The 144,179-nt window shown below is 40.3% G+C and overlaps 2 protein-coding genes across 4 annotated transcripts; both read left to right on the top strand.

The window, feature by feature from the left end:
* The first annotated feature begins 41,721 nt into the window (after positions 1-41,721).
* Positions 41,722-120,007, top strand: Poc1b (POC1 centriolar protein B). 3 transcript variants are annotated; one of them, XM_013022049.1, is made up of 12 exons: positions 41,722-41,760; positions 42,238-42,322; positions 61,108-61,279; positions 66,658-66,837; positions 75,404-75,511; positions 75,613-75,728; positions 76,546-76,679; positions 78,885-78,953; positions 79,719-79,871; positions 87,553-87,633; positions 113,964-114,182; positions 118,414-120,007. In XM_013022049.1, exons 1-12 carry the CDS (start codon positions 41,746-41,748, stop codon positions 118,516-118,518), a joined length of 1,437 nt encoding a protein of 478 aa, XP_012877503.1. In that variant the 5' UTR covers positions 41,722-41,745; the 3' UTR covers positions 118,519-120,007. The 3 variants fall into 3 exon arrangements, with proteins under 3 accessions (XP_012877503.1, XP_012877514.1, XP_012877523.1); XM_013022060.1 differs by lacking the exon at positions 87,553-87,633; XM_013022069.1 differs by lacking the exons at positions 113,964-114,182; positions 118,414-120,007 and adding an exon at positions 89,096-89,280.
* Positions 42,629-46,111, top strand: Galnt4 (polypeptide N-acetylgalactosaminyltransferase 4). Its single transcript, XM_013022035.1, has one exon. It carries the CDS (start codon positions 42,912-42,914, stop codon positions 44,658-44,660), a length of 1,749 nt encoding a protein of 582 aa, XP_012877489.1. The 5' UTR covers positions 42,629-42,911; the 3' UTR covers positions 44,661-46,111.
* Positions 120,008-144,179: the final 24,172 nt, after the last annotated feature.

Genomic DNA, 144,179 nt, shown 5'->3' with positions numbered 1-144,179 from the left:
AGCGAGCCCAGGCAGGAAAGTCTTCCCTAAGACTCTTATCTCTAATTAACCATCAGAAAACCAGAAGTGGGGCAGTGGTTCAAGTGGTAGAGTGCTTGCCTTGAAGTGAAGAGCTCAGAGATAGTGCCCAGGCTCAAGACCCATGACCAAAAACAATCACTTTCAAGGTATCTGTACTTATATTAGGAGATTCCAAAAATAATTACTAAGTCCTCATTGTTAACATCAGGATTGTTAGCCCTTCTTCTTGCTCAACTTTCCTTCTTCCAATCTTCACATTCAGTACTTTGAACCTGTGATTGTGAATTGTCTCTATTCTCTCTGCTCCTATCAAACACAATACCACATCTCTACTATCTGCTTAAAAAAATCATTGAATTATTCTTGATCTCTCCCTCTCACTCAAAGGGTTCTTTCACATAATAAGGAAAGACACACACACACACACACATCAAGAGTTCAGTGACGAGGATCAGAGCACCTGGAAAAATTAGTAAGAAGGATTAAGCAGTAGACACAAAGCATAGTATCTACAAGTACAAGGTAAGCACACAGTCGACCTCTGCACAGTATCTGTAGAAACAATGAGAAGAGTGTCTTTTCTCTCCATGATTATTCATCTTTGGAGGCCACATGTGAAACTGGTGTAACCTACATTAAACATGGGTTCATTTGACCTCATCTCTCCAGACTTCTGGACAGAACTTGCCTGGTAGGTGAATGAGCATATTAGGGAAGGCCCAACCTTGGACTCAGTGAGCTCATTTCTCCTGCATCACAGAGATAACATCTGGAGAACAACACTGCCTCCTACATATCCCACTGCCTCACTCAGGTGTTTTACTTGCAGATTTCATGTCTCTCAGGGCTGCATATTCTTGACCTTTTAAGGTTGAGTTTCTGCAATAGTCCTAAACCTTGGCTAGACTGCCAGCCCTCTTAAAGTCTTAAATTGGTTAATATCCAAATGGAGGAAGTTTTGCTGGGGGGAAATGACCTTACTGGTCTTTGTAACCAGTCTTTACAGGAAAAGAAAAAACCATGCCAAGCTACCACAGAAATTCCAAACCTGAATTCCCCACTTATATTACATACTTGAAATTTTTCAAGGGGCTGGGAAGGTGCTCAGTGGTAGAACGCTTGCCTGGCATGCATGAGGCCCTAGGTTCGATTCCTCAGCACCACATAAGCAAAAAGAAAAAAAGGCAGAAGTGGTGCTGTGGCTCAAGTGGTAGAGCGCTAGCCTTGAGCTGAAGAGCTGGGGGACAACACCCAGGCCCAGACGTCAGGCCCCACTACTGTACCCCCCCCAAAAAAATATTTCAAGTCCTCCAATCTCTTTCAAGTATACCACTGATCATATCTTCCCTCTTCACAAGTTCCAAAATCCTACAGCAAATTGTATTAATGACAATACCACTAATTTCGCCACATAACCAACTAACTCACTGTCCCATTTGGTCTTCTCATTAATGCTATAATGTCGAATCCATAATACTCTTATTTTGCAAGCAAGCTACTGAGACACCAGAAATTACTTGCCCAAAGTCAGGCCACTAGTGGCAAATAGTGAAGCTAGTACTTAAACTCACTACTGAGCCAAAACCAGTGCTTTTCACGTCTTTACCTATTAGTACCAAGGGGCCTTCTCCTGTGGTCTAGTTTTTTATCTCCACCTGAGCTATTTGGATGATGATTTTGGCAAAACTCACTTAAGTATCTTACTTCTATCCTTAGTCTAGGCTCATACCCAAGTTACTTAAGTGCTATTCTAAGCTATGTAAGAGATGCAAAAAAAAGTTGGCCTCTAATTTTCCTGAAATTAACAACATTTTTTGCTAAATGAGCTATGTGTTCATTTGACTTCACTATCGTGGCTTTAGGTTCCTTTCTGCACAAATTTGGTGAACACACAGCAAAGCTCTGAGCACAAGACATTCATGATTTGATGATACCCTAAAAGAACCAAAATAACCTGTTGGTCACACAAGGGAAGTTTATTGCTTATGCAGTAAAAGGAGAATGCCTCCTTGGCAGAATTTTAGTTCTACTTCAGAAACAGGACTTCATGGCTAGATATTTATATGGTTTAGGGAGTGTTTTAAGGGGAAGTGTTCAGCATAGAGATCTGATGTTGATATGGCCAAAGTAATGACATAGTGGTTTAGAGTTAAATGGATTTAGAAGTAAATCCTGATGAGGAAGTAGGCTTTTGATAAGCAATCTGGTTGTCTAGATACTCAGCTAAATAGTGGGTGGTTTAGATAAATGGAATTTTAGGAAGTGAATTATTTTGCACCTTTATTTTGTTGGGCAAGAACTGCTCTAAATGTAAAGTTATGTTGATAAGTCAGTTCTATTTCATGTAGTTGCAAGCAGTTTTTGTTCCATGCTTCAAGTCTCTGATTCGCAAATGGAGATGATTAGTGCACTTACCTCATAGAGCAATTTTGAGATTTAATGAGCTAATGGAGGTAATATACTTAGAAGAATGACTGGTACACAGAAGGTGTACATATGAATTCAGTATCATCTCTACAACCCAAGATATTTAAGAAATCTTACTATATTTTGATCAATGTATTATGAACTCAATTTTGTCTTTCTCAGATTTGTGTGTTGAAGTTCTAACCCCCAATTTGACTGTCTTTAAGGGCAAGGCCTATAAGGTAGTGGTTATGGTTAAATGCGTTCATAAGGGTGGAACTATAGAGCAATAAGACCAGTGTCCTTATGAGAAAAGAAAAAAAATAATACTAGAGAATCCTTTCTCTATTTGTCTACAGAGGAAAGGCCAGGTCAGGAAAAAGCAAGGTAACTTTTGCAAAGCAAGAAGAGTGCCCTCACTAGAAACCAAATTTCCCAGCATGTTGACCTTAGACTTCTGGCTACAAGAGTTGTAAAATCAGAAAAGTCTGTTGTGTAAAAGACTTAATCTGTAGTGTTTTGTTTTGTTGTTTTTGTTTTTTGGTCAGTCATAGGGCTTGAACTCTGGGCCTGGACACTGTCCCTGAGCTCTTTTGCTTAAGGCAGTGTTCTACTACTTTGAGCCACAGCTCCACTTCTGGTTTTTCTGGTAGTTAATTGGCAATAAGAGCCTCATGGACTTTCCTGCCTGGGTTAGCTTTGAACCACAATCCTCATATCTCAGCCTCCAGAATAGCTAGGATTACAAGCATGAGCCATTGGCCTGAGGCCTGTGGTGTTTTTTATGTCAGCCCTAGCTGACTAGAGCCAAATGATAGCCACCTGACAGCTCTGTTTTACTTTGATTTTTTTTTTTTTGTCAGTCATGGGGCCTGAACTCTGGGCCTGGGCACTGTCCCTCAGCTTTTCAGCTCAAGGATAGCGCCCTACTACTTGAGCCACCGTGCCACTTCCAGCTTTTTCTGCTTATGTGGTGCTGAGGAATCGAACCCAGGGCCTCATGCATGCAAGGCAAGCACTCTATCACTGAGCCCCTTCCCAGCCCCTGCTTTGATTTTTTAAAGCTATTCCAAATTAACGAAATTTATATCTCTTGCCCTGGATGTTATATGTCCTGAATTCCAGATGTGTGTTTTTTGGTGAAAGTAATACTCAATTTCCAAAAAGTAGGACTTTCATTTTAAGGCTGGCTTAGAACTTAATATTCTAATTGTACCTCCATACTAATGGGATTACAGGTATTGGCCACCATGCCAAGTCCTGAATGGAACATCTTATCTTTTCCTTCTGTGTTCTACCAATGCTCAACTGAAACCACTCCAACGCTGAACTGGAGAGAATATACTCTCTTGATTTCTTCTCTTACCACCCATCCCCTAAGCCCATCCAGGGTATTGTTCAAAGTCTCATTCCTACGGCATTAGAATAGTAATTAAATATTTTTATGCCTCAGGCATTGTAATCTGTATGAGGAATCAAATGGCCAGCAAAGCAAAGATGCTTTCCTCACAGAACCTACAGTCTACTGGAAAAGAAAGTCACTAATTAAATGTAAAGTTATAATTGTCTGTTAGACAAGTGCTTTTGGAGAAAGGGTGACATAAACACTGGTGTATCATGAGAACTGAGATTGCCTACACCCTCATACCTTAACTCAGGGTAAGAACCAAAGCCACCTACATCAATATGACTTCACTCTTTGTCCCAGTAATTCTTGCCCAGGGAGGTAAAGCTATCCCCATAAATACCTTCATTGTTTGCTTTAGGAATTTCCTCAAAATCAATTTATCTGAATGTTAGCTGCTCAAGCAGCCTATTTCTCAGGACAATAGATCAAATAATTCATGCATCAAGGAACTGTTCATTTACCAAGATTTACTTTGAAATTCTCAGCTCATTCTGTTCATCATTCCTAAATTATTATATTAATCTTTACCCAGTCCTAACCAGATTCCCCTTAAATTACTTTAACCTAGATTTTATGCTTATTTTTTATTGTCTTCAAGTAGTTGTACAAAGGGGTTTCAATTTAATATATCACTTTATGAGTGCAATGCATCTTCATCAATGTCACCTCTATCATCTCTGTCCCCCACTGAGTCTAGGTTTTAAAACCTTATAAATAAAACAGTGCAGACTTCCTTCTTCAGAGACATTTTTAAGTTTAACTTGATTTACACATTTTAGCCTTTGGAGCGTCTACATTTCAAAAGTGAGAAGTGCTATAAAATCAAAGTATCAGGGCAGAAGGCCCTATGTAAAAATGACAGTGTGTTAGTCAGGCATGGTTGTACATGTCTGAATCCCAGCACTTTGGAAGCTGAGATAGGAGGATTGTAAATTGAAGGCCAGCCAGGGCTACATAGCAAAACTCTCAAAAAGCACAAAAATGTATAATAAATAAATGGAGTTGTTTTAGTAAAAGGTGACATGGGGAAGGTTCTAGAAGAAATGATGTGGGGGGTGATGTGGGGAGTAATTAACTAAATGAAGAGCAGAAAATACCTTGAAATGAGAATAAAAATAACTTTTTGGAATGAAAAGAAGGCTGTTGTGGATGGAGCAGGGAGAATTGGTGAAAGGCAGGAGAGCCAGGTGCGGGTGGCCTGTAATCTCAGGAGGCTGAGATCTGAGGATCACGGTTCAAAGCCAGGCAGGAAAGTCTTTAAGACTCTTATCTCCTGTTAACCACCAGAAAACTGGAAGTGGTGCTGTGGTTCAAGTGGTAGAGTGCTAGCCTTGAGCTGAAGAGCCCAGGGACAGCACCCAGGCCCAGAGTTCAAGCCCCATGACTGGCCAAAGGAAAAAAAGAAAGAAAAAAGAAAGGCAGGCGATAATGAACCAAAGTCCAAACAGGGGTCAGAATGGTCATAAGGATTTCATGGTTATGTTGAGGCATTGAGCTTTTGTCCCTCAGAGTAAAGGAAATTCGTGCTGGATAATGTGATGACATGTAACACTGAACCTTATTAATATATTCAATTAACACACACTAATTCAAGTTTTTCAAAAAAGAAAATATTGATGAGAAAGGAGTCAATGATAACCAGGTGCTAGAGGTTCACACCTATAGTCCTAGCTACTTAGGAGGCAGAGATCTGAGGATTATGGTTCAAAACCAGCCTGGGCAGAAAAGGCCAAGAGATACCATCTCTAGTTACCCAAAATAAAATTTAAAAAATGGCCAGGAGACATAATTCAATTGGGAGAATACCAGCTGTGAGTGAAAAAGCCAAGCAACAGCTCGAGGCTCCTAGTTTAAGCATCAGTCCTCTTCTCTCTCTCTCTCTCTCTCCCTCTCTCTCTCTCTGTCTTTCTCTCTCTCTCTCTCACTCCACACACACACATACACACACATTATGGGGAGTTTTTTGAGTCTTAGTGTTCTACCACTTGAGCCACAGCACCATGTCTGGCTTTTTTTTCCTGCTTATATAGTGCTGAGGAATCGAACCCAGGGCCTCATGCATGCAAGGCAAGCGCTCTACCACTGAGCTACCTTCCCAGTCTGGGGAGTTGTTTGAATTTTAAGTAGTGACATCTCATCTTTTGACACAGGAAGCAAAGATATTGACTAGAATGGATGCACCATATTTCAAAATCATCAATTTTGAGCACAGCTTATTTTTGCCTCAAAATATGTCTTATTTGGAAATGATCTGAGCATTGTATTATAATTTTAATTGCAGCATCTTCTCCTTAGCATGACACAAAATAGTGGCACTGTTCAGTGACTGGTTTGATGAAATGTGGCTGGTCACTAAGCAGGCTTTTGTCCTGAAGCGTGTCCACCCCCTCTGTGTCCTGAGCGTGTGAAAGGGGCAGTTTTCACGTTGGGATGAGCTTCAGATTTGCATGAAATGTGTAGGACCCCCTGCTCTGCTTTGACTTTCAGCTACACCTATTTCTAGCTTGGTCTATGATCGATTTGCTTAGCTTCTCTAACCTCAGTTTTCTTGTCTATGAAAGAATTGTGTGAGGCAAAGATCAGAAGCCATATATGTACGAGCCAAAACAACACCACCACAGCATATTGCTCAGGCCATAGACTACCTGAATGAAGTTAGTGGTTGCTGTTGTTATTATCTTTGGCTTCTGTAAGGTGTAAATGTTTGGAGAGGGTAGAGAAAATGAGCTAAGAACAAAGGATGCCAGGCTGAGAACCCCGTCAGAGGGGTGAAACAATAGTGCTCTGGGGCCCATGACTGACCAGGTGGTGTAAGCTCCTCCAACAGGGTCGGGCAGGTTATAGCATCAGATGGTTGGTGGGTGAGAACAGAAACATGGCAATCACTCTACCGCTGCTAGCCCTTTGCCTTGGCTGTTCTCTTTTCCCATAGCCACATATTCACACCCTCCTCTCCTTCAGCCTCCTCCTCAAACGCCACTTCCTCAGGGACAGCACCCTGGCCATCCTATGTACAGTCACTCTTTCTACCTTACCCACTTGATAGTTTCATTAGTGAACGGTTTGGCCTACAGTACATTTTTCTTTGTGTAGGTTTTCATTGCCTGTGATCCTGGCAAGTAAGGTGGTGGTGACTTAGTTCATTGGCCTTGCTCAGTGCCTGGGGCAGAACAGACACATTAGTCATTGTTGAATAAATGAACAATTAAAAAAACACACAACAAAACAGGGTGGGAGGGCAAGCAGGCAATCAGCAAGAATGTAGGTGGCAGTGGAGCCAGAAGGGACCTGATGTCGATTCACTCATTCATTCTTTCATTCATCCATCCATTCAAACCAGTTCCTGAGCACCTGCCCTGTTCCACTGTCCTGTAGATACACATAAAATTCCTGCTCTTTGGGACTTGTTACTGTGTAAGAGAGAAAATAAACCAGATTAATAATTAGTTACATGTCCATTATGGAAAGTTGAGCAGGATAGAGAATCTAGAAGACAGGAAAAAGGGTAAACTGGTGATAGTCTTAAACCGAGTAGATAGAGAGACTTTGATTTTCAGCACAAGCATAAAGTAGATTATGAGTGAATCTTAAAGTTTTCAGGGTTAAGATCTTTCTGGGATGAAGACATCACTTTCACAAAGACTCTGAAATAGGTACATGCCTGGAATGTACAAGGAACAGAGCCAGACAGGAGAGAAGGCCTAGAGATGAAGAAGAGATGAGACAATGTAGCCATTGCAACACTGAGAATTTGACTTTGGGCAATGGGAAACCATGCCAGATTTAGAGAGCAAAAATAATATCAGTTCCTACCATTCATAACCCTTGTGATAGGAACTGAACCCCATTTTTTGTGACCATGTTTAAACTTTGTGATACCATCTACAGGCATTTATGATTCTAGGGCAACCAATCCATTAGCTAGGCAACGGCCCACTAAGATTTTGTAGCTTATTGGAACTAGAAAATCCCAAAAGATATGTTTGTGCTGGCAGTCAGAGCAAACGCAGAAGTGGAAGAAGCTAGTGACTAGGAGGGGGAAAAAAAAACTGAAAGGAATAGCTGGGCTGGTCCAGGCCTGAGTTGGCCCAGTTCCAAAGTCATGTATGCGTCTTCTGAACAATAACCTCAGCTCATCCTGAGGAAAGTTAACCAAGTCCAGCCAAAGCAGTTATTTTCCAGGCATGGGTACCACCTGCCTCTGCCATCCATGAGCCATCTCCTCAACCCCTAGATGGAGTCCAGGCCAGTTCTCCTTACTTACATTGGCAAGATTCCAATCAACAACTTCCCTTTTAATCTGAAATATAATATTCTGACACCTAAAAGCATTTTTAACCAAAATTCTCTCCTTTTTTTTTCTACTGGGTACCTTTCTCTTACTTTTCCTATGGTTGTTAATTTCTTTTGAAATTTGAATTCCAAACATAATTTTAGCAAGCTAAATCCACCTGCTAGCTGGGCACCAATGGCTCATGCCTGTAATCCTAGCTACTCTGGAGGCTGAGATCTGAGGATCACAGTTCAAAACCAGCCCAGGCAGGAAAGTCTGAGAGATTCTTATCTCCAATAAACCACTCAGAAAACTGGAAGTGGCACTGCAGCTCAAGTGGTAGAGCATTAGCCTTGAGCTGGAGAGCTCAGGGACAGCGCCTAGGCCCTGAGTTCAAGCCCCACAACCAAAAACAAACAAAAATTCCACCTTCTAATAGCCAATTTAAAGCCATAAGAACTAACTAAACTATGCACTACATGAAGAAAGCAATTATGCCCAAAGCTGATAAATCATTATGAGTAATAATTGAGCCTCACAGAAGAAAGGAAAGAAAGAGGAGGAAGGAAAGATGGAAGGAAGGGAGGAGAAAACAAAAGAAAGAGAAAGAAAGCAAGAGAGAAAAAGAGGAAGTGAAATAAAGAGAAAGAGGGAGGAAGGGAAAGAAGAGAAGAGAGAGGAAAAGGAAAAATAATAAGGGAGGGAGAGGAGAAGGAGAAAAGAGGAAATGAGGAATGGAACAAAAAAAGAAGGAAGGAAGGAAAGCAAAAAAAAACATGTTGGGCTGGGAAGGTGGCTCAGTGGTAGAGCACTTGCCTTGCATGCTTGAGGCCCTGGGTTCGATTCCTCAGCATCACATAAGCAAAAAGAAAAAAGCCAGAAGTGGCACTGTGGCTCAAGTGATAGAGCGCTAGCCTTGAGCTGAAGAGCTGAGGGACAGCGCCCAGGCCCAGAGTTCAGGCCCCACAACTGGACCAAAAAACACGTTTCTTTGATCTTGGTAGCAAAGTTCTGTTATGTACAGAGTTTTGTTTTAAAGAGCATAGGAAAGTAATGGTTTTTCTTTCCTGTGAGCTGGTCATTTGCTGCCCTAACAAACACTTGGAACTGAGTGCAGGAAAAACTGATTAAAACTAAAGCATGTCTCCTTGTCTCATGAACTGAATACTTCCATTAAGGTTTGAATATCCTTCTTGTTCCTTTAAAGCATGGCATCCTGCCAAGTCATTAACTTTCTGATAGCCCGTCCTCTCCCCCAGCTATCTGTTCCAGATCTGCACTTGCTGAGTCAAGTTTCATGGCTGTTTTGATGGCTGCTTTGATGGCAGCTGGGAATGAGTAAACATGTAGGATACTAAATCTAAAGGGCATTACCTCAACTGCTCTCTACCTCAGATAAATGGAGACAGGAGAGGGAGTAAAGCAATGCTTCTTTACCTCCTCTATATACCCATGCACTCTTCTATGGTTTTGAATCTTTTAAAACTTAATACACTGAAAAACTGATCATTTCTGTCAGTTCTATACATTCTTGACACACACACACATGCATATGTATACATCTATAAAATCATGTAGTTATCAGCACAACCATGATACAGAATAAAAATACATTAAAAAATAAAATAAGCCTCCCTATGGGCTTGCTTGTAATCCCAGCACTTAGGAGGCTGAAGCAAGAGGATCTTGAGTTCAAGGATAGCCTGGACTCTATAGCCAGAACAAAACTTCTTTATGCTACCCCCACATTACCACACTCACCATCCAATTCCTAATTTCTAAAGTGCAAAATCATACATCTATTGCCTATAACTTCGGTTTAATCTGTTAGAGAATTTTAACTCTAGCCTTTGGCAACTGTTTTCACCCAGCTTAAAAAATGCCTCTGATAGCCAACCAATTTGTTGTGTAATTCCATAGCTGCTTTAATTTTTTTATAGTGTTGAGGAATAGATGTATTAAGGAGATAGGGTTTAGTTTGTTTATCTATTCCCTAGTTGAAGACCATTTAGATTTGTTTCCAATTTGGAATCGTATGAATAGAAACCACTATGTAAACATTTCTGTATGGGGAATTTGGCGGGGGGTGCCATTTAGTTTTCTATGGTCAGTGCTTAAGTGGAGTTGCTATATACGGTTATTAACTTTATTTTAAAACTGCCATGTTTTCCCCCCACGGTATCTGTCATTTTGCATTCATGCCAGTGAAGTATGAAAGCTCCAGTTTTTCCTCATCCTCACAATCATTTAATAATTCCACACTTTTTAATTATCCAATATAATAGATGTTAGTGACTATTAATAATGCATATCTTTGGGCTTATTTTCCATCCACACATCCTCTTTGGTGAAGTATCTATTTAAGTTATTTGACCATTTTAAAGCTGTATTGGTGTCTTAGTGTTGAAATCTGAGGACTGTTAGTATATCCTAAACAAGAAATCTTTGTTGGAAATGTGAGTGTAAAAACTTTCTTCTAGTCAGTAGTTTTTCCTAAATGATGCCTTTTGCTTAGCAAAAAATTTTAATTTTCATGAAGTCCATTGCATAAGTTTCTTCTTTTATTAATCACGTTCTTGATGTCAAATCTCTTTCCTTACCATAGGGCCATAAAGATATTTAATTGTTAGATTAATCTGTATTCACAGGATAAATTTCACTTGCTGTAGTATGTTATTCTCATTATATATTGTTGGATTTGATTTTGTTGAGGATTTTTGCATGTGTTTTAATAAGAAGTATGGATCTATAGTTTTCTTGTACCATCTTTAGTTGTTTCTTTAGTATCAAGGTATGCTGGCCTTTAAAATGAGTTAGACAGTATTACTTCCTTCTCTACAATGTGGAAGAGAGTTTGTAGAATAAGGATTATTTCTTCCTTGTATATTTGATTAAAATTCAATAGTAAAACTAACTACTGCTCTTGGGATTATTCATTCTTGAATGTTTTAAACCAGGAATTAAATTATTTTACTGGTTGTAGGATCATTTGGGCTGTTTCATGGTGAGATTTGTTTTGCTTTTTATGTTGTTTTTGTTTAAAATTTTAACTGCTCTTTCTGCTTTTATTAGCATATGTTAGTTGCACATGGTGGATTTAATTATGATATTTCCATATATACATATACAGTATCCCTATCAGCCTCACACTCTCCCTCTCTCTCCCTCATCCACTCCTCCTTTTAAAGCAATTTCAACAGGTTCCAGTCTTAAAATCTCATACATGCATATAAAGTACCTTACCCATATTTACCCTTATTCACCCACTCCATTGGCCTACCTTATTCTCTCTAGTTCCTACCTCTAACATATCCTGTTTTACTTGCTTGTGACTTGATTTTTTTCTCTTTTTAGTGTGCATTAGTAGGACAAAGAGATTCACTATGGTAATTCACATGTATCTATAATATGGTTTAGTCAGATGAACCTCATTGATTTTTCTCTCCCTACCCCCACTGCACCCCATTGTTCAACAGCTTTCACTGAGTTTCCTTTTGTCATCTTCATCCATATGCATCATGTATCTCAATATTATTCATCTTCCATATTCTCTTTGCCTCATCTCACTCCCCTGTTTCCCTACAAACAACCCCATAGTTACATTTATGTTCTATGTATGTGTTTTTTATCCATCAGTCAACTCTACAGATATGTTCATGGTGTGTTTCTGTACCTTGTAGATATCAATTCTACAAATGACTAAAATCATGCAATATCTGGCTTTTTGAGTTTGACCTATCTCATTCAAATGGTGATGCCCAATTCATATCTACTGTCCTGCAAATTCCAACAGAACTGCAATAAACATGGGTGTGGGGGTTGGGAAGGTGGCTCAGTGGTAGAGCAATTGCCTTGCATGCTTGAGGCCCTGGGTTCGATTCCTCAGCACCACATAAGCAAAAAGAAAAAAGCCAGAAGTGGTGCTGTGGCTCAAGTGGTAGAGTGCTAGCCTTGAGCTGAAGAGCTGAGGGACAGCGCCCAGGCCCATAGTTAAGACCCCATGACCGGACACAAACAAACAAACAAACATGGGTGTGCAGTTATTTCTCTTATATATTGATTTATATCTCTTACTTCCAATGCACACCCAATAGTAGTATGGCAGTCTCATATGTAGATATATATCTGATTTTAATGGTGGTTGCATGAGTTTGCATTTACACTAAGAACATATGAGTATTCGAATCCCAACCAGCATTTGTTCTTGATTGTTTTCTTTATGACTGCAGTTCTAACTAGTGTTTGTTTTCTGAGAACTAGTCCATTTTCTTAAGTTGCCAAATGTATACATGCAGAATTGTTAGTTTTAAGTTGTATTGCTCCGTTCTAACATTTCAAAAAGTTTTTATGTCTTCTATTCTTTTGCTGAAGCATTCTATTATTTCATTACATACCAGTTGTCTTCCTTAGTTGATGGGATAGTTCCAACAAAGCCCCTTTGTCAAATAATTCCAAAATCTGTGTCATCTTGATATTGGTTGTTTCTTGTCTTTCCCAAATGAGTTGTGATTTTCTTTTTGCATGCCGAATACTTTAGGACTGTTTTCTAGACATTTTGAATATTATGTTATGGAATTTCAGGACTTGCTTATATCCATATCCTACAAAGGATATGGATGTTTGTGCTTTTTTCAGGCAATAGAACTTCGGTCTATAGTTCCAACAGTTATCTGTGGATTATGATTTCCATACTAAGATGTGAATTGTGATTTCCAGGTCAGTTCAGTTTCTGAAGTTCTGCAGGTTCACATATATGCCACCTAATGTACAGCTGACTATCTATCCGGGGCCGGTCCTGTTGTTTATCTCTTAATATCCATATTATTTAAAGGCATGCTCATGCATGTATAAAATCAAGAAGGATCCAAGGAGTTAATAAACAACTTTAAGGGTTAAAATCCTAAGGTCCTTTTTATGATGTCCTCCATACCTCGTGGTTTCCTAGAGCTCTCCTTATTGTTCTTTTGGTCCGGAAGCTGGGGTTTGGACAGGTTTGCTTTATTCGGTATTTCCTGAACTTCTTTCCCACATTTTAGATGAGAACAAAGACAGAAAAAGCCACTGGAGTTGACTCGCAGTCTAGGAGCCACAGCTTATTCAGTAGACCTGCTCCCCTCTCTCACAGTTTTGATTCCTGTGTGTTTCTGTGACTTGTCACCATGTGTCACTTTCACAGAGGCTAAAGTGAGGCTGAAGGACAGGAAAACTTTGAAATAATGTTGTTTTTTCCACCAGCCTCTCAAGTGTAGGAATTTCCTTTCCGACCCTAAGCAAGAATTGAAAAAAAAACTCTCCTGAGTTCCCTCTATGTGTGCTTTAGGGGTCACTTTGGGTTCAAACAACCCTGAGTTGATTCAGAAGAATATTAGAGGTACGGGGCAAAGATGATGAACTCAACATTTTCTTCTTCTTCTTCCTCTTCCTCCTCCTCCTCCTCCTCCTCCTCCTCTTCTTCTTCTTCTTCTTCTTCTTCTTCTTCCATCAGCCTCCTATTATTTACTTTTCCCAGCCCTCAGACATACAGCATAATTATGCCCAGTTTTAGTACCTCATTCAGTGGTATGGAAGTGAGTACACTTACTCCATTGGACCCCTTCACTATTTCCAAAAACTCCTTCAAGGGGAGGGGAAAAAAAAGATAGATGCAATTTTTCATTCTAAATTTCCTGCCTCACCAAACGTTGAGACCTATTAATGCTAGGAAGAGGAAATATGTAAGTGTGGGTGGATGAGGTGGGACTATCATGTAGTCATATGAAACGTTTTAAAGCCAAGAAAAGGAAAGAAAGTCTTTCAAGCTTTTACTTTTACAGGCTTCTATTTTACCCAGTACCATCTGTAGGAAAGGAAATAAGAAGCGAAAGGCAAAAATTTTAAATAAGTTTTGGAATCAGTAAAAGACTAAAGGAAGTTTTACTGGACAAGTTAGTGGAGACATGAGAAAGAGAGAAATGCACTATGCATACTGAGGTTTCCTTATACCATCTCTAAGCCAAGGTGAGCAAAAATGATTTTCCCTTTTTTCTCCCCACCTAGCCTGCTCAGAACCCTGCCACAAGGAGCTAGGTTTGGATTTTCCCAAACCTATTCTGAAGACAGAAATAAAAGCTTTTCTTATTGCTTATCTTTGTAATTTTATTCCTTTTATAACCTTATATGCTCTTGATATCCTTACCTTTTGGCCACATAAATACCTGGTTTAGGTGCTTATATTTCCATGTTGATGGAGTTAAGTTACAGTAAAGATTAATCTCAACACAATGTGTACTCTGTTAGGTGTTTTGTATCTGAATCTATTAATTCTAGGCAATGTAACTCAAGGATGTTTTCAAGGTCAGAGCATATTTTATATGTATATATGTATATGCGTGCATGTATATATTATATGCACATACCCTGGACTAAGAATCTCCTGATAAGACAGTTATTCTCTAAAACCTTTATAATGGACTCCTATTCCATTCCTGGTGAGGTGAGATATACTATTTCTTTCCCTTTTCAAGCACCAAGAATGAGTAAAGGATTGCTGAGTACAACTTACAAGACAGAAATTACAAACAATTCATCCCAAATGAAAAATTAAATTTTCTCCACAATCTGTTCTGTTTGTCCAGAAATGACTGTCATTGAAAACTCCCTGGAACTTCTGCTATTGCCCACGAATGATTCCTCCTCTTAGAATCCTAGCAGAATACATTTTGAGATTAGGAATTGAACTGCTATTATTAGCTGTTATAAGCACTAACACAGAGCAACCAGATGACTAATGTTCTTGTTGGTTGGGAATCATTCTTTCTTCATTTTATTTATGCTGAGCACGAATCTGGATCCATATAGTTATTTGATAAAGTAATATCTTGATAAGACCTAAGAGAACTGATTCATTCATAACCTATCATTTACTGAGTTGCCTGTTGGGAGCAGAGCTTTGTTCTAGATTTCTACACTAGGGGATAGAAAAAGAATAAGAGAATCCATTAACTCAAGGAGATATTTTGGTGGAAGAGTCAAAAGCTTAACAACTAACCAAGGAAACATAATATAATGTATGAAATAATAAGTGATATAAAGGGAATGGTAGGTGGAAGAAACTAGTCTAGTTTGAGCTGAAATGGTGCCAAGCAATCTTTTCTGCAGGGGTGATTTAGATAGAGATGTTAGTATAAAGAAGGTAGTGAGCTACTCCAAAGGGAAATGACACAGACTTAACAATGAGTTAAAGGCTCGTCACAGAAGGACAGAACTGAGATTTTTTAGCAGCAAAAAGAGAAAGAAAGAAGGAAAGAAAGAAAGGAAGGAAGAAAGAAGAAGGAAGGAAGGAAGGAAGGCAGGAAGGAAGGAAGGAAGGAAGGAAGGAAGGAAGGAAGGAAGGGAGGGAGGGAGGAAGGAAAAGAAAAACTCATCTGGATAGAGTTAGTGAAAGAAGGACGGATTTGTTGTATAGTGCAGCTAGCTTCTAGCTCAGTCACAAACAGGAACCACCTTGGCATACCTGGTGTTCCTGCATTCTAAAGGGAGGGAGCCTAAATGTATTTCAAACAGGAGGTCTCTGTAATAAGAGCTCAAGTGTTAGGAGATTTGGCCTGTCCCCAGAGCCCTGAAAAAATTCACTCAACAATTTGCAATAATTAGGAAGTACCAGGTACTATAATTACTCATGATCATGGTTTGGCATAGAGACTGGAAAAATGTCCTTGGACTTCGGTTCCCAGCAGGTAATGATTGCGGTGGTAAGTGGTGCTAAGTCAGCTAGCCCTTCACAGTTTTGAAATACCCTAGGACGACAGAAGGGGTTGTTTCTTCTTTCTGTGTTATTGATTGCTTTTCTTGGGTGGTACTTCAGTCCTTTTACTCTCTTGTTTGTTATTTTTACCAAGTCTTCTACCCTCTGGGCCTATCCATGTGAAATTCCAGTTGCATCTGCACATTTATTCTGAAATCTAAATTCATCATCCCTCCATGAGGGCTACCTACATACACATCAAAACCAAGCTGGCCCACACTGAATTACTCCCTACCAAGTCTCTTTGTCAAGTCAAGGTTAGCTTTATCCTTGTTCAGGAAAGAAAGAACCTCAAAATCATGCTTGACTTGGCTTTCCTTGAATCTTATACTCAGTCCTTCAAAAAAAAAAAAAAAACCACCCTCCTATTTGGAAGTGGCACTGTGGCTCAAGTGATAGAGCACTAGCCTTGAGCCAAAGAGCTCAAGGACAGCACCCAGGCCCAGAGTTCAAGCCCCATGACTGACAAAAAAAATGCTATTGATTCAATCTTCAAAATATACTCAAACTCTATTATTTACATATCCCCTGCAACCATCCTGAGCCAATCCACCAACCTCTTCATCCGCGAAAAAGTGGCCCCAAGATACCTTCATACTGTCATTTGGCTCATGCCACTGTTGCTGATACTCATTCCCTCTGCCCAGAGGCTCTTTCCTCCTTATTCACATGGCTGAAACCTCCTTATCTTTACTTAAGTAGCACATTCTTAGTGACACCTCCCTGAACAACCTATTGGAAATCACCACCTTCCCCACAACACTCTTTACCTCTTCTGTGTGTTTATTTTTCTTACGTAGCCTTTATCATCTTACATACCAGGTAATGTCCTTGTTGTTTGTTGCCAGTTCACTGTGTCTCCCCCTCCACCACCCCTAGAACTCCACCAGAACAAGGAGTTCTGCCTGCATTGCTCCTCAGGAGATCTCAAGTGTCTAGACTACTGTTAGATGTGGAATAGGCATTCAGAAAGTATTTGTTTGGGGAATGAATGAATTTTTATGATTTCTTCTCTTTCTCCTACAGTAGAGATTATACCTAAAGCAAGTCTTTGCATTCTAAGCCATCCATAAATGCCCCTGACAGACTGCCTGGTTAGATGGAAGAACACATTAAATGTGCAGTGTTCTCATAAAATTTTCTAATCTAGTTTCTACTTCATGAAAACAAATGTTCCTAGGAAGATCATTGTGAAGAGAATATGAGGATTTTCTTCTCAAGGAAACTCAGTACACATATATAAAATCACATCTTGTAAATTTTCCAAAATGCAATTGCCTATGTAACCAATATTCTGAGAATGTAGATTAATAGTTTCCAAGATGTCTCCTCAAACTTTTTTTCACAACTTCTAATTTTATAGATTAGGCATATTTTTATTTTAAATATGAATCTGAATTCATATGAATCCATTCACAGTTTCATTAGTGCTTGCATCAAATGAATCTTAAACAAATGCTCTGAATTTTCTACCTTCACTGATAAGGAAAACAAAAATGGCACTTGATGAACAAAGAAAAACAAATAGCAGAAGAAAGCTGGACATAGTGGTCTACACCTGTCATCTCAGCACTAGGAAAGCAGAGGCAGAAAGCTCATCAAGCTACATAGAGAGACTCCACGTAAACAAAACAATCCATAAGACAAGCAAATGAAAGAGGCATTTATCAGAAGTGTACACTTCAAGATGGACTGGCAAAAATCACTGGAATGATATTGGCTATTTAATTTTACTTTGTATACATTTAAGAAACACTGTGAGATGCCGTGTTTGTCAGAAATATATGTCACATACCCCAAGAATCCTTCACTGCATCATTGGCATGGAGTCGAGATGCTTTTCTACTTATCAGGATTTTTCCACACAAAGTCAGGCAAAAGCTTGCTAAAGAATCATTTCCCTTTAACTTAAGAGTAAGGAACTGCACATGTGTGGGTGAGCTGCTATTCTGTCTCCCCTCACCTCCCCAGGTCTATTTTCAGCATTGCTTTTCTCTGCATAAGTAGATGAGTCAGACTTCTTACTGCTTCCCGCCTTTCCCTCAAATTATGCCTCTGATGTCATGGGGAACTTCCTGTGACCATGTAATGAGAAAGTAGGGGATACTGCCTGATATATCCTTAGGGATATATTAGTAGTGAGTGGCCCTGAAAGTCAGAGAGAAATTTCTCAGTGAACTTCTGGAGGTTTGTATGGCTTGGCCATATGAAGTAAGGTATAATGAGAGGTTTCCTATAATATAACAGTTTATAGGCAGTAGCTAATAGATCGATCAACTTATCCAAGACTTAAAAGATTGGTACCAAGATCAACTGACAAGACTTTATATGTTATAGAAACCTTTAACCTATGGAACAGTTATAAGTTATAGGTTATTGGAATCCTATATGAATGTCTCCCACTAGACCTCTACTACCCAGAAGGCTAAAAAAGCCAAGATGATCTCCCCCTTCACTGTCTGTGAACCTCCTTCTCTCATGCCCTTGTCTGAAGATTTCATAGCACTTGCTGAGAAACATATTGTGTGGTTGGGGTGCTTTCCTTTGTGTGGTCAGATTAGTGGCAATACAAGGTAATAAAAACAGGGCTCTGAGCCAGGCACCAGTGGCTCATGCCAGTAATCCCAGCCACTCAGGAGGCTGAGATCTGAGGATCGAAGTTGAAAGACAGTCCAGGCAGGAAAGTCCATGAGACTCTTATTTCCAATTAATCACCAGAAAACTGAAAGGAGCACTATAGTTCAAAGTGGTAAAGCAGGGGCTGGGAAGGTGGCTCAGTGGTAGAGCACTTGCCTTGCATGCATGAGGCCCTGGGGTCGATTCCTCAGCACCACATAAGCAGAAAAAGCCGGAAGTGGCACTGTGGCTCAAGTGGTAGAGCACTAACCTTGAGAGAAAAAGCTCAGGGGACAGCCCCAGGCCCTGAGTTCAAGCCCCACAACTAACCAAAAGAAAGAAAACATTGGTCTGGAACCCCAACAGTGGGCACTTGAGTAGTTTCTCTCATTAATATATTATTACCTTCTTCCGGAAAAATTGTATTCAGTAAGCCTGAGATCTTTGTGCCAAACAAGAAGAATATTTTCACTAAGAATTTCCCCCCATGAACTTTTCAAGCTATTCATCAAGGGCAGAGAATATTAGAACAGTCTGTACTATTGAGTTGCTGCTATTTCCCCTTGGCCATGACTATTGGACATGGGGGAACTAAATCTGATGGGTTCCAGTTATGCTGTTGTTCTCACTTTGAAGCAATAACCCCCATCTCTCCTTGATAATCAAACTCAAGCACACAAAGCAGGGGCGACAGTAGGAAACAGGTTCAGTGACCTCCTTTGTCCAATAGTGATGGTCAATGGGAAACAGCAGCAACTCAACAGCGACAGATGCTCAGCATCTGGCTGCTATGAGAGTTAAACATTTGGCTCTCCACCCGCTCTAGCAAGTGTGAGAATATCTCCATTGACAAGAGGAGGGTCAGGAATCGTACGATGAATGTGGAAGAAGGCAAGCAGGGTGATGGGATTAGACCTGCTCAGACAGTTGTTTTGTTCTAATCATTGCTACTTTTCCCCTTCATTGATGACTTGCACCCTGCTAGTTACTAGCCATGCAGCTTAGGGTCCAGGAAGGATGAGGATGGAAGCCTGTGACCCCACCCATGGTGGAAGTTAATGAGACTGCTCTTTCTCTGTCAAGGGCCCACATATCCTCAACTAACCGGGGGACTAGAGTGGAAGCAGAGTGACAAACGAGTGTTCTGGGATGGTTCTCTTTTTTATTTTTTTTTTCTTTTATTTTGTTGGTTATGGGGCTTGAACTCTGGGCCTGGGCACTGTCCCTCAGCTCTTTCAGCTCAAGGATATAGCACTCTACCACTTGAGCCACAGCACCATTTCCAGCTTTTTCTGTTTATGTGGTGCTGAGGAATTGAACCCAGGGCCTCATGCATGCAAGGCAAGCACTTTACCACTGAGCCACCTTCCCAGCCCACTGGGATGGTTTTCTTAGACTTTTCTGCCCTTTCCTTTCATGCTCTGTAGCTTAGGTGCTGATCTTGACTTTGTTGCTTCATTTGTTTTCTTCACCCTCTGCAATGAGACCCTGGCAAGAGGCTAGAAGACAGAAGGGGACAAGGCCAGGGACTGTGATGCTCTCCTCCTCTGGTCTCCTCCTTGCTTTGCCACCACTCCAGTAGGAGCTCCAGTAGCCAGCCATTGCCGCCTCTCCTGCACAGGCCCGGCTGGCAGCAGCATCGGCTTCCCTGGTCCCTACAAGAGCCAGCGAGCCAACATATCCCCAGCACTTGTCCGTTCCATTAACCCTGCCCACGCTCCTGTAAATAATCCTCACGTGAAATTCTATCCAGCTAAGCCCGCTGGAGGGTGTCATCTGCTTCCTGCTAAGACTTTGATGCATGCATCAGGGGAAATAGGTGAGAATCAAAGGGGAGACAGGAGGCCAGCTAATATAAACTCAGGGAGATTTTGAAAATAAGATCAGCACATTACCAGAGGACTGGATACGATGCATTTTCAAAGGCTGAAATTGGATGAGACAGAAACAATGATCTCTTCTGAATAAAGTTTGTAGTTCTCTTTTGTATTTGTCTTTAAGGGAGTTTCTCTCTCTCTCTCTCTCTCTCTCTCTCTATTTTGAGACTGGGGATCGAACTCAGGACCTCTTGAGCTAGGTCCCTAGTGCTTTCCATTTTTAGTTTAGTTTTTCCACCCAGACAGGGCCTTGCATTTCATTTTTACCCAGGCTCATTTTTAACTACAGTATTCCTAACTTTATGAGTAGGTGGGATTACACAGGTGAGCCACCATGCCCAGCCATGTTTTTGTTTTATATTTTAGGCTATTGTCAGTGAAAAGCCTGTGAAACTGGTTTGGATGGACCAAAATCAAATGGGTTTCCAAGAGACAGGACCTGCAGTGCTAAAACAAGAAAACTTTTAAAACACGTGATCCATTCTATACAATGGAGCACAGTGGTCCTATGTAAATGGGTTTCATTTCCAGACTCTCAGTCTATTCATAGTAATAATGGTATTTGCCTCAAAGAATTGTGCTAGAGAACAAATTACTCTAGAGAAGATTGAGGTTCAAAGCCAGCTCAGACAAGAAGTTAGTGAGACTCATCTCAACTAACAAGTGTGGTGGCACCTGTCTGTGCTATCAGTATATAGGAGGTCATAGATTACATGTCTGTAATCCCAGAGATATGGGAGGTTATAGGTAGGAATATGGTCATCCAAGGTCCTGAACAAAAACATGAGACTCTATGCAAAAGATAAAGAAGGCAAAGATATAACAAAAAAAGGGCCTGCCTAGCAAGCATAAGGCCATGAGTTTAAACACAAGTACTTGGGGGTGAAGTGGGGAGATCAATGACAGCCAAAAACTTGGCATTCAAGTAAAGTTTTAATGTTATATGTGTTTACTCTTGTTACTACTACATATCCACCTAAATTCAATGAATGTATTCGTAAAAGCGACATGCTTTAGGAGGAAATCCCTTCCTTCAACCCTTTGGCTCCATCCCTTGATCAACACTCTCTTTCAGTGGAGAAAGAGAAATCCTTGAGCGCCCTCTAGAGGAAAACATTGTCCATAGCCTTCAAACCTTCCACCCACAGGATGTCATGACAATTTTGTTTGTTTCTCTTGTGCTCAGTCTTTTCTGTTTGGCTCTCTGGATTTACTTTCCACTTCAGGACGCTGATCTGTGGAGACTGAATTGGTGAATTTACTTTCTCCCTGCCACTTTGTTATTTACTAATGAAAGTCGCCAATATTAGCTGGGTGTATGTGCCTATAACCTAGGCTATTCAAGAGGACTAGAAGGCTGGCCAGGCAAAGAAGGCTGGGGACATAGCTCAAGGGACAGAACTCATGTCTAGCAAGCAGAAGGCCCTAGGTCCAATCCCAATCCCTAGTGCCAAAAAAGAAAAAAGAGGAGAGGGGAGTGGAAGAGGAGGAAGGAAGGAAGGAAGGAAGGAAGGAAGGAAGGAAGGAAGGAAGGAAGGAAGGAAGGAAGGGAGGGAGGGAGAGAGGGAGAGAGGGAGGGAGGGAAGGGAAGGGAAGGGAGGAAACGAAGCAACCATCACCTGTCTCTTGACAAAAGAGACAGAAGGCTGGATATTATGTCTCCAGACTCCAAGTCAGGCTGCTAAAGTTAGGCAGCACCCCTCTACTAAAGACCACAGCTTCTATCGAGCAGACTCACAGGTTCTAAGATTCTGGTTTCTTATATCTCCTCACATTCCCCCTTCAAACATAGGATCGGAAAGGGCTTCCCACTTTCATTTAGCCCCACTGACACCCCCATCTCAAATTCCCTTAATCCTGCCCACACCTCTGTAAACAGCCCTTTGGTTAAGCCCTCCTCAGAGACCCATACCTGAGCCTGTGTGTCATCTGTTTCCTGACAGGTTCTGCTGACTCTCGATCTGAATGCCTGGAGCCTGTCTTCTCTGTCTCACCTCCCCAGGACCTAGTGTTCAACAAAGCAATTACTTGTAGTTCCTATGATAAAACACTACTTCTCTCACAGGACTCTCCCATGAACACCTCCAGCCACACAGGGCTCTTTTTTTTTTTTGTCCGTTGTGGGCCTGAACTCTGGGCCTGGGCACTGTCCTTCGGCTCTTCAGCTCAAGGTTAGCCCTCTACCACTTGAGCCACAGCGCCACTTCCGGCTTTTCTGCTTATGTGGTGCTGAAAAAGCCAACCCAGGGCCTCATGCATGCAAAGCAAGCACTCTACCACTGAGCCACCTTCTCAGCCCAGGGTTCCTTCACAACCCAGTCCAACCAGACTCCAATCCAGTTCCAACACTTGTCCTCATTAAAACCTTCAACTCAAAGGCCGATTTTTCTGACCATCATATTGACAACTATACACGTTTTGTCCTGTTGAGTAGCACACATGCATTTGGATTGGCTTCACCGTTTCTCTTCAAGGAAAAATGAAGACTTTTGTCAATTTTAGATAGTTTAATTATGTCCCATTGGCTGAATGGATTTACGCAGGCCTAATTCTACCTATAAACAACATTTTTCTGGCCACAGGAGTTTCCTCCCAGCTGCCCTGCTCAACTGGAAACTGAGGCATTTTGTTCCGTGATTGTGGGAACTGATTTTCTCCTTGCCCCTTCAAAAGTGACCAAGGAATATATGTTCACACCTACCACTGGCAGTCACCTTGACACCAAGAAGAATTCCAGTCTGATGAAGAAGGGCAGAGTCCAGAGAATCAATGAGAAACAAAGCTATGGCGTGGATCAAAACATGACCCAAACTGTCATGCAAACTGGACTGACAGATTTTCCCTTCCTTTCCTTTCCATTCTCTTCCTTTCCTTTCCTTCCTTCTTTCTTTACTCCCTCTTTCAATCCTTCCTTCCTCTTTCTTTCTCTCTCTTTATTTTTTTTGAGGCAAGCTCTTATTATATAGCCCATGCTGGCCTTAAACTCAGTATCCTTTTGATCTGCTAAGATCGTAGGTGCATCAGCATGCTTGGCTGAGATGGGTTTTTACCAACAGAAAATATAACAAATAACAAAACCACAATGTTCATGTGATGTAATCAGAAACCAGCTTAATTAGCTGATGGTGCTTAATTGCAATGTATTCTAGTATTCCCAGCTACTTGGAGAGGTAGCAGCGAGAGGATTCTGTGTTCAAGGCCAGCCTAGGTTAAAAAAAATTCTTTATCTCAAAAAAATAAATAAAATGAAATAATAAAGTGAAAAACAAAAGAGCTAAAAAGATAGTTCATGATAGAATGCTTGCAGGGAAGAAAGGGAAACAAACTTAATGTATTTTTTTTCTGCACCCATCAAACCCACCTAAAGGACCACCGCATAAAATGTTGGTAGGTTGCTAACAGTTGGGAAGAAGTTACCATGCTTTATCTGTGCTTTTGCCAATGAAATTGCTTTCCAGTCTCTCTAATAAAACATGGCTTTCTCTCCATAATTAAGTTCTCTATTTGTATGTAATCATCGAATCTTTGAGATTACTTCAGCTTTCCCTCTCCCTTCCACTCTAGCTGCAGGAGCTACTGGTTTCCTGCTTCCAGCTTGAAAGTCCTGTGGAGGACTGGAGATATTTAATTATGTGCCATTAACCGGATTCATTTACACAGTGGTGGCTCGAGTGGTAGAATACCTACTGCGAGCAGAAGAAGCCTGTGTTGTGCATCAGGCATTGGTAGAAATGGAGAACTGGACACCTACGGTCTGGAAGCCTCAGCAGACAGGGAGAGGGCGAAAGGGTGGAGAGCTTCTCTGCCACATCCTGTCACCTATGCACAGCTCACGCCCGGCCCCTTCTCCACTGCAGAGATGGATCTCATGCAGATGTCCATCTGCACACTGGCGGAACGGGTTATACTTGATGACATCAATCCTTCTGTAAGCTAGAAGTCATGAAGATCAGAGCCTGAGTCAGGTGGACAGAAGTAGAGGCTCACAGTCAAAGTCCTCATGGTTGGGCGAGGGAGTCACTATGACCCAGCTCATGTTCTTCTATGGAAGCCCCTCCCAGAAGTAGCAGCTGAGCCTCCTTTCTGCTTCCCTTACCACAGCACGAGGCAAGGCTGTGTGCTGAGGTTGGAAGGAGTGGGGAAGTTGTTATGCTCAGCTCAACCTCTCTCTCTCTTTCTCTGTGTCTCTGTCTCTCTCTCCTTCTCTTCCTTTTTCCCTCCCTCCCTCTGGAATATCTAGCTTGTTCTCTTGGCTATAGGGTGAAGGGCTGGAATATAGAAGAGAAGGAGTGGTTAGCTCAACTTAAGAGTTCATTTGGCCTCACAGCTAAGCCAAGTCCTTTATGAAAACTGAAATTTTGACCCCAATCTGCCTGAAAGCTGTGTGACTCAAGTTGTTCTACATTTGATGAGAGAGAAGCCTTACATTTGGGCTTACCTAAACTCCGCCAAAAGCCACAGACATGATTTTCTTTTTAGTTCCTATGGTCCATGTAGTTTAAACTTCTTTCTCCAAATCAGTTAACAACTTTTAAAACAAGGAAGATTTCTGGGTATATATGTGTGCATTTGTGTGCCAGTCCTGGGGCTTGAACTCAAGGCCTGGGTCCTGTCTCTGAGCTTTTTTTCCCTCAAGAATAGAGTGCCACTTGAGCTACAGCTCCATTTCCAGCATTTTGGTGCCTAATTGGAGATAGACTTTCCTGGCTTGGCTGACTTAGAACTGCAATCCTCAGATCTTAGCCTCCTGAGGAGCTAGGATTACAGGGGTGAGCACCAGTGCCTGGCTAAAACTAGGAAGATTTTTAAACCAAAGGTCTGGATTTCCAGTTTGTCATGACTTTTTAAATATAATTATGTTGTTACTATTAAAGTGTTGTACAGAGGAGTTCCCATTCCTCAGTGAGATAATAAGTACAATTGTTTTGGGACAATGTCACCTCTTCCTTCACTTTCCCTCAGTGTAACCCTCCCATCTCTGTCCACAAGTTGTGTTCTTCACTTATTCACTGTCCACAAGTTGTGTACTTCACTTACAGTCTATATTGAATGCATTTGTTCATGAATGACAGCATTTGTTCATTCTTGCTCCCTCCATTTCTGTTTCTTTCTCCTAATATGTTATCTTTCTATCAATTTTTTTATTCATTTTGTGCTGGTTCTGGGGCTTGAACTTGGGGTCTAGGAGCTCTCTTTTAGCTTTTGCACTCAAGATTGGAGTTCTACCACTTGAGCCACAGCTCCACTTCCATCGTGACATTTGAATAATTTGTTCACACTGGGCTAGTGTTTCTCATGGTAATATTTTCAGAGAACTAATAGCAGCTTGCCCCTGATTATGACGAATGTACTTTCTCCCTGGCCTCAGTTTCAATTCAGTAGGAACTGCTGATGTGGCAGATTAAATGCATGGCACTGAATTTAAACTGAGGCCTACATTGAGACCACTCTGGAACATATAGCCAGATTCATCTTAAGGGGAAAAAATGCCATTAATTGATATGCTCAGTGATCCAACAGCAACTTCTTAGGAGAAAAATACATTATGTGATCACATCTCATGCCAATTCAATCAGTGGTCTCATTGTCATTACTGGTAATAATAGAGTAAATATGTCCAGTACATTCCATACAGTTCAATTAGGATTCCCTGTATTGTGTCTGGGAACACTATGTTTCCATGATTACTATCTCCATGAGCTTAAAAGGGAAGTTTTCTACCTTTGGTCTTCACTTTTACTTGTTAGTATGTGTTCACTGTCTATTATAACTGCCTGGTCCATTTGTGTGATGAATATATTAACAGAGCTGAAGGACCCGAATGATGTTCTCTAGAGAATGGCGTTATATGTAGGGTTGAATAAAGAAGTAACCACCTCTAGCTGAGCGTACCTTGAGTAAAGACTGCATGCCCTGGACATCCATCCAGAACATCACAAGCCAGGATACCATAAAGGCACTGGCACATTCATGTTCAGTGATGAACTATTCACAATAGCCAAGTTATGGGAACAGCCCAGATGCCCTATAATAGATGAGTGGATCCAAAATATGTGGTACCCTATAAGCAATTCTACACAGTCCTTAGAAAGAATAATACAACATCATTTGCAGGGAAATGGATGGACCTAGAACAAATCTTGTTAAGTGAAGTAAACTAAACTCAGAGAGACAAATGGCACATATATTCTCTCATCTGTGAAAGCTAGATCTAAAATACAAAGGGATATGATAAATAATACAGGACTCTAGGCATTCACAAACAGTGAGACCAAAGGAGAATACTCTTAGGAGAGTACTATAAAGGTGATCACATAAAATGATTTTTTTTAAATGAACTCCAGGAAATGAAAAAAGAAGGTTTTCTTGGTTGCTTCTGTTTTATTTTTGTCTTGTTTGTTTATCTGTCATGGGGGCAGTAAGGGAACACAGAAATGGAGGGACAAAGGATGAACAAATGCAGCAATGATACTCACTAGACACTATGTTGAAAATGAAGTATAAAACTTGTGGGTGGGGATGGGATGGGAAAACTGGGAGATTGGGAGAGAGCAAGGGAAGGGTGACATTGTTAAGGGGAAAAAAATGTACTCTTTGCCTGATTTATGTAACTAACCTAGCTGGACATCATCTTATTGGGGGGAGGGGTTGTGGGGCTTGAGCTCTGGTCCCGGGTGTTGTCCTTCAGCTCTTCAGCTCAAGGTGAGCATTCTACCACTTGAGCCATAGCGCCACTTTCAGTTTTCTGGTAGTTAATTGGAGATAAGAGTATCACAGACTTTCTTGCCTGGGCTGGCTTTGAACTGTGCTCCTCAGATCTCAGCCTCCCAAGTAGCTAGGATGACAGGCGTGAGCCACCAGTGTCCACCCTGTACATCACCTTTGAACAACAATCAAAACAAAATTTAGTGTATTTATTGAAATTAAATCCAGAAAATGAAAACAAGGTTTTTTTTCTTTTTGTCTTCTTGGTTCTTTTTGCCATCATGGGGGCAGGGGGGGAGAAGGAGGACACAAAAATAAGGGGCATAGGGTGAACAAATGAACTGTACAACTTGTAGGTGAGGATGGACGGGAATAACAGTATGAGAATGAAGGAAGTGGTGACATTTTCTAAAAACAAATGTATTCATTGACCTGACTTATGAAACAGTAACCCCTCTGTAGATCTCCTTTATAATAACAATTAAAAGTTAAAAAAAAAGATGATTGTGTACTTGCGGTCATGTGAGGATCTCCTGAACTGGGGTGCTGGAACCTCTCATCAAAGGCTTGCTTCTGACCCCGACTGGCTGCATAGGATTCAACCAATCAATGAGCCTTCACAGACCTAAGTTTCCTTCCTCTAAAAGCAGAAAATGGAAATCTTGCTCTCCAGAGATTCTCCCAATGCTATTTTTAGAAATATTTTGTTCTGAATATTCATCGTGCAGAATTTGACAGCAATATTAGTCAGCAGTAGGAGGAGAAGTCAATTAATGATTATGTAACTGGTGATAATAAATCAGCTAATACATTAACAGGTTACCTCTTCATATCTCCAGGTAGTTTTATTTTTAAAATTCTTGATCAAATCAGAAAATTGAAGCAAGAAAGCTTAAAAGACAGTGCAGAATTCAACTTTTTTCAGGAGTTAATGATGCTTTAGGGTGAAATGGCAGGTGTCTAGAATCTCTGCTCTGAAGGCTGAGGAAGGAGGATTATGTAAACCCAAGAGTTCAGAATAGCCTAGCTAAGCAACAGTGAGACCCCATCTCATACAAACAAACAGTAAAGCAGAACAAAAACAGGATGTAATGGTATATGCCTTTAATCTTTGTGTTTTTGTTTTGTTTTGTTTTGTCGGTCATGGGGCTTAAACTCTGGGCCTGGGCACTGTCCCTGCACTCTTCAGCTCAAGGCTAGCTCTCTACCAATTGAGCCACAGCGCCACAGGTTTTCTGGTGGGTAAATGGAGATAAGAGTGTCACAGACTTTTTCTGTCCAGGCTGGCTTTGAACTGAGATCCTCTGATCTCAGCCTCCTGAGTAGCTAGGATTACTGGCGTGAGTCACCAGCTCCCAGCTATGCCTTTAATCTTTAATCCCAGCTACTTGGGAGGCCAGAGAATCCTGATTTTGAGGCCAGTCTTGACAAAATTAATGAGATCTTATCTCAAAAAAAAAGGCATACTTCAAAAGGTATAGCACTTTCTAGCAAGCTTTGGGCTTAGTCTTCAGTGTAAGAGAAAAACAAACAGCAATTGATATGTGCCATGACTGAATAACAACTTCTTTTTTTTTTTTTTTTTGCCAATCGTGGTACCTGAACTCTGGGCCTGGGCACTGTCCCTCAGTTCTTCAGCTCAAGGCGAGTGCTCTACCACTTGAGCCACAGCACCACTTCCAGCCTTTTCTGCTTATGTGGTGCTAAAGAATTGAACCCAGGGCCTCATGCATGCAAGGCAAGTGCTCTACCACTGAGCCACCTTCCCAGCCCCAACTTAATAACAACTTCTTAGGAGAAAAAAATTCATATCTATATGATCACATTTTGTGCCCATTCATAAAGCAAAAGAAGCTGTTAATAAGACCTATGTCTTATTATAGAAAAATCATGCTATGTATGGTTAGTTTAGGAACTGTCAATTATTTAAAACCTTATGGACACTAGGAGATTGACCCAGGAGAATCAACCTGTATCAAGCTTTAGCAAATTCTAGGCATTGTACTAAGAGTTTTCATTTAAGTCAGGGTTTCTCAACCTCAGCACAGGGAGGGAGGCCCTGCCCTGGGCCCTTAGTATTATTGACAGCCTCTGGCTAGTCCCCTGTTGTAATAACTATACTATTCCTCTAGGAATTGCCAAATGTCTCTTACAGGGACTTGGCTAGGACAAGTGGAAATGGATCATTCACAAAAACTCAGCAAGGTAAAGTCTCTGTACTTCACTGTGTCACGTGCCATGCAGAGGGCTAGTCAGTCACACCTGGCAAGATCCTTCTTCTGGCACTCTCCTTGTTTGCCTTAGGGGTATCCATGCACTGTAGCCTGTGCCAAAATGGCTCACTAATGGGATCCAAACACAGCTCCTTCTTGCTTCTTGTGACTGTGTCCATTGGACTCAGGAAGCCAAGATGCCACAGTTCTGCACATGTCTTACCTCTCTTCTTCCAGTGATGAGTATTTTGCTGAACCTTAGGATGTCATGAAATGAAGGGACAAAGACCTCACTCTTGTGACACATTATCTGCCAGGAAGGAGCTGGCAATGATACCTCTATTACCAGCTTAGTACGCAAATTATTCTACGGAAATCTCTAGGCTATTCTTCAAGGCTTTTCTCTTGCCAGTGACTTACACATCTGGATTTGAAAACGCGTGATGAGTACCTTCACTAACACAGATGTCACCTAATCGTTGATGCTTTCATTGTACTGTTTTCATTCTGATTTTGGTTATTCATCTGAATCTTTGTGATCTCAGAAATTAATGAGCCCCCAAATCAATAATGCCCTGCAGCAGTACTGTGGGGGCCTTTCTTTTAAATGTTATTGTAGGGGCTGGGAAAGTGGCTCAGTGGTAGAGTGCTTGCCTTGCATGCATGAGGCCCTGGGTTCAATTCCTCAGCACGACATAAGCAGAAAAAGCTGGAAGTGGTGCTGTGGCTCAAGTGGTAGAGTGCTCACCTTGAGTTGAAGAGCTGAGGGACAGCACCCAGGCCCAGAGTTCAGGCCCTACGACCAGCCAATAAATAAATAAATATAAATAAATAAATGTTATTGTAAAGGTGATGTACAGGGGTTACAGTTACATATGTCCAGGATGGGGGGGGGGGCTCTTTAAAACTAAAGCCAGTTTCTGTGTCTCAATCTCTGTCTACCCCCAACAGCCCTCTACCTATATATTAGTCAGCTTTCCATTACTGTGACAAAATACCAATGACACCCACCTTAATAAGAGAAAGGGTTTATTTTTGGCTCATACTTTCAAAGGTTTCCATCTATGGTCACTTGGTCCTATTGCATTCAGGTATGTGGGAAGGCCGAACATCATGATGGGGGTTATGTGGTAGAAGAAACAGCTTATTTCAAGGCAGAAAGAAGCAAAAAAATAAAAAAGAGGAAGGAGCTGAGGTCCCAGTCACTTCCTTCATCCACTAAGACCTTCCTCCTAAAGTCACCACTACCTCCCAGTGGTGGGTGAGACCAAGCCTTCCATACAAGAGCCTTAAAGGGACATTCTATACCTGAGCAACAAGACATACAGAGCAAAGATTGTGACTCATTCTTCTGGCTCATCTGGGATCGAGCGGCTTCAACTGAGAATCAACACTTGGATGTATTAAAGCAGTCACATAACTGAGAGAGTGACACATGCAACACTTACTTTTCATGTGGGAAAGATCTGATTCTGTTAAATTAGTGAAATATACTTTTTTTTAAAAAAATTGAGCATTTAATACAAATTCCTCCAACCCTGAGGATAATTTTTCACCAATTCTCTTTGGAGGAGAACTCTACTTCTGAACAAGACATGCTACTTTCTTCAGCCAAAGAAACCTTTCTTTTAAAAAATGTTTAAACAAACCTTTGCATCTTGATCAGAATCACCCTTTTGCCCCCCACCCACCTGCCCCTTCCCCCATGGTTCACATCATTTTCCACTTCCTTTGTCACACACACATACACACACTGCATGTGATGATAGTGCTCATCCACTGTTCCCTTTTCCATGCATGCATCTTTTTTTTTTTTTTTTTGTCGGTCGTGGAACCTGAACTCTGGGTCTGGGCGCTGTCCCTCAGCTCTCCAGCTCAAGGCTAGCACTTGAGCCACAGCGTGACTTCTGGCTTTTTCTGCTTATGTGGTTGGTGCTGAGGAACCGAACCCAGGGCCTCATGCATGCAAGGCAAGCACTCTACCACTGAGCCACCTTCCCAGCCCTCCATTCATGCATCTTCCCCCACTATCCCTCCATTAAAGAAATATCTGAACTTCCTAATGTGAATTAACTATCTGTTAATTCTTCAAAGGGGTTATCGCACCATGGTTTCATTCTTGCATACAGCATACTTTTTCAGGAAAATGATGGAACTTTCTTTATGAATTATTATGTTTTGGTGGCACAAGGGTTTGAATTCAGGGACCTGAACATAGCAGGCAGGTGCTCTATTTCAGCCCTACCACCAGCCCTTAACTTAGTCATTTTTTTTACACTCATATGCCTGTGTTTACATGAAAGAATGTATTTTGAGTCTAAGGTCCACATATGAAAGAAAACATACCTTTGTCTTTGTGAGTCTGGCTTACATTGTTTGTCATGCTCTATCTATCTGTCTGTCTGTCTGTCTGTCTATCTATCTATATACTTACCTATCCATCCCAGATCCATCTATTTCCCTGTAAATTGCATTAATTTCATTCCTCTAAAGAAACCTGAAAACGCCAGCAGAGGGCATTGTCTGCTCTCTTCTCCTGCTTACCAGTCACCTATTTCCAATAGCAGCTTTCCTGACAAACTGCATCTTGATCAGCATCACCCCTTGATCAGAACCGCCGCTCCCTGCAGTGTCTCCCATATTTTACATCACTTGCCACTTCCTTTTTCACACACATCCTCACACTGAATGTGATGACAGTGCTCATCCACTGTTCCCTCTCCAGGAGGAGGTGGGGAGACAGGGACATGGGAGCTGAAACTCTTAATTGACTAATGGAGAAGTAAAACAAGAAAGCAGCTTAACGTAGACCTTCGTGACTAATATAAAACAAAGGATTAGAAGGATCCTTTTCATGTGTGAAACAGGCCAGGCGACACAGTAACACATGGGTATATCGAGCTAAATTTAGCAATTGGCTCATCTATAGATATTTTGTTTTTGAACACATCAAAACCTATCTGTAGGGGCTGGGAAGGTGGCTCAGTGGTAGAGTGCTTGCCTTGCATGCATGAGGCCCTGGGTTCGATTCCCCAGCACCACATAAGCAAAAAGAAAAAAAGCTGGAAGTGGCACTGTGGCTCAAGTGGTAGAGAGCTAGCCTTGAGCTGAAGAGCTGAGGGACAGTGCCCAGGCCCAGAGTTCAGGCCCCACAACCGGACCCCAAAAAAAAAAAAAAAGACAAAACCTATCTGTAGCTGGGCGCCAGTGGCTCATGCCTGTAATCCTAGCTACACAGGAGGCTGAGATCTGAGGATTGCAGTTCAAAGCCAGCCTGGAAAGGAAAGTCCAAGAGACTCTTTTCTCCAATAAACCACTAGAAGACTGGAAGTGGTGCTGTGGTTCAAGCGGCAGAGTGCTGGCCTTGAGCTGAAGAGCTGAGGGACAGCGCCCAAGCCCAGAATTGAAGCCCCATGACTGACAAAACAAAAACAAAAATAAACAAACAAAAACCTATCTGTGGTCTCCCTTAGATACCAAGGTGCCAATCAGTGGCCGATGTCACAGAATGGAAGGCTTTAATGGGGTGAGGACAAGACTATGAATACAATGAAAATGATGTGGGATAATTAAACTGTAGTGATTTTATAATTGGAAAGAAATCTAGAATGTTCGTGTTTAGCCTATATTCCAAAAGCCTATATTCCAAAATTATGTTAGAAAAGAACCTAGATTTTATATTTTCTTCTTATATAGGGGAAAAACAATCTTTTAACAAGTGCAGTGTCCTAGGAAAGGTAGTGAGGATTAAATGAAGTGCAGAAGATTTTGGAGAAAGCATATAGTGCAGATCTGACAGCAAGGACTACAAGGAGAAATGAACCATGGTAAAAGAATGAAGCGGGGGGGGGGGGGGGGAAGAGGATGACGCCACAGTGAATAAACTGGTGTAGGGAATTCCATGAAGAGACTTTCTAGCAAAGACCTGTCAGCCACCACCAATGCATTCTTCACTGTCATCTCTCACACAGTCCCAGAGATGCTTCACATCAGCTGACCTTGTAATGCGTAATCTTATGGTTAGGATGGAAGGAGAAGGTGGCATGTGTTCTTAGGGGGAGAAAGAAGAAACTTTCTTAGTGGATACCTTTTGCAACCATCAAAATACATTAAATTGGCCAGCAAAAATATGATTTTCATTTTCCTGATAGTAAAAGCTACATTTAAAAAATGGACTAAAAAGTAGACAAGAAGCCTTAGGGAAGGAGTTACTGGTTTCTCAGGGTAGGTAAGACAATCACCAACAGGTATGGTTCAGAACCAAGAACAGTATTTCTATTTTTAGCCCCCTCCCTTATTTTAATCCTTTCCCACTGGCATAAAACTCTCCCTCCTTCTCGCCCCCCTCCTCCCTCCCTTCCTTCCCTCCTCACTCCCTCTCTCCCTCCCTCCTGTCTCTGCATTCCTTTTACCACTGCTCCAAAAATGCCAAAATCCATCATTACCACTGGGTTTGAAGCACTTTTAAAGTGCACTTAAAGTGCAATTTGAAGAGCCATGGCAAACATGTCCAGTAGCTCCCAAATACTGACCTCATCTTATATTTGCCTAGAAAGCTTGCTTTAAAACAGAGTTCCGGTATTCACGCCTGGCTTTCTAATCCAAACCTCTGGGGTGAGGCTCAAGAATTTACACTTTTAGTAAGCTACCCTGATGATTTTAATGTATTTATTGACAATAAGTGGGACAGGCAGAGGGAAGGAGAGGGGAGGGGGAGAGAGAGAGAGAGAAAGAGAGAGAGAGAGAGAGAGAGAGAGACTTAAAGTCAGAACACATGCTAAAATAGGAGGGAGAAGAACCTAGACACAGGAAGATTTTATGTGTGTGCATATATATATATATATATATATATATATATATATATATATATCAGGGATATAGTTGACAGGGTTTGGAAATAATGTTGATTGAAATGATTTGGTCTTCAAAAGTGTTAATATGTTAATGATGCAAGCCGATCTCGTACTATTGCTTTGGATGCTTTGGATGGTTACATCATTGTGCATAAAACAAGCAGCAAACTGTTTAATCCACATGCAATAGAGACATATGAACACTAGGTGGCACCTTTGTCTCTGACTTTCCAAAGTTGAAATAATCCTTTATTGATAAGGGGCAATAGATAATTTCTGGCTGGAAGGAAAACTGGAAAAGAAATGCTAATTCAAGATAGTTTGCACGACCTGGAGTGTGACCTCCAGTGATACCTTATAGGTTTTCCACCCTGCCAGTGGTTCCATCTATATGACTAAGTTTGCCATTTGGAGAAATGCCAAATAATCATAGTAGCACGTAGAATTCCATGAACTGTATCAGAGGTGAGGGTAGAAAGTATGTCCTCAAGTTTGACCACATTTCCAAATGTCTGCCTCTAAGCTTTCACTACAAAGGAGAAGAAAGGCAGAAAAGAACACAGAAAACAAAGGCAAAGGGCAAAGGCAGAAAAGAAACATGGGGAGGGGCTGGGAGGGGCAATTTGGAATAATAAATGAGGGCTGTGGAATAAAATAAAAAGATCAAGCTGGGCATGGTAGCATATACATGCAATCCAGGAACTCAGGAGGCAGGGGTAGGAGAATCACAGATTTTGAGGCCATTTTCCAGGTAATTTTGGGGCTACCCAGCAAGATCCTCTGTCCAAAGAATTAAGTAAGAAATAATTTTAAAATATCTACAATTATGCAAAAGCTACCATGGCTCAGTGATTATGAGAATGGATTTGGAGGGCAGACTGCTGAGTGTCTAAAATTTTCAGTTCTGCTCTGTGTGTGTGTGTGTGTGTGTGTGTGTGTGTGTGTGTGTGGTGGGCAAGTAGTATCACTGTTCTTTCCCTTTCTTATTTGAAAGATGGACATGACGATATTAGCATACCTCCAATAAAAATTATGCTGAGGGTTAAATATAGAAGGTAATAAGAATAAAGTTAGCTGTTCCTGTAGCGAGCACACCACAGGTGTGACAGGCATGGATTGTTTTGCTTTGTTTTGCTGTGGAGCTGGGGATATATGACTGCTTTTTGTTTGGTTTGTTTTTACACTGATACTGGGGCTTGACTCGGGGTCTGAGCGTTGTCCCTTGGCTTTTTGCTCAAGGCTGGTGTTCTAGCACTTGAGCCATAGGCTCCACTTCCATTAGTGGTTCATGGGAGGTAAGATTCTCATGGGCTCTCACTGGCTTTAGGCTGCTCTTCTCAGATCTCTGCCTCCTGAGTAGCGAAGATTACAGGGTCCAGCTGGATATGATGGTTCGTAGGGTCATCTTTGAGTGGCGGGACCATAGGGAACCCCTCCCCCTCTAGTTATTATGTTTTCTTTATGGATGAACTATACAACTGTTCATTTCTGTCCACTGAGATCTTGTGGTTGTTTCATACACAATATTATTATGGGAAGAGACAAGAGACTTATTAACTAGCATGCACAGGTAGATGTTTTGCAATATATATAGGTATTCTTTCACAACTTGCTTTGCCTCCTGTCTCTCTCATTTAATTATCTTTAAAACATGCCTTTTTTTGAGTGGGCGCCAGTGGCTCACATCTGTAATCCTAGCTACAGGAGGCTGAGATCTAAGGATCACAGTTCAAAGCCAGCCTGGACAGGAAAGTGATGCTGTGGCTCTAGAGGTAGAGCTGAGGTTGAGCTGAAGAGCTGAGGGACAGCACCCAGGCCCAGAGTTCAAGCCCCAGGACCAACAAAAACAAACAAATTGTAAGGTTAATTTATAATATATAACTTATAATTGTAAGGTTTTTATACTTAAACTTTATACTTAAACTCTCTTTCCTTTTAAACTAATTCTCTAAGTATATTTTGTTGCCTGGAACTCAGGGTCTGGGCACTGTCTCTCAACTTTTTTGCTCAAGGTTAGCACTCTACCACTTTCAGCCACAACAGCACTTCCAGTTTTCTGGTGGTTAATTGCAGCTAAGAATCTCACAGACTTTGCTCCCAGGACTGGCTTCTAACTGGGATCCTCAGATCTCAGCCTCCTGTGTAGCGAGGATTGCAGGTGTGAGCCACTGATATCTGGCTTTCAAGTTTTGAGATTATTTTTTTCTTCCTTTCCCCTCTATTCTTTGTCCATTATTAGACATATCAAGGTCCTGAGCAATCCTGATGTCTTGACGATGCCTCAGTTTCTACCAATAATGCATTTTATTGTGGTAAGACTTACATGAAATAAAAATTACCATTTTAATCACAATTTTAAAGTGTTCAATCTTCTGGCATTTAAAACATCACTATTGTATAAACATCACTGCTCATTCTCAAAATTCATCATCTCAAAAAGAAACTGCACTAAACAATAACATCTCAATCTTCCTTATTCCTGGCCCCTGGTAATGTCCACTCTTTTTGTCTCCATGAATCCATTTAACTCCTCCTCCTCCTCCTCCTCCTTCTCTTCCTTCTCCTCCTCCTTTTGTTAGTCATGGGGCTTGAACTCAACCTGGGTGCTGTTACTGAGCTGTTGGGTTTTTTTTTTTCTCACTCTATCACTTTGAGCCACAGCTCCACTTCCATTTATCTGGTGATTAATTGAAGAGTCTCATGGAGTTTCCTGTCTGGGCTACCTTTGAACCACAATCCTCAGAGCTCAGCCTCCTGAGTAGCTAGGATTACAGGCATGAATCACCTGTACTCAGCTCCGCCTAACTTCTTTTTATTTTGTGGCGGTCCTGGGGCCTGAACTCTGGGCTTGGGCATTGTCCCTTAGCTCTTCAACTCAAGGCTAGCGCTCTACCACTTGAGCCACAGTGCAACTTCCAGACTTTTCTGCTTATGTGGTGCTGAGGAATCGAACCCAGGGCCTCATGCATGAAAGGCAAGCACTCTTCCACTGAGCCACCTTCCCAGCCCTCCACCAAACTTCTTATGAGAATAATAAAGAATGATGGAAGAGGTGATATTCATCAAGATGCATTTGTACCAATAAATACATCAAAGTGTTGAATTGAAACCTATTTGTAACTAAAGACAATAAAAATATAATTTAAAAACGTAGTAACTATATGCTGTTTTATCTGATTGATTCGCTTAACATGCTTTCAAGATCCACCTACAGGGGTAGCATAGATTAGAATTTTGTTCACATATACAAAGCAACAATTATTTTGTATGCATGTTGTATTTACCTGTTCATCTGTTGGATCCTTGGTTGTTTCCACTTGTTAGCATTTAAAAAGTAATGTTGCTATCAACAGTGGTATACATATATCTGTTTGAATCCCTACTTTCAAAGTTGAATTGTTTGGATAAGTATAACTATTTCAAGAAATTGCCAAGCTGCTTTTCACAATGCTACCATTTTACATTCCCATCAGCACCCAGCACTATTTCGAGGCATGCCAGTCTATTTTAGAAAGTACAACTTAGACTGCAAGCTGCAAAGCGTAGAGTCTTCCCACACTTCGTTTCTCCATCATTGTGTGTGTGTGTGTGCGCGCGCGTACATACACACACACACACACACACACATGCTGGGGACCAAACCCAATGCCTTGTGTATGCTAAGTATTCTGCCAATAAACTACACCCAGCCTTGCTAGGCACGCATGGTCAGAAATACCCTGGACTAAAAGAATTCATTCTGAAAGCTCAAATGGCCAGATCCTGGGGTCTGAGAATAAGGTAACCGCTATATTAATCTTTTTTTTTAATTGTGAAAATACCATACAGAGGGGTTACAATTACATGGGCAAGATAATGAGTACATTTCTTATCAAGCATTGTTGCCTCCTCCTTTGTTTCCCCTTCCCATCCCTTCCCATCTCCCCCACTCCCCCTCCCCTCTGCCCCCTCCTGGCCAAAGTTGTAAAGTTCATTTTTCGACATAACAAAAAATGGATCCACCTGGATCCCTATTTAAATGATTTGTTTTTCCCCTTCCCCTCCACAAATTATACCAACATCAAATACAGTGAAAGCAGGGGTTATAGCATGGGGGAGGGACATACAAAGCAACAAAGAAATCATCTTATAAATATGTTAGAAACAATTGCAAGAAAGAAAAACATTTGAATGCTTATCTTGGGGTTAATTTCACCTAACATCAACATATCTGACCTTTTCTGCTTGTCTCAGACATATACTAGTTATTGCAAATAAGGGAAACCATGGGACCTATGTTTCTTTGAACCTGGCTTACTTCACTTAATATAATTTTTTCCAAGTCTTTTCATTTCCTAACAAATAGGGCAATGTCATTCTTTCTGATGGAGGCATAGAGTTCCATTGTGTATATATACCACATTTTCTTGTTCCATTCATCTACTGAGGGGCATCTGGGTTGGTTCTGTATCTTAGCTATGGTAAATAATGCTGCAATAAACATAGTTGTGCTGGTAGCTTTAGTATGGTCTTGTTTTTCATCATTTGGGTAAATGCCCAAAAGTGGGATTGCTGGGTCATAGGGGAGCTCTATGTGGAGGCTTTTGAGGAACCTCCATACTGCTTTCCAAAGTGGTTGAAAAAGTTTACACTCCCACCAACAATGCAGTAAGGTTCCATCTGTCCACATCCCCTCCAGCATCTGTTGTTATTAGAGTTCTTGATTATAGCCATTCTAAGTGGGTATCTCAATGTTGTTTTGATTTGCATTTCTTTTATGGCTAGAGAGGTTGAGCACTTCTTCATGTGTCTATTGGCCATCCTTCTTTCCTCTTCAGAGAAGTCTCTCTTTAAGACTTTAGCCCACTTATTTATTGGGCTGTTGTTTGAGAATTTGTATAATCTTTTGAAGCTCACTCTTTATATATCAAGATCAGGTATCACCCTTGAAAGAGTCAGGGCTGCTAAATGACCTTCACGGACAGTGCTAAAACAAGTAGGCCAAAAGAGGACCAAATGGGAAGGTCAAAGAGAATCAAATGCACAAGTGTTCACCTTCCCCTTCCTACACCCAGCAGTGCAGTCTTCAAAGCATTTTCGGAAGGCCATAAGGGGACTGCCTCAGTTTCTCTCCTCCTAGTAATCCCACCCTGCTGGATGTAAAACCTGCAGCCCAATCTGCTCTCCTTACTTTCCTTATCTAATTGCCTGTCTAACCCTTTGTGGAGTTCAATACTCAGGCAGTTGATTTCCTGAACGTCAGTTTCATCCTTCAAAGCATAGTTCTGTTTTGCTAATAAATCAGTCTTTACTATCTTCCTAGTGTTCACCTGTCTCTTGCCACACCTAGGGAAATGTCTTAGTCTTAAGTATCTTAATTTTAACTATCAAACTGAAGTAGGCCCTGAGAGGAGAGTTGAGCTGGTACAGCTTCTTTCCAGGCTTTGCCTTTGTTTTAGGGATTTTAGAAAAATCCTTTAAGCAAGGTTAACTCGACCTTGGCTCCAACCAGCCCAGTTCCTGGAATGGAAAGAATGCCTCTAGGTCCCCCTCCCCTTAACAACCTAACCCACCTTGATTGTTCAGTTAAGGACTAGCTCCAACTGGCAACACCACGTGCTTACAGTAAACCCTGCCTTTTGAACAGGCTTATGGTATACTCCACCTACTGGCCACCTGTGTATGGTCTGGTATGATCCTATTGGTCACCTGTGCGTGACCAGGCTCCACCTCATGGATTTTGCCTTTAAAAACCAAAGAATGGGGCTGTTCAGGGTTCGCAGTATCAGCTCCCCAGCCTGTGTTGTGGCCCTGGCTGGTCAGTGTAGGAACCTTCTCAATAAAGTTGCTTCTTTGTTAACAACTTTGTTGGGGTGGGCTCTGTCACTCCAGATGACTAGGTGGGCTTGCCTGCCTGAGTAGGGGTCTTCCTACTACAAAACTCAGGAACTGAGGAACATTAGGTGCATCCCCAATGACATAACAATACTTTTTTTTTTTTAATGCCTGAGGCTTGGCCTCAGGTCCTGGGCTCTTTACCTGAGTTTCTTAGGTTCAAGGCAAGCACTCTACTACTTGAGCCACCGCACACTACTTCCACCTTTTTTTTTTTTTGAGTAGTTTATTGGAGAGTTTTCTGCCCAGGCTGGCTTTGAACCACAATCCTCACTCAGATCTCAGCCTCCTGAGTAGCTATTACTAAGAGGCGTGAGCCACCAGCGCCCAGCTTCAGTCATCTTAACACATCATATCCTATAATAGAGCAGTGTTTCTCACCACACACAGCTGAGTTTCACACAGCAATCATCTGAGGCTCCTGTTTTATCTGAAGAACCCTAGATTTGCCCCGTGCAGGTTGAAACATCTCTAAGGGTGGACCCACACCTACTAAAACATGAGATTCTGAGTAGATTGCTGAGTTCTTATGGACATAGAGAGTATTTTTTGCATCTCTAAACATATTCAATAAATATACTTGAATTTAGAGTAATGCTGTCTTGCAACATATTCAATAAATATACTTGAATTTAGAGTAATGCTGTCTTGCAATCTAAAGTCATTTTTCTACTGTTTTTATCGGATGTACAGTAGTCATTGCAATTCCATTCAGTCACTACACATCTAATTAAAATAACTTGTAATTAAGGTATGGGGCACACATTTCATTTACATAGAATAATCATATTGTGCAGTCTAACCTAACATCTTGTTGCACCAAATCTTTATTCTCTATATAATTCTCAGTTATGCCCTGCATGCTTTGAGGCAAGGTTTAAAGAAAGAGTACAGACTTGAAGAATTTATATCTGTTGTAGCCTCAACTGTTATTTAAGACCTAAGCTTATAATTAGCAAACAATAACATTGTAACTTTACCACTTCATACTGTCGCTGCAACGCAATACCGTGTATAAAGAAGCCTACTGCAGGATTGGTTACAATTACCCTGCGGTCTAGTAACTGAAACAAAAACATTTGCTGCTAAGTTTGGGCAGAGGGGGAGCTTCAGTAAGTAAAGCTTGAGCAGGTATGAACCGAAACACGGGGGAGAGGGGGAGCCGTATCTAGAAGGTGAGAGGCAGAGAAAGTTAACGAACTACGGTGGCAAGTCCTCCAGGGAATTTAGCTCCTTTCGATAAACTGTTCACCGCTTCACCAGGTGATCAGAGTCCCGCTTCCCATTCACCCGCCGTTTAAAAGCCTCTGGGAGCGCTGTCTCTTTAACACACAATAGAACTCCGATGGCGTCGAGGAAGAATCACCCTTTCTCCCCCGCCCCCTTTCCCCCCAGCTACAGACCGTCTTCCGGGCACCCACCCTCGGAGAACGCTGACGTTAAGGGGCCGGGGCAGCCCCTCACCTCCAGTGCCCCGCCCCCGGGGGGCGGGGACACAGCTCCGCGCGGCCCCAGGCTCTCGGGACTCGTCTGGCCACGCCTGGAGCGCGGGGTTTGATTGGGCCGCCGTTGTTGTAGTGACCGGGAGGCGCCGCCGCTCCGAGCGGACAGTTCCGGACGCCGCACGGTCCCCCCCCCACACCCCCGCCGACCGCGTCCCGCCCCTTCCCCGGATCCCCCCCCTCCCGCCGGAGCCCGGCGCCCGCCGCGCCCCTCATGGCCTCCGCCCCGGTAAGGACCGGCGGGGCGGGCCCCTCCCGCGCCGTCCCGGCGTGGGGCGGACGGGGGGCGACCCCGACTCCTCCCCGCCCGGGCCCCACGGCGCACCTCCCCACCACCCCCACCGCCGCCCCGGCCGGCCGGGGTCTCCGGAGTCCCCGCCCCGGCCGGCCGGGGTCTCCGGAGTCCCCACGGGCGCCTGGAATCCTCGCAGGGTGTCCGTGGAGCGCCCGCGTCAGAATCGCCCGGGGGGGCTCCGAGTGCCGAGGCCGGGGCGCCGCCTCCGGGACGCCCCCCGGGCCCTGCTCCCCGCGGAGGGAAGCCGGGGCATGGACGGAGGCGCACCTCCGTGGGCGCCCCGCGCCCGGGCGGGAACGGAGAGGGCACGGCCCGGAGCCCGGGGCGGGGAGCAGCGCCGAGCCCCGGGGTCTCCGGAGCCCGGGTCCGCACCTGCCTTCCCAACCGCACCCCCCCTCCCCTGCCTTCCAGGAGGACCCCGTCTTGGAGCGTTATTTTAAAGGTCACAAAGCTGCGGTCACCTCCGTGAGCTTCAACCCCAACGGCAAACAGCTCGGTGAGTCTCCCGCTCGGCCTCTCTTTCGTGTACGGACGCCAAAGGTGCATTTGGCTGCCATCTGTCGTCTGGGGGACGAAGGGGGTCCCCCTCGGGCATTCCCCGTCTCCATCCCCCGCGGCGCCGCCCCCCCTTGCCCGCGGGCCGGGCCTCACCGTGACCGCGGCGTCTCCCCAGACTCACCAGCAGGTGGCGCGGGCGGGAAGGGGAGGGGTTTGCGCCGGGCCGGGATGGGTGGGGTGTTGGCTGGAGAGTTTGTGAAAAGTTCTGGGCCGAGCAGGAGGAGGAAGTGGGGACTGGAGGAGTTGGGCTGTACCGGAGACCGAGGTCCTTGGGGCCGGGGTGTGTGTGTGTGTGTGTGCGTGCGCGCGCGCATGTGTGTGCGCGGGGTGGGGAAACCCCCACAAAGTGAGCCAACTCCGGTGGCTGGAAAGGAGCTGAACGCCTGGCTGGAAGGGGAGACGTGCTGGGAAGTGAAGGGCTCCCCTACCTAAGCCGTGGGACGACTGCTGCTCCTCCCCCACCCCACCCCCGCCGGCCGGCGTGGGGGCCCGGTGGCCAAGTCTGCGCCCCCCCAGAGTCCCCGGCCATGCGGATCCGGATGGCCGTGAGGTGGACATGGGCAGGCAAGAGCTGCTTGCTGCTGGCGCTTCTCACAGTAGCTTACATCCTGGTGGAGTTCTCCGTCTCCACTTTGCACGCCTGGCCGGGGGCCAGCCAAGCCGGGCCCCGGGGGGCAGGACGGCTCTCAAACCTCGACCAAACGGGAGAAGATTTGTCTCGCCCTCTTTATGCGAAGCCCCCTGCAGATTCCCGCGCACTTGGGGAGTGGGGGAGACCGAGCAAGCTCCAGCTGAGCGAGGACGAACAGAAGCAGCAGGAAGAACTCATCGAGAGATATGCCATTAACATTTACCTCAGCGACAGGATTTCCCTGCACCGCCACATCGAGGATAAAAGGATGTACGAGTGTAAGTCCCAGAAGTTCAACTACAGGAAGCTCCCCACCACCTCGGTGATCATCGCTTTCTATAACGAAGCCTGGTCCACTCTGCTCCGCACCATCCACAGTGTTTTAGAAACCTCCCCCGCGGTCCTCTTGAAGGAGATCATCTTGGTGGATGACCTGAGCGACAGAGTTTATTTGAAGGCGCAGCTCGAAACCTACATCAGTAATCTGGACCGCGTCCGCTTGATTCGCACCAATAAGCGAGAGGGTCTGGTGAGAGCCCGCCTAATTGGGGCCACTTTCGCCACTGGGGATGTCCTCACTTTCCTGGATTGTCACTGCGAGTGTAATTCTGGGTGGCTGGAGCCCCTGCTAGAAAGGATTGGTAGTGATGAGACAGCAATTGTTTGTCCCGTTATCGATACCATTGACTGGAATACTTTTGAGTTCTATATGCAGACCGGAGAGCCCATGATTGGTGGGTTTGACTGGCGTTTGACATTCCAGTGGCATTCCGTCCCCAAACACGAAAGGGACCGGCGGACCTCAAGAATCGATCCCATCAGATCGCCCACGATGGCTGGAGGGTTGTTTGCTGTCAGCAAGAAGTATTTTGAGTACCTGGGAACATACGACACGGGCATGGAGGTGTGGGGAGGTGAGAACCTAGAGCTGTCTTTTCGGGTGTGGCAGTGCGGCGGCACGCTGGAGATCCACCCGTGTTCTCACGTGGGCCACGTGTTCCCTAAGCGGGCGCCGTACGCCCGCCCCAATTTCCTACAGAATACTGCCCGGGCCGCGGAAGTATGGATGGATAAGTACAAAGAGCATTTCTACAACCGAAACCCACCGGCCCGGAAAGAAGCTTATGGGGATATTTCTGAAAGAAAAATACTACGAGAACGACTGAGATGCAGAAGTTTTGACTGGTATTTGAATAACGTGTTCCCTAACTTACATGTACCAGAAGATAGGCCAGGCTGGCACGGGGCTATTCGCAGTCTGGGCATCTCTTCCGAATGTTTAGATTACAATTCTCCCGAAAACAACCCCACAGGTGCGAACCTTTCATTGTTCGGATGTCACGGTCAAGGAGGCAATCAGTTCTTCGAATATACGTCGAACAATGAAATAAGGTTTAATTCTGTCACCGAGTTATGTGCAGTGGTCCCTGAACAAAAAAATCATGTAGGAATGCAAAACTGTCCTAAAGATGGACTCCCGGTCTCAGTCAATATTATTTGGCATTTTAAACCAGATGGGACCATATTTCATCCACACTCGGGACAGTGTCTTAGTGCTTACCGGACACCTGAGGGCCGACCTGGTGTACAAATGAGGACTTGTGATGCCCTAGATAAAAATCAGATCTGGAGTTTTGAGAAATAGAAAAGCACAACGGATTTTTTTTTCTCATGAGCTGACAATATCTCGAAAGGCAGAGAGTCCCAGTGAAGATTATGTTTTACCGGAAGTCATCCAGCAGTCATCTATGAAGGGACCAGAGAGTTGTGGTTCACTCAGGAATATTACACTGAAACTGGGTGCAGAGTGCTGCTGTTTAATGTATCCGTGCCTTACTGATGGGTTGTTGTTGTTTTATGTAAAAGCTTTGTTGATAGGGTCTCTTACTTCTCTTGAAAGAAACTGACTGTGAATTGAGATACACAAAACACTTTTTAAGTGTCAGACATCAAGTTTAAGAATGTAAAAGTCCAAGCAAAGTGAAATATGAGTTATGCTGGTGGTTGTGTTCACTGCACATCCCATTTTTTAAAACCAAAACTTAAATATATGCATTTGGAATTATTACTATTTTGATTACATAGAATCTGGTTCACTTTTAAGCTAATTTTCCTTTAACCAAATAGAAATCAAAGAAAAGCAGATGTAGAGAAAAGAGCCTGGTTTAGATATTTCTTTCCCTGGTTTGAATGTGAGTTTGGAGGGCTTTTTAACATACAGAAATCTCAGACAATTAGAAGTCTGGATGAAAGGGAAAGATACTTACATTCCACACTTCGTGAACTTGAGCTATTGGACTTATCTGTATATCAATACCTCTAATTTTGCATGCTCTCCCTCTGTGAACTTGTTATGAGTAGGGCATTTTCGAATTGCACTTCCCTAAGTTATGAATGTACTAGGAATGGATTCATTCAGAATACTGTCCATCTCTTTGTTTTTAATGCTTAATCATTTGAAGTAAACACAACTGAGGCCTCTCTGAAAGTTAAACCCGAATGTGTTTACTGAAATATGTGAAACTGAAAGTGGACCCACTTCTGCAAAGACTGGAACTCTTCCACAAGTTCCTACTGATCTGGAAATTTAAGGATTTGTCTTAAAATTGCCAGGAAAGAAGTCTGCATTGACAATTGTCAGTGCTGCCTTCTTGCCTATTTGTAGCCCCTACCAGTCTTATGCTTAGGCAGCTTTTAGTAAGTGGGTGAATGAATGACTGAATGAATGGCTTAGCTGAGGAATATGATTTTCATCCAGTCATTTTTATTGCACTTGCTCATCAGTTTCCTCATCTGTAGGTGATTTATGAATGTTCCAGCTATGAAATGTTGATTATACATTCTCTCCTCAGACTCATTCATTGTGCAATTTCTATTACAGCTTTCCTATCTTCACTTCTAACATAGGTAATATTGAGCAATGTTTGCTACAGTGTTTGTGAGCTGGAAAAGAGTGGTGTTTTTTTTAAAACTGAGTGAGCTGAGCTCACCTGAAGCATTTGTTTCTGGTAGTCATTTCACTTTGACAGTTCTTGAACCAGTTTTGTTTTTTAAAACTTCTAAGCTGTAGCTGGGCCCCAGTGGCTCATGCCTATAAGCCTAGCTACTCAGGAGGCTGAGATTTTTGAGGATCATGATTTGAAGCCAGCGGGGGCAGAAAAGTCTGTGAGACTCTTTATCTTCAATAAACTACTCAGAAAAAGTTGCAAGTGTTGTAGCTCAAGTGGAGAGTGCTAGCCTTTAGCATAAAAAGGCTCAGGGACAGCACCCAGGCTCTGCCTCAGTTCAAGCCCCAGGACCAGCACGCAACAAACAAAAAAAAAGCCTTATGTGCCCTAAAAGTAATCTTTGCTAAGAATGTTATTTCCAAACTAAATCATGTGAAAAGCAAACATACTTTTTTTTTGAAGTATCTTTACTGCTTTCCTACCAATGTTAGATCCAGAAATCACAGGCTGCACTTAGAATTAAATCTCAGTTTCTGTACACTCCGTAACAAATTAGCCCACAAGTGTTCCTAAGGAGTGTTCAGTGTTTACTTGATGACATAGAGAGTGGGAACTTTGCAAAATCTGAATTTAAGGAATTGTGTAGAATGGCCACGTCAAAAATTTAAAATCACTATGGTAATTGAGATTATTGTGTATTTGCCAGTCTTGGGGTTTCGACTCAGAGGCTGGATGGTGTCCCTGAGCTTTTGTCCACTGCTCCACTTCTGGTTTTCTGGTGGTTAATTGGAGGTAAGAATCTCACAGACTTTTCTACCCAAGTTGGCTTAGAACTGCAATCCCTAGATTTCAACCTCCTGAGCAGCTAGGATTACAGGCATAAGGCACCAGATCCAAGCTTTTGTTTCTGTTCTGCTTCTTAAAGTTGAGAATATGTTAGTAGTCTTTGTAAGTTTCCAGCAACCTTAAAGTTTATCAAAGAGTTGTCTAGCTTCTATGTGTAACATGCTTGGCTCTGGTATTCATTTAAGAAAAATTCATAATAGTGCTCTGAACTATACAGCTCTTTCTCCCTTTGCCCAGTCTTTTTTAAAAAATAAATTCCTATTTTTAACTTATTTAAAAAATGATCTTTTTCTGTGTTTTTCTTCCGGCTTTTCTTCTTTTTTTTTTGCTTATGTGGTGCTGGGGAACCGAACCCAGGGCCTCATGCATGCAAGGCAAGCACCCTACCACTGAGCCACCTTCCCAGCCCCTTCTGTGTTTTTCTTAGCCCCCAATCATATGAGAAAAAAAAAAGATGCATTCTTGAAGTACCTGTTTGAATTATTCTTTATTTTCATATCTTACTGTTCCTATCAAAAGCAAAAAGAAGCTTTTAAAACTAAAATATTGATTTTTTTTAAATTTAAGTTGATGGTGAGACCCAGCAATCTTTTTGGAAGAAATTTTAGGCTAGTGCTTTATTTATATCAATAATTCACAATAGTTAGATTGTTCATCCCTGATAATAACATACTTTAACAGAGAAACATGACTCATGTTTTTATATGTAGGTATGTTTCAATTTGATTCCAAAAATATATTGTAATGACAGGTACAAATATATTTTCATTTTTTCATTCTAATTTATTGGTACCACAGCTCTCTTTTGCTGTAGACAATTAAGAGTTGACCTTTAAAGCTAATTTACATGCTTAATAGTCATTTCACAAATTGAACAAGAACTTTCCACTTTATTCACTATTTCAACGTACAGGGTTGACTATGTAGCATTCTTAACAGTCATTTTTATTTAAAAAATGTTAACATAGTCATCAGAAGGGTCTTTATAACCCCATATAACTTATTTGTGGAATAAAAATTGTTTACTCACTTGTGTATGCATTCATGTTAGCAAATTAGAATTTTCTAGTTTGGGGACAAGAGATTCGTTTTTACATTGAATACCGTTGTTTTAGCATCTAAATTTTACTTAATAAAATACATAGTTTCAATATTGGTCTTTTTAAATTGTTTAATATTTTTGAACGAGCATAGATTAATCTCTTAAATGACAAACTTTTTTGTGTTATGAAGTTTCTTTTTTTTCTTTTTTTGATAATGGTGTTTGTAGTGTTGATTAAGACATAAAATAAAATGTGTGGCTAGTTATTTTTGCAAATGGGTTGTGATGATTTTAGTCTATGGGATTATTTCTCCTGTGTACACATTAATGACATAACAGATAAGTTAAGCTTTTAATTCTTCTTCTTTTTTTTTTTTTTTGACATTCCTGGGGCTTGAACTCAGGTTTCTCACTTGATAGACAAGTACTACTGCTTGACCCACATTTCTAGCCCCTCTTTAATGATTCTAACACCCTACAGCCTCATCTCTCTTAGTTGAGACACTGCCTCAGATTGGTTATTCTAAGAACACTGCTTTTATCTGATCTCTTAAAAACTTTTTATGATGTATATTAATTGTACAGTTGTATATTAATTGTGACAGTTTTCATACCGCTACAGAAGGTACTCTAACCATATCATCAGATGTCTTTTTGTTTTGTTTTGTTTTTTGTTTTTTTTGGGGGTCCGGTCGTGGGCCTGAACTCTGAGCCTGGGCGCTGCCCCTCAGCTCTTCAGCTCAAGGCTAGTACCACTTGAGCCACAGCACCACTTCCGGCTTTTTTTCTTTTTCTTTTTGCTTATGGGTGATGAGGAATCGAACCCAGGGTCTCAAGCATGCAAGTGAAGCGCTCTACCACTGAGCCCCTTCCCAGCCCCCATCAGATGTCTTATAGCCACCTTTAGGACATGAATAGAATATGCTGAACATATTTTCACTTTCTCTTTGTTATAATCCACTAAATTAACAGTTACTATAAACATGTGGGTTTTTTTTAAAATTCTGCTCTCTTAGTAACTCTTGTAACACTCTAAATTATTTTATATCTCTGTGTTTCAGTTTCATGAATGTAAAAAAAGTACTGGAAAATCCATAGCAAACAGTGTATTAGTGGTTTCCAGGGACTGGGGGAGGGAGGGATACAGGATAATGGCTGGTTGGTTTGGGTTTTTTTGGGGGGGGAGGGAAGCGAGGAAGAAGGTGGGCATCATGATGAAATTTCTAGAATTGGTGATAGTGGATACACACTGGGTCTTGTACTAAACCTCAAATTTTATGGCTTGTGAATTATATCTGGATTTAGAAAAATCAGGAGAGGGGAAGAGGTTGGGAAATTTCAGGTATCTTAGGGATGAGATTTTGAAATCACTTTTTAATTTGTAGAATTAGGAAAAAATTTGCTATTGATCCAAATCTTATGGTTTAGTAGTGGGAGAAGTTTGTATTTTTTCCTAAAAATTGAGGGAAAGTTCGACTAATTCTTTGTTAAAAAGTGAATTGAGTGCCTGTGTTGTGTAGTTGTTTGTGACAGAATGGAAGATCAAAGAAAGCCTATTTGCTAGTAATAATCCTATTTATTCTGATAATAATCGTGTCTCCTTCCATCTCCCTCCCCCTCTCCCTCCCCCTCCCGTGCTAAGCTTTATCCTTTGGGAAAGATGCCTACTGGAGGTTGGAAGTGTCCACTGGTCACCATCCTGGCCAGTTTATTCGCATTTATCTATACCTGTTAGATAAAAGAGAAGGGGAGGTGGTATATTTGTTTAGGACTCCTTTATTTAGTTAATGCCACTGTGTGCCAGATGCTATCCAGTGCTCTGAGTGTACACGCAGTGGTGAACAACACACATCTACTTCCTGAGATGGTATAAAGAAGTCATGGTTCAATGGTAGAGGCAAATATTAGCTAGTAAGCCCACAAATCCACGTGTAAGTACACCTGGATGGAAGAAAGGAAAACAGTGCTGCGAAGGAAAGAGACAGGGTGTCTGATGAGTGATAATAATTCTCCACAGAAGTTATATTTAACTGAAGACATAAAGGAGGAATTAGCTAGGTAAAGACTAGAGACTGGCATAGGCAGAGACCATTACAAGTTCTAGAAAGAGCTTGTACTAAATTAAGGAAGTAAAAAAAAAAAAAAAAGCCAGAAAGACTAGAGCCTGGTAAACAAAGAGTGTGATGAGATCACATCTCAAGAGCAGCCAGAGGGAGTTTGTGGAGACCTTAGAGGCTGCTGTTGGGGACAGGGGCACCAAGAGATGTATCTTAGTCCTAATTGTTGAAGCTGTGGTATGCCTTTATTTAGAAGAAAGGCATATGTAATTCTAATTAAGGATAATTGAGATGATATGGTCATAAAATATTATATAAATTATAAGATTATAAAATATCCAGTAAGTGCTTTTAAAAGAAGCCATATGAATTCAGAGGCAGATGCTGAGATGTAACCTTAAGCCAGAGCCATAAACCAGAGTGATAGCCTGAGGCAAGACAGAGAATTGACGTTGTAAACATGTTTATGAAATTTAAAGTCATGGGATGTTATTAGTCCACCTAGGAATAAGTAGAAGAATGGGAACAAATGACTGGAGTTTGAGTTGTCCAACCTTTAGATCAGGAGATAGAATGCAGTTTGTAGTATTCACAAAGAAGGAAATGGCATTGCCTCATGAAAGCTGATGTCAGAATATGGTACCAATGTTGAAGAGAGAGAAGGCACTGGGTTGTTATAATGGGTGGTGGGGGACAATGGAGAGTTGCACACTACTTCTCCATGTAGAGGAAGACCCCTGTAAACTTAGCACGAAGTTACAGTTTCCAAGTGGGGGGCTGGGTGTCCAGCAATTGTCACTGGCACAAACATGGTCTTAGGAAATGCAAAGTGAAAGGAGTTTTGCCTGAGGAATTGGAAGGCAGAAGGAAGACTTGGGTATGTATGAGAGAGGTAAGATATACAGAAGTAGTGAAATGAAGTTGGAGAGAAGGGAGGCTCGATGAATATCTTAGGTCACTGGACTGGAGCCCTGGATAAGGTGGAAGCCATGGTACCAGCTATGGATAAGGAAAGTAAGTTGTGGTAGGTTTCCACTAATGATTTGGGAAGTAGGTGTTTAAGTGTGCTGGCGGCCAGATTCAGTATTCATAATAGAACAGGTTTCTGAAAAGACCTGGAAGAAAAGATCTCTGGCCCAATTTTTCTCTCATTCTAAAATATTAATCATCTCCTTCTTGGCCTAGCTGACTCCTTGTCCTTCAGGCTTTCTCTTAAAATACTACTGACCGTGCACGATACCTAAACTAAGTATTTCACCTACTCAAAAATGGTTTCTTGCTTTATCGTTAATTCTTTATCAAATCAAAAATTATAAATTGAATAAGGCTAATAGCCATTTTGAATGTCCTTAACTAAAGAAATGGTCTCTCTGAAGTGACAGAAATGCAGTTATCCCAATCTGATGATTACTTATTGAGTATATCCCATAGATTTCTAAATGTCCATTTTAAAAGTATACCCTAAAAGTAAAATTATGTGTTTTACTTCTGTATTTGTGAAATTCAAAGTCCAGTAATTCCCAAAAAGTGTTAGGTAATAAGCTGAGAACCAGTGACTCACGCCTATAATCTTAGCCTATGATGTCTGCTATTTCACTTGATTTTAAGCTCTTTAATTTGAGATTTTCCCTCTTTTGACGTCCCACATGAGGTAAAGATCAGATACCTGTTGCATGAACTAATAATGCTGGTAAGTTGAAAGAGGGATGACTTAGAGCAGATGATGTGTGGAAGAGAATGTGATTGTTGTTTGAGAGGATTTCAGGATATGTGGTTTCCCCAAGTAGTCAAATCCAAGTTAATGTAGTTGAGAAGGAGGAAGATCTTTCAGAAAGGAGCTTGTTGCTTTTAAAGGCAGTCATGCAGTGGAGATTCCTGTAGCCCAGGAGTAGTTTTAGGGAGAGAGAAGGCACCCATAGCAGTAGCTAAACGGATATACAGAGCATGAAGGGAGTATATGTTTGTATAATGATTGATAACCTCAGAGACTTAAGGCTTAATTTTTTGGTCAAGAGTGGAGGAAACAGTGTGGAGTAAGGTAGATTCCTTCCCTTCCCCTTTTCTACCTGGTAGCCTTTTCAAAGTTATGGTTTCAGAGGCTGGGTTGGAAGATGGTGGAAAGTAGAGAATGGGAGGAAGCAATGGCCTTATGAAACACCATCCCTTTTTATGGCTGCAGAAATTCAAAATCCGTGATTTTCCCCAAAAGTCTTAGGTAGTAAGCCAAGCACCAGTGGCTCACACTTATAATCTTAGCTTTTTAGACTTCTGAGATTTGAGGATCATGATTCAAAGTAGCAGGAGCAGAAAAAACACATGGAACTCTTATCTCTAATCGATCGTCAATAAAACAGTAGTGGAGCAAAAAAGGTAAGCAGCAGCACCCAGACCCAGTTCAAGCCCTAGTACTGGCACAAAAACAAAAAGTAAGAATATTAGGTAGTAAGCAGCAGAGGTTAGGAAACACAGCCTTGAAGGCATGAATTTAAAAGTTTTCCACATGGCTTGCAGAATCCAACTCTACTTTAGCACATTTTAAAGGTATATATTTTTTAATATAGAATGGTACTTTTCTCCTTTTTTTTCTTCAGGGTTATTTTAACGTCAACTCAATTGCTATGTAACATGTAGGCTATTGGTAGAATAAATGATGGTGAAGGATGCTGACTCAATGCTGAATCACTTGCAACTGTTAGAGAAAATTATTGTATACACTGAGAAGCAGTGACAGTACAGTATTTGGCCAATTTCAATGTGTATCAGAATTGACTTCAAAAATTTATATTCTTGGGTCTCACTTCAAAGAATGTGTGATTTTTTTCCCCCTAGAAATTATCCTTTAAAACTAGCCACTAGAGAAAAATGTGTAAACTCCCCATGCTTTTGAGAATCAGTGGCTAATTGGCTAAAAGCCCTTGATATGGAATCTGACAGGAAGAATGAGAGGGAAATTCATCTGTTACCTCACCTCACTAAACCCTATTCTTTTATCCATAAAATAGGCATGATGATTTTTCACCACCTCGTGAGGCCCAGGTAAAAAATGCTTATGAAGTATATAGAAGTAGGAGGCCTATAAAGTAAAAGTAAATGTTTGTACCATTGATGTTACCAGTCTTTAAAGAAGTGGAATTTGACTACACTAGACTCCAGGTCTCCGTATCTCCTTACTAGAGCTTTCTTTTTTGACAGAACTAGTGTTTGAACTCAGGACCTCTTGCTTGCTAGGTGATTGATTACTGCTCTACTGTTTGAATTTCTAAGGCCTTTTTTGTCTTCCTTGCTGTTTTTTTTTGCAAGGGGAGAGGGGGGAAAATTCCTGGGGCTTGAATTCCGGGCCTGGGTACTGACCTTGAGCTTCTTTTGCTCTGGGCTATCTCTCTACCACTTAAACCACAGCTCCACTTCTGGGGCTTTTGTTTGGTTTTTGGTAGGTTAGTGGAGGTAGGTGTCTCACAGACTTCCTTGCCTGGGCTGGCTTTGAATCGCAATCCTCAGATCTCAGCCTCCACAGTAGCTAGGATTACAGGCATGAGCTACCAGGGCCCAGCTATATTTCATTTTGTTGACGGTTTCTTTTGCTAGGGACAAACTTTGTCACTTAATCCCATTTGTCAATTCTTGCTATTATTTCCTGAGCTATTGAAGTAAAAATTATTTTTCAAAACACTCATAGCTTCTTTAGCCCCTAGTATGCTAGCAAGCTAATTACTTTTATGAAATAGAATGAGGTATTCTAAAGTACTGCCATCACTCAATTATATTGTTACATAGTTCTTGCCTAGTAAAATCTAACCCTGACAATATTAAAATTTATCTAGTTCATATAGAAATGTGTTTTTGTGACCCTCTTAATTCCATCTAGGTTTGCAAATGCATGTTCCTAGGAATTAGATTTTATTTTTCTTTTCTTAAAAATATAGGAGGGCTGGGATGTAGCTCAGTGGCAAAGCGCTTGCCTAGCAAGTGCAGCGTCCTGGGTTCGATCCCCAGTACCAAAAAAGAAAAGACAAAAAAAAAATATAGGAAATTGCTCATTGATTTCATTAGGCTATTTCCTTGTTAGTTTTTGCCTGAAGAAGAAGGCAGTACAATGTTTCCTTTGTGTATTTCCTTGTGTGCGAGTATAAAACTGGAAATACAACAGTACAAAGTCAAGATATCTTAACATCAGAACACTTGAGTATCACTCAAGTGGACCTTATAGGACATAATGGAAATAGAAAACAGAATGACTTCTGAAATAATTGAAAATTTCAAAGGTTTTCACATGAAGGTATTTTGGATTTTCAGAATCTTTTGAGTATAGAACTAAATGAGTTGAGAGAATATAATTCAAATTTCTAAGATATAGAAAGTCTATATTCTTCTAATATATGTATGCTTTATTAGTGTGTGTGTGTGTGTGTATTACTAGGGTTTAAATTCAGAGCCTTATACTAGCCAGGCAGGTACTCTACCACTGAACCATACCTCTAACCCCTATTATAAGTACTCTTTAATTCAGATTCTCATGTGTGTGTGTGTGTGTGTGTGTGTGTGTGTGTATTCTCTCTCTCTCTCTCTCTCATATAATTGGTTGTAATACAGTGTCCCTGAACTTTTTTCATCCAGGCTAGCACTCTACCACTTTGAGCCACAGCACCACTTCCAATTTTCTGGTGGTTAATGGGAGATAAGGGTCTCACAGACTCTTGCCCAGGCTGGCTTTGAACTGCAATCCTCAAATCTCAGCCTCCTGAGTAGCTAGGATTACAGACATGAGCCACCATGCCTGGCCTCAGTAATAATTCTTTTAAAAACTTATCACAGTGATTTATTTATACATCAGAAAATTCATATACTGCAAGATCATTTGTAGGAAGTTCAATACTGTGAACAGCCGAAATAATCGATTTATTAAGCTATAGCTATATAGTAGAGTGCTATATGGCCTTGAAAAGAATAAAGCAGGATTTTTGCTTTTAGTTTTGACACTAAGTGGCATTGGAAGACAGCTATAAAACTAGACAAAATGGGGGCTGGGAAGTTGGCTCAGTAGTAGAGTGCTTGCCTTGCATGCCTGAGGCCCTGGGTTCGATTCCTCAGCACCACATAAGAAAAAAGCTGGGGGCTGGGAAGGTGGCTCAGTGGTAGAGCGCTTTCCTTGCATGCTCGAGGCCCTGGGTTCGATTCCTCAGCACCACATAAGCAAAAAGAAAAAAGTAGGAAGTGGCGCTGTGGCTCAAGTGGTAGAGCGCTAGCCTTGAGCTGAAGAGCTGAGGGACAGCGCCCAGGCCCAGAGTTCAGGCCCCACAACCGGACCCGAAAAGAAAAAAGCTGGAAGTGGCACTGGGGCTCAAGTGGTAGAGCGCTACTCTTGAGCTAAAGAGCTGAGGGATAGTCCCAGTCCCAGACTTCAGGCCCCACAACAGGACCCCCCCCCAAAAAAAAAGAAACCTAGACAAAATGTATGAGATAACTGTTTTAGGCACTGAGCTACAGGGACTACAAAACTATATGAACATACAAGGTGAGCTTACCATACCCTGGCCTTTTCTCCATGACAGAAAGGTAGAGTAGTAGCAGAGTGGCAGACATCAGAGTTTTGCACTCTGATTGATGGGACTGAAATTTGGATAACACTGGGTGCCGGTGGCTGGCGCCTATAATCCTTGCTACTCAGGAGACTGAGATCTGAGGATCACAGTTCAAAGCCAGCCCAGGCAGGGAAGTCCATGAGACTCTTATCTCCAATTAATCACCAGAAAACTTTAAGTGGCACTGTGGTTCAAGTTGTAGAGTGCTCACCTTGAGCTGAAGAGCTCAGGGACATCACCCAGGCTCAGAGTTCAAGCCCCATGACTGACCAAAATAAAAAAAGATTCTGGGGTGTTGTCTGAGCAGTGACCATAAGCTACTCTGTATGTTATATGTATATGTATAGGGGAATGTCCTCAAAGATTTTTGAGGTGAAAGTCACCAACACATCTACAGGACCAATTAATCCATTTAGGAAGTCAGAACCCTTGTGACTCCAAATACTTCTTCAAGTCCCTACCACCTCAACATTGTTATTTAGGTGCCCAAGCTGCAATATGAGTTTTGTAGGGACAAACCATATCATATAGAGTGGCATTATATTTCTAACTTCATTGCAAATGGGTGAGAAAAAAAATAAGCACATTTAAAGGATTTTTTTTTGTCGGCTATGGGGCTTGAACTCTTAAAGGTGTTTTTGCAGAGAGAAAAGGATAAATAGACAAAAAGTAAATAATAACAAAACTTAGTAAATGTATGAGGCTTTTGTCTTGTAATTTTTTCATAAGCTTGAAGTTATCAAAAATTATCAAAATTGGTAGAGTAACATACTTACACAGCTTTACATTAAAAAACAAAGATGATTTTCAGTGTATATTACATTAAGTGAACAGAGAAGGGGAGACTAGAGAGACAAAATGCACAAGAGTAAGCATACTGCATTACCATTTGAAATATGAACACTACTATCTGTAATACAAACATACATGAGAATGGACATCAGTTTATGTGAGCACATGGCAATGCAGGCTGAAGCCAAGAAAAGGCATTAGGGGACCAAAACCTGGCAGGGGGTTCACAGGATATCGTTTTGTAATGTTATTCTGTCCCAGGCACCTGTCTAATTGCAAATGTTTAGACACGTAAGATAATGTTAAAAACGCAGAAAAACTAAGGAAAGAAGCATTTACTTTGACAAAATAGTACCCTTAACAGAGCAAAAAACTCAAGTTAACTACAGGTGGTTTTGATTAAAGCATGACTGATAAAGCTTAGGTTAAGGAAAGAACATTATTTTATATTGTCCCTTCTAGAGACAAAGAAGTAAGCTAGAAGAAGATAGGCTTTGTCCTAAAGAATATTTTTTCAGCTCATGGATTATCATTTCAAGAATATCATACATACATACATATATACATAATATATATGTATACATAGCTATATATATATACATACATATATACATTCTTTATATACATAAAGAATATACATTGTTTTAGATTGTGCGTTTTACTAACCTTTTTCTTCTTTCAACATTTTATTTCAAAATAGGCCATTTGGGTCATGAATGCTGTAAGCTTTGACATTTGAAGTTATATGGTAATGTTTATATAGGGTGTGGTTCCGTGGAAACATGAAAGCAGATTCTAAGTTGACACAGTAAAACATTAACGTCAGTAATCTAATACCTGCCTTTTATTATAATGATAGTGGCTTTGTTGGAACAATTCTTTCTTAAGACATGTTAAGGAACTAAGAAGGGAATTTAGCGTTAGTTTTCGTAACTTTTGGTGTGAATAGATCCATACAGTTCTTATACTTCAATACTTTTCTGTTTTCCTGAAATTAGAGAATATAAAGTATACTGATCTATAATGCTGTAACTAGGACATCTCTGCCCTCGATGGCCCTGAATGGATAGGCCTCAGAAACTCCACCACTGCACTCTATAGTCAAAATCTCTTTCTGGGCTCCAGGCAGGTAGATCCATGTCCATCTCTATCTGCTGTTTCTACTTATGTCCAATTGGTACGTAAATTTTCATGTCTGAAACTTTTGAATTTTATTCCTCCTCATCCTACCTTCCAAACTCCCTTTTCTTCTTGTCTTTCCCACCTCATTAGACCGCATTAAGGTTTAGGTTACCTCTTCTGAAGCCTGGCACCCTTCTGACTTCTCTTCCTCTCTGTCACATCTCACCCCTTAGAAAGCCTCATAGGCGCTACCTTTGTTTATAGAGTGTCTTGATTTTCACTGTACAGACCATAGCCTTCTCCTGACATCATTATTGCAAAGCCTGTGAATTGATTACTTTATTCAGCTTTGTCTCACTGTTCCCTGTTTATTCTTCATACAACAGCCAGAGTGGTAGACTTTGGGTGTTTCTAAATGTTTTCTTGATAAATAGATATACAACAAAAATTGCACAAAACATAATCTACAATCTGATCAACTTTCACAGTGCAACATACCTGCGTCACTAAAATTCAGAACAAGAAACATTACCATTACTGCCATGTATTAGTTAGCTTGGCATTACTATGACAAAACATGAGATAAGCAAACTTTTAGGAGAAAAAGCTAATTTCGGTTCACAGTGTCAGAGATTAGAGTCCATTATTAGTTGGCCTTGTCATTTGGGGGCCTGTGGGAAGGCATTATACCATGGTGGTAGCACATAGTCGTGGAGGAAGCTGCTCATCTCATGGTGGCTGAGAAACCAAGATTGACACAGGAAGGAGGTGGTATCCCAGTATCCCTTGATCCTAAGTCTCACCCCCACGATCCTAACAACCCAACATCCTCCCCTCAGCTCTTCAGCTCTAGGCTAGTCCTCTACTGCTTGAGCCACTTCTGGTTTTCTGAGTGGCTTATTGGAGATAAGTCCCGGGGCTTTCCTGCCTGAGCTGGCTTGGAAGCATGATCCTCAGATCTCAGCCTCCTGAGAGCTAAGATTACAGGCGTGAGCCTGAAATATGCATATGCATTCTTAGAGTTATTTCTGCTAAGAATGCTCTTTCTCCACATCTCTAGTCTGGATCACTCAATTTCAATCAGCTTTCTGCTCAAATGACTTCAGAAAGGGCCACCTAATACGTCATTTAACATTAAGGAGTAAATAATATATGAAAGTCCTGTACATGCATGAAATTATCAATGATGTCTCCATACTATACTGTTTTCAGGGAAGGAATTGTTTTCTATTTGCTTTAGTGTATCTTGTTTGCAGTATAACACATAATACTCAAATAGGATGCTAAATATAATGCATCTGAGAATTACTTGTTTTTTCTTTTTGGATACATTAAATCAGACCCCAATATAGATATTTTATCATTTGGATGATCTGTGAGGCAACATCAACTTTGTATGCTTTCTTTTCTTTTTATTTTTTTTTACTTTATATATTTTTTGTTTCTCCACAACACAGTTAAATTTATATTTTGAAAAACTTTTACAAATTTTCTGAATTGAAGCAATCTATTCCCATATATAAAAATATATGTAGCTGGGAAGGTGGCTCAGTGGTAGAACGCTTGCCTTGCATGCATGAGGCCCTGGGTTCGATTCCTCAGCACCACATAAGCAGAAAAAAAAAGCCGTAAGTGGCGCTGTGGCTCAAGTGGTAGAGTGCTAGCCTTGAGCTGAAGAGCTGAGGGACAGTGCCCAGGCCCAGAGTTCATGCCCCACGACCGGATCCCCCCCCAAAAAAAGAAAAAATATATATGCAAATATATATTTATTGTAAAGATAATGTACACAAGGGTTACAGTTACATGAGTAATATAATGAGTAAATTTCCTATAGAGGGTTGTTACTCTCCTCTTTGTTTTTTCCCCTACCATCCCTTCCCTCTCTGCCTTCCCAACTCCTCCCCCTGCCAAAGTTGTAAAGTTCATTTTCTTTTTTTTTCTTTTTTCTTTTTTTTATTGTGAACATACCATACAGAGGGGTTACAATTACATGGGCAAGATAATGAGTACATTTCTTATCAAGCATTGTTGCCTCCTCCTTTGTTTCCCCTTCCCATCCCTTCCCATCTCCCCCCTCCCCCCGCAAAGTTGTAAAGTTGGTTTTTCGACATAACAACTTATACATCTCATTGTTGCAATGGGTCCACCTGTATCCCTATTTAAAGGATTTGTTTTTGCCCTTCCCCTCCACAAATTATACCAACATCAAATACAGTGAAAGCAAGGATTATACCGTGGGGGAGGGACATACAAAGCAACAAAGAAACATAGGAATAGACATAGGTCCCATGGTTTCCCTTATTTGCAATAACTAGTATATGTCTGAGACAGGCAGAAAAGGTCAGATAAGTTGATGTTAGGTGAAATGAACCCCAAGATAAGTATTCAAATGTTTTTGCTTTCATGCAATTGTTTCTAACATATTTATAAGATGATTTCTTTGTTACTTTGTGTGCTTTCTAAAAATAAATGCTAGGTAACATTGTAGCTTAAAACTTACAAATGCACTTTAACTATTTTACATGAAGATAATATATAAGCTTGAATCCAAATGAATACTGAATGGTTAGCTAAACAACTTAGAAGGTTTCAGTAGCTTTATAAAGCCAGGCCCTATTTTTCTTATAGCAGTAGTACTAATTGCATTTTAAGTTTGCAAAGTTGACTTTTTCCTAGGCATTTTGTAGTCTAGACTTAGTGATTCTTTTCAACCTGCTTCTTGCTTATTGGGGCTATTCTGTTGCTGTATACATAAAATTTGCTTTTTATGCAAGACAGATCTATCTCTCATTTATTTATATGTTCATTATATGTTCATTATGTATGTTCAAGGCCTTAATTTCCACAATTGATTATATTTGTTTTCCTTCTCCAAAAGTTTTAAACTAAACATGATTCTTTTATTATTTGTCAAATTGCATAAAATTGCCCTCTAGCTATGAAAGCCATTTCTGGGTCAATTGACAAAATTTAGAGTTTAGTTGGTAGACTAAAGAATTGCATATATTTAGCTGGGTGCCTGTGGCCCACGCCTGCAATCCTAGCTACTCAGGAGGCTGAGATCTGAGGATCGCGATTCAAAGCAACTCAGGGCAGGAAAGGTTGTGAAAACCGGAAGTGGTGCTGTGGCTCAAGTGGTAGAGCGCTCTCGCATTGAGCTGAAGAGCACAAGGACAGCGCCCACGCCCAGAGTTCAAGCCCCACAACCAACAAAAAAAAAAAAGAATTGCATATATTTGATTATTTTTCTAGCTGGCAATTGCTTTGGGTAGGTGAGAAAATATTCTTAGAAACTTGATGAAGAATTTTTTAAAAATTAGCTTTCCCTGTCCAAAGAAATCCAAAACAATGACATGTGACACAGATTTAATAGCTCCCCGGTCATCAAGAGAGTGAGGCAAAACTGGCTCTTAGTCCAGTGATCCTCTGAAGTACTATGCTACTTTCTTGTTAAATAGTTTAACAGAGCTCGAATTGAATACTGGGTCCAGTAACCCTGCTATGTGGTTTGTTTGCACAGGATTCAGTCAAGCTTGCATATTTGTGATGTGGCTTAATATTTTTGCTATAACCTGATCTTCCCTACAACTTAACAGCTTCTCTGTTACCAAGACACCTTGTTATTAGATGTACTGCCCTCTTAAATTAAAAATTCCAGCATTTGCAGTTTAACTAACAATGGTTTTATCCTTCTCTTTCTTAATAGCTACTGCATCCTGGGACACCTTTCTCATGCTATGGAATTTGAAACCACAAGCTAGAGCTTACAGATATGTAGGTCACAAGGACGTTGTAACCAGCGTGCAGTTTTCTCCACAAGGGAACTTACTAGCATCTGCCTCACGAGACAGAACTGTTAGACTCTGGATTCCTGATAAGTAAGAGAAATAAACACTTGATATTATTTGGCTTTAGGAATGTGAAGGAACTATGCCTCTCTGCTTTGAATGTACTTCTTGGGTATGCCTAAATTCCCCACCTACCTGTATTTAATTGGGACACACAATTGTGGTTCCTTCCCTAGAAGCCCCACCCAGCATTTGTAACCCAGGTAACTGGCGCACCTGGGGGCAGTGGGAAGTCCCCCAGGCTCTGAGGTCTTTGCTGTGGCTACACCTCCTCCCACCACATATATCAGTCACCATGATTGGTTCTGCCCTTTGTTTTGCTCCTGGCCCACTTGCAGCCTTTCCCTTTCTACCTTTCTCTCCTTCCCTTTCCCTTCCCTTCCCCTACATCCTTTGTACCCCCTGCACACCTCCATCTTGTACAAGTGGCAGAATGCTCTTCCCCCAATAAACTCTTTTCTGCCTGATCCAAACCTTAAAATTATGTCTTCTTTCTAAAAAATTACTTCCAGCATGGAGATATGAATGTTTCAAGCTTTCTGGGGATGGTGGTAGTTGGCAATTTGTTATTGATTGATTAATACCTGTACTTGGCTTCAATTCAGGATCTCATGTGCTTCCTTAGATTTTTTTTCATCAATGCTGGTACTCTACTATTTGAGCCACACCTCCACTTCTGGCTTTTTGGTGGTTAATTGGAGATAAATCTCACAGTGTTGTCTGCTTGACCACTGGCTTTGAACTGAAATCCTCAGATCATAGCTGCCCCCCCCCAAGAAGTTAAGCACCCCTCCATAGTAATTAGCAATTATAGATTATCTACCAAGAAACATATGCATTGCAGTATATAAAAAGTCTACAGTTTATTCACTTCCTATTGTCCATTCATAGATGTTTTAGGGACCCTTTGATGTTTACTGACTAGCTCTGTGCTTGAACTGTTCTTTGATTTTGATTAATAAAATTTATTTTGTGGCGCCAGCATTTCCTTGTTAAAGAAAATTTCTGACAATATAAATTGCTGCATTTTCAGGTCATACCAACTATTTTAAGCAATTATGAAATTATATTTTTTAAGAAAAGCTTTAAAACGTAAGTAGCTAAGTGTGGTGGAGCATGCCTGTAAGTGTAAGGGAGGTAAGGAAAGGAAGATGAAGGGTTTGAGGCAAGCCTGGGTTACAGAGCATATCCCAGCCTGGCGTGGCTTATGAGATTTTGTCTAAAAAAAAACAAATGAACAAACAAAAACAACTTGAAGAATGTAAACTTTTAAGCATACGTGAAAAACTGAATAGCGTCTTCCCAACTATTCATCAACTAACTTCATTTTACTTCATCTAACTCCTTTTTTAGTACTTTTAGAACAAATTTCATGCATCCTATCCTTGCTTGCTGTGTCTTATCAGAAGATAGACATTTGGGCATTTTCCTTGAATCTGTTGTAACAGGATTTGATTTGCAGCATGTGACTGAGCAGGCCTGGACACTTAACCAATCAAAGCAAGTTCACAGGGGATTACCCTGCCACTGGACACTTTATCCTGCCGTCACGTAGGAAATTTCATTCTGAGAAATCTGTGTTTTTATCTGGATGAAAGTAAAACCTGTTGATGAGAAATGACAAGTTATAGTGATAATGTGCATGCATGTAGAAGGGAGTAACAAAGGGGCAGAGACCAGTTTGGGGCTCAAAGGAGAATTGTGCTCTAAAATCTTTAAGTTTGGAATTTAGGGCTAGCACAGATTTTAGTCTTTTATAATGGAAATCTCAGGGAACAAGGGTTAGCAAGGTTAAGTCACATGGAGCCCTTAGCTTATAGCTCCTAATGGCTCATGGCCCATCTTAGTGCGCTGATTATGTTTGTGTATCTCTGATTTCTCTTTCTAAATCAGATGATGGAGGGCCAGGGCAGTGGCAGGTCATACAAAAACAGATGCTTCCACCAGTGACCAGTTATCTCACAGTGTTTAATAGTCCCCCACCTGTTTCGTTCAATACAGAAATGATCGTTTTAATGATTTTATGCATTCTATGCATATGGGTTCTCCTCACTTGATGTGGGAGAGGGTGACTCCCACAGCCTCATTGTGCTGATAGCTGGGTGGAGGCCAAGCATTTCCCTCACACGTCCGGAGCCTTGGTGCTGTGGTTGGCCAGGATGCCTTGCTTCTCCACGCGTACTGACTCGGCAGTATAACATGGACTTTCTTAATAGTATGGTAGTTGGGGCCTAGAGAGTAAAAACAAAGCCACTCCCCCTTTTCAAGGGCTAGACTCAGGGCTTGCACAGTGTTACTTCTGCTACATTCTCAGGATTAGGGTCACACACCAGTCAAGACTCAAGTGAGAAACCAATTGTGCAAGTAACACTGTGCAAGCCCTGAGTCTAGCCCTTGAAAAGGGGGAGTGGCTTTGTTTTTACTCTCTAGGCCCCAACTACCATACTAGCTGGTCTGCTACATTCTCAGGATTAGGGTCACACACCAGTCAAGACTCAAGTGAGAAACCAATTGTGCACCAGCACAGCAAACACAGAACACACCTATTTTGTTTCTTACATGCTTCCTGGTGAGACAAGTTCCTGGCGAGGCCAGTCCGCAGTGGAGACTAAAGCCTTTAAAATGAAGGCTTGCGGAGCAGCCTGCTGGTGTGTGGAATGGGGAAGTGGAGATCAGTGCGGGTTTCCGGTGATCCAGAAAGGGAAGACTGTCCCTTCCCTTCCCATCCCAGTCACCACAGTCACCCAGTCACCAAGTCTTCTTTATCTTCTCTCAGTTTTAAACTGTACTTCTGATTTCACCATATAAAAGATCTTCTTGAATCTTCACTGTAGTAGTCCTGGAATGTGCCCCCTCCCATCTTTGTTGAAAATCAATTTTAGTTATTCCTGATGTATTATACTGGTCAGATGATGGAAATTAAATGGTGAAGTCTCTTTGCCATCTACAGGCCACAGAAAGGGGCAAGCCAGGTTGGCTCTTAAAACATTTACACCTGGATTTTTCCCAGTGGAATTCATAAAATTGCCCTCTTTTATGTGCCTACATTGTGCTTAGGTCTGATCCTACTGAGATGACTGAAGCAGCAATCTTCTCCTCAAAAGCACACTACTTAAGAGAAGCAAATCTGTTATTTTGTTTGTTTATTTGTTTGTTGTTGTTTTTGCCAGTCTTGGGTCTTAAACTCGGGCCTGGGCACTGTCTCTGAGTTTCTTTTTGCTCAAGGCTAGCACTCAACCACTTGAGCCACCGTACCACTTCCAGCTGTTTCTATTTATGTGGTACTGAGGAATTGAACCCAGGGCTTTATGCATGCTAGACAAGCACTCAACCACTAAGCCACCAGCCCATCATTTTTTGTTGTTGTTTATTTTTGTTAGCCCTGATATAAGCCAAGTGCTGGTGGCTCATGCCTGTAACCCTAGCTACTCAGGACGCTGAGATATGAGGATTGTGGTTTAAAGCCAGCCAGGCAGGAATGTATGGGAGACACTCATCTCCAATTAACTACAAAAAGCTCTGGCTCAAATGGTAAAATGCTATCTTTGAGCAAAGAAGTTTAGAGACAGTGCCCAGGACCAACACACACATACACACACACACACACACACACACCACATGTCATGATGTGATGTATAGGTTAAATAATATTAGTAGATCCAAAGCCACCTGAAGTTGGGAAGTAGTTCACCTGAGAAAGCACAAAGGGCAGAGGTATGTTTTAAGCGCTGTGGCTGTTCTGAGTACAAAGTTCAACAGCACACGTAGGAGTTGCCTTTCAGGTTGGAAAGCCAGAGATGTGTTTACACTAGGATTTATACACTTGGTTATGTAGCTACTTCTAGCAAGTAGATAAGCACAATTTGTATGTGACTAGCAAGGATGAAAGATTAGAACAAGGAAGCCAGATAAGAGGATTTTGAAGTAATCTAGGTGAAGGATATTGAGGTTATATAGCTACCGAAGGGTAAGAGCTGGGGTACAAAGAAGCAGGCCATTCAAAAGACATTGAGGAAGTGGACACACAAGGTTTATTTACTTCCTTGAAAAGAGGAAGGGGTGGCACTAATTGTGATTTCCAGGATTCTGGTTCAGAAGTAGGTGGCTATTGTTTCAGGACTCTAAGATCTAGGTAGAAGTGGCTGTAACCAATCAATAATAGGTTGAGGGGCAGATGTGTGGGAGGTAGGATATCGAAAAGACTGAGACTGTCTAGCTTCCATTGCCAATCTTTTTCACTCAGTTGTGGCAGTTTTCCCCTTATGGTATCAATAACATAAATAAGATTTTCTAAGTGGGAACATTTCTAAGTCCTATAAAGTAAAAGTGCCTTGAGAACATAACAATACTGACAGAGTATTTTAGTATTTTTCAAACATAACCTTATAGCTCCAAAACTACTGAAAGCTGCTCCTACTTTAACAATTCTTACGCTTTTTCCTCCTCAAGTACCTCACATTATTTTCTCTATCTTTTTTCACTTTCTAGCCAAGAAAGAAAAAAAATCTGAAATTTTAGATGCTGAAATATGCTTTTTTTCCCCATTAATATTGTGTTTCATTTATGAATACTAAGATCAAGTCTACAAAGTAAGCTAGGCCTTCAGTACACATGTGAGTCTCAGTTCTCATCATTCCAACTCACTGGAGGCTGGGAGTGTAGGTGACCACGGTGAGGATAGATCACCCAGGGCACTGTGTAGAAAGGCAAATGACACCTAGGGTATCTTTTCTTCCCAACCCAGGCTGCCAAGTCACACAGCATCCATGTGATCCAGGTACAAAATACTGCTTGGAGCTATTAATTTAATCAGTCCTAGTTTTTCTAGGTTGTACTTTCTTTTCTGAGTAGCTGGATTACCTGGCCTATAGATTGTCATTTCTAAAGGAAGTTAAAAATGCATGGTAGAGGGGCTGGGAAGTTGGCTCAGTGGTAGAGTGCTTGCCTTGCATGCATGAGGCCCTGGGTTCAATTCCTCAGCACCACATAAGCAAAAAGAAAAAAGCTGGAAGTGGTGAAGTGGCTCAAATGGTAGAGCGCTAGCCTTGAGCTGAAGAGCTGAGGGACAGTGCTCAGGCCCAGACTTCAGGCCCTACAACCGGACCAAGAAAAATAAAAATAAAAAAAGCATGGTAGAGACTGGCTCAAAACTTCTTCCCCTAGCTTCTAACTGAGACAGAAGTAGAATGTGCATGTCAAGGGTAGGTATAACCAAGGGTCTCCCTTGTTTTAATTTTATTAAACCCAGCCAGTATGAAACAATATGGAGGTGCAGTACAGCATACTTCATACTTCTTCTAGGTTTACAATAGTTAAACCATTTTATACATTTCCAAGTCTTCGTTGTAATTAAATGTTGATTATAATTAAGTCAAGTAAGTTATTAGTATTAAACTGTTTGTTTCCAGGAAAGGGAAATCTTCAGAATTTAAAGCACATACAGCTCCAGTTCGAAGTGTGGACTTCTCATCCGACGGTCAATATCTTGTTACAGCTTCTGAAGACAAGTCTATCAAAGTATGGAATATGCATCGCCAACGCTTCTTATATTCCTTATACCGACACACACACTGGGTACGCTGTGCCAAGTAAGTGAAGAAAGTTTCATAACAACACTTTTTTTCTTCTATAACAGATTTTTACCTCCCTATCTCCAGAAATGAGATTGAGGGTAAATTCATTCATCTACTCAGCAAAAATGAATTACATGATTATTGTGTGCTGGGACCAGTAGTAACCTTGTTCTCATGGAACTTGTGGTTTTGTTTTGTTTTAATTGTGAAAATACCGTACAGAGGGGTTACAATTACATGGGCAAGGTAATGAGTACATTTCCTATGAAGCATTGAAGGGAACTTGTGTTTTAAAGAGATAGACTTTTTTTTTTCAAGAAAGGACAATAGGTGGAGAGGAAAGGGATGGTAGGGGAAATATAAAGGAGGGAGTAACAATACTCGATAGGAAATGGATTTATTACCTTGCTCATGTAACTGTTACCCCTCTGTACAGTATCTTTACAATAAAAATACATATTAAAAAAAAGAAAGGACAATAAAAAACTGGGTAGGGTTGGTAGGGGTGAGCCATTTTAAACAGTGTTCCTGGATGCCTCTCGGAGAGCAGGGCTTTGAGCAGAGAATTAGAGGAAGGAGGGAGTAGAGCTTGAAGAATTTGTGAAAGGAGGTGGGAGTCTGCTAGCTATTTGAGGGAAAGCAAGAGTAGTGAATGGAGCAGAGGTAGGAGAGTAAAGAGGGAGACCAGGGCAAGGTCAGGGTATTCTGCCGTGTTCCACGGGGAGAAGGAACGCCTCGCACTGTCCTCTCTCTGGTAGTATAGTAGGATCACTCTGACTACTGTGCAGTCCATAGTTAGAACGTCCTCAAAACACTAAAAATAGAACTATTACATGGTCTTGCTGTCAACTCTTTGTTATGTACATAAAGGAATCAAAAGCAGCACACAAAAGAGATACCTGCACATTGCTGTTTGTTTTGGTACTATTCACCATAGTCCAGTCATGGGATCAGCCTAGATGCTCATAAATGAATGAATGGATAAAAATCTGGTATACACTTATATGTGTGTATACACATATATAATATAATCACATTATATATATTTATACAGAGAGATTACATACATACATGAATACACAGTGGAGTATTAGCCATAAGAAAGAGAAGAAAAATGTCATTTGCAGAAAAAATGGATGGAACTGAAAACATCCTATTAAATCACATAAGCCAAACTCAGTAAAGACAAATGGTTATGTTTCCTTTTTCTTTTATTTTAAGGAAGGAAAAGGAGAAAAGAGACCTGAAAGTAGGAGGAGGAGTTAAGAAATAGGAAGATTTGGGGGGGAGGGAGGCTGGGAAGGGATGTGAAGGGTAAACCAAAGGAGGAGGCTGCAATGCTTGGTAAGAAATGTACGCATTATCCTGCGCATGTAATTGTAACCCCTCTGTACAGTATGTTCACAAATAAAAAATAAAAAAAAAAGAAATAGGAAGATTGCCAGTGGGAAGGATAAATGTGCCAGGCGCTGGTAGCTCATGCCTGTAATCCTAGCTTCTCAGGAGGCTGAGATCTGATGATCAAGGTTCAAAGCCAGCCCGGGCAGAAAAGTCCTCAAGACTCATATCTCCAATTAACCACCAGAAAACCAGAAGTGGTGCTGTGGCTCAAGCAGTAGAGTGCTCGCCTTGAGCTGAAGAGCTGAGGGATAGAGCACAAGCCCAGAGTTCAAGCCCCACAACCTACCAAAAAAAAAAAAAAAAGGATAAATGTGGATAAAAGGGGCCGTAAATAATTCACAGTACATATATGGAAATGTCATAGTAGAAGCCACTATTTCATACAATTACTATAAACTAATAAAAAAATATTTAAGTTGATCCATAGCAAGCATGATGGTGCATGCCTATAATGCCAGCTATTTGATTTTGGAAGTTTCTTTTGTTTTTTTGTTTGCTTCTTTGTTTTTATTGTCAAGGTGATATACGGAGGGGTTACAGCCAGTCCTGGGGCTTGAACTAAGAGCCTGGGCTCTGTCTCTGAGCCTCTCTGTGCTCAAGGCTAGTGCTCTACCACTTAAGCCACATTCCTACTTCCAGATTTTTCTGTTTTTGTGATACTGAGGAATCAAACCCTGGGCTTCATGCATGCTAGGCAGGCACTCTACCACTAAGCCACATTCCCAGCCCCCAAAGCCAACTGTTTGAGAGGCAACTTGGAGAGACCTTGTTTCAAAACAAAATAAAATATAAAAAGAACTAGGAATATAGCTTAATGGGAGAGCACTTTACCAGCATATGCAAGATCCCTGTTGCTATACTAAATACTACAAAAATAAATTATATGTATTACATATGTGTGCATGTATGTGTATATATTGGACCAGAAATAGGGATAGATGGTTAGGCCACTATGTCAGTGCAAATCTCCATGTGGATATTTTGAGAAGAAGCAGTTGGATGCTAAAGGGAATTTGGAGTTACAGCAACAGTATTTACTCTTACACCAAAATGACAGAAAGAGGAGTCAAGGAGAACTGTAGAATCTTTGTTAGAATCTGTTGGTCAGTTAACAGCCACAGAGTTCTAAAGATACACTGCCAAGAAACTCCAAGTTCACATCTCATTTCTCCATCAGAGTTGCCTAGGAAAGGAAGACTGTTTTCTTTTCCCAATTTGTAGGTGAGAAACATAGATTTTAGAAAGCTACAATTAGGACTCATCTGGTTGAAAGTGACAGAAACACAGAGAACTTCATTTTCTCCCCCTATGGTGGTTGGTTACTTGGCTGACGTGTGATCTTGGAATAGAAGACTAGAACCAGGGACTCCAGTACCACCAGCTTTCTCCCAGTTCATTGGTTACAGGAGCCTTTTTTGACTAACAGCATCTCATTTTTCTTCTGGTTTATAGTTCATAGTGGTTTTTTTTCTCCTCTGCTTCTCTAAGATCTTTTATTTGTAGCACTTTTCTCATGGTGAGCCTAAAAATAGTTGACTTCTAACCGAGACCCTCAGATTTCAACCTCTTGAGTAGGCCAGACATGAGCCACCTGCACCCAACCTCAAGATCACTTTTGTTGCTTATAGAAAATGGAGGCACAGGGCTAGATGTGGTTTAGCAATGGATTGGAATGAGGGGCATTGGAAGGGAAATAGCAATCAGTAATGACTCTCTTGCCGAGAAAAAGAATGTTGAAGAAGAAGCAGATCAGAGGAAGAAAGATGATAAATGTGAGTTTAGAAAAGTTCAGAGTTGGAGGTGCTTACAGGCAGCTTATGAAAGGTGACCAAATAGGACTCATGGGCAGAAATCTCAAGAAAGAATAGCTATAAATAAATAGATAGTGATTTCATTTACTGTTTGTCTCAGTTTGCAGGAATCAATTCTGTTGTTGTAGTTAAAGATGGATTCTCTTCTAATGCTGACCAACACTTTAGAAAATGTAGAAATTTTGTGTCTATCCTTCAATTTCACCTTAAGTACATAAACAACAAATCATAAGCAAATTCTGAGACTGCCAATTTTTAAAAATGCATATATGAACGTTTTAGTCTGAATGTAGTCAAAACTTGCTAGTGTAACAGATAGAAAATCATGGCTAGTTGATTGTAAGCTTCCGGGGGTTATCTGACTGGGTAGTTTCAGAATTCACCCTAGGACTGAAAGTTTTGTACTTATCTAGGCAGTCTTATTACACTACTGTTCTTTGTTTGGTGGCCTTCCTATTAAAGGGCCACAGGCTTCTGAGGTCCTTTTGCTTAATGATTTGTTTCTTACAGAACATGGAACAGTTCTCACTCTGTTTGGTCCTAGAACACTGAAGGCTCAAAATGTGTTTATGGAATATATACTTTAATGATAAGAAACATCAGTAGATGACTGGAGGTATAGCTCTCAATGGGAAAGAACTTACCTAGTATGGGAGGGAGGGAGAGAAGAAAGGAAAGAAGGAGATAAAAAGACAAAACAAGAAATAAAAGGAAAACTTGGATTTCTTACAAATGCTTTTTGGGGGGGGGCACCATTGGGCTGGAACTCTGGGCTTGGGCGCTTTCCCTGTGCTCTTCAGCTCAAAGTGAGTATTCTACCACTTTAGTCACAGTACCATTTCCAGTTTTCTAGTAGTTATATATATAAGAGTCTCACAGACTTTGCTGCCCAGGCTAGCTTTGAACCGTGATCCTCAGTTCTCAGCCTTCTGAGTAGCTAGTATTACAGGTGTGAGTCATGGCACCCAACTTACAAATACATTTTGTTATTGTTGTTGTTGTTGTGGGTCATGGGGCCTCGGGACCTGGGCGCTGTCCCTCAGCTCTTCAGCTCAAGGCTAGCGCTCTACCACTTGAACCACAGTGCCACTTCCGGCTTTTTTCTTTTTGCTTATGTGGTGCTGAGGAATCGAACCCAGGGCCTCAGGCATGCAAGGCAAGCACTCTACCACTGAGCCACCTTCCCAACCCCTACAAATGCATTTTAAAAAAACATTTCCTGGTTCCTAGCCAGATGCCAATGGCTCGTGTCTGTAATCTTACCTACTAAGGAGGCTGAAATCTTAGAATCATGGTTCAAAGTCAGTCCAAGCAGGAAAATTTGTGAGACACTAATCTCCAATTAAGCACCAAAAAGCCAGAAGTAGAGCTATGGCTCAAGTGGTAAAGTACCAGCCTTGAGTGAAAAAGCTAAGATACAGCACGCAGGCCCTTAGCCTGAGTTCTAGTACCATCTCCCCCCTTCCTCCCCCCAAAATCATGGTTCTCTAATAAGCAAAGTAACTCTGTACATCTAGGCCTAAAATTTTATGTAGAGACTGAGGAATTCCATAGATCCCTAAAGAACTCCTGTTTTATAATTTGGGCCACTCTCATGAGCATATGAACCAGTTTTTCAAGAAAGAAGTTGAAATTTTTCCTCATTTTTCTTAACATCTAATTAACCTGGAAGGGTTCAACAGCAATTAAGTTGGCCTCAAATGCCTTTCAGGCAGTCTGCCTGCTGACCCATTAGTCACCATTGACTAATATTCACCTTGTGTGACTGTGTATGTTTGCAAAGGAGATTGGGTGGTACTAAGTTGGAGACTGAACAGTCTTAACAATTCTCAATGGAAAATTTATATTCTGCTAATAGTCTTCAAATTGACAGCCCTGTCAGGTATTGTTTGGGTTTTATCAATAAGGGCCTCATGAAAGTCAGGATAAAGGGAAGATTGTCTTTTCAGTGCTGACTTATTTTTTTAATGTCTGTAATTAAAAAGAACAGGGAGGAGGCAATACAAACCATCAGCCTTTCAGCTCTTCTAATGGCAAAATCATACGCAGGAATTATAGTGGCATGTCCAGAGAAGGGGGAAGGCTTTCACAGTGCTCCCCCTTTGGTTGTGTTTCTTTGGCGGAGGAGCCTGCCTTGCCTCTGCTTCTGGCCTCTTCCCTTTGGATGCCACCACCCTCCCCATCCCCACCCCCACTTATCTCAAGTGCAGTCACTTCCTTTCTTTACTTCTGGGAAATTACTCCAGGTTATGGCACCCTCCTGCTCAGGATAAGATTTTAACTGATCAGCTGCTTTTTCTTATTTACCTGTTTCTTCCATAAGGCTTCTGGTAGACAGATTGGTGCCTTTTTGTTTCATTTTTTTATATCACAATCTAAAAATGACATAAATTCTGAGTCCCCCCTCCCCATTCTCCCCTCCCTAGAATGAAAGCTTCATGAGAGTAGGGATGTTATGGTCTCATTCACTTCTATATTCCTGTTATCTAGAACAGGGCTCGTCCTGGGGACTGACTACCAGGTACTTAGTAGACTTTGTGAGTAAATGGGTGAATGGATGAATTAGAATGAGTGAATTTTCTCCCATAAATTCTTCAAGGAAAAGAGTGGGGAGGGAGGAGGGGGGGACGTGCTTGTTTAATTTATAGCTTCTATCACCTCTCATAGGTTTTCTTACAGGATAATTTGTTCTCTGCCTGGACTACTGCTTCCATTTTAGAACTTTCTATGGCTTATACAGAACTTAAAGTACTCAAAATAATTTGGCTAGTCAACAAACTCTTTTATCAGAAACTTAAGCAAAGTTTTTCAAAAGTTTGGCTAACAGCCAAACTCAGGTTCAAACCTCAGTTTCTCTCCTTAGCCTCAATTAACTAACCTGCTTTATAAGGTTACTTTGAAGACAAAATTGGTTACTCTAGGAAGTGTTATGAACCATTCAGGGAGGTATATACTCAATAAATGTTGGTAGGAAAATGAGTGATAATGGGGGTAAGGTTAGATTGGTAATATTATAGAATAAGTGTATTAGTTACTTTTGTATAGCTCTGATGAAAATGCCTGACAGAAACAACTTACGGAGTAGCAGATTTAATTTTGTTGGTTTCAGAGAGGTCATCCCTCTTAACAGGGAGGGTGTGGCAGAGCTAGGGGTAGAAAATAAAGAGCCTAAGACAACATAGAGCTCTCAAAGACGCACTTCAGTAATTTATTTCCTCTTACCTTTTACTGTTTTCCAATAATGTCATCATATTATGATTCTATTAAATTATTCAAGTGATTAGATCAGAGCCTTAGGTTCTAATCTTCTCTGAAGACACAGACACCCCATCCTGAATTTTACTAATCACTAAATCCAATCGGATTAGCAACCAATTAACAGTTACAATGTGTTTTTATACTTTTTCCTTATCTGATAATTCCATTGTACTAAATTCTTATCATGGTTTTCCCAAAATGGAAAAGTGACATCCTCTCAGAAGTATTTTTGCCACTTGAAATGTGCACATTAAGTAAAGATAGCTTACTAAGAAAATGGTTTGTTTGTTTGCTTGCTTTGTGGGTCATGGGGCTTGAACTCCAGGCCTTGGCACTGTCCCTAAAGTTTTTTGCTTAAGGCTAGTACTCTACCACTTTGAGCCACAGCTCCACTAAGAAAATGTTTGCTTATTTACGTTGGTTTACAATTATCATGACAAGTTTATTTTCATGAGGATACTGAATAAATATTTCATCCCTAGAGTCTGTATAAGTTTCCTCTCTTTGGAATATTTCTATAATACTATTCTCTGTACTTAAGTCTTTTTCACATAAATTTTAGAGAAAAAATTTAATAAGGTATTACTTGTTATAATAAAGTCAGAGTAAACTCCCCAGCATGGAAGATTTCTCATTAGATTATCTTCACATATTTAGAAATACTGTATTTTGCTTCTTCCATGATGAATCCGTTCATGGCCAGAACAGAAGTTTCCATGAAGAATTAGGTCCTTCTTATGAATGAGGTGGGAGTAAGGAGTAAACCCAAAGAAAACCTTCAACTGCATTCCACACCCTTGGCTGATGACTTATAGTATTGTGGACTTTGGGCGGAGAAGGAAACTACAAATAAAACTTATACCTAGTCATCAGTTGGTGACATAAATCTGCATTTTCTGGGTTTATTACTAATAATAAAAATATAGTTCATAGCTTCCTAAATTAGACAAAACTGTGTTTCATTTTCTGTCTAGGCCTCTGCTAGAATTTAAAAAAACAAAAAGAAACTTAGAGAAGATCCTTTTGTTTTGTTTTGTTTTTGGTTGATTGTAGGGCTTGAACTCTGGACCTGGGCACTGTCGCTGAGCTCTTCAGCTCAAGATAAGCGCTCTACCACTTGAGCCACAGCACCACTTCAGTTTTCTGGTGGTTAATTGGAGATAGGAGTCTCACAGACTTTCCTATCCAGGCTGGCTTTGAACCACGATCCTCAGATCTCAGTCTCCTGAGTAACTAGGATTACAGGCATGAGCACCAGCTCCTGGCTTGGAAAAGATCTTAAAGGAACAGCGAACACAGAAGTAGTAGGAGACAAGGTGTCTGCGATTTTTCTCCTCTGTTTCTTTATGGGACTTCGTGGAGTATAAGTTTGTCCATGAAGCAACTTGTGTTTTGTTCTTGAATGCATTGTTCTAGTTTCGGTCCAGGATCGGTCTCTGCCCTCCTCTCCCTGGGTCCAGGAAGCAGCCAGCTTAGAGAAGTTAATGATGTCACTTAATTGTAATTCTTATGTACCAGTCCTATTTCTTTCCACTAAAGCTTTACTATGCAGTTGGTAGAGCTCTGGTATTGTATGTATGTTTATTTGAATTAGGGAAGGGAAGGGGAACAACAGAATGGTGAGACAAAGGACAAGGGGGGGAATGACAAGAAATGTACTCATTACCTTACTTATGTAACTGTAACCCCTCTGTACACCACCTTGACAATAACAATAAATCAACAAAAAGAAAAAGTTCTCTAAAGTGATGTGGACAGAAATAGAAGACAAGAAAAGAAATAAATAGCATACCAAAAAACAAAACAAAAGTAAGGTATTTGGCTTGGAAGGAATGTGGAACTGAATCAGAAGTTCAGAGCAGAAGCCACAAAACTAAATTATTTGAATAAAAGACAAAAAAGAAGAAAGAAACTTGGTTGGTCTGAATATCTGTTTTGGTCTTTTAATGATCAAAACATTTGTCATAATGATAGTTAGTTGGAAAGACCTTTGGTTCCAGAATATGGCAGCTCTGTGGTTCACCGGGCTCATTTGTATGTGGTATGGAACTGTGGGGTGGTGATTACCAGGAACCGTTCACAAATAGAATCTTCTTTCTTCTGCTTTCCAGATTTTCCCCTGATGGAAGACTCATAGTATCGTGTAGTGAAGACAAAACGGTTAAAATTTGGGATACCACAAATAAGCAGTGTGTTAATAACTTCTCTGATTCTGTAGGGTAAGTCCGTCCTCTTTGTACATCTATATAAGTCAGTTTGCTAAGGAGATATTGCATTAGATCAAATTTAAATCTTAGGCCAGCATATTATGTCTTCCCAGATTTGCAAATTTTGTGGACTTCAACCCTAATGGGACATGCATAGCTTCAGCAGGTTCTGATCACACCGTGAAAATCTGGGATATCCGAGTAAACAAATTACTCCAGCATTATCAAGGTAACAGTTTCCCCAGCCAGAACACGGACACACACACACACAGAGTTTTGAATGGTTGTTCTAGGAAAAGATACTTTCATGGGGTTGGGGGCTGCCTTTGAATTGAGTAAGAACAGTATGTAGTTAGCTCTCAAAACCAGGAAAGGTGAAATTACCATGGGGCTTTTTAAACTGTTTAAAAACAGTTTAATGGGGATGCAAGTCACAAGTTTGAATTCTGAATCACAAGGCATACACAATCCCAAATGGATGTTGTAACTGGTAGAAAACAACTTCCTACTATGTATATTGAAACTAAAAGATAAATAAATTTTTCTTGATTTGTATTGGCTTTACAGTATATTAAATCCACCTTGTTGTCCTGTGTAAGAGTAATAAAAGCTGTCACTTGGTGTTTACTATGTAGTAGAGACAGTTAATCCTCAAAATATTCCTTATTATTACTTCCTCCATTTCAAAGATAAGAAAAATTAAAAGTAGAGTATAACTTGCTCAATAATGGATAGAACTGACAAGACTCTCTGCTGGCTAGAATATGGAACTTTTTTGTTGTTGTTGTTGTTCTGGTTATGGGGCTCAGGGCCTGGGCATTGTCCCTGAGCTGCTTTTGCTCAAGGCTAATCGTCTACCACTTGAGTCACAGCTCCACTTCTGGTTCTTTTGTTTGTTTGTTTTGTTTTGTTTGGGAGGGCAGGGATTGGTGGTTTATTGGAGATAAGAGTCTCATGGACTTCACTGCCCTGGCTGCCTTCAAACCATGGTCCTCAGATCCCAGGCTCTGAAGTTGTTAATTTTTGCCTTTATCTCTACAAATTAGTTCACAACTGTGGAGTTAACTGTGTGTCATTCCACCCTTCGGGTAACTACCTCATCACTGCTTCTTCTGATGGCACCCTTAAGATTCTGGATCTCTTGGAAGGAAGACTCATATATACGCTTCAAGGACACACGGTATAAACTCCAAGATCATTGTCTTTTAAATAAAATCTATTTTACTGTCACAAAAGTTGCTATTATCACAAATTGTTTTACTTCTAGAACCCTTTTTATTTTATTTATTTTAGATGATAGAGAGTACTGGGGTTTGAACTCAGGGACTCATGCTTGCTAAGCTGGTATCAAAACACTTAAGTCATTCTTCCAGCCCTGCTTTAGGTTTCTTTTCTTTCTTTTTTTTTTCTTCTTCTTGTTACTTTTGAGATAGGAGTGTCAAACTTTCTTGCCCAGCCTGGCCATAAACTACATCCTCTTGCCTTCAGCCTTCCAAGTAGCTTGTAGAATAGGTGAGAGCCTCTAGAACCACACTTTATTTCTCATCAAAATCAGTATCTTTCAGTCAAGCATAGTGCTATACATCTGTGATCTGTACTCAGGAGACTGAAGCAGGAAAATTGTGAGTCTGAGACTGGCCCAGGCAGAAATTGAGACCCTTTCTCAAAACCAGGTGGTAGAGTGCAACTGTAGCATGGTGAGGCATTTGGTGTTGAATATAAACTATTTCTCTCTAGTGAGTAAACATTCAAATGTCTATGAATATTTTAGAGTGGATCCTCTTTGGCTTTTTCTTGTTTTTTTTTGTTTTGTCTTGTTTTTGGATATACTAGGAACTTCCTTTTAGGCAAGCATACTGTCTTCTTTTTAATATATATATATATATGTTATTGTAAAGATACTGTACAGGAGGGTTACAGTTACATGAGTAAGGTAATGAGTACATTTCCTGTCGAGCATTGTTACCTCCTTTGCTTTACCCCTACCCTCCTTTCCCTCCCCACCTCCCTAAGTCCTCCCTCCCTACTCCCCCACCGAAGTTGTAAAGTTTGTTTTCAACATCGTGTCTTGTACATCTCACTGTTACAGTGGGTCAACCTGTCTCCTTATTTCAGTATTTTGTTATTTCCCTTCCCCTCCCCAAATTAGAAAAATGTTTATATAAGATGCAGGGCACTGGAATCAGATACAGTGACAACAGGGGTTATACCATAGGGGAAGAACATATAAAAGAAACAAAAAAAATTATATAGTTCATTATAAGTACATTAAAAACAACAGCAAGAAAGATAAAACCTCTTGTGTCCCTATCTTGGGGTTCATTTTGCTTAGCATCATAGTTAGGATAGAATGGGTTTTGTGGTCTAGAAAGGAAAGAGTATGCTTCTACCTTCTTTATCCTGCCTGCTTCCTACTTTGTCATTTTTTTGGCCTCAATATTAGGGGGAAGCAGAAATGGACAAACCAGCTGAGATATATGCATACATGCATAGGATTTGGGCTGAAAAAACATAATAGAAATTATCAGGAGCCTAAATGTCTATGAAGGAAGTAAAAAATAATAGAGAAAGTATATAAAAGTAAATATAGGAGAAAAGCACTCTACATTAAGATGGAATTGTTCATAATTTGGATGTGAAGGTGTTTCTGAAACTTAAGCAGTCTAAATCTATGGCAGGGTGCACTTGGGAAACGTGAAATGTTTTTTTACAGACACTACTTGCATAAATTAAAGGCATATTTAAAATACAACATATTATACCTTTTGAGATAAAGAAATAACTCGGCTATTGGTCTTGTGATTATGCCAAGCTTAGTAATTGCACAAGTTCTAGTCTCTCATCTGTAATCCCAATGACTTCCTGACTGGCCTTCCACTGGTCTTTCCCACTCAAATTTGTGCTTGCTGCAACTGTGGTACTGATTTTCATCCATCACTGCTTTCCTCCCATGTGCGTCCTTTTATGAAGACCTTACTAGTTCCCTGCTGCCCACTTCACAAGAGAGAACTCAGTGGATCCTGTTGTGTTCAGGACATGGCTTTATTTCTCTACCTTCATTTCCCTCCCTTATGTACTTAAGTGTTTGCTAGCCATTGGATGAATTACAGAATATACAGCAGAAAAATCTTAACAGAAATGATCAATGTATGCATATACAATCCCTTCTTCAAAGGAGAAACAGGTTATTGATTTTTGGTACTGCTTTATGTTTAGTATCATTTATTTGTATGTTAATATCAGTAGGCTGGTTCTTTGATTATATTTACTGTGCCAGCATTAGTTGCTAGGTGCTGGTTGGGTGCTGTCAGACTTAGGATGTCCTCTTGGCCTTGGGAAAGCTTCACTACATGTTATTTTTCTTTCTCTTCCCTTTGTTTTTTAGGGACCTGTCTTTACTGTTTCCTTTTCCAAAGGTGGAGAGATGTTTGCATCAGGTGGTGCAGATGCACAGGTTTGTATGTTTTTTAGTTCCCTCTTAACTTGAACAGAAGGATTTGATTAGACTAAAGGAATCTTTGACCCCTGCTGAGATTTGTACAACCATCTAGTTTGTGCATATGAAGATGATTATCTATGGTTTTACATTTTAATTTAGTGACAGGAAGTCTGCCATCTCATAGCTGAAATAGTTCCAGTTCAAATAAATTTTAGAATTGAGAAACCAATTTTTTTTTTCACTTTTCCATCTAGCTGTGTTTGTATATATCATGGACACTTTCTCAGTGTCTATGTTCAGGGCATAGCCTCTTGGCCTAAATTATGGCCTAATCCTTTGTCTTCAGATCTTGTTTCTTCAGATGTTAAATAACTGTACCACATGTCCTTGAGGAAACTAAGTACAGATCATATAGGAGGCAAATCATACATTTATGTGAAATAATCCAGTCATTCATATTACCAGATGTATTAGATAAACTTGATTATCAAGCCAAAAGCATGATTGGGGCTTTAGTGGGGGAAAAAATAAAAATTTAAGATGTTACCTTAGAATGAATTTTAAACCAGGCACAATGGCAATTTGAAATGGTAAATCTCTTCTTATATCTTGCCAAAAAAGTTGTTGAGAAATAGTGAAATCATTGGAATATAGATGTATATGTGTATACGTAGCCTTTCTGTCTACTTTGAGGGATAGTTCTGTTATCTCCCTTAAACAAAATAAGTTCTGTTTGTATGTGTGAATCAATAACCACCAACATAATTGACTTTCTTGTAGGTCTTACTGTGGAAGACTAACTTTGATGAGTTGCATAGTAAAGATCTTAATAAAAGAAATCTCAAAAGATTGCATTTTGATTCTCAACCACACCTTCTCGACATCTACCCAAGAACACCACATCCCCATGAGGGAAAAGTTGAGACTGTTGAAGTGAGTATTTGTCCTACATTCTAGGTACACTGGGGGCTGTTACTCAGTCAGGTGTTTGAAATTATACGTACTTTAGAAAAAACCTAGTCCTAACCTAAAACAGCAGTGCTATGAGAAAGTTGTTCTGTGTGCTGAGGTACAGTGACATCATTCATGGTTCAGGTTGAGATCCCAAACTATCTCCAGGGTTTCTAAGTTTCCCACTCCCATTATTACTCTAGTTCCAGTTTCCTTGGTCTTGATATTTCTCACACAGTCCCTCCCCACTCTTCCTCTTTGAGGAAGCCCCTGCCTAGCAAGTATGAAGCCATGCCTCTAGTTCTGGCTTTGGGCTTAATTGGAGGACAAGAATCTCTTTATTCTTTTGCCCTAACTGGCTTTAAAACACAATCCTCAGGTCTCAGCCTCCTAAGTAGATAGGATTAGAGGCATGAGCCACTGGCCCTTGGTTAATTTCTGTTCTTCTAACAATATGGTAGTTATTCTAAAGTAATAACCACTGAGCTTTATTACTTTTTTAAACTTTTAAAAATTATTATTATAAAGGTGATATACAGAGGAGTTACAGTTACATAAGTCAGGCAATGAGTACGATTCTTTTTGGACAGTGTTACTGCTTCCCTCACTCTCTGTTTTTCCCTCCCATCCCTACTCACAAGTTATATAGTTCATTTTCAATAGAGTCTAGTGATTATTGCTGCTACCTTTTTAACCCTTTGTCCTTCCATTTCTGTGTCCCCTTGTATTACTTCTTAATGCCACTTACTGTATTACCATTTTCCTTTTCTTTTTTGTGTGATGCTGGAAATCAAAACCAGGGCCTCAGACATACTAGGCAGGTGTTCAACCACTGAATTGCATTTTCAGTGCTCATTTTTTCATTCATTCTTTGAAAGAAAGAATGTAATTAGCTCTAAGCCAGGCGCTGGTGGCTCATGTTTGTAATCCTAGCTACTCAGGAGGCTGAGATCTGAGGATCAAGGTTCAAAGGCAGCCCAGGCAGGAGAGACCGTGAGTGGCACTGTGGCTTAAGTGGTAGAGATCTAGCCTTAAGCTGAAGAGTTCAGGGACAGTGCCCAGGCCTAGAGTTCAAGCCTCATGACTGACCAAAAAAAAAAAAAAAAAGAATGTAATTAGCTCTTTAATCATTGTTTTTTTCCTCTTCAGTTCCTATAAATTTGTTTACCTTGGTGATCACACATGGTTGTATTAAATATATTTTAATTTAACTTGAATATCCTTTTCTTGTGATACCAAAATGGTTTTGGCTTTTTTTGTTTTTTGGCACTACTGGGGTTTAAATTAAGGCTTCATACTTGCTAGACCACTTGAGCCATGACTTTTTACTTGTTATTTATTTATTTATTTTTGGGTCCGGTCGTGGGGCCTGAACTCTGGGCCTGGGCGCTGTCCCTCAGCTCTTCAGCTCAAGGCTAGCGCTCTACCACTTGAGCCACAGTGCCACTTCCGGCTTTTTTCTTTTTGTTTATGTGGTGCTGAGGAATCTAACCCAGGGCCTCAGGCATGTAAGGAAAGCGCTCAACCACTGAGCCACCTTCCCAGCCCTTTCCTTGTTATTTTTAAAATAAGGTTGTGATTTTTGTCTAGTCCCACCTATGCTAGGCTCCCATTGGTGCTTCTTGGCATAGCTGGGATGGCAAACAAGCACCACCACCGTGCTACGCTTTTTCTTTTAAGATAGGGTCTTATGACCTTTTCCTTCTGGCTGGCCTAGAACCACAATCTTGACCTGAGCTTCCCACAGATTTGGGCATAAACTACTGATCCCAACTATTGCTTAAGATGGGAATTTCATGATTTTTTTTTGCCCTGGATGACCTCTTGAGTAGCTAGGACTATACACATGAACGCCAGCACCCAGCCAGATGCTCAGCATTTTTGCTCCAGCATTTCTCTGGTCTGGCCAGGCATGTCCAGGGGAAGATACACTGCTGTCTTGTCGCCCATTTGGTCATCTCACCAGGGTGCAGCCGTAAAACTGCAGGGGCTACCTTGCCTCCTCACCTCTAACGAGTGATACTTTCACAACATCATGCTATCCCAACACAGATGCAAGCCATTCCTGCCATGATGTACTGTCAGCCCCAATCCACTTAAGAGAGCTAGATTTATTGTAAGATGTCAGCAAGTTGTCTGAGCAGCTCTGCTTTGTCTGGACAGCCAGAAAGCCATAAAACCAGCTGGGTTGCTTTGTATTGCCAGGTCACTGTGACCCAGGCTGTGAAGACAGCTCTCAACTGTACTTTTCACAAATAAAGTTCTATTAAAAACTGGCTTTTCCTTGTGGAATTGGAGGTCAGTGGCACTCTACTTAATGCTGAGCATTGAGACTGAATTGTTCACGAAGCCCTGAGGAAATTGGCTTCATGCATCCCGTGTAAACTATCTGCTAGTGTTATGGTTGCTTAGGATGATCACAAAGCTTTGTAAAACAGATAGGCACTGTCATATACAATGCCAGAGAGGTGACAAGATTTTGCACATGGACAATGAACAGTTTAGTTTTGAAAGTCCCATAATAAAGGTGTCTAGGTAGAAGACATCTTTAGCATTATAGAGAAACAATTATGGTATTCACAATTTTTGTTTAAGATTGTACTTCACATTAAGCAAAAAGAGACCTCACAGAGCCAAAAAAGAGCAAGGAGAGAAGGAGGAAAGAGCCCAAAAAAAGAAAAAAGAGAGAAAGGAGAGGAGGAGGAAGGGAGGGAGGAAGAGGGGAAGAGGAGAGAGCGAGACAGAGACAGACAGAGAGAGAGAGAGAGAGAGAGAGAGAGAGAAACTACTGAACCTAAAAGCTTTACCTACTGTGAATTGGAATAGAGGTAGTGCTAGATTGAAAAGTTTTTCAGTGCTCTAGGCAATATGAGCTTATATATGTTAACTATTTTAAAACTGCAAAACCTTTTGACTATTCATGATTTAAAGAAAATAAAGAGGCACTATTGAAATATATTGAATAGGCATTATCTAGTGGTTCCTGTAAGCTTTCTCTTTTTGCAGAAACAAGAGCTTTATTTCTTGAAGCAAGATAGGATTCCTCTGACTTGCATCTAATTATTTTCTGTGTGGCTCATTTGAATGTATAGTCTCAATCTTTTGAGTGATATTGAACTTTGGCAAAAGCAATTCATTAAGAACTCTTCTTGTTTTAAGGTGAGGAATCCTGCAGAGTCTGAGATCTTGCGTAGCAGCTTACTAAATGTATAAATTACCAATTCCTACTTGGTTATTTCTTTTCTTTTTTTTTTTCTGTTTACTACTTGGAAAGAGAGATGTGTTAGCCGGGTTGCTTTGAGAGGGCCCGAGGCCCTTAGATCCTTGCTGGATCCTTGCTGTATATGTGTGTGTGTGTATGTATGTACGTATGTATGTATGTGTGGATGGATGGATGGATGGATATGTGTGTGTGTGTGTGTGTGTGTATGTATATAGACACAGTTTCCTTATACAGCCCTCTCCCTCTTTGCTTGATGAGAAAACCATAAAGCCTTCTAAAGGACAGGGATAGATCTTGGTGACAGTAAATCCAATAGTTATTGCTGGGAGAATTGTAGAATATTGTGAGGAGTAATGAAGAGTTAATGTACTAGAAATATAAATATAATTATTTTGATGGTTCTCTATTTTATAATGGCCATTTAATATTTCCTTAGTTTATGATTGCATATAACATTATGAATGGTATTTAGCAGAAAGGAATGTATCTTTATTAATTTTATTTTATTGTAAAGGTGATATACAGAAGGGTTGCAGTTACAAAAATAAGTTAATGAGGACATTCCTTGTCGAACATTGCGAATGCATCTTTTAACTTAATATGTAAGGTATTTTTTTGCTAGCAAGACCATCATGATTTCTTGTTGAAAAGTATTTATTTAAGTGATCAATTGAAGTCTTCTTGAGACCAGATTTTCAGGTCAATTTTCTGTAAAGGTTGAAATATTGCCACTTAGAATAAAACTAATGACCCTTTGTCTTCTGGTTTTAGGTTTTAATTCTAGTTGACTTAGATGCTTTTACTGCTTTAAACTTCAATAGGTATCCTTTTGAGATTAAGTGATAATGATAGTTATAATATTCAACACTTTTATACTTTTCTAAGTGCTTTACATAAACTATTTACTATTTCTAAGGTTCCTGTAAAAGTAACATTTCATCCACATGAGCAACTGCGGCAGTTGCGAGTTAACAGAATAGATGGCAGCCCTAGATTTCCAGCCCAGGTATGCTGGTTCTATTTTGTGTTGTCAACCTCTTTGATGTAATGTTCAGTAGGATAAAAATTCAGTTTTCAAGACAAGTGCTGGTGGCTTACACTAGCTACTCAGATGCTAAGATCTGAGGGTTGGAACTCAAGTCCATGAGACCCTTTTGTCTCCAGTTAACCACTAAAAAGCTGGAACTGGAGCTGTAGCTTAAGTGGTAAAGCATTATCTTTGACTCAGCCTCCCAGCCCACTCCGTTTTAAAGGAACTTAATTATTGTAACAACTTGTTCCGCAATGTAGTAAAGTGCGAAGTTTCCTGACTTGGAGAAGGTGGAAGATTTATTTTTTTGATTTTTATTTTATTTTATTTTATTTTTTGCCAGTTGTGGGGCCTGAACTCTGGGCCTGGGCGCTGTCCCTCAGCTCTTCAGCTTAAGGCCTAGCACTCCACCACTCTAGCCACAGCACCACTTCCAGCTTTTTCTGCTTATGTGGTGCTGAGGAATCGAACCCAGGGCTTCATGCATGCAAGGCAAGCACTCTACCACTGAGCCACCTTCCCAGCCAGTGAAAGACTTTTCTTTGATAGGTGAGATTCTTTTTATTTATTTTTCGTTTGTTTCCAGTTTCAGTTGAATCCAGTACTTGGCAAACACTTCCATATCTACACTAGGTGGCAGTAGACAAAAGAGAATGTCTGTAACAGTCTCCCAGAACAGCTGGCCTAGGATTAAAAGGAGCCAGCAGTAAGACATGCTGAGTATCTCTTCTTTGGTGTAAGCTTCAGATTCAAAGCTAACACAATGAGACTATATCTCTTATCTGCTTTGTGGACCAGTCAGAAAGAAGGTGTTGGCTAGTTGGGCTGATGGTCCTCATTCCTATCCTGCACCCATTTCATCCCTCTTTGTCTATAACTTGACCATTACAAGGGTATGTTCACCTTCACCTCTAACACTACTACTAGCTGGAGCATTACAGAATGTTCTTACAGTTTCATAACCTGCAGCTATAGGACGTGGCAAGATATCACACACCTATAATCCTAGCATTCAGGAAGCACAGGCAAGATCACCAGTGGGAGGCCAGCCCAGGTTATATCCAGGTTATAACTACAGCTGTGGCTGCCAAGCATAAATAACTTATTCTACTCATCTTACCAGGCATTCAGGCCGCATCTCTGTAGTACTGGACTATCACAGCAGTGTCTCACTGCCATTCCCCATTCCTTTGTGCTTTCTCTGCCTCTTTCAGATGAATCGAAAACATTTTACATGCCAACTCCTTGTGCTTTTCCAGATGGCTTCACCCTACACAGTTTCACCTTTCTAACTTCTCTAGTCATTTGTGACACAGTCTCCTGTTTGTGATCTTCAGTATATTAATTGTTGGTCCCTCTACCTTTGTTGTCCTTTATATTGCCTTGGAGATGTTTCTATGTTAATTTTTTTGGTTTTAACATTTTTGTTCCTTTTTAAAAAAAATTTATTGTCATGGTGATGTACAGAGGGGTTACAGTTATAGTTTGAGTATTGGAACAACCTCCCTCAGAGGGTATCCTCATCTAGGAAACCATTCTTTTGATTTTCTTTGTGATCTTATAAGAAATATTTGAATTGATGCTTAATTATTGTTTAGTTTTGAATCATCTTATACTTTATATGTATCATGTTGCACTTTATATGAACAGAATAATATTGAATGTATTCTGTAATTTCCTTTATTATTCCATGTTCAAATATATGACTCTGGAAATTCATATATTTAAAATCTGAATTCTTTTTTGGGGGGTGTCCAGTCATAGGGCCTGAACTCTGGGCCTGGGCACTGTCCCTCAGCTCTTCAGCTCAAGGCTAGCGCTCTACCACTTGAGCCACAGCGCCACTTCCGGCTTTTTTCTTTTTGCTTATGTGGTGCTGAGGAATCAAACCCAGGGCCTCAGGCATGCAAGGCAAACGCTCTACCACTGAGCCACCTTCCCAGCCCCTTAAAATCTGAATTATAGGCAAAGTTGTACACAGTTCTAGTCCATTAATTTTCACTGCTGTTTTATATTTCAATGAACTCACCATAGTAGTAGTTAATAGACATTTGAGGTATTTTTGGGTTGGGGGGGGTTGGGCCATTACAGGGAATGTGATAAACAGTGTTGTTGGTGTCATTGAACTCTCTAGACTTGGAAGTCTAGTTGGTTGGTTGTTTTGTTTATTCATTCTTCTCCTTAATAACATCTCTGAGCATCTCTTCATATGCTGACTGTTTGATTTTCACTTCTATAGCTTTTTTCTTGTGGCTGCTGTTCTTTCCCTACTGATTTTTAGTTTTTCACGTGTATTTTAGATATTACTTTTCCATTTTAGACATCATAATATCTCTACCTGTTCTACTATCTAATGCTTAAATTTGTGGTGTCTGTGGTTAGAAACCACATGGCTAGACTGAATTGGTTAGACTATCATTCAGATAAATTTTTTTTCTTTGCTTTTGCTTTTTGCTGTTTTTAAGATGCCTTTTCAACCACTCTGTTTATATTTATTTATTGTCTGGTTGTAGCATAACATTTATTTAGATTTGATTTGTCTGCTGCCTACCTTTATGCAGTATTAGGCAGGAATCCATGATGTAATTTTAAAATGATGCCACTCTTCTACTGTTCATTTGTGTTCCTGTTTGTCACTTTTCCTGTGTACAGCTCTAAGCCTTCTGAGCTCTTGGTGCTGCACTTTCCATTTATCTGAGGCTTCATTAATGTAAGAACAAGCTTTTTATTTTTACCCATAAGGTTCTATATATCTTCATATATTTATTTTGATATATTTATTTTGATTTATTTAAAATTTTTATGGTATTAGTGGCATCTTTTCATATTTTCTAACTCATGATCTGATTCATACATGATTTTGTTATATATATATACATATATGTGTATGAGTATACACACATGTATATATATTGCATATTGCCTGTATATATGTTGTATATATTGCATATATACACATGTGTATGCAAGATACACTATGCAGTTTTGTTAAATTGGCTTATTAATGATTTAACAAGTAATTTTTTTGAGATTTTTTTCCATAGGTAATCATTTTATATATGAATGACATTTCTTGAAATTGTTATATCTTATAACACTTATTTCTTAATGATCTGGCTAGGATATTTTTCTACAGATTTTGAAGTAGGTCATTTTGTTTTTAATATTCCTGGATAGGTGAACCACATTGATTTTTTTAATGTAAAAATTACTGTTTATTCCGGTGGTAAATTCAATTTTGTCATTATACACCGATATTTTGTAGGCTAATAATTACTTGATATTCATGTTAATAAATATGTTTACATATTTTACACTATATTAGAATTATCCCCTATGATTTTATAAATTTCATCCAGTATCTTATGGTATAAAAATGTCACATTAACTTTTTTTACGTATATACACAGATTAATCCAAAGCTTGATGTAATCGATTTGCAAAGTTCTTCTCCCCCTGTTGTGGACATCCTTTCTTTTGATTCTACTACAGTAAGTTCTTATTTTTAATTAAAGTGGTGTTTATTTAGCATAATATGTTTCCTTAAACAGCATGTAGAGGAGAAGATAAAATGTGGACTTCAGTAGCTTACTATCTTAGAGCAGCAAGGTATTATGCAAAAATTTCTATCTGTAATGTATAGAAGAAGCCACAAGGGGGAGCAGCATTCATTTCTAGAATATTTTTAAGGCTCTGTTGCTCAGTCTAATTCATACTTATTGTCTCTTCCGTTAATATGCCACAAAGTAACTTTTAACTTCCCCATTCCAGAGAATATTTTCTACTGTGTTATTTGCCTTTCAGAAGAACTAATATTCTAACATTTTAGAAGCTATCAGAATAGCAATCATTTCCTTTGGTTTTTGTTAGTCTCTTTATGGATTATTCAAACATTAACCAGTACAAAGGAAAACGTCCTTTAAAAAAATTAGCCTAGTACTGGCACTGTCCTTAAGCTTTTTTTGCTTAATGCTCTACTCTATCACTTGAGCCGCAACTCCAATTCCAGCTTTTTGGTGGTTAATTGGAGACAAGAGTCTCATAAACTTTATTTCCTGGGCTGGCTTTGAACCATGATCCTCAAATTTCAACCTCTTACGTAGCTTGGATTATAGGTGTAGACCACTGGGGCCCAAGTTTTTATACCTTAATTTGTCAAAAATAATTATATGTATTTTATTAATATATATATTAGCTGTATAAAATAGTGGGTTTCTTTATGACATTTTCATGCATGTATATAATATACTTTGATCGTTTATTTACTGGGGTTGAACCCTGGGGCCTTAAACATGGTTTTTAAAAAGTGCCCTAATACTAAACTAGATCCCCAGCAACCCTGTCAAAAATTTTTATTCTTTTTTTGAAGACTAAATGCATTATTCTATGTGATATAAAAAATAATTGGTGGGGGGGAGGGAGGATACGAAGGGATGGGAAGGGGAAACAAAGGAGGAGGCTACACTGCTTGATAAGAAATGTACTCATTATCTTACCCATGTAATTGTAACCCCTCTGCACAGTATTTTCACAATAAAAAATATATAATAATAATAATAATTGGCTTCTACTCCTGCTTTTCCCCTTGACTTAGTGATGTATTCAGGATGGTTTTGAAATCTAAGTGTGCTCTGCTTTACTCCAGAGAAGAAGTTATGGTATCTCTGTTGTTTACACTTAAGTTGCAAATGCCTGGCAGGAAGGTTAGAGGGCTGGGGTTGAGGGTTAGAATAAACAGTTGCCAATCTGCATTTAAAACTATCTGTTGTAACAAAAGTTTCGGTAAAAGTGAGTACTGTTTGGCATTTGGATGTTTTAAAAATGCTCATTTTCTCCAATGCCTGAATCTTTGCCTCGGTTATATTAAGTCACTTATTCTATATGGTACTCATTTCCTAAAGCTATTTTACTTCCAGATGATGTTTCTATCTCTTAATATTTTTATTTACTTAGGTTTTGCAAAACTGTGACCACGGTTTGTCATCAGAACTTCACTAATTCAGCCTAGCATTCTTGAAGCCCTAGGTTCAGTCCCTAACACGGAAGAAAGTAAATTCTGTGTGGGCATTTAACATTAGCATTGATATATGGTCTGTCTACATAGGGTGTCTGAGACTTCCTCCAGGCCTCCCAAAAAGGATAAATTAAAGAAAGTTTGTTATTTATAGGACAGTTAATATTTTTAAATATATATACAATATGCATAAATATATAGAGTGTGTGTGTGTGTGCGTGTGCAAATGCACACACATGCACACAGAGCTAGGTTAGGTTCTTTAGAGTATCTGCCTCAACAGATGGCAAGTGGGGCAGCATGGGGCAGCATCTTAGGAAGATGCTGCCCATACACACGGCTCTAATAAGCATTTATTGAAATAACCACTCTGTGCTATTTTACCATTTTTAGTTTTAAGGAAATAAGCAAAACAAAAATACCTGCCTAAAGAAACCTACATTCTATTGGAAATAGGCAATTCGAAGACTAAATAAAAAATAAACTTTATGATGAAGTCCAAAACCACAACAGCACAGGCAGATCACTTGGCCAGGACAAAGTCACATGACAAGTGATGTTGGAGTAAGGGACTATGGGAGGGAAGACAGTGAGCTAAGTTCTGGGAAGGACTCTGGGTCAGCAGGATCAACAATTGGAAGGCCAAATCCACAGTGACAGAGGAGCCACCGGAAGGTTTTCTGCAGAGGAGGGAGAGGATTTGACTTCTGCCCTAGCAGAGGCTCTGGCTGCTGGGTGTGAACAGGCAGGGGAGTGGTAATGGGGGGTACCAGGAGAGTAATTAGGAATTCGGAAGCCAATGAAATGCTTAGTCACAAGGAATCGTGCTATTGCCCTCAACACTGGGCAATAGCAGAGGAACTAGCGATAAAAGATCCGGTCCTGGATACATTTTGAAGGCAGAGCCAAGAGGATTTCCTGACAGATTGGATGTCAGCTGTGGGATTCCCTATCTCCTTTCCCCAGGGACAGTAAGTTGTAGCCCTGAGTAATCTTAGGGTTAGCTGAGAATATCTCCTGGCTCTTCCTCATCTTGGCAGAGGGACTCCTAGAGAAAAAGAATCATCCTTTTCCTGCTGGGATCAGGAAAAGCCATCAGCTGAATCAGTGCAAGAGATACTTTGCTGTTTCCATGACTTTGGGAGTTGCCCTCCGCCTTCCTAAATGTCATCTAGATTTGTGTTTTTCAGCAAAGTGTATTGGTTTCTCATTTGGAAAGATTTTTAGGAGAAAAAAAAATCACGATCATGGGAACCAACCTATGTTATGTGGTATGTGAAACAATATTAAGGTATGGACAAAATAAATATATGGACACACCAAAAGGAGACCCGCAGCTCCACAGAGAATGCTTCCTGAGTATTGTGGCAACAGTGCATCCTGGTTACCAGACAACATTGCGTAACCAGCTGAGAGTTATTTCAGTGCCTAACTGCTTATGTAAGCAAAGATTTGGAAAGACTTACTTGAAAGAACACAGTGTATGTGAAATTAAATGTCTCAAAACTAAAACGTGTAGCTTTGAAAGTATAAAATGGCATATGCAATTTATTGTCCTAAGATGTCCCTCCTTTACTTTTCAAAGAAATTTGCTTTAAAAAATCATGTTGCACATATACCTGCTTTTTCTACTTTTCTGTATGCTGACTTTCTTCAATCTGTATAGACATCTTCTCAGTTTGGAGTGGGTGAGGTTTTAAAGTTTTTAAACTTTGTGTTTGGTTCTGAGACTAGATATGATTGTAGCTGCTTTCTGAGCTTTAGGGAATTCTGGCAGTATGGTATCTTAAAGCATTGTCCCCCAGTCCCTGCTATAAGAGTTTGAAGGAAATGCACTTAAGCATTTGTAGCATGCAGGCCTCTGGATTCTAGACTATCCCACTTTCCTTGAGAGACTTAGTCTTAACTTCAATGTATGATACAGTGTGAGAGTCAGTAGCTTATCAATTAACTCAAAAAGTTATACATTAAATCTTCCAGATGCTTAATTGTATAACATTATTGTAATATTTAAAAAATAAATTATGATCATTTCCTTTGCAATAAAAAGATGTGGAATAAATTGTCCAAGTCATATAAGCAATAGAACATACATTATAATCAAATTAAATGAAGAAAAATACATTTCTACAGCTTACCAGCCATTGAGTTTTATATTGATTCAGTTACAATTTGTAAAGTAGAGGAGAAAAAACATTAAAGATGGAATAAAGACTATTTCCAGATCCGTTAGATCCTTGCTTCTAAAGCACACCATGACCCATATGTTACAAAAACTGACAGTTGTGAATGTGAGCTGACTTTTTTTTTAAATATGCTTAAAAAACATATTTAGTCTATTAAAAGAACATAGCATGTTTTTCTAAATATAAGGATATGAGTAGCTTGGTTTTTAGTGTCACTGTGAAAGAAAACAATGTTATATTGATCAAAGACTTGAATAAAATTCTTTTAAAATTTTTCATTATTAATCTATAAGCACATGTACTGAAAACATAGACTGATCTCAGCTTCTTTCCTGTTAAGTTTCAGTTACAGAGAAAGAAAATGTAATAGATGTACCAAACATATCATAGTAATCAAGTTTTAAATAAGTATTCCCAGGTAAATACTGCTTTGTGTGAAATTGTTCCTGATTCCTGCAGACAAAATTGATGTAAAGCTTAAACTTTTCTATATATGATGTGTGTTTTGTTTTGTTAAAAGAAAGGAAACTCTACAAAAGGATTTTTTTTTAAATAAACATGCTATTTGGGACCCTAACAGAGTAAATACTTGTTATAATTTCCTTTAGAAAACCTTCATTTCTCGGAATCCAGGCTGTTGAAGTTCCAGGTATTATTTCTGCCTCTGCACTTCCTGAGACACTGAATTTCTATACTGTGACTCCCCCTCTTTCCTCCATCCCCCCCCCAACCAGGGACACTGCCTGTCCCTGGCCTGGGAATCCAAGTTGCATCCCAGGTTCCCACAGCTGAGAGTGAGGCATGCTGAAAATGCCCCACAGCTCTCAGCCCACACACACATCCCATAACAACCGGTTCCTTCCTCTTCCTGTGGAAGAGCCACATCCTCTGAGATGAGAAGAAATGCACCCGGAGGAATGCAAGGGCAGCAGTGAGCTTTTCACACAGGAAATTGCTCCGGTGGCGCTCTGAAAAGTGCTTGTCTTCTAGACTGGCAGCCATAAAGAGCTTCCTGCTGACCCAGAGCATGGTTTACTGCCATTTGTTTGGGGCTTGTTTGGGGAGGAGAAAGAGCATATCTTGCAGCTGTTCGGTATACCTCTGCCCATCTGGGTTTGAGTTATTTGGTATTGCTCTTGCTTTGACCACTTGATAGGAAGTTATTTGGTGGAAGTAGTCAGCCAGTCTGCCAAGTCAACTTCTCACTTAAGATGTTTTCTGAAGCCAAGTTTTAGAAAATCTGTTAAGGTTTCAGAAAGACTGTTAATGCTCTGCACTGGTCCTTGCCCATTTCAGAGTCCTTCCCTTTGCCCCCCAAGGCAGACAGACATCAATAGCAGTTACCATTCTCTACACAACCATATAAGCACAAGTTAAACACTGTGCCTGCCTCATTAATTGCAGATTGACTTTTGAATGTTGAAAGGTAATTTGATTTCTACTTTATCCTAATTCCTTGTTCTTGTGCTTCTTATTCTTGTGCTTTAGCTGATAATTGCCGCTATGAAACTCAGTTTTCATTTAAAACTTTTCCAAATCACTGCAAAATTTTGGTAGGTTTCAGTGTTTATGGTAGCAAAATTCTTCTACTTTTTGCATATCTGTCTGGAGTATTTTGCTCAAGTGCATAAGAGTTACATGTTTGTTTTAAGCTGAAGAGGAGATGGAGAAGGAATGCCAGGCATTTCCTGTTCCTTATCCAAATGTCTTTTCAATGAGCATTTGTCTTTCCTCCTTATGAACAAACACCATTTTAGTTCTGCAAGAAGCCTTCAACTGTCTAGTCGGGAATATTTTAACCTCTTTCTTTTGTTCCCCAGCCTTGGGCAATAGTTGTTTCATGCATTTACTATCTACCTCTGATCTTAGAGCTTGGCTTTAGACTTTACAGACTCTCAACCACCTTGCGTTTCCTGTATCTTCTCTTTTACCACCTCAATTGACATTTCTGCTGGACTCCAACTAATACATCCTAAAAAAAATAGTAGGATAGCGAGAAAACGGCTCAAGTGATAGAGTGTCGGCCTAGTAAGCACAAAGTCCTGAGTTCAAATCCCAATACTGTTTAAAAAAAATCAAGAAATAATAAAAGCTGCACACAAATATTTCTATTAAGAGATGTGTGTTTCAGCATTATTTGTAAGTTGTGTTTCAGCATTATTTGTAAGTGGCCACAGAAAAGGAACACAAGCCAAATGGCTTTTAGCAAAGTATTAGATAAAAGTAATATGAGAAGATAGGCTATTATGTAGACATTCTGTATTCAATGACAACTAAATACAAAGGATTCCAGATTTGACCCTGGACTGTGGAAAAATCATTTTAGAAGACATTAAAACCTAGCATATTTGAGGTCCTTAGTTCAATCCCCAGCACTGAAAACAAAAATTTAGTGAGATGGGGTTGAATAGATATTGAATTCTGGATAATAGTATCATTGCTAAATTAACTTTTTATAATCATACTGTGGGTTTTATGCCAGATTAATGGGGTTTTTTTGGGTGGGGGGTCCTGTCGTGGGGCTTGAACTCGGCCTGGGCTCTGTCCCTCAGCTCTTCAGCTCAAGACTAGCCCTCTACCACTTGAGCCACAGCACCACTTCCGGCTTTTTTTTTTCTTTTTGCTTATGTGGTGCTAAGGAATTGAACCCAGGGCCTCATGCATGCAAAGCAAGCACTCTACCACTGAGCCACCTTCCCAGCCTTAGATTAATGTTTTTATTATTTAATTTTGAATAAGCATGTATTAATAACACAAAATAGTTTGTGATAATTCCATATATGCATATGGTGTACTTTACACAAGTTCACCCTATCATTCTCATCCCTGCCTCCTTTAAGTGTCTGGTGAATTTCATCTCGTGTGTGTGTGTGTGTGTGTGTGTGTGTGTGAATTTCATCTCGTGTGTGTGTGTGTGTGTGTGTGTCTTGGATCCTCTTCACCCCTCAGTACGTTACTGTGGTTTTGCAAAAGAATGGACTTACTGGTAGGTCATGCCCACTGTAGTGATTGAGGTGAAGGGCATGGTGGCTACAAGATACTGAAAAGAAAAATTCACCAGTTTAGGTAGGTGGATAGCAATATTAGTAAATCTGGATGAAGAACGTATTAAGCACAAACGTCCAGACACGTCCGTATCTTGAGGCGCCAGGACAGCGCCTTGATTCACTAATTCTCCTGCCTCATGCTCTTTCCCAGACCAGGTAAACTCCTGAGCTGGGCACCAGACCAGAATTGACTCCTAGCTTGGACCTTGAGCAGATACCCCTGCCTCAGTTCCCTCCCTGCCTCTAACCGTGACCTTATTTCCCACCATTCATTTCACCATTAGTTACTTTCAAAGCACCTCCCTCGACAATTCTAGCATTTATTCAGACTCCCTATAAATACTTTAGACTGTAAGCACAGAGTCAGTCTCTAGCTTTGGCCAGAGAGCTCTCCCGTGCAGATTTTTTCCTAATAAGCCTGTGCTTGTGTTGAGCCATCTCTGTCTGCTTCTCTCTCCCTTTTTCCTGTTTTTGAACTTAACATATACAACGTCTTGCCTATTCCATCTATTGATAATACTGCTTTTACTTAATACCTTGCTGAAAGTCATTTTGGTTGGTGTTCCATTTTATTATGCTTGCAGCTTTGCTCTAAATTTGAAATTTGTTCCAAATAAAAAATTTTGGGGGGGGGTTCGGTCGTGGGGCCTGAACTCTGGGCCTGGGCGCGGTCCCTCAGCTCTTCAGCTCAAGGATAGCGCTCTACCACTTGAGCCACAGCACCACTTCTGGCTTTTTTTTTCTTTTTGCTTATGTGGTGCTGAGGAATCGAACCCAGGGCCTCAGGCATGCAAGGCAAGCGCTCTACCACTGAGCCACCTTCCCAGCCCTCCCCAAATAAAAATTTTTAAATAGAAATCCTGTTTTTGTATATCACAATTAAAAACATCCCTTCACCTTACAGCAAACAGCTTGTTGCTAATTTTTTAAAGGGAAAAATATGTTTATCTGATCTACAGAACTCCTGAATAAACCATATATACCATATACTAGGGCAGCTTGCCCATGTTCATCCAGCCAGTAATAAAGCTGGACTTGAAATCTACCTGGCTTTAGAGTATGTGTGTTTCTTCACTCCCACATTCCCTCCCTTTTTCCTTCCCTCCTCCTCTCCCTCCCTCTGGGATCTTATTTCATCAGCTAGCATTCCAACACTTGAATTATTAGTCCAGCCCTGGTTTTGGCTCATGTCTGTAATCCTAGCTTCTCAGGAGACTGAGATTTGAAGATCTCAGTTTGGAGCCATCCCAGGCAGGAAAGTCCATGAAACTCTTAACTCCAGTTAACCACCAAAAAGTCAGAAGTGGCAAGCACTAGTCTTGAGAGGGGGTAGGCAGAGGGACGGGGTGGGGGGGGGGGAGGGAGAGGGCAGGGAGGGGGCAGCTCAAGAACAACACTTGGGTCCTGAATCCAAGCCCCAGTACCAGCACATGCGTGTGCACACACATACACAGGACAGAAAAAGATTTATTGTAATGCCACAAGAAGAGGTAAAATAATCATTTCAGCCCATCTTTATGGTATAGACATGCAGTTAGGTTTGCATAGTGGAAGAATTGAGGCAGGGGATAAAAATTCCATATTTATTTATGAAATGGTGAGGTCACAAATGTGGTCTGAGGTGATATCATCATCTCCGGAATAATCAGGCAGGGCCTAGTCATGATAACAAAGTCACCCGTGCCTGCAGGTTAGCTTTAACTCTTGTCAGGAGATATTATCATCAGCCCTGTCCTCCTGGAATCCACTGAGGCTGCAAAGTGACTGACTTGCAGGAGAGAATGGCTCGGAGCAAAGACAGGTACAAAACAGGCAGGTTGGCCAGGCCTTTAATGCTGCCTCCTGTTATGGGCCCAGGTAAGGAGTCGTCAGTGCTTAGTAGCAAGAGCAGTCTCCCAAGCACCTGATACAGAGACATATTCTATATTTCAAGAGTTATTGGACTAAAGGATAGATGCAAAAAAAAGGTTTATAAAGCTCTTTTCACTCTAAAATATATAAATATTGTTACAAGTAATACAGGAGAGTTCCTGTTTTCTCTACTTTTAAATATACTAAATATTGTATTTGTTTTTAATCGTTCAATATTTTAAAAGCCTTAAGAAGTTCAATAAGCAACAGACATTATCAAGTTTTATTACCAGGTTCACTGTTTAGTGATTTGGAAGCTTTGTCTTAGTTTTATGATTACTGCTCAGTTGGGTTTCCAAAGGTAGATACATTTTCCCATTGTAGATTATTCATTTAAAAAATTGACCTGTAAGTCTATTTAATTCAAAAGTTGACCCTTTGATATATGATACAAATATGATATCCTGTTTGTCATTTCCCTTTGAATTTTGTTGCTAGGTTTAGCTGCATTAACTATTGGAAAACTGTTACTTTCATCTTATGATGTATCTGGATTCTGTGCAAAGAAACTCTTTTCAAACCCCCAAATATATATTTAGCTCTTCTTTTTAAAGTTCAATCTTTAACAATAAAATTTGAAACTCCAGAAGTATCAGTTTAGTTGTGTAGTACAGATTTAGAGATTAAAACATACCATCCATGTACATTGTGTTTTGATTTGCATTACCTTTACTGAACATCACGTTCTCCTTGAAGACTTTCTCTTCTGTCTTGGTGCTCTGTTTGGATTTGATTCATTCATACACCTTAATTATTGTAACTTATTTCTTTAAAAATAATGTCATTTTTTTCATGAAATTTTTTATATTGTTTCCCTTTATTTCTTTATACGAGCTTTAGAACTATTTCATCAGTTCCCAGAAAACAGCCCACTGGAATGATGATTAACTTTGCATTCGACTTACAAAATAATTTAGGGAGAACTGCCAACTGTACAATCTTGAATTGCTCATTTAGGAATGTAACATGGAAGATAAGTATTTTAAAGTTTTATTGAATTGGATTTAGAAGCAATTCTAATTACATTCCTGTGGTTGCCATAAAAATAGCCACCATTTTTCATGTACTACTTAAGCATTTTACCTCCTGATTTATGCACAGATTCTCTCATTGCACAAATTGGCCTTGAAGAGGCTCGGCACCTTGCCTTGTTGCACAGTGTGGAAGTGAGGCAGGCAAGCAAGGCCTGGACTGGACAAATGTTTAAGCCCTAATCTGAACTCAGAGCCCAGCCTGCCATCTCCAACAGTTCAGGTCCCCAGACCACACACCTTGTCATCATGAGTCACAGTTTTACTTTCTTTGTCAATGGGGTTTAACCTAAGTAAACATTTCTTCATAGTAGTAGAGTAGCCAGAGAGAGCAGATCAATATATCTATTTGGGATGGGTAGGGTAGGGAAGGTATTATGGGAACAGGTGGGAATACCAGCCCTAAAGTCAATGCTTCTACGTCACTGGTCGTGGAAGCCACTTTGGGACTTAAATACCACCTGCTTGCCAAGTATGTAAATCCTTGACATGTAGTTTTAGCTTTCAAGAGCCTTTAACAAAATGTTAGAATTCTTACCAGAGAGAATTGTGTTTAAGATACACTTCTCTCTTAAAGATTATCCAGAAGGTGTGCCATATGGCTGCTCATTACAGGTTGCTCAAGCCTAATTGTATAGAGAGAGCCTCCAGATATGAATAATTGTTTGAGCTGTCATATCTTTAATCTGTTTCATATAGATACAATGACTTTACCTCCCTTGTCAGACTTTGTTATTACTGCTTTTCTATAGCCCTACCTGAATCCCCATCCTGCCCAACACTAAGTTTTATGTTTTAGTTATTTGTAGCAGAAACTGTGTGTGTAGAAGTTTTCTTTGTTGTTATTGCTGTGAGTTCTGGTTTGTGTAGGTGTTTTCAACCTTGTGGAGATAATAGTTGCAATCCAGCTACTGTGAATTTTTATAAAAGAAGTCCTTCGAGGCGCCAGTGACTCACACCTGTAATCCTAGGTACTCAGGAGGCTGAGTTCAAAGCCAGCCGCAGGAAAGACTGTGAGACTCTATCTCTAATTAACCTCCAGAAAACTGGTAGTAATGCTGTGGCTAAAGTGGTAGAGTGCTCACCTTGAGCTGAAGAGCTGAGGGACAGAGCCCAGGCCCAGTCAGGCTCCACTACCAACAACAAGAACAACAAAAGTCCTGTTTTTCAATTGACTTTTATTTTAAACAGAACTACGCTTTCTTGGTAAATTTTATCAATTTATTGGTTAGAAATCTTGTAGGCAAAGGTCAAGAGCATGCCCAAACCCTTGGGATTTGCTTGTTGTTTGGTTTTCCTAAGGCTTTGAGGCACATGTGTAATGGTGTTGCTAATTTCAAGATTCAGGCCATCTCTTCCAACCTTTCTTTTGCTGTTCTTACTCCTCAGATCAGGAGTGACCATAGTTCTAGAAGATCCAGGCTCCACATTCAAAGCTTCTCAGACTCTGTTTATATCTCCCAGCCTGAACATGTAACAGAGCTGTTACAAGATTATTTCCTTATCCTCAGAGGTGGAACTTTCAAGGAAATTATGTAATCTGGCAAAATACCAGGCTGAGCAAATGATCATCTAAATTCAGAACAGAACTGTAAATTCTTCACTAAGATAAAGCAAACTTAATTGTGTACTTTGGAAAATCAGTAGAAATGTGAAGAATTTGACTACAAAATAAACTCTTACAGATTTGTACTTTTAGAAAATGTTGTGCTTTTTGTACGACGATTCAGTGCACAGTAAAATTATTTTTAAATTTTCAAGACATTAAGACTTTTGAATTTTGTCTAGGTATTGGTGGCTCACGCCCATAATCCTAACTATTCAGGAAGCTGAGATCTGAGGATTGCATTTCAAAGCTATCCCAGGCAGGAAAGTCCAGGAGACTCTATCATCAATTAACTACCAAAAATAAGCCAGAAGTAGAGCTGTGACTCAAGTGGTAGAGCACTAGCCTTGAGCAAATAAGCTAAGGGGTAGCACCCCAGTCCCTGAGTTCAAACCCCAGGACTGGCACAAGGAGGAAAAAAAACTTTTATTTTGCTCTTTTCTAGAAATCTGGCTGTTTTACATTTGGGACATTAAATGTATCAGAGGATCATTTTCTTGAGTCCCATCCCTGAGAAAAGCAATCTTTCTGACAAGTAGTTAAATGATATAAAAAAAAGTTCAAGAATGGCGTTACGGCTTAAACCTATAATCCCTAGTTACTTGAAAGGCTCAGATTGAAGGATGGGCTTTAAGCCTGGCTATGGAGAAGTTCCTGAGGCCATTTCAACCAGTAACTGGGCACTGTGCCGTGTGCTTATTATCCCAATTTTAGGGGAAACACAGTGGCTCAGTTTAGTTGTGAGTACCTATCATCCTCAGCACAAATAAGAAGATCATAGCCAGGCTTGACTGAGGGTAAAGTAAGACCCTACCTGAAAAATAACCAGTGCAAAACAGGGCTGAAGGTGTGTCTCTAGTGATAGAGGACCTGCTTAGCAAGTCCCTCAGTAGATGAATCAAGAAAATGTGTATATATATATATATATATATATATATATATATATATATATATATATATATATATATATATAATGGAACCCTATCCCTCCATCAGAAAGAATGACATGGCCCCATTTGTTAGGAAATGGAAAGGCTTGGAAAAATTTACATTGAGTGAAGTAAGCCAGGCAAAGAAACATAGGTCCCAAGGTTTCCCTTATTTGCATAACTAGTATAAGTCTAGGAAAAGCAGAAAAAGTCAAAAGCTATGTACATATGACCATATGATGTTAAGTGAAATGAACCCCAAGATAGGAACACAACTGTTTTTTGTGCCCTCATCCTTGAAGAACTGTTCTGGTGGGGAAATACAGGTATAAGCCATATGAAGTAGGTTAAAGAATAAATGGAGAGAAAAGAAGCAAAAGGAAGTTAACTAGACTATATGTGTTCTTTTATTCAGTACATTTTTTTGAGTACTTGTAATGTAGCAAGCAGTGGACCTATACAAAGGAAAAGAGTAAGTTCAATAATAGTGATGTGTGCCTAAATCACTCTTGGAATGATTGGTGGAGTAGTTAGATGGAGAGAATGTGTGGTGAGCCCAGTTGTGTGTGTATATACCTGAGCCCTGGAGAATTAACACAAGAACTGAAAGTTAATCCGAGGTAGTCAATGTCAGTGTTAGTACTAGCCCTGATTCTGGAAGAATTTTCCCATTAAGGGGAGCAGGGCCAGAGCAAGAACACAGGAAAGACTTGAGAGAGAAAGAAATACAGAGAACTGTGCATGTCTGGTTGGCTGTAGCCTTCAGTGGCATTGAGCAAATAATAAGAAATGAGGCGGAAGTCAGGAGATGAGGATGAATCATGAATATATGGAATGTCACTTGTAGGTATTTTGATTTACCCTGAGAACTTTGGTAGACCCAATGAAGTGTTTTAATCCAGAAGCTCCCAAAAAGTGACTCCGGTGAAATAAGGTTTGAAGACAGACTGGAGGCATGGAGAATGAAGCAAATGCAGTAGGAATCCATGCAAATACAAGGGCCTGATCTAGAGCCATAATTTAGGGAATGAAGAAGAGGAGACACTGAGACACTGAAGCAAATGAGGCTGTGCTTTCTGTTTACTAGTGGGCGTAGAGTGGTGAGAGTTTGGGCTGCCAGTAGATAATAACATTATCAAGGCAGGAAGAAACAAGGTTTGGGTATGGTACATCCAGTCTAGGATTTTGACCAAACCATGAGGCTCCCAAAGGTGACTCCTGAAAGGCAGCTCCATAGTAAATATGATTATGACATGAGTTATCTCATTTATCAGGAAAGTTCACTGGAAGATTGTCTGCTTGAATAATACTGCTTATTCAGCAAATTCTGGGCCTGCACCAAAAAATAGGAAACCTTTTTGTGTTTAATGCTGTGCATTGTGGTATTGCACTTCCCTCCTGAAGAACTTCCTTCTGCCATCTGTCAACATGAGTGCACAGTGCAAAAGTGAAACAACGTGCCTTGATTCTATAACTTTCAGGCTCATATTCTTTGAGTCATGGTGACTAAAAAGAATTCTTTTGCATTTTATGGTAATACTCGAATTTTTGTCCAAACAGTTTTTCACCCATGATAATTGTTAAGAAAAATTGTTTTTTTACTGGTCATTATTTTTCTTGTCTTTTGTTTCCAAGTTTCTTCCATCAGCAAAACAAGGAAGACCACCATACCATTTACATACAAATATATGGAAACAGCATAGTGTTAACCTAGCATCTTGTCTTCAGTTGTTCATAATGAGGTGTTTGTTACTGATAATCTTCTTCTAAATCATGGAAGAATACTGTTCTTCTTTCTGGACACTTTCATGTCATCGTTTTTTTCAACTGTGTCCACTTATATAATCTCTAAACGTTTGAGAAGTTCAGGGATCTAACTGTGTAATATTAGATTGGCTTCCTGTGTTAGTGTTAAGAACCAAGTTTTCAGTCGGGTGCCGGTGGCTCACATTTGTAATCTAGCTACTCAGGAGGCTGAGATGTGAGGATCACAGTTCAAAGCCAGCCCAGGCAGGAAAATCTGTGAGACTCTTATTTCCATTTAACCACCAGAAAACTCAAAGTGGCGCTGTGGCTCCAGTAGTAGAGTACTCGCCTTGAGCAGAAGAGCTAAGGGATAGTGCCGAGGTTCAGAGTTCAAGCCCCATGACAGGAAGAAAAAAAAATCCAGTTTTCATCCACTATAAAAGATAGAAACAGATTGTTTTTGTTTTTTTTTTTTTTGGCAGTGAGGTTTTGTACCAGTTTGGGGGCTTTAACTCAGGGCATAGATGTTGTCCCTAAACTAATTGTGCTTAAGACAAGTGCTGTACCATTTGAGCCACAGCTCCACTTTTGGCTTTTTTGGGGGAGATTAGTTTACTATAGATGAGATTCTCAAAGACTTTTCAGCTTCTACTGGCTTCAAACCCCAATCCTTAGCTCTGAGCATCCTAAGTAGTAGGCTAATTGGCCTGAGCCACCTGCACCTGGCTGATAATGGGTTTTGAACTCACAGATTTGTGCTTGCTAAGCACTTGAGCCAGGCCTCTAGCCATAGGAATTAGAACTTTTAAATAAATAATGAAATTGTGCCTACTATATTTTAAAAACACAATATATGCATTTTTTCAGTTGACTGTCTAAATATGGAAACTTTTTCTTTCCTTTTTTTTTTTTTTGGTCGGTCATGGGGCTTGAACTCTGGGCTTGGGTGCTGTCCCTCAGCTCTTCAGCCAAGGTGAGTGCTCTACCACTTGAGCCATAGTGCCACTTCCCGTTTTCTAGTGGTTTAAGAGTTTCACGGACTTTCCTGCCTGGGCTGGCTTTGAACCTCGATCCTCAGATCTCAGCCTCCTGAGTAGCTAGGATTACAGGCGTGAGCCACCGGCGCCTGGCTTTTTTCTTTTTTAAAACACTATCTGAACATGTTTTAATATTTGGTTTAGGTTTTTTTTTTTGAATGGTGGCATTCATTTTAAATATACACTGAGTATATTCATTTACAATGCATTTAACATTTAGAATGGCTCATTCATTTATTTATTGAACTCCCACCTGCCTTTAAATAGCATGTTATTTGATTCAAAAGAAGACATAAGATTAGAAAGAGAGAAAAACTAGGAACTTAATGAATAAGGAAATGTTAATTCAAGAAATAAGCCTTACACATAGCATATTATCAGTGGTCTGGAAGATAAAGTATCACTTGTAACCTCTGTTAAGTTACAATTTAGAATTTAATGGAGAGGGAAAGAAGATGATATGACTATATTGGTGATGACATGTAACTTAACACAAACTACAAATTAAATCCTTACCTTCATTCTTCAAACCACCATGTAATGTAGCTCAGTATTCATACCTCCAATTAATAGATAAGAAAAGTAAGATTTAGAGAGGTTGAGTAATTGGTCCCAGGTCATATAATTAATACACAGAAGAGAAAGATTGAAACTACTATCTTCATTATCACAGATATTTATAGAAGATCACAAATAGCAGGAATGCCGGCAAAAAAAAAAAAAAACCTGCCATAACGAGCAAAATTGAATCATTATCAAGATTTGGAGAAGAGGCAGATTGCGTCTATTTTGGGAACATGAGGAAAGGCTTCATTGTTTTCCATATGCAAATTAAGTTGACTAATATAATGTACACTTGTATACTGAGTTCACATAGAAAGCTTTCACTTTCTGAGTTTTCTGTGTTTAAATGATTTAATGAATAATAAATAGACAGAAGGGTGGTTTTCAGTACCTAGCTGTGAATATATCTTACTGTTACTCTGTAATCACAGAGTTATCATTAATCCTACTATAATGTTCATATTATGCTAGATGGTGAATAGAACAATAAGTGAAATATTCATCTTCCAAAAGATGATCCATTCAGCTTGCCAGTTTTTGAATGTAGCTTTGTTAGACTATTGGATGGATTCTGAGTTTAAAATTACTTCTTTATAGTATTAAAACAAGTACTGTAAGGAAGCTGAAGTCTTAGTCAAGTGAACAAAACGTCATTTTCTTTTAAAAATTATTTCATGACTTACAGAACTCATTTCTGCTGAATTTGGTACTTAAAAGAGTTTTAAGGAACAGAAAATAGTCTTTAAGAAGGACCAATGAATAATATTATTTATCTCAGAGAATAATAAGCAAGCCTACAAAATAACAAGCCTATGAAAATAGATATATTTTGAGTAAAGCTTCTGATTCTTTGATTAACTTCATGTTTCATAAAAGTGGGTGCTTTTTGTTGGCCACAGGGCCTAAACTCTGGGCCTGGGCACTGTCCCTCAGCTCTTCAGCTCAAGAGCTCTACCATCTGAGCCACAGTGCCACTTCCAGCTTTTTCTGCTTATGTGGTGCTGAGGAATTGATCCCAGGGCCTCATGCATACAAGGCAAGCACTCTTATTTGAAGGCATACTTTAACCTGTTAACTTGGTTGGCTTTCGGAATCACTATTAGTGTTGTTGATTTGTTTACTTGGTAGGCAGTGGCTAAGAAAGCACTGGGACTTTGTCTAAATAAATTTGAATTGAGATCAGCCAGCGTGGTGGTCTGGTCAAATTCGATTCCTTGCATATAGATGTAGAGTAGGCAAAGAAATGGACTTAACCTAGGCTGGTATTTTTGTGGGTGAGGACAACAGAAGGAGAAAGGGGCTAAAGCAGGGTGGGTATGGTGGAGCATCTAAACACACAGACTAAAGGATGGATAATGGAAAAGGAGGAAGCTTGACTGGAGGCTCTTAGGGGGTTGATGAGTCATCAAACTGGGGAATAGGAGAAGTGGTGGGGCCAAGGAGTGGGAGGCCTTACACTGAGTCCACCATCGACACGGAGGACTCAGATGCTCACTGAGTTCACTGAGATACTGACAGACAAGAGACTTGTCTTCCTGAAGTGTTGCTCAATAGTTGTCAGTGCTCTCAAGAGTGGCTGGACCAATCAGAGGAACAGAAATGCACAACAATGTCTCCCAGATGAATTGTCACAAAATCACAATATAGAATTCAAGCCTACTTTCTAAATTACTTGGACTTTTAGGATGTTAATCTTGAAGAAGAAAAATTGTACAATGTCTAACTTTTATAATCACAGGATTTTATGCATTCTTGTAAGAACATACCTATTTGGATCCTCAAGTCTGACCGATGTAAAAGTATTTCTAGGATAAAGATCAGAGAATGGTATGCAATTTTTTTTTTCTCTAAGCTAAATTTAGTGAGCTGGAAAGGTATTATTCATTCTTCAGGGGAAATTATAGATCATTTTCTAAACAAAAGAAAACAAAACAAAAAAAGTTCATGCTTTGGGTATAAGGGTTTGTTGAGTGTTTTGATTTTTTTTCTTCTCCAAATTTCTAACAGATTTGACAAACATACCTCTTTGGAGCTATCCACTAGAATATCCAAATAATGCTGTCCCCTTAGAAAAGATAGTTGAGGCTATAGAGACATTGCTACCACTGTCTGTATTCCTTACTTTCATTTCTTCAGAACATTACTATTTCTGAAGCCATCAGTGGATAGGATACAACTAAGACAAATAAAATCTGAACAAAACTGCCCTCCTCGTGTCACTTAGCATATTAGTTTAAGAAAAAAGAAACTACCAGTTCCTTAAAGGGCCCTACCTTGATCTATACAAGTGTATCACACCAGATATATCTTAATTGATGAAGAAGTACTTGACTACAACTCTCTGGAGGTAGAGAGGTAATCAGTAAATTAATAGAATTAATAGTCACCGGAGTAAATACTGAATTTTAATAGCCTACAAGTAGTATACAGTGTTCCTGATAAATACAGTGGCAAGATAGCTTCCTATAAATTCTCAAGGGAAAATAGTCAGGCACCAGTGGCTTACAGCTGTAAACCTAGCTACTCAGAAGGCTGAGATCTAAGGATCATGGTTCTAAGCTAGCCCATGTAGGAAAGTCTGTGAGATTCTTATTTTCAATTAATCACCAAAAAGCCAGAAATGGAGCTGTGGCTCAAAGTGGTAGAGCATTATCCTTGAGCAAAAAAAGCTCAAGGACAGCACTCAGATGCTCAAGTCTGGCACCAGAATAGGTAGCTATTACTTATTTTGTAAACCCTGATGTTGCCCTTCATAGGGCATTCAGATACAGGGAAATCTCAAACAGTTTGAAAAGAATCATTTTTGTTTTCATGGCTTGACATTACATCAAACATATATCTATGTGTATTTGAGACAGGCTCTTGCTATATAGACGGGGCTGACCTTGAAATCTGTAACCCTCTGCCTCAGTTTTTGAAGTGCTGGGGTTGATTATAGGCATCTACTGTTGGCCTAGCATTTCTTTTGCATGACAGTATTTAGAATAAGGACTAGAAACTTCAATAATCTCATTTGAGATCTAAGATAATAAAAATTCTTAAGAGCAGGTATAGTGTTATTTGTACATGTCATTGGCAATTCCTTGGAATGGCATGTGTTCAGTAAATGTTCTCAAAGAAATGAACATTAAAGTTTTGTGAGAAGCAGATACTATAGACTTCATTTGCTGGACTTTTTTGTTAGCCTAGAATCTTAAGTATCATTTTTTAAAATTTTGAGTGTATTGAAACTTCCCCCACACTATGTCTCATTCTTTCCTTGTATAGGCAGATTGCAAAGGCAGAGTTGGTTGGTGTGAATTTCTCCGTTCATGGATTCTAATCCCTTGAGACATAAAAAAGACAGGTGGAGACTGTTGGTTAATAAGAGATGGAATCTTTTCTCATTTTTCCCATTGTTCCTCTCCATGATGATAATACAATCCCAAGCAAGAGAATTATTGTTATTAAAACTGTATTGGAGTTCCTCTATTGCTTAGATTATCTATACTTGTACCCCTTCTGTTAACTACCTTTATTACAAGTTCCCAGAGTTCAATGATTAATTTGTTAATTGGGTTAGAACCTTTTTCCATGAAAAGCTGGAGCTGACATTACAACTACTAATATGTGTATACTCACTTTTTGTTTATAGAGAATTACTGTTGTCACAATAATGATTTCTGCGTGTAAGTGGTTACATATTCAAAAGTACTCACATTTCTGCTAAGTGCCAGACGTGATGCTAGATCAAGAGCAACTGGGATGAGAAAAGCAGCAATGGTACAGTCAAGCAACTAGAGAAGACAGACTTCAGACAAGGAGGATGTACCCGTGCAAATTCTATAGTCAGTTATGGAGGGAAAAATCAGCATACCTTGCTGGCCAACAGAAAGTCCATCTTTGATGAGTAGTCAGTAATTAATTTTCTGAAGACAGGGAAATTAAGATGAAATTTGGCTACCAGAGGTCTTTGGAGACAAAGCAGCAGCAGTGAAACAAGGACAGCCTGTCCTTTGAGTGGAATTAATGATTTTGGGGTGAAGATAGTTATGCATGGACATCTGTAGTCTACTGTGGATGAGGTGTCTATCTGGGACTGAAATTGTGATATGGATTTCCTGGTGAGTCCTCAGTATTTCCACACTCATCTTTACTCTGATTCATTCAGTCCTAGCCACCAGCTCAAGAGGGCCCATGTGGGTTAGTGCTGTATACTGTTTTCCCAGTTCCCATAGAGGAGAGCATGAATAGGTGGTAGGTCATGGATGCTTCTGAATACAGCTAATGAGTAGCATTAATCACCCCTTGTCCTGACTTGTTCTTTCATCTGTGATTGCCAGGATACTTTTTTTTTTCTGGACATTTTCAGGATGATGTTAGTTTTGTCATATGGAGATGAGTAATGCAAAGTGGTAGTGATGGATGGACTGTGGATTGTTTGAAGGTGTGGAACTTCATAGTCTAAGAAGTCCTTCTGTCTAGCTATTTTAGGTTCATGCTCTGACATTAGCAGACACATCCCCATGGTAGAAAATTCATGAGTACAGAGCACAGTACCTTAAAAACTACTATTTTTTTAAACTAAATGTCACTAAAAAATATATACAAAACTATAACAAAATATATAAATCTCTCTGAGGAGTGGATGAGGGTATACCATGAGGCCCTGGGTTCAACAGTCAGAACTGCAAAAATAATAATAAATCAGAGGCAGAGAAATGGTGACTACATGGTCCAGAATGTGAGCTACAGGAGGGCATGTCTTGGGTAGTGCTGTCCAGTGCCCCACTTCTGGCTCCTTACCACTTGGAGTTCCCGGCCAGAGTAAGGCTCTAAAAATATGCGTTGAGTGAACATACAAAGACCCTGAGCAGATATACTTATCTGAATGAGATTATAAAGATGTATTTTATACTTACTTTTAAAACAAACTTGAGGGCTAGAAGTGTGGCTCAAGTGACTACCAGCCACTAGCAGAAAAAGGCATGCTTTGGCATGTGACCTGGAGTTCAAGCTCCAGTACTGAAGAGAAAGAAAATAAAGGAAAAGAGAAAAATGGAAGAGAAAGGAGAGAAAGAGGAAGGAGAAGGAGAGAAGAAGAAAGGCTGGCAGGCAGGCAGGCAGGTAAACTCATTTGATCGAAGAATAATGTTTTTATGCTAGGGATGTAGCTCAGTGTTAGAACGCTTGCCTAGCCTGCCTTGAAGCCTTTGAGTTGATCCTATCACCAAATAGTGATATAACCAGAAGAAGGAGGAGAAGGGGGGCTAGGGAAGGAAAGAAGGGGAGGGAGACAGGCTGAGAATGTAGCTTAGTGGTAGAGTGCTTGTGCCTAGCATGCATGAAGCCTTGGGTTCGATTCCTCAGTAACACATGAACAGAAAAAGCCCAAAGTGGCACTGTGGCTCTAGTGGTAAAGTGCCAGCTTTGAGCAAAAGAAGCTCAGGGACAGTGCCCAGGCCCTCAGTTCAAACCCCAGGACTGGCCAAAAAAAAAAAAAAAGACTCAAGGGGCTGGGAAGGTGGCTCAGTGGTAGAGTGCCTGCCTTGCATGCATGAGGCCCTGCGTTCGATTCCTCAGCACCACATAAGCAGGGGAAAAAAAAGCCGGAAGTGGCGCTGTGGCTCAAGTGGTAGAGCGCTAGCCTGAGCTGAAGAGCTGAGGGACAGCGCCCAGGCCCAGAGTTCAGGCCCCACGACTGGCAAAAAAAAAAAAAAAAAAAAGACTCAAACAATGGATTTTCAGTTTGCTTTCATTATTTTAGACAAATAATAAATCAGTGTAACAGAAGGAAATTTGAAAGTGTTCATCTTCCTAAAACATGCTCAGGAAGATCACAGAAAATGGTGGTTTTGATTCTAGAGTCTCAGAATGTGGTACTTCTGCCTGTCAGATTTATAATTTGTTGTTTCACACATCCCTCCTACCCTTGTGACCTTGGACAAGCTAACCTTGCTTATTCGTAAAATGGGAGAAATAATTTGGTGGTCAAAAAGATTTTTCCATTGAGGACTGCTAGGAGGCAGAGAAACCCATGGCAGGCAGGAGTTATTATCAGGTCACTCAGTTACTATATGGAAAGCACTTGAAACAATTCAAAGCACACAGTAAGCTTGTTAGAGGCCAAGTGTCAGAGGAAGTATGTTCTCCGTCTAAAGCAACCTCAGGCAAGAACTTGTGTTTTTTTTTTTTTTTTGTCAGTCGTGGGGCTTGAACTCTGGGCCTGGGCGCTGTCCCTCAGCTCTCCAGCTCAAGGCAAGCGCTCTACCACTTGAGCTACAGCGCCACTTCCGGTTTTCTGGTGGTTTATTGGAGATAGGAGTTTCACGGTCTTTCCTGCCCGGGCTGGCTTTGAACCTCGATCCTCAGATCTCAGCCTCCTGAGTAGCTAGGATTACAGGCGTGAGCCACCAGCGCCCGGCTCTCATTTGTGTTTTTTTTTTAACTTACATTATGGTTTATTTTTTGATGGTATCATTTGCATGATATAAATTTCGCTCTTTTAAAGTGTCCAATTCACTAGTGTTTAGTACATTCACAAAGTTGTACTATCATTACTATTACCTACTTTTTGACTAATCTATCACTCCAAAGGGAATTTGAGGGTGTTTTTTATCCTCTCCATACTCATTCCTAGTCTCTCCCCATTTTCTCTTAAATTCAGCCCTGACAACCATATAATCTTACAAATACCATCATTTATTTTTTATTTTTTGTCAGTTGTGGAGCTGAACTCTGGGCTTGGGTACTGTCCCTGTGCTCTTCAACTCAAGGCTACTTGAGCCACACTTGAGCCACAACACCACTTCCAGTTTTTTAGTGGTTAACTGGAGATAAGAGTCTCATGGAGTTTCCTGCTCAGGCTGGCTTTGAACCGTGATCCTCAGATCTCAGCCACCTGAGTAGCTAGGATTATTTAGGTGTGAGCCACAGGCGCCCTGCCCATCATTTATTACACTACATCATCCTATAATATACCATGATATATTTTACAATATACTATCTTTTATTTACTATCATGTAGCAATAATATACCATCTTACAACATATGATCATATATTCTTACTTTTACATTTAATATTACTTTTAATATCTTTTCTGATAAGTCTAGCTTCTTTAATTTAATGCAGTATTTTCAAGGTTTGTGCAAGTTGTGACTTGTATAAACAATGTATTCTTTTTTTTTTTTTCTCAGTCATCAGGGCTGACCTCTGGGCCTGGGCACAGTCCCTGCGCTCTTCAGCTCAAGGCTAGCACTCTACCACTTGAGCCACAGCGCCACTTCTGGCTTTTTTCTGCTGATGTGATGCTGAGGAATCGAACCTAGGGCCTCATGCATGTAAGGCAAGCGCTCTACCACTGAGCTAACTTCCCAGCCCAAGCAGTCCATTCTTAATGGCAAATAGTAATCCATAGTCAGGATATGTCATTTCATATCATCATAACATTTAGGCATTTGGGTTTTTCCCCTATTCTTGGATATTATGGCCAATGCTTCTATGAGCATTCATATACAAATTTTGTGCAGATACTTTTTCACTTCTCGTGGGTTTATACCTAGGAATGGAATTGCTAAGTCACATGGTGATTCTGTGGTTAACATTTAGAGGAACTACCCACTGTTTCCCAAAGGAGATGTACAACACTGTCCCACCAGCAATGCATGAGGGCTTTGATTTTTCTACCATCTGCTAACACTATCTGTCTTAACTTTTTTTTACAAATCCTAGTGAGTAATGAAGCAATATTTCATTGTCAATTTTATTAAAATTTCCCTTATGGCTAACAGTGTAGAACCTTTTCTTCAGTGTTTATTGACCATTTGTATATCTTTGTAGAAATGTCTACTCAGATCTTTCACCTATTTTTTATTATTATCTTCAAAGGGTTGTTGGAAGATTTCATTTAACATGCCCATGTATTTGTATAATATATATTGGCCCACTCATTTTCAATTAGATTATCTATTTATTATTTAGTTGTAAGAATTCATTTCTACATACAAGTCTCTTATCAAATAAGTGCTTTGCAAATATTTTCTCCCATTCTATGGATTGCCTTCATTTTCAGCTTTTTAGTTGCATGAATATTTAATTTGATAAAGTCTAATTTATTTTATTTTGTCATGTGTATGTTTGGTGTTGTATATTAATAGCATTTATCTAGCCTAAGGTTAGAAAAATCTACTACTCCTTAATGTTTCCTTCAATTAAGCTATTTCAAATTAATTTTGTATATGATGTGAGGTAGGATCCCAAGTACATTCTTTTTTTTTTTTTAATCTGTTGTGGGGCTTGACCTCTGGGCCTGGGAGCAGTCCCTCAGCAGGTTCAACTCAAGGCTAGCACTCCACCACTTGAGCCATGGTGCTACTTCTGGGTTTTTTTGGGTTTTTTTGGTCCAGTCATGGGGCCTGAACTCTGGGCCTGGGCGCTGTCCCTCAGCTCTTCAGCTCAAGGCTAGCGCTCTACCACTTGAGCCACAGCGCAACTTCCAGCTTTTTCTGCTTATGTGGTGCTGAGGACTGGAACCCAGGGCCTCAGGCATGCAAAGCAAGCGCTCTACCACTGAGCCGCCTTCCCAGCCCTCTGGGGTTTTTTTTGTTGTTATTGTTTGGGTTTTTTTTTTGTTGTTGGTTGTGGGGCTTGAACTCGGCCTAGGCGCTGTCCCTCAGCTCTTCAGCTTAAGGTGAGCACTCTACCGCTTGAGCCACAGCGCCACTTCCGGTTTTCTAGTGGTTTATTGTAGATAAGAGTCTCACAGACTTTCCTGCCCAGGCTGACTTTGAACTGGGATCCTTGGATCTCAGCCTCCTGAGTAACTAGGATTACAGGCCTAAGCCACCAGCTCCACATATATTCTTTTAAGTGTATATAATTTTCCCAGCACCATTTGTTGGTAAAAATATTCTTTTGCAATAAAATTGACTTGGCAAACATGTCAGAAATTAATTGACCATAAATAAATGTGTTTATTTCTGGCCTCTCAGTTCTATTTTGGTGACATATATATATATATATATATATATATATATATATATTACACACACATATATACACATACACACACGCACATACATATTCCTATGCTAGTATCACACTGTTTTTGTTAGTTTTAGTCGTGTTGGCAGATTGAGCCTAGGACTTCATGCATATTAGAAAAGTACTTTACCATTGAGTAACACTGCCACTCATGTTGTCTTGTTGTAACTTGGTGTAGTAAGTTTTATTGTTTAGAAATATGAGTCCTGTACCTTGTTTTTTCAGTGGCATTTTAGTATAACACTTATGCTCATTGCCATAGGTTGGAGGTTTTCTCAGTTTTATTTTATTGTGATAAAATATACAACCCCAAAATTTCCATTTTTAAAATCTTTTACCACTTTTAAGTGTATAACCAATGACTCTAACTATATTCACAAAATTCACAGTGTTGTGTAACCATCACCGTTGTTTATTTTCAGAATCTTTTTGATCACTGCAAACAGAAACTCTGCACCCATTAAGCAATAACTTTCCATTTTACTTCCTTTCAGCCCCTATTAACCTTCACCCTCTTTTTCATCTCTAAATTGACTTACTCCTGATACCTCATGTAAATGGGATCATGCAATGTTTGCACTTTTTATTTCTGTGTATCTCACTTAGCACAGAGTTTTCAAGTTTATCAGTGCTATAATAGGTACTAAAATTCAGCTCATTTTTATACCTGAGTTACATTTTCTTAAATATGTTTTTACCTTTGGGCCATTTGAGTAAGACTGCTATGAATATCTGTGTTTGAGTCTGTGCTCTCAGTTCTTCTGCTTCTACACTGCAGGCCTTGTGATTCTATGACTGCTTTGAGGGACGACCCTGCTGGTTTTTGTGGCATCTGCATGTTTCACCCTTACACAGCAAAGCACAAACCATTCAAACTTCTCTACATCTTCACCATCATTTGTTACTTTTAAATACATACATATATATATGTATATATATATATATATATATATATATATTAGTCATACTAGAGGCTAGGAATGTGGCTTAGTGGTAGAGTGCTTGCCTAGCATACATGAAACCCTGGGTTCAATTCCTCAGTACCACATAAACAGAAAAATCCCAAAGTGGCACTATGCTCAAGTGGTAGAGTGCCAGCTTTGAGCAAAAGATGCTCAGGGACAGTTCCCAGGCCCTCCGTTAACCCCAGGACTGGCAAAAAAACAATAATCATACTAAAAGATATAATTTTTTTATTTGAAAATTAAATACTTAATCTCTTAGACAGACATACTAAGTATTTCAGTGAAAAGAAACTCAAGGAAAATGGTGGTTTTCTAGATTCCTTGTTAGCTTTGTGTCTTTATTATAATTGGGAATATCCATAATTTACTATAGTTGATAAATAACTAAATGCTGTCTGAATTTTTTTTTTTGGCAACCTAGGGCCTTCAACTTATTAGGTACTAAACCATGTCTCTGCTTGTTTTTGCCTTAGTTATTTTTCAAATAGAATCCTACACTTTCTTCCCAATGCCTGAGATTACAGGCATGAACTATCATACCTGGCTTAATTTTGTTTAGATGGATAAGATCTCACTTAACATTTTTCCCTGGCTGGCCTCAAACCATGATCCCTACCTCTCTGCTCCCCTGAATAGCTAGCATTATAGGAATGTATCTTCATGTCAGCCCTGTAAGCCTGGAATATTTTAAACTTTTATGGATACATATCATTTTAAATTTGGGGAACTATAACTCTCCCTGTCTTTTCTATGATATTAAAGACAACAGACACCATTGATAGAACTCAGCCAGACAAGAATGGTGAGGACATCAGTGCGTATTTCATGAACCCATCCTTGGTACAACCAGGGTGTTCACCAGCTGTGAGAAAGAAGACAGAAGATGTGAGTGACCTGCTGTCTGACAGTCAAAGAAGCGTACCACTTGCTGTGACCGATGCACTAGAGCATATCATGGAGCAGCTCAACGTCTTGACACAGGTGCGTTGGCACGGCCTTGGGAAGATACGCGCAATTTTGTTATAGCAGGTTGCAAAACTAATGGGGCATGAGAAGATTTTTCTTTTATTCCCAAGATGTGCTGGGCTAGCTGCTCTAAGCTGTGTCTACAGAGAAGCTCGAAGAGAGAAAGAGAGGGACAGGGGAGGGAAAGAGGAAAGAAGTGTGGTTGCATGCACGCACACACTCACACACACACAGATTTCTTTGGAAAAAACAGAAGTGGTACTCCATGCCACAGAGGTATTTGGCTTTAGACAGTGATGTTTTGCCCTCTGAATATTAATATTATGTCACTCATAATATAATACTTAGGACCTAAAGAAAAATCTATTGCAAGGAAACATTTCTGGTTATTATGAACTATTACCACCTGTATGTATACTTTTTCACTCTGAAAACATAATTTTTCTCTTTCCAAAGCTTCAGGTATCAGTAGTAGTTCTTTAGTAGTAAGGGCTTTGCATTCCCATTTTAGTATCTTAACCAGTTTTTGTGAAGCAATTTACCTTTGCAAAGAAAGGAAATAGTAATTCTTTTTTTTTTTTCTCCATCCTGGGGGGCTGAACTCTGGGCCTGGGCGCTGTTCCTCAGCTCTTCAGCTCAAGGCTAGCACCCTACCACTTGAGCCACAGCACCACTTCCGACTTTTTTCTGTTCATGTGGTGCTGAGAAATTGAACCCAAGGCTTCATGCATGCAAGGCAAGCACTCTACCACTGAGCCAATTTCCCAGCCCCCGAAATAATGATTCTTAAATAATGCACCCAAAGCTTTCCAGTTCTTGATCAAAGGTATAGATGTGGTAAGGAAAGTTGTACCTTGAAATGATGCACCAAAGTCTTCTGTTCAGCTCTGTTGATTTAGTGTTTTCTTTAGAGAAGTCTTCTTAAGTTCTTTGAAATGTTTAATGTCTGTACAATCCACCATGCACAATATTTGTTAGAGCAGATAAATTATGTAGTTATATAGAACAAAGGACTAAAATATAAACTAGAGAGATATCAATTACTTGTCTAGCAAAAATATTTCAAAATAAAATAGCTCCTGAATAGAAATTACCTAACTCACTTCTCAGTACTGGCTGTGTATTACATCTCTGTAATCCAGGGCCACCTGGATGTATGCACAAGAGAGCCTCATTTCCATTGGTCTGTGATAAGATACTGGTGTCCATCATATAAGCACGTTTTATAATTCTGCTTTGGAGCCAATGTTTAGAATAACTATTTTATGTTTTATTTTGTTGTGGGGCTTGAACTCAGGGCCTAGATACTGTCCCTGAGCCTCTTTGTGCTTGATGCTAATGCTCTACCACTTGAGCCCACAGTGCCACTTCTGGCTTTTGAGTGGTTAATTGGAGATTAGAGTCTCAAAGGGACTTTTCTGCCCAGCCTGGCTTCAAACTACAAAATCCTTAGATCTCAGCCTTCTGAGTAGTTAGGATTACAGACATGAGCCACTGGTATCTGGCTAGAACCACTAATTTAAGGCATATTTGTATACTGTTGATAACCTCTCAAGGCCTTTGGAGTTTTAAGAAGCATGTCCATGGTTTTAGTCAACAGTCTGTGGTAATGAGCCATGTGAGAACTTGGAGTCATATATGATTTGCTCAGAGAGCATATTAAAATCATCCATTACCACTTTCTAATATTGTGCCAGAGAGACTTTCTCTGTTTTTAAGCAGATGTTCCTTTCCTTTAAAGATAGTGAGGTGAGATGGTACACACCTGTAATCTCAGGATTTGAGAGGCTGGGACTAGAGGATCATGAATTCATGGCCATCTTGGGCTATATAGTGATACCTTGTCTAACAAAATGAGGAGGAGGAGGAGGGCAAAGACGAAGAAGAGGATGGAGGAAGGGGAGGGGGAGGAGTTGTTGCCCTCTGAGTTTCATGTCAAAAATCAGTTTTAGCTGGCTTGTTGTCCAGATTGCCATGTGTTTACCTAAGCCATTACCTGTCAGTGCCAGTCCTCATTAGAATTTTTCACATATAACCTTCTCATTCACTACTGCTTCAGCTTCAGGATTCATTGCTTTCTTCACCTGATTCAAAGTTAAGTGAAAAACCTTCAGCTTTGTTAAATCTGTGATTTAAAAAAAATTAATGTTGAAGGACAGGAGTGTCTATTAAAAAGGTTAAAGCAGGCCTGGCATACTTGTAAAAGGGGAACAGAGAGTCTGCAGGCAAGAAGCAAGAAAAATACATTTCTTACTCCATTTACTAGTGACTTCATGTCACCTAAGTTGCAGAGAATTTAACTGTCTGTAGGAACTGTAATTAGAAGTAAATTAAAATTAAGTAACATTTGGCCAGGAGATAAGTGGAGTCAATCAGTGTCAAACCACTTTGTCATAAGTAATGTAGTAGTATATTGTATCTGGCAAGCTGTTTGGCACATTTTAGGCACTCAGGCATTGGTAGAAAGTCTTATGAACTTAACTGTCATTTTTTAGTTAGGCATGGTCTACTCCAGAAATATGAAAGCAAGAGTTTTAAGTGATACCAACAGTTTACCTTTCATGTACAATGGAAAAATCACTTCATTTTCTTGTACATTGTTGGCTAAAATAACCAAACATTTATTTTGCCTTTCCTGTATGAATTCTCCCATTGAGTAGCCAAGCAGGAAACATGGAAACATGTCTCTTATTTATAAATTATCCCAACTTATAAAATGTCTCATATGACAGAATTAGACAATGGTCATTATCCCGACATTGAATCACCACCAAAAACATCACTCAAAGAGAAATAACTGATGCTGCGCTGACTGTGTGCCCACTAATGAAAGCACAGACCACCACCACTTACAGTCTTACCTTGATCTTGTAGAATGTGCACAGGCTGGAGGAACAGACTAAGCCACACCTGAGTGTGGCCCTTAAGTCCAAGTCACTGGAAACTTCTTCAAAGGTCAGCTGACCTGAGCTGCCAACAAATAAACTGTCAGAAGAAGATAGGGAAGGGTGGCACCTTTCAAAGTAACCTGGCAGGCCTCGAAAATAAAATAAAGAGCAAGTGTATTTTCCTGGGATTTACATTTGAGAAATAAAACCATAAGGAAATATTTAAAAAGTGAGGGTAAAGGTAAGGATAGTGGCTATTCTGGAAGTAGCAGGAGGACAGACACGGTGCCAGCGGAGTTTTAGTTATTGCCTGGTAGCTATTAAAATGTTTTTCTGGTGAGAATTCATTAAGTCTCGCGTGACTTCCTAATATATATCTTAGTTATAACAAGTATTTTTTAAAAGATACAAAAGAAGCCAGATGGCAGTGGCTCATGCCTGTAATCCTGTCTACTCAAGAGGCTGCGCTCTAAGGATCACAGCTCAAAGCCAGTCCAGACAGGAATGTCTGTGAAACTCTTATCTCCAGCTAACCAACAGAAAACTGGAAGCGGAGCTGTAGCTTAAGTGGTAGAGTGCCAGCCTTGAATGGAAACGCTTTTAAGGGATAGTGCCTAGCTTCTGAATTCAAGCCCCAGTACCAGCACACTAATGCACACACACACACACACACACACACGTAAAATATCACACAAAATTAGATTTCCCAAATTTAATGCATGTTCTTTTAATGAGGATATGTAACTGCATCCTGAAGGAACCCCTGGTTATGGCAGCCTAGAACCAGCATAAGCACTGTGTACATTTTTGCTCTCCTCAGCCTGTGAGCTGCTGCTGGCCTCTTCTGGGTGCAGGAACCTGGGGCAATCATTATGGTCTCTCCGAAGAACTCTAACTGCCTGGCTCTGGGGTGCTGAAGGGAAGCTTGGCCATGGATTCAGTTGTAACAGAGTGACTGGGGATGACCTCCCCGCGGCCTCTAAGCCGCGCAGGCGGACGCTTGCTCTCCGCACACGACTGTGTAGCCTGTGGCACTGCTTATAAGCAGTACTTTACATGGTCTCTTTCCGGGCCTGTGGCTTCAGTAGATCAGATAGAAGAATTGTCTGCAGAGGCCAGATCTACATTCCTTTTTGCTCATATGTGTCAGTTTTGTTTCCTTAAACTACTTGATAGTGCTTGTCCCTTGGTAGGACCCAGCAGTAACACGAGTTCTGCCCCGCCCCCGCCCGACGCTTTTTTTAAAAAACAGGAGATTGGCACCCCAATTTTGAAAAGGCTAGCTCATGCAGACACCACCTTTTTCATCCTAATCCCAAAGTTACCAGCCATTGACTATTTTGTCCTCCTATTTGCAGACTGTTTCAATTTTGGAGCAGCGACTGACTTTGACAGAGGATAAGCTGAAAGACTGCCTTGAAAATCAGCAAAAGATTTTCGGTACCATCCACCAGAAAAGTTGACTAGGAAAGTGTGAACTGAGGCATGAGAAATGAGCGCTGTGTATGTACTCAGGAAGGTAGCCCAGAGGCTCCACCCCTTACCCCACTCGCCACTCCCCATGACATTTCTTCAGAGGGTGAGCAACAGAACAAAAGACAGAAAAAGCCTATTTAAGGACCAATTTAAACACACAAATCAATGTCAAGGACTAATTTACATCACTCCCAGGCATGATTGCAGTAATAAAGTGGAGAAGCATTCAAGCAATTCCCCCTACCCCCATATTATTTTATATAAATGTCATTTTTCATTCATACCCTAAATCTTGCCAGGAAAGTAACCAAATCTTTGGATTTTACTGCTAAATTATTTGAGAATGATCATGTTCAGGAAATCCCTTGAAGTAATTAAGTTATTTCTATAACAACACACTTGAACAGTGCAATGATTCATTTCTAAACTAGCATTTGAAAGTAGAGAATGAGCTATTGATCTGGCTCATGTTTCTTTTAAACAACAACAACAAAAAGCATCCTCATATTAAGGCCATAAAGAGATGACGGATAAAAATACCAAGACTATGGAACTTCCACAGTAAGAATACACCCGATTAGCAACGGAACATATGTAAGGTGATGCAGAGGGTTTTTATTTGATTTCTGCTGTGCATTCTTTATCTTTTGACTGACCCAAAGGGAAATGAAGAGTAAAAAGCATCTGAAGCACACATGTAGTTTCTATCACAAATGAGTGGGCAGAATGATCTGGGTAGTAATGCACCTGCAATCACAGTTCGCAGAGATTTTGTTAGTGTGATTTCAGCATGCTAAAAAGCCACAATGATGTAACAGATCTATTTTAAAATTTGCACACATGTATATATACACATGCCTCAGAAATACCTTTGCTTAGGGTGATTTTTGGCAGCCGAAAAATAAGTTCTATATTTATTCTGAAAAGCATCATTTGCATCATTGTCTTCCTGGGTTTGTTATTGTTGTTAATGAATTGTGACTTGAAACAAAATGAAAATGAGCCAGACTTTCTAAAAGATTGTGGTTACGGATTAAGAATTTTATCTTAGACAAAATGGACAATAAAGTTTAAAAGAAAAAAAAGCAGGCAAATTAATTGCAGCTTGCTTTTCCAGTAGCCTGAATCAAGAACAAAGGTGGGAGATGGAAGACCACATTTATAGTCTCTACTTATAATGTGAGGAAAATACTATCTATGGTTTAAAAAACTAAAATAGGAGAAAAGGTAAAGTCCTGTTTATGTGAAAATCTATATTGAAACATTTTTTTCAAAGCAATTTTAATTGTACCCATGACTTTTATCTTTTTATCGTCTCCTTGTGTGTTTTAAGTGCCTTTTATATTGTGTTTTCTAGACATTTTCAAGAGCTTACAAAGACTAACTGGTATTATATTTTTATAACTCCATTGAAAAATCTAAATAAGAAATGAAATGTCATGCAATTTTTGTTTACAATTTTTTATGCTTCATACAATAAAGACACTTTTCCTTTTTTAAAAAAAGTCAGTTTTTTTTTAACGTTTATAACCTGGAAATTCTAAACTTCTTATCATCTGGCTCTTGCAATGTACATATCAGTGTCCTAGAGAGCTTGTCCAAACAGTTTCCAGGGCCTTATCAGAGGTTATGAGTCACAGGGATGGGAGGGGCCCATGACTTGTGTCTCTTAACAAGTAAGTCACTGACTACAAAGATGCTGTTGTTGCCCCAAGGCCCACACTTCAGGAATCACTGATGTAACTTTAGCTCAGTCTTACAACACAATGTTACCACATTAGTTGTACACACCTGGAAGAACTTTATGTGGTTTATGATAATGATACAAACTTACAACTTGTTCGGGAGGGTCATTTTATAATTCCCCTTTACCTCAAACAGATCCTGGCTTCCCACCCCAACTGGAATATCTCCTCTTTAAAGTACAATAGTAACTTCTAAATATATCCATAATCAGTTCCGCCACCCTCTCTCCCAATTACTACCATCAACAGCAGCAATTTTCCTATGCTTTCTAACCTTAATAAAATGTCAATCTTCCATTGGTGAAGCTGAAGTCGTGGTTTCCTCCTTGACTTCCTTCTTTCAAACCTCATTCTTCAGTTCTTCAGCAAATCTTAAGAATTGATGAAACTCAATTCTTCATCACCTCCATCTTTCATCATGGCCCAAGCCATCATCTCTTTCCTGGATGACTGTAGATACCTCCTAACTGTTCTTCAGGCTATCACCTATAAACATCAGGCCTTTGTGGGGTCAAAATAGGTAGCTCAACCAGATATAGGAGTATATGCCTCTAATCAATCAAAGCACTCTGGAGGCTGAAGCGGAAGGATCAAAAGTTGGATGCCAGCCTGGGTCAAGAAGACCTTGCCCCAGAAAAACAAACACAGCAACAAGAAAGCAAGTTCCTATCTCATTCAGAGTAAATGTTCAAATCTTCAGATGATCTGTCTTCCACTGTTAACCTCCTCTTAGCTCTTTCCTCTAACTTACTCTTGCTCCCTGCCCTCTAGACTCCTTCCTTGATTTCCTCAACCTGGAACTGTACCCTAAGGCATACCTTACAGCATTCAGCCTCTGTTCACTGTTTTCCTAATTATCACACCTCCTGACCAGGCTTGCTTTTCTCTCACCAGAGGTGGTTTTCTCCCATGTACTCATTATCATCAGACCTACATAATAGTTCATGTACACATGCTCATCTGAGGAACATCATCTCTGGGGTAGAGGGGGAACTTTGGGCCATTGGGTAGAACGCAAGCTGATGACAATGTCCAGTTTGGAAGAAACATAGAACATAGATCTTATAAAATATGAAAACAACTACTAAGTTGCAGATTTATTCCTTTACCCAGATGGTGTCTTCTCAACCTCATTTACTTCCTGAGCAGAAGAGCTTAACAGCTCATTAATCTTCAGTTATAATCTTTGATATCACTTTCTCCTTGAACTCTACCATTCTTCTATCTCAGCCTTCCAAGAGCTAGAATCATCCTCCACCATGAATGGCTATAATTTTAAAAAATTAACATAAAACAATTATACTTATTTATTGCAGAGTGATTATTCATGTATATTAGGTATCAATATTCCAATCAGGGTCATAGCCACTTCCAGCACCTTAAACACTTTTCATTTCTTTGGGCAGACAGCAAGGAATTCAAGAATTAGGCTATACCAAACCACAAGAGATCTGGGCTTTACCACCAAGTACAAGCACCTGGGGAATCTTTTATAAGGTGTTTGAGGAAGCAAGACAGAAATATTTGACTAGTTAATGTAGAATAGGAAGCCATAAACTCTTAGACTTAGAGGTTATAGATTGTTGAAACTCAAATTTGGTCGTCCTCCAATGTGACTTTAATCTGTGATTTTCTTCCTAGTTCTTTACAGAAAAGCTTAGGGAGTTAGAACTGTTTGAGTCTAATTATTTTAACATCATGGTATAAGTTACATCTCATTTGCAAATAGCCTTCCTATTCTAATTTTGAAGGCTAATATTTCAAATGGTATAAAACATTGTTTAGGTGAAGCACACCTATAGTCCCAGCACTTAGAAGACCCAGACAAGAACATTGAAAGTTCAGGGCCAGCCTGGGCTATAAAGCTAGACCCTGCCTCCAAAAAAAAAAAGGAAAAAAAAAGATGAAGAAAATTGTTTAGGAAGTTCAGTTAGTGAACTTTCATGGGATAGATGAAAAATAATGGCAGGAAAGATTTTTTCTAATGATAATTATTTATGGAGTATATAGTTGATGTAAGTTGATGTGCTTTACCTTTCTAATTATATGTGATTGTTTATATGATAATGTCTCCTGATTTTACTAAAGATTTGAAATTTATGATAAATTTGAACCATTGGGATGAACCACTGAATAGTTTTGCTTGGCTCACAAATTTATTTTTAGTCTAGTGGTGTTACCTACTGATACTTAAAGATTGGAGATTTTAGATCATAACTTAGACTCTACCTTGTGATAGCAGAAATGTTCTGTAAATACTGCACCTGCCTTTTTCAAAGCTGCAGGGAACTAACACTGGGAGAGGAATTGGCTTTGGAAGGGCAGGCATACCCCACTCCTGTTTGTCATCACCTTTCTCTACTGCTTGACATTACCTACCTGACCCTATGGATATGCAAGTCTTCTACCTGGTGATCTAAAGCGTCTCTACCATTCTGTGGTTATTTCTCATCTGACCCCATCTATACCCTTCTGATGTCTTTCCTCTTGCTCCATGGCTTTGTGCCTTACTCTTAGCCCTGAACCTTTCACCATTACTGGAATGGAACATGCCATTCCTTTTCCATCTCCACTTCTACTGAGCCTACTCTTGCCCTACCTATCTCTTCATTGCTTGGAAAGCCCTCACCTTTCAAAAAAACTAGCTGGTATATCACCTCAGATTTTTCTCTTGTTCTTCCAGCGCATTTTGTGCGAGTCTCCACAACATTATAGACAGCAAATGCAACTGAACTCTGCTTTCTCCATTCTATCTGGACTTCTAAGGGAAAGTACTGTGACCTTTAGATTATCATTGCCCAGTTCATTGAGGGAGCACAACAAGGAAACATTCAGTGAAGCAGCATTTTCATAGATTCACGTGGTTTTGTTGTTCTTTTAATAACATTGTTCTTCACTTAGAGGGAAAATCAGTTTAAACTACAGTGAGTAGACAGAGATAAGTAGGTAAACATTCCCATGTGGAATAACTGGGGCTAAGTAGTTGTTAAAAATGACCTGCTACCGGGCTGGGAAGGTGGCTCAGTGGTAGAGCGCTTGCCTTGCATGCTTGAGGCTCTGGGTTCGATTCCTCAGCACTGCATAAACAAAAAGAAAAAAAAAGCTGGAAGTGGCGCTGTGGCTCAAGTGGTAGAGCGCTAGCCTTGAGCTGAAGAGCTGAGGGACAGCGCCCAAGCCCAGAGTTCAGGCCACACAACCGGACCAAAAACAAAAAAAATGACCTGCTACCATTCATTACATATCTCAGTAGCTACATATGTTGTGTTTGAAGACAGAAAGACTTAGGTACAAATTCTACTTGTGCATTATCTGGTAGTGTGACCTTTAAGGAAGATATTCAGTATGCCTATATTCTTTAACTGAAGGTAATAATAATCATGTGAGTTGTCTGCAAAGTAACTTGCACAGTAGCTACAGTGAGCAATAATTGCAATAGCAATAGCTATTAGTACTATTGATTTACCATTTTTGATTCTCTGATCTACATTTCCGAGTCAGTACTATTCTTATTTTTATTTTTTTTTATTATTATTATTTTGTCAGTTGTGGGGCCTGAACTCTGGGTCTGGGCGCTGTCCCTCAGCTCTTCATCTCAAGGCTAGTACTCTACCACTTGAGCCACAGTGCCATTTCTGGCTTTTTCTGTTTATGTGGTGCTAAAGAATTGAACCCAGGGCCTTATGCATGCAAGGCAAGTATTCTACCACTGAGCTACCTTCCCAGTCCAGTCAGTACTATTTCAGTCATAACCAGAAGGAAACCAGAACTTAATCCTAAAGTGGTAACTAAAGAAAAGCATAGTACTTAATCCAAAATTAATGTTACATTTCTAAAAATTCCACAAAAGGCATAATTGTATAAGAGAAATTAGCTCTTCATAGGCAGAAAACCTCAGGGGGTTGGCCAAATGCAGCCATGGAGCAACTTCTGAAGAATTCAGCCTGAGAAATACCAATGCCATAATTTTCCCTAAATAGAGAGAGGCCAGGCAAACTCAGGGAAGTGGGGGAGGGAACTGGAATGTGAGTCAATTAAGTGTCATTAAGAGTAAGATTTGCCTGGAACCCATCTTTTCTGGGCATGTAGAGATCCAGTGTTATTTACTTATAGTCTTTTCTTGAAAGACAAGACCATCCAGGTGTGCTCACTGACCTTTTTGTCCAGGTGTGGTGTACACACATTTCCAAGATGAATTCTATGCATCTAAGAGGACTAGTAGCTGAGTCATCTGTCCCTAGAAAAGAATATTTGGTGACTGAGAGATAAAGATAATTGTAATATTTGGAGGTTATTGACAAAAATCATAGTGAAAGCATGAGAGTTCTTAATAATAAAAACAAGTGCGGGGGCTGGGAAGGTGGCTCAGTGGTAGAATGCTTGCCTTGCATGCATGAAGCCCTGGATTTGATTCCTCAGCACCACATAAGCAGAAAAAGCCAGAAGTGGCACTGTGGCTCAAGTGGTAGAGCGCTTGCCTTGAGCTGAAGAGCTGAGGGACAGCGCCCAGGCCCAGAGTTCAGGCCCCACAACTGACCAAAAACAAATAAATAAAAACAGGTGTGGAATTTTAAGTGAGCTTATATCACAGATACACTATCTACAACATTTTTTTTCTGATGGCTTAGAATTTCACTAAGTCATGAAGTTTTAGATCAATGCACTAAAGGAGTTATGAATGATCATTGACTCTAGGAACACAGCATAATTTCCAGGTTGTCCTCCATATGCTGTAACTGTGACTCAGCCAGGTAACACAGTTGCAAGCTGGGCTTACTAGGAAATAGGTCAGTGACTTTCCAAGAGGCTAATGACTGAGGAGAGGGGAAAAGAGAGAAGTGTGCACAGCTACTTTTTCTATTATAAGGTATATTGATTGTCTTTTTTTGGCATAGTTCAAACATTACTATTCAGAATAAAGATTCTGATTTAAGATTTTTCTGATAAAGCACATTTCACAACAAAAGCACTGGGAGAAATAACTTGACCATCTAGAAATTCTAAATTAAACAAAAAGATACAGGAACAGATAAAAAATTGGCAGAAATATAACATAATTGGGAATAGCAACATACTAGATCTACTTAATACAAATTTACCCAGAATTGGTTAAGAAACAATACACTAAATTGCTTTTTTTGTTCAAGAATATCTTAAACATAGTCTGGACTACATGAGAGAACATTGTATTAAAAAAAATCTACATGCCCCTTGGCCAGAAACTATTTATTATTTTGTTTGAAGCTTTATTTAAAAATCCTTAATCACACAGAATATGTGAAAAAGAAAGCTTAAACTCCAGTAAACATTTAAGCCAGAAAGTAAATTGCAAAATTTAGTAGGGAATATTTTTAAATGAAAACAGAAAAGCAACATGTCAATTTAGACATGTGAAAACAAAGTATAAGCCATGCATCTTCCTAAAAATATAGTAAGCACAATAAATGAAGAAAATAAGGCTCAAGTAAGTGTGGAAAAATAATTGGATCTTGGAAAATTTGAATGTTAATCCTTCAAAGCTCAAACTTGCTTCACTTCAAAAGTAATTAAAAAACCTGGTAACCTTAGAAACTGGTTGTTTAGATTATCACTGAATTTTGAAGTATTATACTGACAAACCAAAACATGTAAATTTGAGAAACACATCTAATAGTAATTTATGTTATCATTTATTTTTGTTTGTGGCTTTTGAACAGTATCAAAATAGTTTGCTTTTATCTGGTCTTACATAGATAGGAAAATGTTCTGTCAGGCTGGCATTAGCTCAGCTTCTTTGACACAGATTCTTTTTTTAATATAAAAAGTTATTTATTTAGGTGATACAAATAGATTTTTGTTACTTTCTGATCTGAGATCAGCATTACACAGTATGAAAGAATAATAATAATATAATGTGCACTCTCTTGAAATCATTCATTCTGTCAAACCATGCCAAACTCACCTGAATTCTTATCCATTTGGCATACACTGTCCAAAACTTCCCGATCACCTTCTGCAGCAATGTTTGCCCAAAATGTTTTTCTTTCCATCATACTTAATCCTTCTGCAGACTTTGGTTTGCAATAAAAAGGAGGGAAATTTAGAGTGCCATTTTGCATATCTTGAAAACCCCAAAGTCCCGTGGAAGCAGGAAACTCTTTGCTCTCGTTCATTCATTGTAAGATCAATCGTTAAAACTAGGAATTTTGAATTGTGAGGCTATAGGACAGCCCTCCTTAAAGTATTACATTATAACCAAGCCTGGTGGTGCACCACTATAATGTCATCACTCAAGAGGCTGAGGCAGGATGCTCTTAAGTTGGAGGACCCTTGGCTCTATAACAAGATCCTATCTCAAGGGAGGAGGGAGGAGGAAGAGATGGGAGAAGGGAAACAGAAGAGAATCACCTGTCTCCATCTTTCTGGATCCTTTCATTAGCTGGAAACTAAAACCTGGCAGGATGAAGGAGCCATCTACGGATAGTAAAATGACTGCAAAGGAACTTAGTGTGGAAAAGGTAATGCGTATAAAATTTTTGAAAACTACAGAGGATAAAATAAAGCAGATGGTTGCACTTTTGGATTAGATACCTTTCTGTCTAGCGTAAGAAACCACTACTGTTTGCCCAAGTTACTTCTGTCACCTGTGAAGGAAGAGTGCGTGAGAAACCTTAGCAGGACAGGGATTTGTGATGCTAGAAGCTGGATATACCCTGAGCAGCTCAGGGCTGCCAGGGAAGACTGCTGAGATAGCTGCAGGATACTTTCTGGTGACTTTCACTTCTAATGCAACACTATCCTTATCTCAGGTTGTTTCCTCTGCTTAATCCCCTGAGGAAATCCCTTTGCTTTTCAGAGATAAAAAGTTAGTAGAACAAAGGGAAAGTCCGGGAAGCGCCTGGCCTTTTGCTATAGAATTTCACTGAAGCCTTTCCAAACCCCAGGATAGAGCCTGCAGGGTTGTATCGTTTATTCCAACACCTGGATTGAATATCACGGATGAAGAGATGAATCCTTTAGAAACCTGATGTTCTTACAGGGGTCTGTTGCTGCTTCAAAAGTAATAACAACTGTGTCAAAGGCAAAAAAAAAAAAAATCACATGGAAAGTTCAAAGTTGTTAAATCCCCTTTCAGTAAGCAAGAGTCAGATTCATGTGTCTGGAGGTGTTGCTCATTCTTTGTCTGAAAAGGAGTGATTAAGGAGGAAGAAGAAAAGAATCAACTTCTTGAGACATCACTTTTCACTCCTGGAAGCATCTGTCTGGACTTTAATCATTTACATTCTCATTTTCAGCTTAAACTGAGAGAATAAGGCAAAACACTGGATTGGATACAGAGCCAGATACGATCATGAAAAATACCTGTAAAAGGAGTTGAAAGCCAGCACATCAAATCTCAGCCGGTCCCTGGGGGTGTTCTGAAATCAGCAAAGGAAGTTTCTGTCAATGTAAAAAGACTAGACTGTGTCTCTTCACCAATGATAGAAGCATTAGGTGTTTCTGACAGTTGTAATAATGTAGGTGCTATATCGCAAAATGCTCTTCAGAACCTTCCTCTCCTTGTATGGATATTTGTGGATTTGTTCAGCCATTTACCCTTCTTGATAAATTTGCTGCTGGTTTAGCCAGTTAAAAATTGGCATGTAAGGGCTGGGAGGTAGCTCAGTTGCAAAGTGCTTTTGCCTAGCAAGTACAACATCCTGGGTTCGATGATGCCCAGTACCAAAAAAGAAAAGACAAAAGCAAGCAAACAAACAAAAAACTGACATTTAATAGACATGGGCTTAGCCTTTGCTGTGCTCCAGATCAAACAACTTCATGCGAATCTTGATTTCTGGCTTCTGTTGAAAAATTGGAAGACCTGCTATTATATGTCATATTTTACATTATACAGTCACCTGGCAGCAACTTCCCATTCCTCCTCTTGCCTTTGTGGCTGCAGCCCACAATGCTGAATTGGTATCCGAATAGGACAGCTTATAGGTCTCAAGTGTGGGGGAGACATTGTAGATATTTCTATACCAAAGTCTGGGTGGAACATGCAGGTGAGCCAAGCCCGTGAAATGAGCCAAATGGAATGTAGTTATGGAAAAAAAAAAATAGAGCCAATCAATAAAGTCCACAAAAAGGAAAATAGCCAATCAGCAAAATCCCCATTCATCCATAAAAGTTTGTCTCCACCTTCACAAGGGTGCATGCAGCCACAGCAAGAGCAGCAGCACTATACTGCTTGGCCTAGCTGCTTGCCACTTTTCTTTAAAGGCCTTGTGATAAACTTTTTCTCCTATATTCCTATCACAGTAATTTTTTTTTTTTTGCCAATCCACACCATCAAAGGTACATGTTTTACCATCTTGCAGACTTGAGAATGTGGAAGTGAGAAATGTTATCTCTTTGAAGAAATGGAAATGCAGTTAGTACCAGAACCTGGGCCAAAGGCACAATCTTTCATTCTTCAGCCAGTCCTCTATCCGTGGTTCTATGCAGTTTCCTATAGTTTGCATTCTATTTCAAAACCCATATGAGCCTTAATCTTATGTTGAAGTGAAAGAGAAAAGAAGAAGGTGTGCAGTATGAACAGTTTTTAAACAATGCCTTGAGAGAAGTCATTATGTAGTGGCATTCAGGAATCTTTTTCTTTTGTTTTCCAAACAGTATTGACTCATCATGGATTGATAAACTGCGTTTAGTGGTCTAGCTCTGTCATCTCAGCACTGAAGGAAAAGAAAGAAGGGGTAGCAGGGAGGAAGGAGAAAGTAGGAAGGAAAAGAATAACGTTTATAATAAAATTAAACTTTATTTTTAACACGGTGAACTCTGAAGCAGATGCTTTGCCTGGTTATGCCCCTCTCTACTTCCCTATGCCAGGCACTTACTTCTCTGCCCCGCTGTGGCTCAGATTGGCCAGGTGCCTCCCAGCTGCAAAATCAGACAGAAGGGGAAGTCTTGTGCTGGCTCAAGAAGATTTTCAGGACTTTCAGTCTTGAACATGGTCATGAGAAAATGTCAAGCAGAATTCTGGGGGCAGAGTTAAAGACTCTAATGTGGAATGAGAAACAAACCATAAACAGAACACAGACTGTCGCCCCTTTCAGCTGCCTCATTAAACACTGTCCCTACGGTCTAAGCAACAGTTAGATTTTCTAATACATGCAGACAGAAGATGGATGTGCATAATATTTACACCTTTCTTTCTGATAACAAATTGAACCATTATCTGGAATTTACCATTTTCTTTTCCTTTTGTCAGTATTAGTAATATGAGAGGGAAGCCAGTTTGGGTTGTTTTTTGTTTGTTTGTTTTTTGGGTCAGTCGTGGGGTCTGAACACTGGGCTTGGGTGCTGTCCCTCGGCTCTTCAGCTCAAGGCTAGCACTCTACCACTTGAGCCACAGCGCCACTTCCGCTTTTTCTGCTTATGTGGTGCTGAGGAATCAAACCCAGAGCCTCATGCATGCAAGGCAAGCAGTCTACCACTGAGCCACCTTCCCAGCCCCTGTTTTGTTTTTTAACATATCACCCGGTGAAGAAGCCCTCTCAGGAGCTCAGTAGAGGACCAAATCCTATTTCTTCACAAATCATGCTGATAATTAATTGTTGATTTTAGTTCAGTTTATAAATTTTGGTTGTACGTGGGTGCAGTGGGTTAGGTCTATAATCCCATCTGTCTGAGAAGCATAGATTGAGAAGATTATGGTTCAAGGCCAATCCAAACAAAAAGCTAATGAGATCCCTATCTCACCCAATAAATCTGGGTGTAGTGGTGCATGTATGCCATCTGAGATACATTGGAGCATAAATAAGAAGATGATGGTCCTGGCCAAAACTTCAGACAACACCGAAAAATAAGTAAAGCAAAAATCGTCTTAGGATATGGCTCAATTGGCAAAGCACCTGCTTAATAAGTTCAGGGCCCTAAGCAAACTGTAGTACCCACCTCTCCTTCCTTTAATAATAATAATAAAAGGTTCTTACAGTTATTGGGTTATCTATGCAGATCAACCTTATTTCCAATTATCCTCCAGAAAACTGGAACCAGAACTGTGGCTCAAAGTTGTAGAGACTTGAGCAAAAGAACCCAGGGACAGTGCCCAGGCCCTGAGTTCAAGCCCTACAACTGACAACAACAACAACAATAATAATAATAGACTCTTTTCTAGTACTCTGTCATTAACATGATTAGACTATTTTTTGTCTGTGCTTGACAAATGTTGCTAACCTCTCCCTGTTTCTCCAAACCAAATTCTTTTTTATATGTTTTTTAGTGTAAAAATACTGTATAGAGGGGTTACAGTTACATGAGTAAGGTAATGAGTACATTTCTGATCCAGCATTGTTACCTCCTCCTTTGTTTTTCCCCTACCATCCCTTCCGACCCCCCAACTCCTCCCCCCACCCCACCTGAAGTTGTAAAATTCGTTTTTAACATCGTGTCTTGTACATCTCATTGTTACAATGGGTCAACCTGTATCCTTATTGAAGCATTTTGCTATTTCCCCTTTCCTCCCCAAATTAGAAAAATGTATATACAAGATGCAAGGCACCTACATCAAAGTGAAAACAGGGGTTATACCTTGGGGGTAGAACATACAAGAGAAACAACAACAACAAAAACCACCACATAGTATATTTTAAATAAGTTAAAAACAATAGCAAGAAAGAAAAAAAAACACTTGTGTCCCTATCTTGGGGTTCATTTGGCTTAACATCTTATATGGTCACATGTACATAGCTTTTGATCTTTTTTGCTTGTCCTGGACATATACTAGTTATTACAAATAAGAGAAACCACAGGACCCATTATGTTTCTTTGGGCCTGGCCTACTTCATTTAATATAATTTTGGCTAAGTGTTTCCATTTCCTAACAAATGGGGCGATGCCATTCGACAAACATAGTTGTGCTGGTAGCTTTAGTATAGCCTTGTTTGTGATCCTTTGGGTAAATGCCCAAAAGTGGGATTGCTGGGTCATAGGGGAGCCTATGTGGACTCTTTTGAGGAACCGCCATACTGCTTTCCAAAGTGGTTGAACAAGTTTACACTCCCACCAACAATGCAGTAGGGTTTCTTTTTGGCCACATCTCCTCCAGCATCTGTTGTTATTAGAGTTCTTGATTATAGCCATTCTAACTGGGGTGAGGTGGAATCTCAATGTTGTTTTGATTTGCATTTCTTTTATAGCTAAAGAAGTTGAGCATTTCTTCATGTGTCTATTGGCCATCCTTATTCTTCTTCAGAGAAGTCTCTCTTTAAGTCGTTAGCCCACTTATTTATCGGGCAGTTGCTTCTTTGAGAATTTGTTGTTGGGGGATTTAATTTCTTGAATTCTAAGTATATTTTAGATATGAGACTCTTGTCTGTTGTATGGCTAGGGAAGATCTTCTCTCAGTCCGTAGCCTTTCTGTTGATCTTGCTAGCTATGTCCTTTGCCATGCAGAAGCTCTGCAGTTTCATGCAATCCCATTTATCAACCTTTCTTTGTTTTGTTGTGTTTCTGGGTCTTTATTAAGAAAATTTCGGCCTGTGCCAAGGAGCCTTAGACTTTCTCCTATTCCTTCCTGTAATGTTTTCAGGGTGTCTGTTTAACTTCAAGGTCTTTGATCCATTTCCAAACCAAATTCTTGAGAGAAGAGATCTCATTGATGAATTTTGTTATCATCATCCCTAGTAAGATAAACATTTATGCAGGCTCTCCTGATGGGCTGATGGATTGTGTAGGACAGAGGAAGCACAAGAAACAAGGCCATCTAGGCACAAGAAACTACACTGTGTCTCTCTGTTGGAAGCAGATCTACCTGATCAGCCTTAAGATTCCTGAATGGTAAAAGACAGTCACGTAGAAACTCTGGACATTTAAAAACATTGCAGAAAGCAGAAGGGTGCTAGAGACGTCACTTGGACATAATGAAGACTTTCAATTAGTTCTATCTGAAAACCAATTGACCCCCTTATTTAGAGGTCCAAGATAGCTTATTCCCAGAGATGGCTTAAAGGAGACTAGATTACACCTGCGGTGAGGAAATGACACATTTTTTTGGTTGGTTGGAACATTTATGATAATCGTCTGCCTTCAGACTGTGCTCCTGGGCTTTATATCTGCCGAACTGGTAATTGAAAGAAGGAATTCTAGAACCAGAGGCAACTCCCAAGTGTAAGAGTGTGTTGTGTGCCTCAAGCAACTTTCAGAAATGTCAGGCTCTTACTCTTCCTGAGGCAGACATATGACTAGAGGTAGCTCTTAAGGGGCCACTAGTACTCCAAAGTGACCATAAAAAAATCTTCAAACTAAAATCACTTCTAGGTTAATTTAGGAGAATTAGTAATTATCAAGGTTTTTTGTTGTTGGTGGTGGTGGTAGGTTTTTTTTTTCCTCTAGTCATGGGACTTGAACTCTGGGCCTGGGCTCTGTCCTTCAGCTCTTCAGCTCAAGGCGAGCACTCTACCACTTGAGCCACAGCGCCACTTCTGGTTTTCTGGTGATTAATTGGAGATAAGAGTTTCATGGACTTTCCTGCCAGGGCTGGCTTTAAACTGTGGTCCTCAGCTCAGCCTCCTGAGTAGCTAGGACCACAGGCATGAGCCATCAGCACCTGGCTTGAATTATCAGTTTTTAATCACCATTTTGAAAATCTTCACAAGGAACTGCTGATTTCAAGAAGGAAGGACAACAGGACAATAGCTGTGGTTTATAGCTAGTTACACTAAGATCAAGAATGTCTTGGGCCTTCTGCTTTGAGGCAGTGTTTGGGGGTAAGAAGAGAAAGGGCACAATAAAAAGGAGGTAGGGAAGGAAGGGAAGACACCTCCTTGCCCGGGTCAGCGGCTTGGGACTTCCTAAGGCTTCTTAAGTAAACATGCCTCAGTTACTTTGCTGACTACCTGTAGTCATACTAAAGACATGAACCCACAGCTTCATGGTGAAATTAGAGTTGTACTTTTCTTGATTGTAATATGAGTAATCCATTCACATTTTCTTACAAAATCTGAATTCATCAGTGCTATTTGGAAATTACTGCAACAGTCACAATGAGGTACTGTTCACTTCCTAGTGCTTTGTGAGGACCTGTCTTAAAATGGGTCTTACTTCAAAATTATGAAGCAGAAGGTTGAGATAAGGGTTTAGTGAAAATAACCTTTGGAATTCAAGCTCTTGGGAGGAAACTGGTGAGCAATCTTGTGTTCATTTTAGTGTCCTAAATGTAGGTCAACAGTAACCAGCCTGCTCCTAAACCAGGCCCTACAGGAAATCTGGGTGGGGATAAGAAAAAGGAAAATCCAGTTGTGCCGAAGCATGGGAATCAAAAAGAAAAAAAAAAACTGGAAAAAGCTACTTAGTACACCGTGTGTGTGTGTGCACATACTAGGCAAGCGCTCTACCACTAAACCACAATCTTGGCCCAGTGCACTGATACTACTGTCCTTTTCTCAGAGTTCTGCCTGTGCCACTGCCCTGTCTTCTATTTCCCACTCAGGAGAGGAGAGAACTTAAAGATCCTCTTCCTTATTCCAGGACACATTCACCTGAGAGAGCAATGCAATGCTCTGCCGGCTTTCCTTCCACAGTGATTGCCACTCTACCCCTCCTCATGTGAAGCCACCATATGCAAATGGAACCCCAAAGGCCATTTGGGTGAGCCCAGACAAGTCTGAGCCAACAGGGCAATCCTATTTCCCTTGACCTGGGGATTGCATGACGAGAGTCAGTATGATACAAATCTACTCTTTCCCTGGCTATGTGGGGTGAAGCCTTAGACCTGACGGCTATTGCTCATGGCAGCTTCACATTTGATGATGGAGGCCACTGCAGGCAGAGCTGACACATACACAAGAAGGCAGAGCGGTGAACATAGCAGTGAGCTGAGCCAGGCTCTGACTGAACCAGGCCTGAGTCCTGACCGCCTTTCAGTGTTCCTTCACCATCTTCTAGAGGAAGAAACCCTGGAAAGCCCCAAGTGTCTGTGGGTGTTATGCCATATAAATATTAAAAGGGGAAATAGTTGATGGCCATATGTATTTGCAAAGTACTGAATTAATAAGCAAATGAAACCATTTTAAAGCCATGTTGAAATAAATGCATTTTATAAATTCCACAAATGGAATTCCACATGTGACATATTCAACCCAAGAACAGATGAGGGTTTTGTTTGTTTTGTTCTCCTGGAACACATTAGTACTTTGAGGAAGTTCAGGAAGCTTATCAGGTATTTATTTATACCTTGGGAGGTGAAGCAGCAAGAGAGAAGAACATAGACATTGGAATGAGAGGGAAAAAACGAGGACAAGAAACTGAAATTCCTTCTTCCCACACCCACTCCCCTGAACTCTGCAACTAAGAGGATTGGTGTAGGGGATATCTCAGCATGTTGGCTGCATCCCAGAGTCACCTCGGGAGCTTCTGGGAGCTCAGCCACCTTCTAGTCAGCACATCTGCAGGATCCCAGATAAGTAAGCTACCTGCATGTATGTAGAAATGAGCAAAGTATGCTGTACTCTACTTATCTGTACCTTACATCTATATGTGTCTATCATTTATAGACTTAAGGATTTGCAATTGGCTTTATAGGGATGGTGAGTACCATGATTTTAATAGTACTGTAAATAGTACCTTAATGACTATTGTATAAATGTATATTTAATATTTCTTTGAAAAGAAATAATACAAAAAACTACAAATAATAATACAAAGACCTTCCATCTGCTTTTTAGCCAGATTCCCGAATTGGTAATGTGTGTGTATGCATGTGTATATGTGTGTGTGTGTGTGTATACTTTTGCTGTATCATTTTCTATCATCTGTTTTACATGGTCCTCCAACAATTGAATAGTGGGAAATACAAGCAAGGCATGAGTACCACTAGAAATATCAATGTAAATTTCCTAAAAGACAGGGACATTCTCCTACAACCCTTCAGTTATCCAAAGCAAGAAGTTGATACTTTTATCAGCTATTCTAATCTAATCTCACCATCAAATCTACTATTCAAATTTACCTGTTGTTCCAGTAGGTACAACAAATATTTTTTTCCTTCTGTTTCTGGATGCAACCTGAGACTATGTGTTCTGTTTACTTGCGGTATCTGTTCAATCCAAAATGATTCATTTGTCTTTTGTTTGTTTTACTTCCTTCAGTATTTTCTTTTTTATTCCACTCTAGTAATTTTGTAGAATCCCCCTCAATTTGGGTTTGTATGACATTTCCTTATGACTGATTTCCTTAAGTATTTGGCCATGAGTATCACAGAAATGATGCCATCTTTTTCTCCGAGGGTTGTAGCAGAGAACACGGAATGTCCATTCTGTGCATTTATTAATGATGCTCACTTGGATCACTAGTCAGATCCAGGAATCTGAGCTTAAACTAATAAGCTGGAAGTTAAATAGCACCATTCTAAGTATGAGAGTTGCTTTCATTCTACCCTGCACAAGGAGATGAAAAATGAACACAGAGTAAAAAGAATGATCCAAGAAAAATGAATGACAAGAAAAATGCACTTTCTTTTTTTTTAATAGAAAGGGGTGTGTTCGGGTTGACACATCCAGGAAGTATCAAGTTTGCTGTTAAACAGATTATAAAACATGTTTGTGCAATATGGAACCATGAGTTTATTTTAAGTCATGTATCAACTGCTGACTCAAATACCCATTTATGTGAATCAACTTTAACCCCCAGAGTTATCCACTGTAGTCCAAACTTTCACAGTGCATTAGAGGCCAGTGGGTAGGAGAGGTGGCAATATGGTGCTGGCGATTTGAATTCCAGAAAGCTGTTTCACAGGGAGGTGGACAGAACACTCAGGGTCCCTCGAGGAAAGGACAGTGCCAGAATCCCTTGCTCGAGGATCTGGGACACCAATCTGGTTAAACAACAGATGGCCAAGGGCTGTCTTACAGCCATGTCATGGGCTTGTTTTAAACTTGAACTATATACAGCAGATCAACAAAAGTAGCAAAAGCCTCTACAATTTTAAATCTACTCAATGAACTACTGAAGCAATTTCCTTTAAACATGTCAAATAATAATACTGGGTTTTGGGGGGTTTTTGAATGAGTAAAATTGCCTAAGACAATCTTGCCTACAGAGAATTACAAGATTCTTTCTGGTAAGTGTTGGTAATTTCCTCTAACAAGCTGGTAGGTGTTATTGATTCAACCCAACTGGGTGTGTCACAGTCCAAGCAAGTCTCAGAACAAATGGGTCCAACAGGAGCACATAATAGTGAGTAGACAGGCACTTGACAGTTCCCTCTCATGACAATTTCTATGTTCCACACCTTATGGAAAAAGCACAGAGTGGACTCTTCCATATATACACAGCAGGATTTTATAGGCAACGCTGGAGTGGAACCCGGCCTGAAAGATCTCAGATGTAACTGAGTGGCTGAACCAATTCATGTATTCCTTTTTAAAAGACTGAGGCAGGAGAATCCTAAGTTCAAGGTCAACCCCAGCTATAGCAAGACCTTGTCTCAAAGAAACAAACCAGAAAAAAAGCAAAATAAAAAACTTCCTTATTCAAAGTAGTTACCTCAGAATGAGCTAGTTGTTGCCCTGGCTACACAGTTAAATAAAGGTTAGCTCTTATAAGTATTTTCCATATGTTAACAATCACAAGGAAGAAGTTTATTTTTGACTTGGTCACTTCACGTGCTAATTAATCTTACCTTCAGTCGCATTGCACACATAAAGTAGATATACGGAAGTATTTTTAAATAGTTGTACAAATAAAATGTGGGATTATTTTACACAGGTTGAAATATGGGTGGTTGGAGTGGTAATCGTATGGTTGGTCTTGAAGTAGCCTTGCCCCAGGGCATTACCAAAGTTGCTTTTAGCTTTAGGAAAACTCAGAACAGGATAAAGAAGTGTACAAAGAAACTACTGGACATCTTCAGAGTCATCAAAACCAAAGAAGCCACATAGCACAAGAACGTTGGGCAGGATTTTATTCTTATTTTCCATTACAAATGTCTTATTTTCCTAATTATAGAAACCTAGAAAATGTCAACAGAAAGAATGGGTACTCTAGAATCCATTTTAAACCTAAGTATCTAACTATGGGGATACTTGTAGATAGACAATGTGTGTGTGTGTGTGTGTGTGTGTGTGTGTGTGTGTGTGTAAAACGAGCATGAGAACTTTCATTTTCTTTGAAATACATGGTCAAAAGCTTCAACTCAGCCAGTGAGTTGAGATCTGAGTAATTCTCCAGAGCTCCACCTCCCAGGTAGCTAGGATTAAAGACTTGAGTCACAGTGCCCTGCTAAGCACGGAATACGTTAGAAAAACAACACTGGTTAATTAATTGTTTAATAGAAAAATGATTTTTTGGCGGGGGGGGGGGGGGAGAGAAAGGGGGGGCACAGTCATGGGGCTTCAACTCTGGGCCTGGGCGCTGTCCCTTAGCATTTCAGCTTAAGGCAAGCACTCTACCACTTGAACCACAGTGCCACTTCCAGTTTTCTGGTGGCTAATTGTAGATAAGAGTCTCAGGGACTTTCCTGCCGAGGCTAGCTTTGAATTACAATCTTCAGATCTCAGTCTCCTGAGTAGCTAGGATTACAGGCCTGAGCCACCGGCGCCTGGTGAAAATAATGGTTTTTAACGTCTTGCTCTTTTCAAAAAAGTTCCCCGAGGGCTGAGAAGGTGGCTCAGTGGGAGAGTGCTTGCCTTGCACACCTGAGGCCCTGGGTTCGATTCCTCAGCACCACATAAGCAAAAAAAGAAAAAAGCCAGAAGTGGCGCTGCAGCTCAAGTGGTAGAGCGCTAGCCTTGAGCTGAAGAGCTGAGGGACAGCGCCCAGGCCCAGAGTTCAGGCCCCACGACTGGACCCCCCCCCCCCAAAAAGAAAAAAGTTCTGCCAGTGAACATGCCCCAAAAAGAAAAAAGTTCTGCCAGTGAACATGCTGGCAAAAGTCCCTCAATCATTTCCTTAAAAAAGTTTCCAGATGCACATTTGTCAACTGCAAGTTCATGCACATTTTTCTTTCCTGCTTCCTTGTCCTTAAGTAATACCTGTTCATCTCCTTTGCAGTTCCCAAGTAATCATATCCTGTTTCCCCAGGCCGCTCATTCATCTGCCCTGTCAGGATTCCCACTTGGGGCTGATAGCATTGTGTTCTACTTCTGTTGAGAAAACAGACTTCAATGGAGGTTTCCACTGTCCTCACTTACTTCTGCCCACCTTCCAGTGTCCTGGACCATAAACCTCCATTTCCCGGAGACAGAGAACTAGCATCTCTTTGACACTGATCCCAGCCCCTTTGCCTGTTGAGGACATTGCTCCCAAAGTCTGTCTTCCCTTCCCTGCACCATCCATTCCGCCCTCCCCCCCACCTCCCACCCCTCCACCCCGCTCCACCTCCCCTCCCCTCTTTTCTGCACTCTTCTTTTTTCTTTTTTGTCGGTCATGGGGCTTGAACTCTGGGCCTGGGCGCTGTCCCTCAGCTCTTCAGCTCAAGGCGAGCGAGCTACAGCGCCACTTCCGGTTTTCTGGTGGTTTATTGGAGATAGGAGTCTCACGGTCTTTCCTGCCCGGGCTGGCTTTGAACCGCGATCCTCAGATCTCAGCCTCCTGAGTAGCTAGGATTACAGGCGTGAGCCACCAGCGCCCGGCTTCTGCACTCTTCTTTTTTATGGGGGAGGGGGGGTCCAGTCATGGGGCTTGAACTCTGGGCCTGGGCGCTGTCCCTCAGCTCTTCAGCTCAAGGCTAGCGCTGTACCACTTGAGCCACAGAGCCACTTCTGGCTTTTTTCTTTTTGCTTATGTGGTGCTGAGGAATCGAACCCAGGGCCTCAGGCATGCAAGGCAAGCCTTCTACCACTGAGCCACCTTCCCAGCCCTGCAGACTCTTCTTATCTGCATACAAACAACTTATTTTTCTTTCTCCTTTATAAAAAGAGCAAGTCACTTCTCTTAAGCCCATTTCTACTTTTAGCTAGAGTCAGTCATTTCTCCTTTTCTTGCAGCAAAAAACAATAGCTTTCTTCACTTACTGTATGTGAACTAGACTTTTTGCATGATTATAGGGGCTTTTCAAACATTTCTTTTTTTTAATTTAATTTAATTTTATTTGTGAACATACTGTACAGAGGGGTTACAATTGCATGGGTTTTCAAACATTTCTTAAACTTGAACCTAATTCTTCCAAACCCGTTTGCCGAGAAAGTTAACAAACTAGATCAAGGCAGAGTTACTTTGTAGCCCTCTTGGAAACAAAACCTAAACTGCTTGCATGTGTGCTGGGATACAAATTGCTCCTTTTCTCCACCCATCCTATCCTGTTGGGTTCCCTTACAGATGAGAGTGAAGCTATTGCCTGAGATGTATAATTGAAGTGCACGCCCCCCCCCAAAAAAAACCTAATCAAGATGAACACACCTTTCTTAGTACTGGGGTTAGAACCCAGGTCCTGGCATGTTGATTAGCAAGCACTCTGTGTGTTTTAAAAAGTTTTCTTTTGAGAAAGGGGCAAAAATGGCTTTGAACTTGTGATCCTTCTGCCTCATATCTCCAAGTGCTGGGATCAAGACTTGTACCACCACACCCAACTAAGACAGTATTTAAATTATATATATATATATATATATATATATATATATATACATACATACATACATACACACATATAGACACACATATAGACACACATATGTATACATACACATATATATGTATATTTAAATATTTAGATGCTATATATAATATTGATATCACTTCAGGAAGTATTATTTGCCTTCCCAAATAAATTGCTTCATTGATTGTGTGTTTAAACTCAGGGTCTAGATGTTGCTAAATGCTGCCCCTGAGCTTTCTTGCTTAAGGCTAATGCTCTACCACTTGAGCCATAACTCCACTTCCAGCTTTTTGGTGACTAATTGGCGATCAGAATCTTATGGACTATTCTGGCTTTGAATTATAATCCTCAGATCTCCTTGAGTAGCTAGGATTACAAGTGTGAGCCATCAGTGCCTGGCTAAATGCAATACTTAAAAAAAATCAAAATAAATAGAAAAAATCAGTGACAGACAAAAAAATTATTAAAATGTTCAAGATCAGTAATAGTGTCTTGTTAAGCTATATTGATCCTTGAGCCAAATGAAAAGCCCAAAAGGCTCCTATTAAGCTTCTCTAGACAATATTATTGCCTTGATTGCTCAGCTTTTCTGTGTAACCTCAGATTTGAAGTTCAAAGTAGGTGCCTCCCTCTCCTTATCCTAACTTGTGGCTCCCATGGTATCTTTACATCCGTCACTATGTGCTACTGAGCAGGTGACTACTACTTTTTTTTTTTTTTTTGTCAGTTGTGGGGCTTGAACTCTGGGCTTGGGTGCTGTCCTGCAGCTCTTCAGGTCAAGGCAAGTGCTCTATCACTTGATCCACATTGCCACTTCCAGTTTTCTGGTGGTTTATTGGGAGATAAGAGTCTCACAGACTTTCCTGTCTGGGCTGGCTTTGAACTGTGATCCTCAGATCTCAGCCTCCTGAGTAGCTAGGATTAGAGGTGTGAGCCACCAATGCTTAGCTCATTTATTATTTAGAATGAGAAATTCTTAGAATATACAGTTCCTTAGTGAAGGTGTCATACTCATCTTTGTATCTCAAACACACGAGGTATTTAGTAATTAAAATAGATCAGAACTAGAAATTGTTCGATGTGGGTGCATTGATCCTGCTCTGGCTATAATTGGCCTTGTGACCTTGAACAGATTGTTGTATCATGGCTTTAGCTTGCTCATCTGTGAAATGAAAGACTAGGTCATCTTGAATGTCTTTTTGGGTCTGTCTATTTGTGGAAATTTAAATCTGCTCAAACATTCCCTGCCTGGTGATTGATGGTATCAGTATGGTTCTTGTAAAGGTGCTGGTATTTTGAAATAGATTAGAGAACTGTGTTCCATAAAATTATGGAGTTATCTATAAAGTGGGCTCTTGATCACAACATTGCTTTGAAGTTACATTTTTCCAGGACTGTACTTCAAAAGCCTCATAGGGCATAATTTCTCTAGTAATCCTATCCTCATTGAGAAATTCAGTCATTGGCCTTTAATTATCTCAGCTTATGTTAAGAAATATCTTTCTACTTCTAGTTTCATTCCTATTGGCCAGTTGTCTTCAAAGGTAGGAAAAGGCCATTGAAGTCTGCCAAAGCATTTTGAGCTCTCCCAACCAACATCCCATATGTGTGTTTGAGATGGAGGATCAGTCAGAAAAAAAGGGAAGCAGCTCATTGCAGGTACAGAAACATGAATCCAGCCAGCATCTGCTGCCCACCGGCCCTGTGCAGTCCTTCATGGGAAGAGCAGCATAGCTGCTCATAGTTTCTGCCCTTATCCAGTTCTCAAGGCCCTACCAGGAAGGAACACACGAGCAAAGAAACACCACAGTGAGTTTATCACCACAGAGATAGTAAGGATGAAGAGTCAGCAGATAAGAAGACCGATGAGAAGGAGAGCGCAGTTTTCCCCTGAGGCCTACTTTATAAGGACTATGAAGATCTGTTATGGAATCTCCATAGCAGTCCTTTGAGTTAGTATGAACATTCCCAAGAAATAGGACACAGGCTTGAGGACAAGTCACTCAGGAAGTATCATTTGCTTTTCCAAAGTATTCCTATACAAGTCCTAAGACTTTTGAAGTCGATTACACCACTGGTTAACTGTGAAATTTAACTGAATAAGGAAATATCTTTGCCTTTTCTGGTTCTCCATGATGATTTTAAGGGGTTTCCATTAACCATCTTATCATGGGTTGCTAGCTTACCAGGCTAGCAACAACATTTGACAATTCTAGTTGGAGACTTTAAAAGAGGCCAGTGGTTTCATTTGTTACACTACAGTATTATTTTAGTCTTTCTTCTGGATTGTTAGATTCCAAGTTCCCAGGTTTCTACAAGCTTTGTGATCAGTGATCAAAATTCTTTGCCTGACTTCCTCCTCCAGGATCTGCCCTTATTTCCTGAAGCGGGCTAATCCTGGCTATTTCCATTAAGGAAGGTACAGGCTTCCATTATGGAAGGACAGCCTAACTGCCCTTTCACCCTGATTTTGAAATGACAGCTTTGGAGGAATACAACCTGTAAAACTTCCTTCATGCTGATTCTGTCTTTTTTTTTTAATTTGTTTGTTGCTGTTGTACCTCTCCTCCTTCTACCTGGACCCCAGGGTGTGGGGAGAGGTGATTGGGATTTAACTGCATCCTTACAATGTAAACGTCTGTGTACTAAAAGGCCAGCTTGGTGCATGCATGCTCATGCTGCACCACTGGCTCGTGCCCCAGCCTCTCTGTGAAAGGGAGGGACTCTATGAACCTCACAAGAGCTTGTAAGTCACTGCCAGTTGCCCATAAAGGATTTCCACTTTTAAAGCCAGATGAATCAAGGCAGGGCTGAGTCAGCCAGCATTGGCAAATTTTGAGGTAACCACATCTATAAAAAGTAGCATCCACATCAATTAAAAAATCTTAATTTAGACATTTTGAGTCTACACTTCCTGTGTCTATAGTAGGGAGGAGAGCTTCCATTCCACACTGGCTAAGTGAGAGTGGTTATTTCCCAATGAAATCTTCATAGAACTATTGGGCTTTTTAAATGTGAAAATATAGGGGAGGGGGGAGGCTGGGAAGGGATGGGAAGGGTAAACAAAGGTGGAGGCTGCAATGCTTGGTAAGAAATGTATGCATTAACCTGCCCATGCAATTGTAACCCCTCTGTACAGTATGTTCACAAATAAAATAAAATAAAATTTAAAAAATGTGAAAATATAAATCATGACAACAAAATCTAAAACTGTGAAATGGTAGGAAGATAATAGGTGATAAAGATTTACGGGCTCACACCTGTAATCCTAGCTATTCAGGAAGCTGAGCTCTGAGGATCCCAGTTCAAAGCCAGCCCATACAGGAAAGTCCGTGAGACTCTTATGTCCAATTAACTACCCAAAAACTGGAAGTGGTGCTGTGGTTCAAATGATAGAATGCTAACCTTGAGCTGAAGAGCTGCAGGACAGCACTTAGGCCCTGAGTTCAGGCCCCATGACCAACAACAACAACAACAAAAGACTTGCAGTAGAAGTGTCTACTGTAGTCAGACCTGTATGTTGTCCTCAGCCCATGGAGATGACAAATAAAAACTTCCAAGAGCATGACACACACAGAGTCTCCTTAGCACGGACAGGCAGTATAGCTGGGAGGTGTTCATTGACTTGCTGATAGATTTCCCAGAAGGATGGAACACTTCCTTTGTAAAATCACTGAGGACCCAAATAGACCCACAAGGGCAGAATAAGTAGAAAACATGGTCTCTGCCAGAGTTTATCTGAGTCAATTGTAGGAGGAAAGAAATTCAGAGAGCTGCTCATAAAGTGGAAGTTACATGTATACCCTTCATAACATGCCGCTCAAGCACATCTCTGTTGCTGGCCTGTCCCACCTACCACAGGGGCTACTTGTGTGTCCTCCCATTTGCTCTTCTCTGCCCATCTTCTCCTCTTCCCAGAAAACTCAATGCTGAGATCAGCCTTTCCAGGAAGCCTTCTGATCCTCTGAAGGCTGAATGTCTTTATGCTCCTGCCTGCCTATCTTGATCATGACCCTTATCACATTTTATTAGGATGTTTTTTGTTTGTATTTTCCGTGTGAACTGTGACCGCCATGAAGGCAGTGTGTGAGGTTTACTCATCAGTGTCACCCTAGCTCCAAGCCCAATGTCAGGTACAAGCAAATCTACTGCCATAGTGAGCAAGTCAATTGATAAATAACTGCTGAGGGTTTGCAGTGATCAGGAATAGCCTTGAGGTCACCAGGCTGAAGGAAGTGGATCTCATCAATGTGGCAGGAAGAAGACTGGGGTATGTCACTTATGGGAAATGTCAGAAGCTGCACTGAGCTGGCTCTCTCAGAACATTGCGCAGGGATTAATGAGAAATGAAGTT

The sequence above is a fragment of the Dipodomys ordii genome, unplaced genomic scaffold (genome assembly GCF_000151885.1).
Source record: "Dipodomys ordii isolate 6190 unplaced genomic scaffold, Dord_2.0 Scaffold3, whole genome shotgun sequence".
NCBI lineage: Eukaryota > Metazoa > Chordata > Mammalia > Rodentia > Heteromyidae > Dipodomys > Dipodomys ordii.
The sequence above is the reverse complement of the archived record's forward strand: the minus strand, read 5'-3'. Positions and strand labels throughout refer to the sequence as shown.

Bases quoted from the DNA above. Each gene is read 5' to 3' on its own strand.
- Galnt4 (XM_013022035.1), top strand. From the start codon at position 42,912: ATGCGGATCCGGATGGCCGTGAGGTGGACATGGGCAGGCAAGAGCTGC.
- Poc1b (XM_013022049.1), top strand. The intron at 79,872-87,552 runs GTGAGTATTTGT...GTATATACACAG, and splicing joins GAAAAGTTGAGACTGTTGAA to ATTAATCCAAAGCTTGATGT. The intron at 114,183-118,413 runs GTGCGTTGGCAC...TCCTATTTGCAG, and splicing joins AGCTCAACGTCTTGACACAG to ACTGTTTCAATTTTGGAGCA.